General features: G+C 45.2%; 1 protein-coding gene across 2 annotated transcripts; it reads right to left on the minus strand.

Moving 5' to 3' along the window:
- Nucleotides 1-38,959: 38,959 nt before the first annotated feature.
- Nucleotides 38,960-120,923, minus strand: PLPP3 (phospholipid phosphatase 3). Of its 2 annotated transcripts, XM_072820381.1 has the most exons (6): nucleotides 120,691-120,920; nucleotides 79,376-79,533; nucleotides 64,975-65,255; nucleotides 64,469-64,526; nucleotides 53,550-53,726; nucleotides 38,960-40,890 (listed from the first exon to the last, which is right to left on the minus strand). In XM_072820381.1, exons 1-6 carry the CDS (start codon nucleotides 120,827-120,829, stop codon nucleotides 40,765-40,767), a joined length of 939 nt encoding a protein of 312 aa, XP_072676482.1. In that variant the 5' UTR covers nucleotides 120,830-120,920; the 3' UTR covers nucleotides 38,960-40,764. The 2 variants fall into 2 exon arrangements, with proteins under 2 accessions (XP_072676482.1, XP_072676483.1); XM_072820382.1 differs by lacking the exon at nucleotides 53,550-53,726 and having other exon boundaries at nucleotides 120,691-120,923.
- Nucleotides 120,924-126,555: the final 5,632 nt, after the last annotated feature.

A 126,555-nucleotide genomic window follows, 5' to 3' on the forward strand; every position in this document is an offset into this window, starting at 1 on the left:
CTTAACCTTTATCCTATCTGCCTCTCCCTCCCTCTCTGGGGGCAAGATAGGGCTTCTGCCTTCAGGGGGTTCACAGTCTGGTAGGAAAAAGAGACAAGGAGGCAGACAGTGAATGACAGTATGATTCAGCTGTGATAGGGGACATACGAGGGGAGGCGGTGGGAGCCAGAGGAGGGGTTCTGACCAAGCCTGGGGTTATCAAGGAAAGCTTCTTGGAGGAAGTCGACATGGAGATTAACAAAGTAGGAAAGCCCTGGGATGAGAAGGAGACCGATGCATGTGAACATTGGAGGGAGCCAGGGGAGAGATCGCCTGGGGCAGATCACACAGGGAATTGGAGGCCCATGTGTCAGGCAGGGTCCCAGCGGAAGAGAGGTGGCACTCTCATCTTTCTTCAATCATGAAGAAAGGAACTTTACACGAAGTGTGATCATGGGTGCTGTGGTGCTCACAGGCTAGCAACCATCACCACCTGCAGCCCAAAGGGACAAGAGGAAGGAGGGGTATAGGAAGGTGACAGGAGCTGTGGCCTTTGGTAGAGGAACCTGGCAGGAGGGATGTGGGAGGTAGTGCTCTGACCACTCTCCTCCTCACCTCCCACCTCTTGGAGCTCCATTAATTGAACCCTGCTGGAAATACTCATCCAAGTGGGCCTGTTGGTACCCTCAGTATGGGTCAGGGTCTTGAGGCACAAAGCAGGCAGATGAAGGGAGGATGGTGGACCCACAGGGGCAGAGCCAGAAACATCCTTGTCCAGGGCTGTGTTACCATCCTGAGGGTCATGGGGAGCCACTGTAGTGACACATCACTACACTAAGTGGAGTGTCATTCTAGAAGAACGGATCAGTGTGAAGGAGAAGGAGGGCAGCATGTGGGACTAGAGGCAGGAAGGCCAGGTAAGAGGCCATGGCAGATGTCCCCGCAGGAGGGGCATAGTCCTGAACCCCAGCAATGGTGTTTAAGGTAACGGGATTCCCATAGCTCATTAAGCAAAGTCTTCCCAAACCTCAGGAAATTGCCTCCCTTTCCTCTTCCTTCACCCTTACATGCACCCCTTACAAACACACCCCCGCCAGCACCAATCCACATGCCCTGGTGCTGTCACCAGCTGTATCCTCTGTTCCTCTGACTCAGATTCAGCTCACACTTGTCAGGCATCCCCAGGACAGCTGACACCATGCCGTGTGGTTTCATTCATACCCTCCACAGATCTGTGGTCTAGGCACTCTGCTTTCATTTTACAGATGAGCAACATGAAGGTCAGAAGAATCCAGAGGCTTGGTCAAGGCTCCCAAAGCAAGAAAGCATCATAGCCAGGACTGAAAGCCCCATCGGACCAGTGACCCTCTTGCCCTGACAATACAGAGAAGACCCACCTCCTCTTCCCCTCCTTCTTTCTCTTGCCCTCTCCTTTTCCCTGCCATGACACCTCTGATTTTTTTTTTCTAAGATTTTGTGACAGAGAGAGAGCACTAGTGGAGGGAGCAGCAGAGAGATGGGGAGAAGCAGGCTCTCGGCTGAGCAGGGAGCTCGACACAGGGCTCGATCCCAGGACCCCGGGATCATGACCTGAGCAGAAGGCAGACGCTTTAACCCACTGAGCCACACAGGCGCCCTGTCGCATCTGATTCTTACACTTTGACCCCCAGGGGTTTCCTTGGTGAGAAGCCTCCTCTCCCAGGGAGTCCTGAAGAGACAGTTCTGGGCATAAAGTCATCTTCCCACCGGCACAGGAAGCCTAGTGCACTGTCGGGGGCCCCGCAGACCTGCGATCCCAGCAGTGACACGTCTGCTCCACCCATCCTCTGAAACGGAGGGCACTGCCTGCTGTGGGATGGGTGAGAATCACAGTAGCTGTTTATACTTGTAGGGCATTTACTTTGCTTTGGCCAGGCACTGTTTGAAAGACTTTCCATATATCATCACAAAACCCCATGTGGTGTCCTCTGTGAATATTCCCATTTAACAGATGAGAAAACAGAGGCACAGATGGTTTAAAAAAACTACCTGAGAATACTAGGACAGTGAGCAGCAAGGCTGGGTCAGAGCTCAGGTGGCAGGTGGCACCTGAAACCACTCACTTAATCTCCTCATTTCATTTCTGCCTGAGCTGGAAAGCCCCAAACTACATCCCCTACTACCCCTCATTTTGAAAACGAAGACACCGAGGCCCAGGGAGTGGGAGTAGCTGGCCCCCTCGAACTCTGACTCCCAGCCCAGTGCCTCTCGCACCTCTGTCACTACACCCCCTCTACTCTTCCACAGAACTCCCTCCCTGGCTGGGAAGAGGCTGGGTTTCTTGCTAACAGCTCGATTATGCTAGGGTGAGCACTCCACTCCAGGAAGCCAGTTTACGGGACATTAAAGTCTCTTGCTAATGACCTATGTTCCTCACATTCAAACTGGAGCTTGGCCAGGTGCTCCAGGCAACCCCTTGTAGGAGTCGTGAAGCTTTTGGCTGGGGAATAACCAAAGTCAAATATTTCCAGAGACAGGAAAACCCCTAGGGCCCCATTCCTCAGCTCCTCCATAGCCCACAAGGAGGTTGCTCCGAAACCAATGGAAGATACTTTCTTTTCCTTCTGACATTCTCATGGATGACACCTGGTTAGCCCAGGCTCCATGACCTAGTCGCTCTCACCCTGTACTTACTCTGTAGGTGAAAACCATTACGAGCTTTTGGAGAGGAGATGTTTTTATCCGAACCCCACACTGAACCCATGGGGAAACAGGCCAGCAAGGACACTGGGCCAGCTCCCACCCAACAACAACCAGAGGCAGACTGGAAAACCAACCAGTTCGCTCTGAATCCTACTTCACATCACGCTGTGTAGGGTCCTCCCAACCCTGCGCCCAGGAGTAAACACTCGCTAAAGGCATCTTATATTATCCTTAAAATCCTAAACAGTTGTAGATATCTTTTCAAAAAAATGTATTTGTAGGGACACCTGGGTGGCTCAGTGGTTGAGCGTCTGCCTTTGGCTCAGGTCATGATCCTGGGGTCCTGGGATCAAGTCCTGCATCGGGCTCCCTGCATGGAGCCTGCTTCTCCCTCTACCTGTGTCTCTGCCTCTCTCTGGGTCTCTCATGAATAAATAAATAAAATCTTTTTTAAAGATTTGTAGAAATAAAGGAAAAAAGTCATTCAGGGAATAACTTGTCTCCCTCCTCCCTCACCTAATTTGTTTACTCAGGATGACTGGGCCAGTCACCAACCTGTCCCTTTCCCTCTCCTGAGGGCTTGCAGGAGGTCATGTAGGATCTACCAGTGAGTTCAATGAACTTTTGTTTGTGCGTCTTCAGCTTACACAATGTTTCACATTACATTTTCCAACAACCTTGTGAGGTAAACACAAGCCTCTTGCAAGGGACAGTAGGGCCTGTAGTGTCTCCACGGGACACTGGAGTGAGATAAGCCAAGAGCTGGAGCCCAGACCCAACACACACAAGCTGTGGGAGCTCAGCTCACTTATTCAGCTTCTCTAAGCCTCTATTTTCCTCATTTATTAAATGCACATTATACCCACCTTACAAATGTGTGGGGGGACTGAATGAAATAAAGCACCCAAAACACAACAGCACTCACGAGATGTTAATGATGAATACCCTCACATCCTCTGTGGCCAAGGACCACATTACCAAAAAGGTAGTTAACCCCGGGGTTTGATAACCCTAGGGTTTAAGATGAGCGTCAGATGAGTCTGATGGATTCCAGTCTTAGTGGGAGCTGGATATGCTCAGGCCTGGCACATCACTCTGATTAATCTGAGTGAAGCCAGGTCTTGTGAGGGGGCTACTGGGAAGATGTACGATTTTTTTTCTGTCGGATGTGAATGCAGAGAATGCAGATGTGGAGGTGCCAGCTGCCATGTTGGCACTATATGGAAACTGAGAATGAAGCCAGCAGGGAGAAAAGAAGGCCCGGGAAGGGAATACAGGTGGGGTCTTGATGACATCCTCTGAGTCGTCCCTATACAGCAAGTTCTCCCCCAGGGCATTGAAACTGTATGAACCCATGTATTATTTTGGGTGGGAGAGAAGGTCTACAGATTCACCAGATCCATTCAGAGAACCCTACAGATTCACCCACTGGCCCCCAGGGTTGGTGAAAGATCAAGAGAGGCTTCAGCCTGCTGAAAGAGAAGGGTTGGATGATGCCACTGGAATGAGATACACAGGGCACTTCAGGGAACTGTGGAAAAGCTGGACTTCTTAAATCGGATAGTGAGGAGGTAGGTGTTTTTGGTGCTATTCTTTGTGCCTTCCATGTATGAAAAATCTCACCAAAAAAAAAAATTTTTTTTTAACTCTATCTAAAGAAGTATATCATTCAGAACAACTTTTCTGGAGAGAATGTGGCAACACATACCAATTATGATGCACCAATTTATTTATCAGTTTCATTAATTACATTACCAACTCAAGATGCACATTTTAGCCCTAAAATCCCTCTTCTTATCCTAAGAAAATATTAAAATGTGCACAAAGATTTATGTTTATCATTTGAATAGACAAGAAATTGAAAAGAACTTCTGAGATTATCAATAAGAAACTAAGTAAATTATGGTAAATCCTTACGACAGAATATTTATGTAGTCATGAAAAAAGAGTAGAGTAGATTTTCAATGTACTGACAGAGAAAAATATCTATACTATAAAGTTAAGTGGAAGGGGTAGGAGAGAACGGTGTGTCATTGAAAAATTGCAGAAGACCTCATCATAGTAGCTTAAAATCACAGGGAATTATGCTCCTATATGAAAGAAAGCCTGAAGGACAGTCCAAAGTGGTATGGCTTTTCCTTTAAGTTGTCAATAACTCAGACACTGTTTTGTGCTCTCCAATGTGTGGCTCCCAGCAGCAGAGTCCCCTTGAGGTCTCAGATGACTGCTGGAACTCTACCTTCACATCTGTTCTGTAGGCCAGAAGGAAGCAGGAAAAGAGCAAAGAGCCATGCCTCCCACCTGAATTAGCCTCTTTTAAGCAACCTTCTTGGTGTTACACAATCTGCCTGCTTCTCTATTGGACGGAATTGGGCACATGCACACACCCTGGCTGGAACGGAGACTGGAAAATGTAGTTATTCCAGGTGACAATTTGCTCAGCTAAAACTCATAAATAAATAAATAAATAAATAAATAAATAAATAAATAAATCTTTAACAAATATTAAAATTCAAGGTTCTGTAGTAGGGGTGTGTGTGTGTGTCTACATGTGTATGTAGAATGCAACATACATGTTTATATGAATAGAGAATAAAGTCTGGAAACATATACATATAACAAAACATGACTATGTCTGGGAAGTCAAATTAGAGAGTATTCTTTCCCTTGCTACTTCATATCACCCTGAATTAATAAATTATTTTCAACCAACTTAAGTTTAGAATCAGAAAAGAAAAAAAAAAAAAAACAACAACGAAGATACCTCAATACCGGGGAAAAAAGAAGAAATGGTGTTAAAGTCCTATAATGTGAACTTGAGAGTGCACTATGTAATTAGCAACAATATTTTATGCCAGGATTTGAGTATATGCATTTATAGTCATGCACTTATTAACCATTCTTAGATAGAGCCCTTAGCTCATAGTATACCTGCTTAAGAGAAAGACCAAACAGTGTAGACATCTTAGAAAATCTCTTTTCTGAGCTGAAGAAATTAGACTCTACTGGTGATATTCTCATCATGACTGAATGACGATTTCCTTTTATCAACATTTCATCTCCCCAGGAGATTGATTCGATGAACATTAGTTGAGTGCCTACCGGGGATCAGGCAATTTAGCGGGCTCTTTCAACTTTTCTTACTTCATCCTTCACAAAAACTGCTGGGTAGAAACTCTTATTCCATTTTATAGATGAGAAAATCAAGCCTGAGAGAGAAGACTTGATCTTACGTGGCTCAACACTAGGTCTAGCTGACCTCGAAGCTGGTCTTTTTTCTGCTCACTGGGGAGTTCCTCGGAGCTAAATCAGCCCCATTTGCTCCCCCTAGAGACCCATGGATGACCAAGGACAAGTAATCCTCACTGAGCTCCTTGTGTCCTACCTTAGGAGCCTCAGAGTGGGAGGCTTCTAAAATTAGGCTGATCACTTCCTTCCCTACCGCCAGCCAGTTTTAAATATAGGCTCTCCTATCCATCTTCCTTACTCACCAATGTTTCCTCCAAACTTCATGGACCATCAGGCCAGCAGTATTTTTCCAACTGCCCTTTTAACTTCCTCTGGCACTCTGGCTTGTTACTCATTTTGGACCCAATGTCTTGTGAACGCGTCAGTGGTCTCCCTTACCTAACTGTCAGCCCTGACACAAGTCAGAAAGAGTCTCCCTATATTAGTCACCCCCTAGGGAATGGGGCTGTTCATGTCATGTAGCCCATTCCATGTCAATGTGAGTGAATTTCCTGGAGGCAGCGGGTATGGTAGACAGAGCTTGGGCTTTGGGTCCAGAGACACCTGGGTTTGAATCTACTCTGTTCGATATTTCAGTCCTGGTTTATTTATGTCTAAAAGGCAACTAGGCAATATATCATTTCCAGGCTGCGTGTGAGGCCTATTTGAGCTAAGTATTTTATCACCTGGCCCCTGGAAACTGCTTGATAACTTTTGTTGTTTCTCTTCCTTCCAGTTTTCTTGATTGAAAATGCCCCCAAATTGTCACTTTATAGCTAAAGAATATCAACACCAATTATAATTATGTCAATAATTATATAGCATAACAGTCAAAAGCACACGCTCCAGGACAGACTGCCTGAATCTGAATCTCAGCTTCATCACCAGGTAGCGAGGTGAGTGTGGACATTTACTTAAACCATTTGAACCTCAACTGCAAAATGAGTTTTATGACCAAACCTACGTTGGGAGGTTAAATCGCTTAGAATAATGCCTCACCCATGTGTAAGCACTCAGTTTCCATAAGCTATTATTATAGTTGTCCTGCACTGAGCTCTTGCTAAATGCCAGCCTCTGTGTTCAAGCCCCACGTATTTGCTCTCACTTCGACAACACCATACATCATATCATCCCCAGCTTTGGGCTGGGGAAACGAGACTCACAGGAGGAGGATGACTTCCCCTGGATCCCACGACTGGTAGGTGGCAGAGGCTGCATTCGTGTCAGGGCCCTTTTCACTGCACTATGACTTTATCTCCCTCTGACTTCCAGCTCATTCTCCAAGGAGCCCCCGTGGCTCCTTTGCAGTTTCCTCTCCTGATATCTCAGGGTTTTTCCACATTAATCTTGGTTTCCTACGCTATTTATGTTCTGTTACCTTGCCATGCTGTATCAGAAGAGTTGATTAATCAGAAATTGTGTCTCAGTGGTTATGACCCTGAAGGAAATGTTCCAGAACACCCGCCAACCCGTCACTGATCTGAGTTCATGAAGGACAGGCTGTTTATCAGAGGGCAGAAGGCAGCCTATTGTTGAGATGTAAAGGAAAGATGACCCAGTTAGAGCGTCTCATCCAAGACTTGGCCTCCGAGACCTGCTGAGTAAGCAGCTGCCCATGTGGCCCTCTGTACCCTCTGTAAACAGGATGGTGCCAGACCAAACTGCTGACATGCAGCTCCCCTGCTCTATGAAGGGGGTCTTCCAGGGGCACAATGCATCGACCTAACAACCTGTAGAAATTAAGACGACAGAAGCTACTTCTGACTGAGTGTTTCCCACATGCCAAAGAGGAGGTACGCATACCTCCTGGGTGTTAGCTCTCACCAGGCCCTGCCTCGCTCTTGAAGCTCCAAGAAGCTCAAGCAAGTCAGAGCTCCCTACCCACTGCCTCCCCCTGCCCTCCAGATCCCCAACAAGCTAATTCTTGCCTCTGTGCCTTTATCCAACCATTCCTTCGTTTGACAAATACATTTTGACTCTCTACTACGTGTCTTTTGTGGGTTGAATTGTACTCACCTAAAATTGATATCTTGAAGTCCTAATCTCCAGTATCTCAGAATATGATCTTATTTGGAAATAGGGTCATTGCAACTATAACTCGTTAAGACGAGGTCACCTTGAAATAGCATGGACTCCTAATCCTATATGAACTGTACCCTTATAAAAAGGGAAAACTTAAAAAAAAAAAAAGGGAAAACTTGGACATAGATGCACATGGGGTAATGTCGAACGAAGATGAAGGCAGGGGGCAGGGTGATATATTTACAAGACAAGAAACACCAAAGACTGTCCACAAACCACCAGAAACTACGGAAAAGACATGCAACTAATTCCTCCTCACAGGCCTCGAAAGAACCAGCGCTGCCTATATCTGAATCTAAAACCACTAGCCTTCAGAAACATGAGAAAATAAGTTTCTGCCATTTGGGCCATCAAGTCTGTAGTATCTTGTTACAGCAGCCCAAGCAGACTAGTCTAGCATCAAGCTCAAGGTAATGGGAAACCAGGCTGAACAAGACAGAGGAGGTCCCTGCCCACATCGGGCTTACATTCCAACGCAGAGGTTAGACTGTAGATCCACAAAAATACATTTCAGGTCATGACAAGTGATGTTAAGGAAACTAACGTAGGGTAAAGGGATAGAGAGTGACCAAGGTGCTCAGCATTAAATGCCTGTGAGGAGGCAACATTTTGAGCATAAGCCTGGAAGAAGTGTGGGAGCAAGCCATGAGAAGTTATGAGGAAAGAACATTCCATGCAGCCCCTCTGTAGGGTGGTCCACCTCTCCTGTGCACCCCTAACATTCACAGCCAACTGACTTATCCTACAAGACTCCATTCTGGTGCCATCTCCTCCAAAGTGACTCGGCTGACCTGCAGGCTAAACAGGATGTGCTCCCATTGGAGCTCCCAGGTACCTCAAGTACAGGGCTTTCCCTGAATTCCCACATGGTTTTATAATTAGGGGGTATAGTTTGTGTGTCCCTAGAGAGTTGGTGTCGTCCCTGTGCCTGCATTGAGCTTTCAGGGAGAACAGAGCCATCCATGCATTATTCATTGCTGCCTCTCTACACTCAGCACAGAAACGGTGAAGACATTTGCTTCGACATGGATGGAACCAAAGGGTATTATGTCAAGTGAAATAAGTCAATCGGAGAAAGACAAACATTATATGGTCTCATTCATTTGGGGAATATAAAAAATAGTGAAAGGGAATAAAGGGGAAAGGAGAAAAAATGAATGGGAAATATCAGGGAAGGAGACAGAACGTGAGAGACTCCTAACTCTGGGAAATGAACTAGGGGTTGTGGAAGGGGAGGTGGGCGGGGGATGGGAGTGACTGGGGGTGATGGGCACTGAGGGGGGCACTTGATGGGATGAGCACTGGGTGTTACTTTATATGTTGGTAAATTGAACACCAATAAAAAATAAATTTATTTTTAAAAATTAAAAAAAAATAAAAAATAAAAAGAAACGGTGAAGAACAGGTGTGCAATACAAGTTTGCTGGATGGATGAATGGATGGAAGAACAGGTGTGTGGAATCCTGTCCTTATGTCACTAGGGCCTTACAAGATAGTTACTACTATACTCCTGGAGCAGATGAGCAAATCTGGGTGTCCCTGAGGAGGGACCCTGCCTATTCATACCAACGGCATAGCAGGCTGCCATTCAACTGACCTGAATTGGTGAAACAGCAGCCTGGGCAAAGCCACCAGTAAGGCCCATGCTCCTTAAAAGTGCACAGCCTTGTATAGTTTACACTTTGATAGTTGCACTTAATCCTCACAACTGCCTGAAAAGTATGCAAACCGATGGTCTTTATCTGACAGGCAGGATGGGAGATGTACAGGGTTACCCAGGGTCTCACAGCCAGTGAGTAAGGACTCCTGACCCCCTGCTCTTTCCATTCCTGGTGCAGTTTCCACAACTGACTGACCACGGGAACCGTACCTTATGTGCTCAGACACAAGAGGACCTGCATCCAGTCCAGCTTCTTTGTGGATGGGGAAGATGGGGCTCCAGGCTCACCATCCTCACCCTCAGGGCCAACCTCATTCCCTTTATTCCCAATAAATACCAGGGGAACACTCCTCTGTTCCAAGACAGCAGGAAACACCCGCCCTTTAAAACAAAATATACAAAAAGCAAAACAAAGAAAGAAAAAGGAAAATCATTATCTAGGCATAACCCTAAAATCCATTTTTCCCTGAGAACTGCACTTTATTCGTCAAGGCCCCTTTCCCTGGAAGACCTTAGCTCTCCTGAAGGATGGCATTGGAGGAGAGCAGATTGAGGATGGACCCACCAACTACAGCAGCCCCTTCCACCACCCCCCTCATGACAAACATGTAGAGGTGGACAGAGGTAACTGCGGGAATGGCCAGAGTTCGAGAAACTCCTGGCTCTCTGACATGGATAGGGGGGTTGCCTCATGTCTCAAATGGCCCAGCGTTCCCTGCAGGAGATGGCAGAGAGTGAATCAGCGAAGGTCACTAAGGTGTCTCCTCAGTCTGAAGATCACCATGACTTCAATCCTTGCTGTCCATGTGGCTAAACAGCCCTCTGTTCTATCCTGGGCCTCTGGGCCCACATCAAGGGTATGGTTTCCACCTGGAGAGGTCCCAGAGCTTCAGTCACCTCCAGTCCCCATGTAAAAAAAAAAAAAATCTTGTAATCTTAAAAAGCATTTGGAGGTATAATATCTCAAAACTGGTCTAAAATTGACTGCTATCACCTGCAAACTTACTTCCACTCCTGTGTGCTCAGTAAATATCAATATTTACCTATCACTAACCTAGGAAAACAACTCAGCATCTTCAATTCATCTCTGCATCATTATCATGTTCAACTGATGAACAAAGGCAGCTGACTCTACTGGAGCAGGTCTCCCCAGTGTCCCTTCCTGTCCGCTCCACATCAGGTAGAGACTTCACTAGGCAGTTGCGTCTATGTACCCTTCTGGAGTTCAGGAAAGCACTTGTCTGGATAAGAAATATCATTTGGCAAATCACTGCAATGGGAAAGTTCCCCAGAGTGTGGTCTAGGGTGAGATAAGTAGTGGAGGAAACCTTGAGCAACACTGGCATTAAAAGGTGGGCAGAGAAAGACAACCCCATGCAAGTGACAGAGGCGGAGTTGCCAGAGAGGTAGGAGCTGCTTCTTCAGAGAGTGATATCAACCAAATCAAGGGAAGACTGCATTTCCAGAAGAGTGACATGGTTTCCCAATTCAGCAGTCATGATCACATTTCTTCAGGGATGGGCAAGGCCCTTTATAATCTAGCCTCTGCCTACATTTCCCACCTCATCCCCTCACACTGTAGATCCCAGTTTGCCTGCATGTTCTAGAATTCCCTGACCAGGGGTGCCTGGGTAGCCCAGTCAGTTAGGCATCGGCCTTTGGCCCAGGCCACGGGATGGAATCCTGCATCAGGCTTCCTGCTCAGCAACAAGTCTGCTTCTCCTCTGCCCCTCGCCCCACTCGTGCTCTCTCCTTCTCTCTCTCAAATAAATCAAAACTTCAAATCAATCAATAAATCCACCAATCAATCCCTGACTATGTCTTGCTATTTCACCCTCCCTCACCACCACTCCCCCGTTATCTTTGCTCAATCATCCCCTCTACCTATGAGGTCCACACCTACTCACTGGAATGGTCATCAATCAAGTGCTATCTTGTGCTTTTCCTCCTGTAAAGCCTTCCCCGTCCCTGTACCACGCCAGCAGAATGAGGTCACACTCCCTTCTGTAGGCCTCCACTCTTCTGTGAACCTGGCTTTTATATATTACCTTTAATGCTATATTTTTATTCCCATGCTTGAGTTGTCTAGGGGCATGGGCTCTCTTATTGATTTTGCTAATGCCAAGACCAGGTCATGTAGTCTGGCATAAAGTGAGAAGCCCATACATTTTAGTGAATGAGAAAGAATGAAGGACTTTGCAAGTCAACATCACTCAGGGAATAAATCAAGAGAAGTGCAAAAATCAAAGTATGCTTAATTAAAGGTTCTCCTTGGTTGGGATCTGGTTAACTGAGGTTTTTCTTAAGAAATACCTTAGTTAAATAGTGCACAGGATGCACTAAGTGAGTTTTGCCCTGGCCCTATATAAACTCCTGAACATTGTTGCAAATGAACCAATCTGGGTGGGAGGGAGCACCTTTGTGGGGTTATAGAGAAACATCCGTTTGTGTTGAGGCTGCCAAACTGCGTTTCCCTTGCCCCAGTGCACCGAGGGTGTCTCATAAATGTTAAGTAATCATAATGACCATGCTCAAGGGGTGTCAGCGGTCATAAAATCTAACTTTTATGGATGATTCCCTGAGTCTCCTGGTGGGTGGTTAGAAATCGAGCAGGCCTGATGGCCAGAGGTCTCCATACAGGCTGCATCTGAGAGACCTATAAGCTTGGGTGGCAGAAAGGGGATCCAATCACAAGCTGGGACGCCCAACCATTGATTGATTGAGGAAGGCCACCCACACTGAGCCTTCTGGAATCCATTGGTGAGTCATGGGCCAAAGGATTATGTCTTCAATATGGGCCATTGGGCCTGATATCGAGGCATTTCCTGCTTACAGCTTAGGGGAGCTATCCTTAATGAGGGTGATGACCTGTGGGTCCAAGAAATAGCTAGATGAGAGGAAAACCCTAGTCTCACTTACCCCTCATGGGGCATAGCTTCCTAAGCTTTTTCTGATTGTATACTCTCCAGTGGACCTTAGTTTACTTTCTTTCATTCATGACACCATTATTTATCTGTTGTATTCATTCTTTCCATGGACATGAACTAAGTACCTGGGCTCGATGTTAGAAGTATAGAGATAAATAAGACATGGTTCCTGCCCTTATTGGATCAACTATAGGAGATAAGTAAGATACCAATTTTCCTGTAATGTATTCACTATATATAGCCATAGAGGTATATTCAGAGGGAACAATGGTGACCAGAGAGGGGATATTTGTAAAGGATGAACAGTGTTCCACCAGGCAGGTAAAAGGGAGGAAGAAGGGGTACCAGGTATCCAGGAGGGTGGGGAGGCATTTGAAACAGATATTAGAGTGAAAATAGGTGTCAAAATAGGGGTCATGTGCAGGACCTCCACGTGCATAATTCCAGGTGCTACCATTCATATCAGCTCCTACAGTCATGTGGTATATGATCAGCTCCCCACACCCCAAGGCAGGAAACCTGAGTTCAATTCCTGGCTCTGCTTCTAACTAGCTATACGATGCTCTGAGACAGTGTTCTTCCTGCTTCTCAGTCTCTTCGAGTTCAGAATAAAGAAGCTGGACTGGATAGCTTCCAAGTATCCTCCTCCCTCTAGAGTCCTCTATGAATCTATGAGTCCAAGCAGAGCTGAAATGACTTGGGGGTTAAAGCTTGTCCTTTGGGACTGAATGAGGTATTGTCCTTGGAAATGAGACTTTAATCTTCCCCCAAGTCTTGATTTGTATATAGGTTGATTAAAAACACTATTGCGTAGACTATTCACACTAAATGGGAAAGTAAGGATCACTTAACTCAAGTGGTCCCTTTTTGAAAAGGTGAGACAAAGGACCAGAGATAGCAAATGATTCACCCAGAGGTAAACAGCACATTGGATCAGGACCAAGACTCAGGTCCAGACAGAGTATTCTCTGCACCAAGCTTGACCCTGACTCCCTCTGTAATGGAAGAGCACCCAGCTGATCAAACCTATAGATCTAGGGCCATAGCACACCACCACCTGACATTTCTTTGAAATATGAGACTTCCAAATCCTTTTCCTCAAAAGTAAATTCAAATCTATGTATATATCCGAGTTACTTTAGACATGGCCAAAATATTTCAAACACCATCCATCCCAACACTCAAGCAAGAACTCAGGTGTGATCCTAGCTCCTCCCTCTCTCTCCTATAGTCTCTTGCCAGATCCAAAACATGTCCCATCACTGACCTGTTCCAGAGCCACACCCTCTCTTCCCTGAGCTACTACATTAGCTGGCTAATTAGTCTCCCACCCTCCCATGCAACTTCCTCCATGCAGCCACCGTGACAGAGGTGACTCTTCTCTGCGCTGGGAAAGCCAGGGACACTCCCATACCTGCCAGATATAATCCAAACTCTGTAGCGTGGCATACCACACCTTTTGTGATTTCCCACCCCCTCCTGTCTTCATACTCCACAAGGTGCATGAATATTACTTAGGGGTCTGCAGCTATGCCATGCTTTGTCCGGTCTTTGTACTTTTCCTCAGACTGTTTCCTATGTCCAGAAAGCTTCCCCCTCCTCAAATCCAACTGCCTGGTATATCCCTCCTATACTAGTCTGCTCCAGGTGCAAAATAACACAGACTGAGTGGTACAAAAAAACAAACTTTTATCTCCTCACCGCTTTGAAGACTAAAATCCACGATCAAGATGTAGGCAAATTCAGTTTCTGATGAGAGCTCTCTTCTTGCTTAGGGACAGCCACCTTGTGACCTCACGTGGCCTTTCCTCTGTGTGTGCCTGGGAAGAGAGCTCCGCAGGATCTCTGCCTCTTCTTACAAGAACACCATTCCTATTGGAGTAGGGTCCTACCCTTATGAACCTCATTTAACCTAATTACCTCCCTAAAGGTCAGACCTCCAAACACAGTTGCATTTAGGGTTAGGAATTCAATATATGAGCTTAGGGGAGGAGGATAAAATTCAGTCCATAGCACCTGATTATAGCTCTTATCTCTATGAATTAGCATGATTTATTTTCACATCTCTCTCCTCCACTGGCTTCTGAGTTCTCATGGAAACTCAGAACGGTCTTTGAATCCTTATGTCAGAGAGTTCTGATCCAGGTTTTGTGAGACCTGAGGCTTATAAGATGTGATGGGCCCTCACTAAGAAAAGGAGGAAAAATTAGGTACAAAGCGAATTTAGAAAGAGCCTGTGCAAGTGAGGGACCCCAGAATTAAGCTTTATGGCTTCACAGTGTATCTGCCTCTGGGCTTATGATACAAAGCCTCACTGGGTGCTAGAAAGACCACAGGTTGGGCTGCATTCCAACTTCTCCTTTCTTTTGGGGAAGATAGGTTCATTATCTGCACCTCAGTATTTCTGCACATCTAAAATGGGTCTGTAATACCCACTGTGTGAGGTCTTTTGAAAATGTAATTAGATAATCTGAAAGGATCTTAAATATTTATGTGCTTATTGCCTGTGTTCCCAACTGCAACATGTGCTCTGTGAAGAAGGGGACTTGCCCTGGTCACTGCTGAATCCCAGCATTCCATGATGGTGCCCTGAAACGGCTAGATGCATGACAACATTGTTGACAGCAAGAATGTGGTACTTGGTAGTCCCTAAAAGACTGGTGCCTGGTACCCACCGGTAAGTTTTCCCCATTGAGACTATTGCTATTATTTGTGAATCTTAGTTAAATGAATAAGGAAGACACAGAACATACCAGTGCTCAGAAGACAAAAATCACTCTATGCTAGACTCTGGGGAGCATTATGATTCAAAATTTTTTACTGCCCTATATGTTTTTAAAGCTAGAATAATAAAATATCTGGAAGGAAGAAAGGGAAGGGAGGGGGAAACAGGAAGGGAGAGAGAAAGTGAGGGTGGGGGAGAAAGGAGAGAGATGACAGGCAAAACAACACAGAAAGCCCTCTAGGCAGTGGGCAGAATCAAAATAGGAAAGCCCCAGAAATTTGACATGGTTTCTCTGGAGACTAAGGGCATATTTATTCCTTGTGCAGCAGCTACCTCTGCACCCTCCAGGGAGTAGAAAGTGCTGATGGGTGCTCTCCGGTGGGTTGATGAAGTGGAGGCAGGAGCAGCCTCATCAGACAACCTCGAATTGTGCCAAGCTCCAGTTTCTTGCAGCTTGGAGCTGAAAAGCCAATCCTCCAGCTTAGCTCTGAACTCTTCACCCCAATCAATTAGGAGAAATCCCATCAAAAACCCCAAGGAAGTCTGCTTGGCCTGACCTTCAGGATTCAAGCTAAAGAGACATCGCTGCCCCTGAAGAATCTGTTGTTTTTAAATAGCTCGCACTTCCGGTTGAGGAATTCAGAGAGAGGTAGACTGAATCCCAGCACTCAAGAGCTGAGAGGGACTTAGCACTCACAGAGCACACAGCCTGTCAGGGTCACAGAGCCTCACTAGCGTTGTAGGGAGAAATCTAAAGCAATCTGGCTTCCTACACAGACCATTTAATTCTCACACTTGACCGTGTCAGTAACTCTGACTCACAGTTCAAGAACAAGAATGTGGCCTTGGCCTCACAGACCTTGTTTCATTTCTCACTCCACTTCCCAGGCACCGTGTGAATCTGAACAAGTGGCTTCACCTTTCTCGGGCTCCATTTCCATTTCACCCTCTGCAGGACGGACAACGGTATTTATCGCACACTCCAGTTGTTCAGATGAAGCAGGATGGCATGTACTTAAAAGTAGGTACTTTTAGTGCTGAATCAGTGGTGATTTCTCACCTCCTATCTTCCTCCCCCTTCCTTCTACTCCTTTCCCACTTTGTTCCCAGCAGGAACCATGCTGGACATAGAGTTGGGTGCTGGGTCCTTGCTCAAAGGAGTTTCCATGTCTAGAAAACGTGAAGGTGGGAACACAGGGCCTCCCCAGACCTCTGCTCCCTCACCTACTTCTCAGCCAGCACATGACTGTCTGTGTAGCCAGGCCGTGGGCCACACTGCAGGGACATCCGGATGTCCCTTCCCTGTCCTCTAGGAGCTCACAGAAGACTCTAGCTGAAGACAAGGAAGAGAAAAAACTGACAGTAAGCATGAAAACACTGTAAAGAGTTCAGAAGTCATGCAGAGGCAAGGGAAACAGCCACCTCAGGGTCCCACAATGAGATGGTCCAGTGGGGGGGAAACCCAAGAACTGCAGTTCTCCTGGTCAGACCAAAAAATACAAAAAAAAAAAAAAAAAAAAAAAAATGGTAAAAGGAAGTAGAAGTTCACCAGTCAGGGCAAACTATTTCTAGGCACCACATATTCTGAAGAGAACCTGGTACATACCAACCCCAATGTGTATTTAGTGCTCTGGATCCTGGAATTATTAAGGCTGGTGGGAAGGAGAATAAAATCAAAGGAGATCGAAAAAAAGAAAAAAGAAAGAAAGAGGAGAAGGAAAGAGAAGGAAGAAAAGAAGCAAAGTTACCTTTGGTTTCACTTCTATGTACTCAGTCCCAGACCAGGTCCCTTCACTTATTCACACCATGAATGCAAGTAGAGAGGGGGATGGAGGAGGAAGAGGGAAGGGCAGACGGAAGGAAGAAATCTGTAAGGTAGATAATGTCTTCTTTGTAAACATGAGGGTAGCAAAGCCGGGAGATAAAATGCCTTGCTTAATATCACACAGCAATAAGCAGCGGAAGCAGGACTGAAAGCCAACGAGGCCTGACTCCAACGCTCCTGTTCCTGTCAGGTGTGCTGATGCCTGGGGCAGAGTCTATCATATCCCCCCACTGAGGGCATAAATGGAAAGGGACAGTCTAAAAAGCCAGGACATCATGGGTATAGGAATATAAGGAACAGAGACAAGAGCCCTTCTATGTGCCCAAGGAATCCCACCACTCCTATGACTGACTTCTCCCCTCGCTACAGAGTTAATCCTGGGCAAACTGTCTAACCTCTCTGGCCCTGTGGTTGCCTGTAAAGTCATCCAATGAAGGAGATTGGATTAGCTAAACTCTTGAGTTCCCTTACAGCTTGGAGTCCTTAGAGTCTACTCACAGAATTTCATACCTAGAAAGGACTGTAGAAATTAGTTTTTCTCAAGCTTGAGAAATGGCTAGATCTGTGGCAGCAATCTCCATTTGGCCGCTTTATCTGTTTTTTTGTTTTGTTTCGTTTTGTTTTTGCATAGTGAAAAAAAACTTTAGGTGGCCACAAGGGATGCCCAGCTAAAGAGATTTCTTGGCCTCCCCTGAAGGTAGGATTGGACACATGACCGAATTATGGGCAGAGGATGCGAAGAGAAGTGATGTGTGCAACTTCTGCCCTTAAAAGGAAATGGTAGGTTCTTGCCTTTCCTCCTTTCCTCCTTCCTGCTGTTTGGAATAGGATGGCAGGAATTAGGATGGCAGGAATTAGGGCTTCCATCTTGGATCAAAAAATGGAAGGCATGTGTCAAGGAATACAGAGCAACATATGGAAAAAGCAGAGGTCCTGATGCTTAAAAGCCATCATTCTAGCCCTGGGGCTTCTATCTAAACTTTATAGATAAGAGAAATAAATCTCTACTTGTACATGCTACTGTCTTCTAACAAATACATCCCTTTTTAAAGAAAAAAAAATCATAGATTACCCAATTTGGGAGACACATTGCGTAGAAAGAGAAACAGGGAACATTTTAGATGTTTTTAGAGTGCCATATATGCCATATATGCCATATCATACATATAAACACCCAGGGGGCCACTGAAATCTCATGTGAATGGACAAAAAGGGGTGAGGGAGGGTTATCTAGATAATCCAGATTATGTTTATATTGAATGGAGAGAGGGTTGGCTCTTCATTTCATGTATATATGCAATTATAAAAATGACACAAGACTTTTTAATTGCCCTCATCCCTACCTTAAGCCCAGGGACCAGAGGAGCCAATTTAGAGGGAAAATGTTCAATCAAACTGTTTCAAATGGAATTCTGCTATGACTCTGGGGCAATATCTGGTAGTGCCAGAAATCCTGAGAGAATGAGAAAGGACAAGGAATGGTTGAACCAGCAGAACCTCAGGCCCCCAAACCTGCCTCAACCATAGCACCACTGCTTTTATCTGGTTTATATATATTGGGGTTCCACAGAAGAGTTCAAAGGGCTCTGTTGCTCACATTTCAATAAGTGAAACCTTCTGGTTGATAGAGAAAGGAACTAGTATCCAGAAAGAGGAAGTGACTTGCCCACAACCGCACAGTGAGGAAGAAGCCAAGTTCCCAAGCCTCACAATCAATCTCTCTCACCTGAATCAGACCCACTGAGCAGACCACACAGCTTCTAACCTGGGGACAACCTGACAAGACCTCCTCAAGTTCCTCAGCCCACTCTTACCCCAGAGATAGAGCTTCCCATTTGTTCATAATTTTCAAGTGACTGTCTCATCTCTACTGGTATTTCAGCCAGAAGAGAGGGAGTCTTTGATCGCAGCAGGTGGTCACAGTCTGAGGATGAGTTGGTGAATTCCCATACAGACCCCAGCAAGTCACAGGTCACCCAGCCTGCTCAGTTGACCCAGAGAGAGATTTCTTTCCTGGTCAGGATGGGTGGTGACAGCAGATGGAGGAAGGTGTCACAGTTCCTGCATCATTGGTATCATGACCAAAGGTCACTTCTGTCCTGAAGGTAGGATTAGGTAGGTGCCTGGCTGGTGTCAGGAACATGCCTCCAAATGCCTGGGCCTGGTAGTGACCACACAGATTAAGATTAAAAGTGTTTATTCATTGAACGATCCATGAGTTCCCAGTTCTTAAATGGCTCTTATACACACTATCTCATCATATGCGATGCTAGAGGGAAGGTCCCATATGATATTGTCATAGATAACCAGAGGCCCATCAGGATCTCACTAGAATGTAAATTCCTCCAGGGCAGGGGACTGGGTAGACCTTGTTCGCTATTACTTCCCTCATGTTTAAACATTAAATTTAGAGTGACTACTCACGGATTGTTTGCTTCATGAGTGAATAAGTGGCTCTGCCAATCCTTCCAACCTAGTCTCTTCAATTTCCCTGGGGCTCCACTCACTCTCCCTTCCAGTCACACAGAACACATGCAGGTCCGCAAAGTGAAGGAAGCCTTTTCCCAAGCCTGCAGCTTTTATACGTGCTCATTCCTCAGCCTGAAATGGACTCTTCCACCTTTACCTTCTACTGGACCTTTACACGTCAGTCTCAACATTCAGGGCTGCAGTGGTCAGATCTGCAAGCTGTTGACAAGGCAGGAGTGACCAGCCCAGGGGGCGGCTAGAAGCACAAATATCTGCTTGGGCTGTTTACCAGGCTGTGCACTCTGGCATGGGGCTGCCATTTGCCCAGAAAAAAAAGGTAAGAGGCACCTTTTTTCAAATGTTCAGGAAGGTTGTCGTGGCCCTGTTGACACGAGTTCCTCCAGGGGGCCTTTGCCCATACCCCAGAGTAGTTTAGGGCCCACTCACAATGTCTGGTCTTGTCTGTTTTCCCCTTGAGGCTGTGAGTTCTTCCACTGTAGGGCTGTCTTGTTAGTTGTCTCATCCATTAGGACCGTGCCAGGCCCACCATCGGGGTTCAAGAAATGTTTATTGAATGACTGAATGAATAATGACTGAGCTCTAGAGAAGGAAGCCTTTTGCAAGGTCACACAGCCAGGAATTGGCAGAGCTGGCTCAAGGCCCCCAGACCTCCTGGAATCTAGTCGAGAGCTGCCTTCCACGGTAGAAGCCCTCCTTCTAAATATCCCTTCTAGAAGCCAAGCCTTCAGAGACACCTTAGTTAGCAGTGAAGACAAGCCAGAGGAGCTAAATTAATTTTGAAAGGTCTCATGCATCTTATTCACTAGGTCAGTGAGGGTTACTCGTGAAGAGAAATACTTGGCGGGGGAGGGGGGCTCATTTTTCCACCCCCAATTCATAACTCTATTCGTCACTCTTCACCCAGATTTAAGAGGTGCTAACTGAGTTCCAGCAGGCCCCATGCCTCCAGTGCAGACTGTCCTGACCGGGCTTTGCCCCTTTGATTCTTAACCTGTAAACCTAAACCGAAGTTGCTTTACCAACTTGCTTCTCTAAAGGGCCCCAGAGCTAAAAGCATCTCACACTTAGGTTTTCGGGGATAATGTGATCCAGATCCCCTGAGCACTTGCAGCAAGGAGAAAGTAAGGAGGAATGCAGAAAATTACCACATTGGCAGCCAGGACACCCAGGTCCCTGTCCTGTTTGGGCAGGAAATTCCTCATGGGAAAAGCGATATTTGACCACATAACTGGGCCAGGAATAGAGCTATTTTGCCTCCAGAGGCCCATATCCCCAAGGCAGAGAGTCAGAAAGATGTGAGTCAAGGGAAAGAGGACTGTGATTGCCTCTCTAGCTCAGGTGGGGCTGTACTAGTTGGAGCAGAGAGACCTCAGGCCTGGTCTCCTGTGCAGGCTCCATCACCTTCTCACTCTGACCTTGGGCAAGTCACCGAACATCTCTGAGCCTCAGGCCCTCCTCTGAATAAGGGGGTGATACATATTTCTACCTTGAAAGGTTTTTGCTTGTTTTGTCATGCCCGTCTTTCCTTATCTACTTCACTTATCTCTACAGACAAGAGTAGTAAAGAACCTGGGCTCTGGGCTGAGATTTGCAGTGATTTTGGGTAAGTCACTTCTGTCTCAATTTTCTCCATTGCAAAGCAGTTGTAAAAATATTGCATTTTGCCCAAATACCTCGTGGAGTTGTTCCCAGAAATAAAAGAAACTCAGATATATAAAGTACTTATCTAGTGTGTGAGCTACTTTTATAGGGTAAGTCTGACCATTAAGTTATTAAGAAACCTAGAGCACAGTGTAAAGGGCAGAGAACCTGCATTCTAGGCCTCCTTTTGTCGCTTTTGTTCTGTGAACTTAAATAATTCCTTACCCTCTCTGGGCCTCCATGTATTTCCTCAGTGAAATGAAAGGGTGGAGGCTCCCTAAGGACCTTCTAGTCATTCCATTCTGTGGGGCCCGATATCGGGCCCTTGGAACCTGCTACTCCCTGGGCATGAAGCATCCTCTCTGCTGTGTAATTCTCTACTCATCCTCAATGACCAGGTTCCACTTCACTCTGTCTGAGGATACTTCGCTGAGTCAGGAAGAAACAATCAAGTACACAAAAATGACCACTGGCATCTTCCCTCGCCTTTAGCATGCACCAGATAGGGTACTTACTACTTTGCTAATCATCAGTTTCTCTTCCCTCCCCACCCAGTAGAGTTGGTACCCCCTGGAGGGCACAGCGCAGGTGCCCAGGCCATGACGGCAGACCTGCATCAACCCGAAATCTGTCCCTACCACCTAGATGATGGTGCATCACTTCAACCCTTATCTTAGAAAAAGCAGACTAATATCTAATCATAGGGTTGTGAGGATTCCCTGCAGGAACTGCTCCGAGCCGGGGCACCACAGAGTCACTTCAAAGGGCTGGAAAGTTGCCTTTCCTTCCAGAAAAGTGCCCCGGGTGCAGCCTGGAAATCCAAAGCCTCCCGCCGCCAGCCTCCCCCACGGATAATCCACCGCCGCAAAGACTTCATGTTCAACCGCCCTCCCGAGCCCGTTGCTCTCAAAACCGAGGCCTGGCTGGAAGCCCCGGGCTGCTCCCGTGGGGCCCGTGCCTGCCCCGCCCTCCTCTGCCCCCTGCAGGTTCTGCGGAGACCGGGTCCCCGCGGCTGCACGCAGCGTCCCGCACTGGGGTCCAGGAATCCGCACGCGGCGTCCCGCGCTCGGGTCCCCGAATCCGAATCCGCACGCGGCGTCCCGCACTCGGGTCCCCGAATCCGCAAGCAGCGTCCCGCGCTCGGGTCCCCGAATCCGAATCCGCAGGCGGCGTCCCGCACTCGGGTCCCCGAATCCGCAGGCGGCGTCCTGCGCTCGGGTCCCCGAATCCGCAGGCGGCGTCCCGCGCTCGGGTGCCCGAATCCGAATCCGCACGCGGCGTCCCGCACTCGGGTCCCCGAATCCGAATCCGCACGCGGCGTCCCGCACTCGGGTCCCCGAATCCGCAGGCGGCGTCCCGCGCTCGGGTCCCCGAATCCGAATCCGCACGCGGCGTCCCGCACTCGGGTCCCCGAATCTGCAAACAGCGTCCCGCGCTCGGGTGCCCGAATCCGCAGGCGGCGTCCTGCGCTCGGGTCCCCGAATCCGAATCCGCACGCGGCGTCCCGCACTCGGGTCCCCGAATCCGCACGCGGTGTTCTACACTCGGGTCCCCGAATCCGCAAACAGCGTCCCGCACTCGGGTCCCCGAACCCGCACGCGGCGCTCCGCACTCGGGTCTAAACCGTGTGCGGGGGATAAAAAGGGGAATTGGGACCCAGCAGGCCCCGCGCCTGGTCCGGACCCCAGGAGCCGCAGGGAGCGCTCCGGAGCCCAGGAACCTCCCGGAGCCCGGGAGGGGGCGCGCTAGGAGCTGCCCGCGGGTCCCCGCCCCCACCCCCGGGCTCCCAGTCACCGCCTCCTTCGACCTCCCACCCGCTGAGCACACGGTCCCCGGGGGCGCCCGGGAAAGAGGGGCAGAGGAGGTCGCCCCTATAGTGCCACTATTATATATATATAGAGAGAGAGATAATATATAGAGATAATATATAGATTGTATAATCTATATATACTATATAACCTATAGTGCCACTCACGTCCCCCCGAAGTCAGAGATCCTCCACACGGGAAAACGACGGCAGGGCCTATTACACAAAGGAAAAGGAGAATTGGATCATCACAAAGTGCTCTTGGGAGGGAAAAAAATGTACTTATATGTATATTATATAAAACCCCGTACTCCACCCTGAGATCCAGTGGTCCTCGCTCAGCCGTGAGCCGCCTTGGCTCCTTCCGCAGCTCCGAGGCCAGGCTCCATCACCTTCAGGGGCCGCCCCCCCCCGCCCCCGGGCCCCGTCCCCGCCCGCCCCAAGCCCACGGCCACTGCCACCCCCCAGGCTGGTTGAAGCCCACCTCCCTCCCGCCCTGACCCGCGCCGGCTCGGAGCACGCCGCCTTGCTGACCCCTAAGTTCCTGTCCGAGCCGCCAGGTCCTACCACCTCTCCCGAGTGGCTGCTTCCCTCTCCCTCTCACCAGCCCCGCACGGCCTCCCGCACGCTCACAGCGGCTCTTCCAGCCCGGGCTTGACCGCGGAGGTAGACGCAGGCGGTGCCGGGGGGCTGCAGGGGCCTGGCCCTTTCCTAGGCCTCGCCTGCTCTGGGGCTCCCTGGCCTCTGGTACTGTCACCCGCACCCGCAGCTGGCCCTCACTGTCCGAATCCTTCCCGTGGGCACACACGTTTTCTCGTCTTTAGAAACAAAAGCAAACTAAAGCCAAACCAGAAATCAAAAGCTTTTCTGGTTCCCTATCTTCTTCCAGCTTCCTACCCATTTCTCCACACCCTTCCCCTTTATTTAAAAAAGATTTTATTTATTCATTTGAGAGAGAGAGAGAGAGAGAGAGAGAGTGAGGTAGAAGCAGAATCCTTGCTGAGCTGGGAGCTTAATCCAAGAAACTAGAGAAAATGACCCCAGCCCAAGGCAGGTGCTTAACCATCTGAGCCCCCCAGGTGCTCCATCTGCACCCTTTACAGAGTAACTCATCAAGCACAGTCTCTGCCAGTAGTATTCAAGTTTGTTTGCTTCACCTACCCCCGAAAGAATATGAAAAAAATTATGGAATCTAAAGCACATTTAAAATTTTTTTTTTAATTTATGATAGTCACACACAGAGAGAGAGAGAGGCAGACACATAGGCAGAAGCAGGCTCCATGCACTGGGAGCCCAACGTGGGATCGATCCCGGGTCTCCAGGATCGCGCCCTGGGCCAAAGGCAGGCGCTAAACCGCTGCGCCACCCAGGGATCCCTAAAGCACATTTTTAAGTTAGAATCTAAAATTGTTCATTGTAGGACAGCCCGGGTGGCTCAGCGGTTTAGCCCCGCCTTCAGCCCAGGGCAGGATCCTGGAGACCTGGGATGAGTCCCATGTCGGGCTCCCTGCATGGAGCCTGCTTCTATCTCTGCTTGTGTGTGTGTGTGTGTGTGTGTCTCATGAATAAATAAAATCTTTAAAAAAAATTGTTCATTGTATGTTTATGATCTCATCCACCCCTGAATCCCAATCAGGTAGATGTATGCAGGTATATATATATATATATGCCATGCATAGCGTTTAGTTTACATGAATGACCACCAGGAATTTCCCAACACTCTCTCAATGTCATTCGCTTTTAATTATTTTAATTAAGAGAATTCTGTAAATGCATGATAGAATCTGATGTTTTTGCAGTCATATGAACTTTCTCATAAATAAATTCACAAATCTGGAGAAAATATTCATTTTAAGTTTAAATAGTTGCAGACATGGTAATTAATGGCGATTTGTAAATATTGAAATTATAAAAGTATTTTTTAGGTGTATCCAGCTGAATTTAAATATGGCATTCTGATGCTACATTTATTTGAAAAATAGATGAAAGAGCAGAAGAATCAGAAATTTTATATACTTCCTTTCATTCCTTGAACTCACATTTTTATTCCATTTACCTCCACTCCAGAATCTTAGCCTAGTGCAGATTATTTGATTGAAAGTCTTTTATTTATCACTATACCATGTATCTAACAAAAATGTGGATATTAATAGAAATGTAAAATGTTCTTTTTCCTGTATCCATGTAATTCTAAATATTTAAAAATTTCATCTGAATTATAATAATTATGAATAGTGCACAATTGACCAGACAACAAATACATAATGGATTTTTAAAAATCTTAAATGTATAAAGTAAAATTTTATTGGAAATGAATCTCAAAATGAGATATATGAGGATTTTCTTTACTCAGTTCATGTACCCATTGACGTATATTTATTGCTAGAATGGAACAAGGCTAAGCATCAATTCTGTCCCTATTTTTCATGTTTGCAGATGTTAGCACTGGGAAAGCTTACTCTCAAAAATAAGTACGTGGGGAAAGAGTTTGTTATAGGAATGTGACTCAATTCTTTGAATTCCTTCTAAGGCATATTCCAAAAACCACATAGTGAACTATCATCAAAAATTATTTTCAAAAGTATATCATTGGATAACAAATCACAGGCTCAGTTTAGGGCAATGTGAGGCTCCTATTAGACACTTAGCCAGAGATGTCAAGGGAATGCACTTTCTGTCTGCTGTGGTGAAAACAGGGGAACTCTCGGCAGCCTCAGGATGTGAGAGGTGGCTGCAGAGGCTCACCCTGACTCTGACCCTGACCCTGACCCTGACCCTGGCCCTGATCTTGACTGCCAGTGGAATGGGAAGAGCACTGAACTGGAGTTAAAAGACTTGGATTCTAGTCACAGAACCTTATCTCTGCAGGCAGTGTGAGCTTGCACAAGTTATACAACCTCGCTGAGCCTCAGCTTCCCTTTTCCCTTCGTGGGAGTCCACAAAATCTGGAAGCAGGCAGAACTCTCACTGGGAATAGACTTTTCTGAGATCTTTAACTTCTCGGGAGAACAAAATAACACAGATCCAGGTACGGCTGAATCACCAGCCACACACTCTGAATTTTATTATTAATATTTTTTTAACTTTTAAATGTAGTAAGATATACATAATATAAAGTATATCATCTTAACCATTAAAAAAATTTTTTTAAGATTTTATCTATTTATTTGAGAGAGAGAGCATATGCAGGAGGAGCAGGCTCCCCTCTGAGCTGGGAGCCCCATGACGGATTCAATCCTGGGACCCTGGGATCATGACCTGAGCCAAAGGTAGATGCTTAACCAACTGAGCCACCCTGATGCCCCTCCTCTTAACCATTTTTAAGTGTACAATTCAGTAGTGTTGAGTATATTCACAGTACTGTACACCCAGTTGCCCGAACTTTTTCATCTTGCAAAACTGAAATTCTATACCCATTAAACAATTTTCCATTCTTTCCTCTCTCAGACCCTGACAACCACCATTCTACTTCTTTCTGTTACTTTGACTATTTTATATAACTTATATAAGTGAAATCATACTTTATTTGTCCTTTTCTGATTGTTTTATTTCATGTAGCATGATGTCCTCAAGGTCCATTCATTTGTAGCATGTGTCAGAATTTACTTCCTTGTTAAGGCTGAATAATAGGTATGCACCAACTCTGACCAACTCTCCAACTCTGACTGAGAGAGGATTTTTTTCTTTTCATTTTTTTAAAGATTTATTAATTTATTTGAGAGAGAGAGAGAGCAGGAGGAGGGGCAGAGGGAGAGAGAGAGAAAATGTCCAGCAGACTCTCCAATGAGCACGGAGCCCACACAGGGCTCAATCTCATGACCCTGAGATCGTGACTCAAGCTGAAATCAAGAGTCAGATGCTTGGGATCCCTGGGTGGCGCAGCAGTTTAGCGCCTGCCTTTGGCCCAGGGCGCGATCCTGGAGACCCGGGATCGAATCCCACATCGGGCTCCCGGTGCATGGAGCCTGCTTCTCCCTCTGCCTGTGTCTCTACCTCTCTCTCTCACTGTGTGCCTATCATAAATAAAATTTAAAAAAAATAAAAAATAAAAGAGTCAGATGCTTAACTGACTGAGCCACCCAGGCGCCCCAGAGATAGGATTTTTTCAATTCAAAGAATACTTACTGATCACCTACTACGTTTCTGTATACACATCTGTATATGATATACTAGACAGATATAAAGTTCACAGTCTACTATAGACTTGAAAGTTGACCTATTCTCCTATCTTATCTTCCATCAGTGAAGCCTATGAGCCAGAATATCAAGTTGATACCACAATCTTAGTATTCTAATTTGGGGCCCTGAGACTACCTAGTTCCATCCTCAGCATACGATACATCTCCAGATTCTTCCTCACATTAACTCAAACCTCTGCCAACCTTTATTCACTATCTTATATTAGCTGCATAAGTGTCTGTATCTCCCATGAGATTGTAAACATGTTTGCAAATAAGGAGTAAATAAGAGGGGATCCCTGGGTGGCTCAGCGGTTTAGCACAGCCTTTGGCCCAGGGTTTGCCTGGAGTCCCGGGATTGGGTCCCACATCAAGCTCCCTGCATGGAGCCTGCTTCTCCTTCTGCCTGTGACTCTGCCTCTCTCTCTGTGTCTCTCATGAATAAATAAATAAAATCTTTAAAAGAAAAAAAAAGAAAAAGAACAAGAAGAAGTAAATACGATTTTAGTTTGCATCTCCGGCACTTTAACAAGGTACGTGGCACATAGAAATATTTAATAATTGTTTTTTGTTTACTCCCATAGTTGGAAAATCCCTTACTTATTTGTTCTAAATTATTCAACTAATTCAAGATAATTCAAAAACTACTGCTTGCCTTTTTGAGCCAGGCTCTGTTCTAGATGGACTGTCATCAAGAACAAGACAATCTTGATCCACACTTTTTTTTTTTAATGTTTTATTTATTTTTTCATGAGAGACACAGAGAGAGGCAGAGACATAGGCAGAGAGAGAAGCAGGCTCTACACAGGGAACCTGATGCAGGACTCAATCCCAGGACCATGACCTGAGCCAAAGGCAGACGCTCAACCACTGAGCCACCCAGGTGCCCCTCGATCCGTACTTTCATGGCACATTCTGGTTGGGGTATGGGAGAACCAACAATCAGTACAATACCAGGCCCTGATTAGAAAAGAGTGCTAGAATAGCAATGGCCTGGCTTTATACTGACCTATACTGTGGGGGTCAGGAAAGTTGTCTCTGCAGAAATGTTAGTTAGGCAGAGACCTGAATGACAAGAAAGAGCCAAGCAGGGGAAGAACATAAGGAAGGCCATTCCGGCAGAAGGAACAGAGAGTGCAGAGGTCCTGAAGCAGGCAAGTTATATTGATGCAGGTTAAAGTCATATCACTACTATTTTAGAGACAAGACAACCAAATCTATGAGAGAGACAGTAATTTGTCCCTCTCTCACAGAAGTGGCGGCTAGGTTGGAAGTTGAGTACAGACAGAAAAATCATATTTAAGGGGTTTGCAGACATTTGTCAAAGCAGTTCAATCCCTAAACTATGAAAAAGAAGTAGCCTGACTGACCTTGATCCCCCATAAGCCTACTTCTCATTCCACACTCCCCCACGGGGCCATGTATCCCATTCACTGCTTGTGGCTTTCTCCACCTCCACTATGCCCAGATGGTTGTCCATCATCTGCACCAGTTGTTGACTTCAAAAAGTCTATATCCAGCCCAGATGTCTGCTCTGAGATAGAGACTCTAGCCCCCAACAGGAATGCAAGCTCTATTTTGTTTTGTACATTGCTACATGCCAAAAACCAAAACATTGTCTGGCACTATTGTAGATACTCACTGAATGTTTGTTGAAGGAATGAATGAATGAACAGCCACACTGCAGAACCTATTTTTCTGTTATTCATTGCATGTGATCACTCACCCTCCCATAAACACCTGAAGTTCAACATATCCAAAGCAGACATTCTGATCTCTGCTACTCTGTCCTCCAAACTGCCCTCTCCCTGTCTTGTCTCTCTTGGAGATCAGTACACATTCCACCTGATTGCCCAAGTCAGAAACCTGATTTCTTCTCTGTGATTTCACCCATATCTAATAGGCAGTGAGATCCTCTCAGTTCTAGCTCTTGATATTTCTAGAATCTTTCCCTGCTTGTATATATCCCTTCCGGGTATGTCTTGGCAAACAAAATCTTATCCTTCTCTCTTGGATTAATATAAGAACCAACCAATTGTCTCATTTTTTTTCTTTCTCTCCTACATAAATCTCTATTCTGTACAATGTCTATAAAAGTGATAATTTTAAAAATATTTTTAAATTATAAAAAATATTTTTAAATATAAAAAAATATTTTTAAAATGTAAAAGCTACATAGTCACTCTAAAGATATGGAAGGTATGGAAAAACAAAAAACAGAACGGAAATTACCAGTAACTCCACTACACAGAGATAAATCTATTATTTATTTATTTATTTATTTAGGTATAGTTTCTTCCTTCCTCCTTTCTTTCTTTCTTTTCCTCTCTCTTTCTTTTAAACCAAAACCAGAACCATTGAATTTAAGCTCTGAATTCTTTTTGTGTTGCCATTTTATCATGAACGTTTCCTATACCTTTCACTGTTGTCAAATACATTTGAATGCTTTAAAATATTATATCAGTTGGATGTATCATGTTGTATTTTTTAAAGATTTTATTTATTTATTCATGAGAGACACAGAGAAAGGCAGAGACATAGGCAGAGATAGAAGCAGACTCCCTGCAGGGACCCTGATGTAGAACTCAATCCCAGGACCCCAAGATCATGACCTGAGCCAAAGGCAGATATTCAACCTCTGAGCCACCCAGGTGCCCTATCATAATGTATTTAATCATTTTTCAATTATTTAACATTTAGGTTGTTTCTAATTTTGTTATTATAAACAATCTTCAATATGCATCTCACATATAAATTTTTGCCTTTATCTCAGATTACTTCCTTAATGATAAATTCCTAGAAGTAAAATAACTCGATCAAATTATATGAATGTACTTAAGGTTCTTGACACTTTTATCAAGTTGCCTCAGAGTAACTTTAAAAAAAATACAAATCTAATCATATTATTCTCTTTATTTCTTAAGGTTTTATTTTATTTTTTTAAAAGATTTTATTTATTTGAGAGAGGCAGAGACACAGGCAGAGGGAGAAGCAGGCGCCATGCAGGAAGCCCGACACGGGACTCGATCCCGGGTCTCCAGGATCACACCCTGGGCCGAAGGCAGGCTCTAAACCGCTGAGCCACCCAGGGATTCCCCATTTCTTAAGGTTTTAAAAAACGATTTATTTATTTGGGGCAAGGGGAGAGGGGCAAGGGGAGAGGGAGAGAGAATCTCCAGCAGATTCCCTGCTGAGTGTAGAGCCTGACGCAGGGCTTGATCTCACAACCTTAGGATCATGACTTGAGCCAAGACCAAGAGTCTGACGCTTAACCAACTGAGCTACTCAGGTGCCCCTTAAGATTTTATTTTTAAGTAATCTCTATACTCAATGTGGGGCTCCAACCTACAACCCTGAGATCAAGATTTGTATGCTTTATCAACTGAACCAGCCAGGTGCCCCATGTTACTCTTTTTCTTAAATCTCTAAAGATGGAGTTCAAAAAATGGTTCAGACTTCTTAGGTAGGTATACAGTACTGCATCATTTGGCCTCTACTTACCTCTCTTACTTCAGCTTCCACTACTTTCATGAATGAATCCTTCATTTCAACCATATCAAATGGTGTAACAGCTCATTACATGTGTCAGACCTCTGGACAAGGTTGTCTGTGTTCTCTGCCTAGAACACCACTAAAACGCTTTTCTTCTAGCTACCTCCTACATGTTGTTTCAAATATTAGCATTAAGCACCACCTCTATAAGATATAACAAAATATCTTCCACTTGGGGTGCCACTTGGGGCTCTACTGGAAGAGTGTGTGGCTCCCGATTTCAGGGTCATGAGTTCCAGCCCCACATTGGGTGTAGAGATTGCTAAAAAAAATAAAATAGAATCTTCACTTAAATGCTTGCACCAAATCAGACCTTATGCTAAAAACTCATGTCATTTAATCAGCCCATTCCACATAGCTATATTGTCAGCAGCATCCAACTGAAGAAATGGAGGGTCCATTAGTGGGTGGCTTCTACTGTTGAGTGGAAGAATGGAGACTCAATCCCAAGTCTCCCTGCTTCTAAGTCTATGTTCTTTATCACTGTGTGTGATTTGCTTCCTCTCTGAACTTTTTGCCTTTTAGATCCCTCTCCTCTGGGTTTCCATAGTATCCTGGGCTTATGTCTCTTTCTGTTTGTCCATATATCTCTCTCTCTCACTAGACTGTGAATTCCTTGAGGGCAGGAACTATGTCTAAGTCACAGGGTAGGAGCTCAATGAATAGTCCTTGAATGAATGAGGAATGAATCAACAAACACTGGTTGTACTCTTATAACTCTGACCTTGGTTTTCCTTAATTTCCTTTGCTGTCACTGATGATGACTTTATGAGCTTGTCTCCTTGGGGGATCACCACTCATTTCCTCTGATGTCTTGATTCATGCTGGGGTCCCCCAACCGAGCAGAGGTGACATCATGGTCATGGAACTCCTGTGCCAATAACGGTGGACCCCCAGACAGCGTCCCATGAATCAAGCCAAAGGAGAAAGATGTCGAGTGGCAGCACTGGTAGAAAGTTACTGTTTGCCCACACATGCCAGAGTAATGAGAGGAAAAGAAGCACTGAAATAGAAGGCAGAGGCTTAATGGGATGGAAAGGGGCCCCTGCATGTGGCAGGAACTGGCCTCAGAGGATTACAAAGAAAATGAAAAGTGAAAATTTGGCACATCAGCTTCAACTGGCAGGAAAGAGATCAAGTCCACAGGGACCAACCATTGTCCATTGATGCTGTCCCATTGATGTCAAAATTCATTCCACTCCTCCTCCCAACACCCTAGATGCAAAAGCAATACAATGTTTCCTTAGGTAGAATGCATTCCACAACACCCCCTGCCCCCAAACAGGCACCTTCCATAGGGAGAGTTTCTGACTGAGAGCTGTTTGGACCACATTTTCCACAGTTTGGTCACCAGAGTGGCAATTATCCTTTATTTCCCCTCTCCACTGTCACCGCAAACATCACAGCATCTCCACAAACGCCACCTAACAGTTTGTATCTCCCACTCAGCAGGAACAGAGTGAACATGGACGTATGTATATTTGGATGTGCTCACACATACTTGTATGCATATCCAGAGAAACACAATCATGCATTTGCAAATACATATAAGTACTTGCACATATAATCACACACACACACAAGTTCCATATAAATAAGCTGCAAGAGGGACTCTCTAGTCATCTATTGGATTAAAAAAATATTTAGGGAGTTTCTACTCTGAAAATATTCTCTTTCTCTCTCCATTGAATAAAGTATAATAGTTCCATGCCCCCATTAATTCATGGACCAGATCAATAGAAATTTCCTAAATCTGAAATGAAAGAAAATTATAAAACCAAGGTAATACCTTGAGGCTGAGATTGATGTTGGAGAGGTAGGTAGAGTTCAAATCATGCAGTCTTGTGTATCTAAGAAGTCTCAACTCTTTCCTGAAACCCTTCCTTAGAAATTTTGAAAAGAGAATATAATTAGATTTGCATAGCCCAAGGCCTATGAAATCCCTGGGACTCCCTCCTGGCAGGAGCAAAGACAAAACTACTTTTATTTTTAAAGATTTTATTTATTTGTTCATGAGAGATACAGAGAGAGAGAGGCAGAGACACAGGCAGAGAGAGAGAAGCAGGCTCCATGCAGGGAATCTGACGTGGGACTCGATTCTGGGTCTCCAGGATCCCGCCCTGGGCCGAAGGCAGGCTCCAAACCACTAAGCCACCCAGGCGTCCCGACAAAACTACTTTTAAAAGACCAAGACACATGGGATTCCTACAGAAAATATAAGCCCTGCTATATAGATAATCTCTGGATAAAAAATTATAAACAACACACGTTCACATAGATACTGCAAAATCACAATGTTGAGTATTTAGAGATTATAAAAATACATACTATTTGATAATTTTAACATATATACATATTTAAAACTCATAAAACAGTTCTATACACTACTCAGGAATGCATCCATATAATGGGCCAACTAAGGTCTGACTTGAAAGGACTAGCATTCAGGTTAACCTTTGGGACAGACTGTGGAATAGAGAGACTGAACTTAAATTGTATCTTAATTTTTTATTTTTAAATTATAATAGTATTTAATCTGGAATAGGGAAAAATGCAAATTTGTTATATCTGAGGAGTAGGCCCATGATTTCTGTATTTTGTGCTTTGGGAAGCTCCCCCTGGCTCTGTGCGGAGGAATTTTTATGAGAATGTCAGTGGAGGAAGGGCTATTGCAGGAGACTAAGAAAGAGTTAATGGGGGCACTTGATGGGATGAGCACTGGGTGTTATGCTATACGTTGGCAAATTGAACTCCAATAATAAAAAAAAGAAAGAAAGAAAGAAAGAGTTAATGAAGCCTGGCCTACGGCCTACGTTCATGGGAGTGAAAGGAAGGGATGAATTTGAAAGCTATTTAGGGAATAAAATTGCCAATATACCGCCAGACTTTCTCTTTTTCCTTTGGTCTTTTTTTTTTTTTTTTTTTTTTTTTTTTTTACAAACTTTCCTTTTTCCCTTTTCAGAAGTATGACATAGAAAGAGAGAAATGCATAAATCATAAGTATACTGCTTAATAAATTTTCACAAAGTGACCACCACCCAGGTCAAGTCCTTTCCAAGCAATGTATTTGCAAAGGTAATCACAAATCTGACTTCTGTCATCAGATGAGTTTCATTTGTTTGTTTTGTTTTTTAAACACTGAGTTAAATTTATTAAAACAACAGAGACATTTAGTTACCACACATCATAAGAGTCTAGATCCAGGTGGTTTCAGAACTGATCCATCCAGGGCATTGGGTCAATGGCTCTGTAAGGTTCTGGCTTTTTCCTTAGGGCTGGCAAAGTGGCTGCCATAACCCCAACCATTGTACCCTCACTAGACAATGCTGGAAGGAAGCAGCAATAACCAGGCTAATGAATGTCTCCTTAAATGCCTTCCTGTTTTCTCAAATACGTAGAACATGAGCAGCTGCAAGTTGGCTCGGAAAGCCAGTGACCCTCTTTTTTAGACTCTATGATGGAAGATAGGTTAAGAATAACCTTCTTAGGTTGGGTGCCACTATGACAGTCAAATAATTTCCTTGGTTCCCAACTAGGCCAAATCAATGATATTTCACTAGCCTAAAGCCCTCAAGGTACATCCACGTTGTTACAAATAACAGAATTTCCTCCTTTTCCATGGCTGGATAATATTCCATAATATATATATTCCATATATATAATATTCCATATATATTCCACAACTTCTTCATCCACTGACAGACACTTAGGTTGTTTCCATGTCTTGGTTATTGTAAATATTGCTGCAGTGACCTGAGGGTGCAGATATCTCCTTGACATAGTGTTTTTGCTTCCTTCAGATATCTTCCCAGAAGTAGAATTGCTGGATCATATGGTATTTATTTTTATTTTTGTGAAGAACCTCCATGCTGTCTTCCACAGTGGCTGCATTATGTTGCACTCCCACCAACAGTGCAAAGGGGTTCCTTTACTCCACATCCTCGACATAAGAAACAAGTGTTTCTTATCTCTTGTTTTTTGGAAGCCATTCTAATAGGTGTGAGGTAGTATACCACTGTTTGCATTTCCCTGATGATGAGTGATGCTGAGCATCTTTTCATGGACCTGTTGGCCATTCATATATCTTCTTTGAGTAAATGTCCAGTCAGGTCCTTTGGCCATTTTTTAATTGGGTTATTTGTTTTTTTACTATTGAGTTGTGTGACTTCTTTATCTATTTTGAATATTTATCCCTTAACAAATAGAGGATTTGTAAATATGTTTTCCTATTCCATTGGTTGCTTTTTCATTTTATTGATAATTTCTTTTGCTGTTTTGAACTTCGTAAAAATGAACTCACAGCGTGTTTTCTGCTGGGCCTGGTTTCATTGACTCTTTAGTCTTTCTGTGAAATTTACTCATAATGCTGTGCATAATAGGGGTTTGTTTCCATTGTTAAATAGGATTCCTCATGTGATAATTTAATTATCCCCGAGTGTTGAAGAGAATTTGAGTTGTCTACAGTTCTAGACAGTGCATTTGTGAGCATTCTTGTACATGTCTTTTGGTGAGCCTACATACATCCTTCTGCTGGGTGTATATTTAGGAGAGGAATTTCTGGGGGACAGGATATGTGTATCACTGGCTTTCATAGATGCTGCCAACATTTTCCAAAATGGTTGTACCAATTTACCTCCCCACTTGCTGTGCGTGAGAATTCCAGTTTTCTCATGTCTTCACCACTTTGTACTATTAGGTTATTAGATTGCTTTTTTTTTTTAATATAAGTTAAAAAAGGATGTCACAAGTATGTAGTGATATCTAATTGTGATTTTAATGTGCATTTCCCCATGACTAATGGAGTTCAGTATGCTTTTATGTTTATCTCTCATTTGCATATCTTCTGTTATGAAGTTGTAAAAAATATGTTGTCCTTTTTTTTAAGATTTTATTAATTAAAAAAAAAGGATTTTATTTATTTGAGAGAAATAATGAGATAGGGAGCAGCAGGCAGAGGGAGAGGGAGAAGCAGGCTCCCCACTGAGCAGGGAACCTGGTGCAGGGCTCTATCCCAGGACTCTGGGATCATGACCTGAGCTGAAGGCAGACACTTAACTGACTGAGCTACCCAGGTAACCCTTCTTTTTCTCTTTTTAAAGATTCATTTTTTTAAAATTATTTTGAAAGAGAGAGTGTGTATGCTTTTGTACACATGTGCATGAATGCAAGCACAGGGAAGGGGGATAGGAACAGAGTGAGAGGGAGAGAATCTTAAGCAGTCTCCTCACTGAGCGTGGAGCATGACAGAGAGCTTGATCCCAGGACCCTGAGATCATGATCTGAACCGAAACCAAGCATCAGGCACCCAACTGACTGAACCACCCAGGCACCCCTCTTTTTCTTATTATTATCTACAAATCGTAATGGTGTCAAAACTACCAAGGCCCCCCTGTTACTAACATTCATCTGTCATCTTTGGGGCTATTCCTTCCACATCTTCAATTAGAAAGATGTGGGGAATCCAAATGTGATTGTGTGCACTCAAGTGCTTTTGAACACTTGCAAAGTGCTGTTAAAGGCATGATTACCATCACTGGAAAGATTCTCAGAAGTTGGCATTTTTTTTTCAGGACTGGATATTCTAGAAGGGATATTTATATGAGGTGGGGAGAAGGTACATATGGAGGGCCTCAAAATCTTTCTGATTCATTCATGTTCCCAGAACACTTTATACAAGTCCTTCCTCCCCCATCACACCACCATTATTTGCCACTCATTTGTCTCTTCTTCTAGACCTGCATTTGGCAGGGCTCTTCGTTGATTTTTTTGGAGTAGGGGAGTGATGCAAATAGGCTTCGGCCCAAGGTAGCTCCTTAGGGAGACCACTCTCTGATAGGACAGGTTCTCCTGCTGATGCCTCTCATAGCTTCCTCTAACTTTCTTCATAACACTCATCTTGGGGTGCATAGGGGCTTAGTCAGTTGAGCGTCCAACTCTTGATTTCAGCTCAGGTCATGGCCTTAGGGGCGGGAGAGCGAGCCCCATGTCAGGCTTCATGCTGGGTGTGGAGCCTGCCTAAGAGTCTCTCTCTTCTCCTCTCTCTGTTCCCCACCCCACTGTCTCTAAAAAACAAAACCAGAAACACTTATCTTAGTTTTTAATTACAAATGTGTGTGATTATTTGATTTTATACTTTCTCCCCTACCCTATAAGCCCCTTAAAACTGAGACCCTGTTCCTTGTGTCCACTACCCTACCTTATGTGTTTACTTGTGCTCAGTAAGGTAATCAACTCTGGTCGAAAAGGAATTGAAATGGTTTGGATCTGAATCCGAGTTGCCCCATACTGTGGCCTAGCTCCAACTTCCTTAAGTCTCTAGGAAATGGGGTTATTTCTTCTTGAGACCAGTTGAGTCTATCAAGTGCTACTGGAAAGTCATGATGGGAAGACTGAGGAATTAACAGTATGGGGACACTTGGGGTTTGTTCTTGGGTCCCTCCCCTAAACCTGCTATGTGTTCTCCTTCACCCCCAGCAAGTTATTTTGTCCATCTGGACCTCTGTTCCCCTCGATTTGAAAGGAAAATCTGGACTCTGACCTCGAGGATCTCCCTTGCTGCATCCTGGGACCCAAAGGCACATTTCTGGTTACAGGAATATGCTGGCAAAGTACTGAGTGGGCTTGCCTAAAAGTGAAGAGCAGACTGACCGGGGTCTGGGTGGCAGGAGCTATGACGCACACCAGCTTATTCCCAGGCCCTGAAACCAAATGAAGTTTGCCTAGTTGGACTTTGAAATCGTGTGTTATCCATGGCTCCTTTTGTCCTTTCATTTTCTCTTTTGAACAAGAATGTCTGTGTTATTCTATGCCTGTCCCACACTGAATTTTGGGAGCAGCTGACTTGTTTCACAGGCTTACGGATGGAGAGCAATTATGCCTCAGGATGGATTAAACCCAGAATCTCATTCTTACCTGGCTTAGGTGATTTAGTTTAGATGATGAGATTGGAGTCTCTGAAATTAGAATTTAGATAAGATTTGAGGTTGGAGTTGATGCTGTACTGTGTTGAAACGTTGTGGGATGTTGGGATCCGGTGAATGTATTTTGTGTGTGTGCTGGATGTGAATCTTTGGAGCCTGGAGGGGGAGCTGTGGTAGGCAGCATGATCCCCACCCGCCAAGAAGTCCGTGATCTAATCCATGGGGCCTGTGCATCTGTTACACGACTTGCCAAGGGGGAATTAAGGAGCAGATGGAATGAAGGTTGCTAACCAGCTGAACTTAACACAGGTAGAGAGAAGCCCCGATTATCCAGGTGGGCCAAACATAATCACCAGGGCCCTAAATGAGGAAGCAGTGGCAGAAGCAGAGGACCAGAGACAGTGGAGTGAGAAAGCCCTGGCCCAACACTGCTGGCTTTGAAGATGGAGAAAGAAGGCCACAAACCAAGGGAGGCAGATGACCTCTCGAGGCTGGAAAAAACCAGGAAACAGCTTCGGCCCATAGAGCCTCCAAAACTGTCAGATAATATAAATCTGTGCTGTTTTAAGCCACTACATTTGTGGTAACTTGCTACAGCAGCAATGGGAAATGAATACAAGTCCCAGCCAGCAATTTACTCCTCTAGGATCTTAGACAGGTCGTTTCATCTTTGCATTCTTTCGTCTTCCTCATTTCTCAAAATAAGAACTGCCATCAGGATCGAAAGTGACAGGCAGAAAAGGGCCTGGCACACAGGTGCATGATGAATTTGACACTTCCAGCTTCCCCTCTTCCCCCAGGCTGGGCAGACACCGGGAGAGAAAGCAAGGGCCAACTGGCCTTCCCCGGGAGCGCCCTCCACCCTCCTTCTTTTGATGTCTAAAGGGTTCCCTTGGGAGGTCCCCAAGCACACCTTATCTGGAGCAGTGCTCCTTATCTGCCTTTGGGGGACCCACAGCTCCTCCCTCATTGACAAAACCCCTTTAGAATACAAAAGCTCTTTAGAAAGGCCTGAGACAGAGCAGAGCCAGAGCCTCTCTGGGCAAACAGGCTTTCATAGATGAAAGAGCAGCTCAGACAGCTTTGGCTATCCAATGGCCACCATATTTCCCGCTGGAAGGATAGCTGGAAGTATCGGGAAGGGTGCCCTGAGGTGAGGCTGGCCCATCCAAAGAACTCAGATCACCCGTGATCCCACTTCCTCCTACCACACATCCAAGACGGCACATCCCTCGAACATTCCAGGATTCGGACTCCTTTAAATAGTTGTGTTATGAGCTTTTATTTAAAAAGCACATTTAATACAAGTATAGTTTCGCAGATACAAGTTTTCACTTTGTATTCTACAAAAGTCTTTGAATATTATTCTCTTTACAAAATGGAACCTTACAAAAATACTGACAATTTAATGTTTTTATACAGTCTTCTCTAGTTGTAGTTATTTCTCTCATTGTAAAACAATGTCTACCACAGAACTACGATATTTTAGTTGATATTAAAAAAAAATTAACTCAATGCTTTTTTAAGCAGCTAATGTAAATAACACAGGTCGAGACACAGTTTATAATCATAGTGGATATAGCTAAAATTGTTTCAGAAATAATATCTTACATAGTTAACTTTTAATGTTTTATACATTATTTATATAATATTTATATATAAAAAATCATAGCTTGCTAGGAGTTGAAATGAAAGGACGGCTTCTGTGGTAAGGATGTGCATGTGGTTGATCCTTGTGGTTACATTTAGCCCTTTGAAAGGTCTGCATCCGTGATCGGAAAGCCTTTCTTCCTTCCTCCTTTCCTCAAAGGTTCAGTAGAAAGGATCCCTGTCTACTGCCTAGAGTGGGGCCTGGCTCGGAAGGACACTTACAGATAGAGGATGAGAAAAACTCTACGGAGATTTCGCCCCCGTGTTCTGCCCAGCAGAACCTACCAAGAACTGCCCTAGAGATCAACCCCAAGACAATAGTGTTTTACACAGTTGAGCAAGAGCAGCCCCCACAGAGACCCCAGTGAGCTCCGTGAACTGGAGGGGCAGCCTCTCAGGCAGGAGACCGTCCCCTACTCTGGCTCATCCTGACTTCGAGTAGCCAAAAGCTTGGGGAGTTTTTCACTCTTGCCCCTTTGCTCCCACGTCTCTTGTGCGTAAGGCTGCTTTCCATCAGCTGGCGGCAGAGCACGCCTTTGCTCCCATTGGGGAGCCTCCCGGGAAACCCTGGTGGGCGCACAGCAAGGGCTTCGGGGGAGGAGCAGTGAGCGAAGCTATCGTTGCCGAGAACATGCAGGTGCCGGGGGATGGAGACCACAGCGGCGGCCTCCTGCAGCTGACGTTCCCACACCATGGCATGATGCGGCAGAAGAAGACACATGAGGGCCGGCACCCTCATCTCCTCCGAAATTGTGCTATTTGTGAAATTCCCTCATCCACAAAGAGTCTCCTAATCACTAAAGTTGAGGGGCTGTGGTTGCTGGCCTGCGGGCCGCGGGGAGGGAGGGCTACGGAAGGCCTTAGGACTGGAACTTGGACTCAGGATCTAATCACCTGGCTTAGAAAACTTGCTCTTTCTTCCTTATGTTGAACTTCCTGAACCAAAGTCACAGTATGGAGTAGAGTGGTGTGGACAGAGAGACACAAGAGAGGCGCCCCGCGATGGCTATTTTCTTGATTCAGTGCTATTTCTGGCATCATGTGCTACAATGGGAATTTGAGCTTTTCTCACAGGCCTGGGGTTCCTCGGGTCACAAGGGTGACTGGCAGGCTCTATGCAAATCATTTTAGTGTTTGTTCCAGAACAAGCCCGTGTTCACTAGAACATGAACACTTAAACCAATTGCACATCCAGGATTTCGGCACTTGGTGTTAGTTTGCTGTTGTTTCCACATAGGTGAACACTACCTATTTTGGAAGGCCACAAAGTAAGACTTGTTTTTTTTTTTTTTTTCCTTTTTAAAATCAGTTGGGCAAAAAGTTTTTCCCTACATTCTACTGTCTGATGAGATTGAAGACCAGCAAGAACTTGCTGTCAGCAGTCATTTCCATAAAACAGCTCAGGAGCTGGGCGGCACCTACACCATGTTGTGGTGATTGTTCCTGTCAATAATGTCCACAGGTGAAAGGATTTCCTTCCGGATAGCAGGGGGAGGCAGGGAGAGTGTCGTCTTGGTCTTGAAGAGGTCGGACACAAAGAAAACCTAGAAGCACAAAATCAGACATCCAAATCAATAACTGACATCCGGGGTCTGGGGAATAGGCAAAAGGAAGGTTAGAGGAGCATAGAATGGGGAAAGGGGACCCCAAACTATAGATCTTTGAATGGGGAAGGATCATATAAAGATCATATATATATATATATATATATTCCAACTTGTGTTATACAGATAGGGAAACTGAAGCCCAGAGAGGGACAGTGACATGCGCCAGGGTTGCACAGCCATGGCAGGAGTAGAACTCAGTTCTCTGGACTCTCAGCCCAGTGTTCCCTATCCCAAAGCCTACTTCCTGATTTTTCAAGGCAAATGTGTAGCGATGAAAAACAAGTTCCTAAACAAGGAAGCAAGTCATAATTATGTCACACTCATTAATCCACGACACTTTCCCTTTCCTCAGAAAGAAATCAAGGGTGTGACCACAAGAGATCAGCCAACATGAATTCCTATCAGCGGGATTGGAGAAGGAAGCAGTTGTGGCCACGTTTTCCTAAAAGCCCGGTGATCTCAACAATTTGATGGGGGTGAAGAAGCCGGGGGATTTTATTGCTGAGGGAGTCAGCAACTGACCCGGAGGAGAGGTCAATGAAAACTCCTATCGCTCCTTCCCAAAACCCTTCCTCCTATTGAGCACGAGACCTCACCCAGTCTTAGAGTCACCAAGGAACACTTACTGAACACCCAACTTGCAAGGCTACGGGGATGGCTCCAGTGTAGTTCCTGTCTCCATTAGCTTACGATGACAGATTCAAGAACTTGATGAGTTAGCGGAGCAAGAAAACTTTGTGCTTTGTATCAGTTGGCAAAATAAACATACAGACATCCATTTGAGCCACTCAGCAATAGGAGTCTGTATTGAGTAAACCCTAAGAGGCAGCTATCAGGCATGCCACGTAATAGGAAACACATGGCTGGGTTTCAGAATGGAGACTAGAACACGCTTTCAAATTTCCTTATGTTTAGCAGCTTTCTGGATTGAAAAGTCCTTGGCCTGCAGTGGGTCATGTGCTCACTAACAAGGATGGTACTATGATTTCATTCTGGACACAGTACAGGCTAGCAAGTGAAGTTCTTAATTTAATAAGACTTCAGCAACACCAAGGCTCATGCAGCCAAGGCCTGGCCATCATAGGGACTTGGATCACCTGTTGAACCAATTTCCAAAATGTCCTTTCTGTAGTAAGACAGCAGTCAACAAACGTGCAACAAAAATCACAGCAAGAAACTGGTGATGCAGGCAGCACAGGTGGCTCAGCGGTTTAGCGCTGCCGTGATTCCGGAGACCCAGGATCGAGTCCCACATCGGGCTCTCTGCATGGAGCCTGCTTCTCCCTCTGCCTGTGTCTCTGCCTCTGTGTGTGTGTGTGTGTGTGTGTCATGAATAAATAAATAAATAAAATCTTAAAAAAAAAAAAAAGAACTGGTGATGCTGGTTAGTCGGGAGATCGAGTGACTAGAAGACAAACGGGAAACAGACTTAACCAACTATTACAAAACACTGACACCTTCTGAATTTTGTGCCCATTCCATAGATCACCTACTCAAACATTTAAATTTTTTTTTAAGATTTTATTTATTTATTCATGAGAGACACACACAGAGAGAGGGGGGCAGAGACACAGGCAGAGGGAGAAGCAGGCTCCACGCCAGGAGCCTGATGCAGGACTCGATCCGGTGATTCCCGGATCACGCCCCGGGCCGAAAGGAGGTGCTAAACCACTGAGCCACCCGGGTATCCCCCAAACATTTAATTATTATCTTTTTGTAAAAAAGTAATAAGAAAAGATGGCTGGGATATTTCTATGCTACCATAATAAAGTCAAATATTTCAAGAAAGGTAACATTTTAATGTTTGCAACCCAAGGGCTACTGAATATGCTATTTTGCAAAGGAAAAAATTTAAGCCTTCTGTCCCTTTCTTTTCCAAGGAGGTATAAATGGTGAGAGACTTGAGAACCAAGTCAAGAAAAGATTTGTACCCAACCCTGCTGGGAGGTTCTAGGCCCCCTAGCCAGGAATCCTTTATACACGCCGTCATTGAAGGGGCTTTCAAGGGCTCCTGGTATAAGGAAATATTAAATGAACTTGATTAAAGTTAAATGTGGAGATAATTGAACTTTTCAACTCTTCTCTGACAGGTGCAGAGCCATTGTCCCCATCTCTACCCTGGAAACTATCTACCCCTTCCTCTGTTACTTAGCCTCTGAGGAAGCCTTTGAACAACTCTTCAGTGGCTGGCTCTCAACTGTACTTACTCCTGCCCAGCAGCTGGCTACACCCAATAAGGATTTTTACTGCTCTCGTTTCTTGGAAATCTTTCTCCTAGCTTCATCCCACCTGCCGAAGACAGTCCCCCAAGCCCCAGTAAACATCATCCCTTCAAGTTTCTGACACCACCTTAATCTACTGGCTTATTTCCCAGTTTACTTTTCTGAGCTCATAATTAGGGTTTCCATTTCCCAGCTGCAAGATAGGGATAATGTGGAGCTTCAAAGCAATAATGTACTGAGGAGACCTAAACCTGTGTCTGGAACACACCTAGATAAAAAAAAAAAAAAAACAAAAACATTCCTTTCTGTAATGCTCTGGACCCCAAAGTAATGACCTACGAAGCCTAGAGTAAGCCGTGCCTCTCATATGTCCCAAACCTTGTCAGCCTTTCTTCCTAGGTGGGAGGCCTCTTGGAGGTGGAATCTGAGCCCTGCTGATCCTACATCACTTGAAACACTTAGGGTTTTGTCTTGCCCACCTGAGGGGCTCAGTACATGTTTGTTGTTGAATTTCTAAACTCCTCTCTACTGGAAGCGAGCACTCTGGCCTTTGACCTTATCGGCACAGGCAAATCCCCTGGACTTCAGGGGAACCACACGCTCATACGCTGCACATACGTGGCCAGGCGGCAGGATGAGAAGTTGAGTCAGGTCCAGCAGCATCCCCCTTTACACTGCGTTTCACATTCAGCGTGGCTTGAGCTTACACACACACTTTTTTTTTTGGGGGGGGGGGGTGCAATCATGAAACGTGATGCTGTCAAGACTCAAACAGGGCTCAGTCTTTCTAACGCTTGAACAGCAGAACACAGAAAGGACCAGCCAAAGTGAACATTTCGCTCGGAGCAGTTCCATTTCCTGCAGAAGGTGATCTCCACCCAAAAAGAAAACCCAGAGGCCCAGGCAGGGAAGGGTCTATACAAATTAGGTAGCTATCTGATGTCCAGGGAAACGCTCCCAGCCCACAGCCCCACTTCCACGGATCTTCGCGTCTGAAAGAGCATAGTAGAGAATCAACAACGGTGTCAGCAAGCCAGAAATCTATACCCTCAGCAGCAAGGAAAGTTCTTGTTTACACTGCCTGAAGCATTTGTTTTCAATTCCATTTCTCTGATTCTTTGCATTTTATAAATAGCTTTTTTTCACATTGAACATCTGCTCTGTGCCAAGCCTTCAGATTACAAAGATAAGGACATATGAGAGTGCTTTGCCCTCCCAAAGCTCAATGAGGGAGAGATCCAGGTAAACAGACAACCACATTAACAGTGTCTTAAAGATCACGAGAGTGGGAAGCCAGGGTGTTGAAGGCGCACAGAGAACACGGCCTCTAACCCACACTGAAGGGGAGCGAGGGCACCTTAGAAGGCTTTCCGCAAAGGAGGTATATCTGAGCTTGGCTCAGTGAGCATAGGTAGGAGTTAGCCGGGTGGTGAATGCCAGGAATGTGGTTCTAGGCAGAGGGGCAGGGAGTAGGAAGACACAGGAGCAGGACAGGACAGCACATTTAGGAGCTGTGGGAAGGAAGCTCAGAGCGGCGATGGCCAAGCAGTCAGTAAGGCTGGAGACGGGAGAGCCAGATCTCGAGAAGCCTCCTAGGACATGGCAAGGAGTTCAGATCTTGTCCTCTTGGGCCTCAGGAGCCACTGTCAAGGCCGTAGCAGGGAAGCAGCATGCTGAGAAGGCTGTATCTGAGAGGCAGGAGTCGAAAAGGGAGCAGGGAACCTGACAGCAAGGGCACCAGGCAGGACCTACAGAATCTAGGGGAGGATGAGTCCATGGCAGGAGCCTAGGCAAAGACATGGATTTGTGAAACTCTCCGAACAGACTGCAGTTGATAGAGGTGGTGTGCATGTGTGCAGGGGAGGCAGAGCTTTCCTCTCTGGTTCTGCAGTCAGCTCTAGAAATCTCTGCACTTGTTCCCACCGAAACGCTTCAGCTTTGGGTAACCACACCAGAGGAAAAAAAATTCCAGCTCTGCTTTCCTCTGCCTTCTAATATTTGGCGTCCCTTGGGTAGTATCCTGGGGAAGTGGTTCTGACCTTCTGAGTCAGAATGGCAGGCTATTCTGTGACCTGAAGGTGCAAGATGACTTCAGGACAGTGGAGTCCTCTGAGAGCAACACTACATACAAACAAGGCAATTCCAGGATGAGGAACCCATTCATGGTTAGGAGGAGGTAAGAAGCATACGGGGAGTCTCCTTGCAAACACTGACTATCTTTACTGGACCGCTGCATCTGGCAACAAGCAGCACCGGCAACCAGCTTTGCCCATTAAAGCAAGACAGACTTGTCTTCAAATCCAGGCTTTGCCATTTTCAGTAAGATATCTAAACGAGGGACACGGTACCCACGTCTGAGGGTAACTCTAAGGATGTGATGTAACAAAAGGCACAAGGGTGACAATGCACCTGGTGTCCTTTAAGAGGTTAATAAATGGAAGCCACCGTCAATGGCTCATGGCTTCAGTGCCTACCTATACAAAGTCACATCTCCTCCCCTGTCCCTTGTGGAAGAAAGCAAGAAACAAGAGAACGAACTAGAAAAAATGAGAAGGAGAAAGGAGGGGCAAAGAAGAATGTTTCAGAATATAAGCCCAGAGGTAAACGTCAAGCCGGACAGGAAGACCATATGCAGGTGGGAGTTTTCTGCAGGACAGATACAATCTGATCTCCAAGTCCTATAATTTGTGAGGCTATTTTGGGAGATGAGTCAACACAATCAAACAGGAAGATGCCTCTGATGTCTTGTTGGAGGCACTCACCCGCTCTAGAGATGCCAGGCCCCTGGAGTGCAGACAGTCCAGCACTGCTGGGTGCTGCCTGGCTGGGGATCCCTGAGAACCACACCAGCCAGAAACGAGAAGTCTGGTCTATAGTCTAGCCAGGTTTACACTCCCATTGCTGTGAATGGCCAAGTCAGCAAATCCTGAGGGTCATTTTGTGAAGGGTATAACATGACGACAAAACTGTTCTCTAAATGTTTCTGGAGTCCTTGAGTGTGTCAACTTCTGAGAATGTGTAAGTTAACTCCTTGAAAAGGGGAATCACATCCTCATACATTGAGATTTTTATAATCCCCCCTACCCCTCCCGCCACGAGCTTAGATGACAGCACAGAGGCGGATAAATATAAAAGGAAAAGAAAGCTGGAATCTTACAAGAAGAAGAAAATGGCAAGGTGTCTACTCTGGTATTTCTCAGAGTGTAGTCCTCAGATCATCTATTTCAGAATCAGCTGAGTGCCTCTTGAAAAAGCAGATTCCTGGGCCTGCCCAAGACCTACCAGAAGTGTGGCCTGGAATCTGCATTCAACAGCCCTACAGGTATCTTCAAGTGAGAAGCATTAGAGGACACTGCGTGGAGATGAACAGGTGGGCTCAAATCCCACATCTGCCATTTAATGGCTGAATGCCTTACACATTACATAACTACTTTGAGAGCAGCTCCTTTCATGGTGCTGGAAACTGGATTTCATGGTACCTTCCCTAGTATCTTCTCTTTGCTATCCATACAACTTTTAACAGCCTTCCTCTTAGCACTAGGCATAGACTTTTAGGTACAATGCTGTACCATATTCCCACTTTAGCGTATGACCTACTCAAAGCCCAACAACTGTAGCCCTCAATAAATTCTAATCCATCACCATGTGAGGATAGAGACCATGTGCTGCTCCTTTTTTGTTTCTTAAGATTTTTTTTAAAGTAATCCCTATACTCAATGTGGGGCTTGAACCTATAAACCCGAGATCAAGAGTCACATGCTCTACCAACTAAGCCACCCAGGTGCCCCTGTGCTGCTCCTTTCACAGACATCCCCATGCCTTGGCCCCTGGATTTCCTTTTGGCATCCTGCTCTACCATAATAAACAATCTCATAGATTAAAGGAATCATTTTCTTTGCAGGAGAAAGCCTTGGGACCTGGCTCACCCTCATGCCCTAAGTGTAAGTGCTATCTAAAGAAAAGCCATCCTTGGCAGCCCTGTCTTTTGACTAAATGAGAGTTAGTCAATTGCAATCATCACTTTTTGACCTCAAAAAAAGGGCTTCCCAGTGGCTTTTGGCACTGGGAACTGGCCAGCGTCTCTGTTGAATGATTTCCTGGTATATCTGAGAAGGAACTTGATGGGGTGGAAAGCGTGTGACACTAGGAGTCAGACAGCAAGATCTAGTCTCAAAATTGCTCCTGCTCTGTCAACCCAGGCTAAATCACATTCCTGTCAGGGCTTGAATTTGCACGAAACGAAGAGGTCTGTGATTTCAGGTGACAGACCTGCCCTGTACTTGTGTGCAAACGTTATTTAAAAATTCATCTTTCCATAATGATTGTCAGGCTTTAACAGAACCATTTATATGAAAACACATCCTACCAATAAAGGACCATTCGAATGCGACCTCTGTTACCATCGTGCGTGGCCAGCACTGCTACTGAGGAATGTAGAGGACATTAGTCCCACAAAAACAAGGAGGGCTCGGAGCAGCAGAGGAGAGACAGCTGGGGGCCATTCTAGAGGAGAATATGGATCTGGGCCTGCCCAGGGGCCTTCCAGCTCTGCTAGTGGGGTGCTAGGTCCAGCAGGAGCCGGGGGTCAGGAACACAGGGCTAAAGGATGACAGAGGTGGAAGAGGCAGCACCTGCCCCCCACCTTCCAGAAGTCCTACATTCTGACGCTTTCTAGGATCAGAAGACACACTGTGTTCTCACTGTTCTCATCCATCCCCATGTCTCCTCTGTGTGAAATGTCTTTCCTTCCCTTTTGTAGCTCATAGAAAATGTCCACTCATCAAGATTCCATCTCCTGGAGGGATTCTTTCTAGCCTTCCAACACCCTCAGGAAGAACTAACTACTCCGTCTCTCATGCCCCTGCTTCCCCACTAGATCAGTGTTTTTCAAACTGCGTGTCACAAATCACTAGTAAGTTACAAAATCCACTTACTGTGTGGTCACTACCAGCCTTTGTAAGGGTTGAATAGAAAATGTTGGGATGTATCGCACACAGTAAGGGTAAATCTTATTTTATGAAATTTTTCAGTTACATATGGGTGCCTCTGTTGGGTTATGATGGGAAATGTTCTAATCACGGATCATGGCCAAGTCTGGGGAAGCAGCTGCACAAAAGCTCTTTAAGGACCAACTCTTTTTAGCTCCAAATCTTTCAAATAAAGCATAGTACTTCCCCATGACACACATTCAACCTGTACTGCGCACGTGCCAAGCATGAGCATCTTTTATTCATTGACTCCTCAATCCAAAGATTGTGGGAGGTACTACGATCCCCACATCACACGATGCGGAGAGGTAGCTGAGAGGAAGTGACGTGCACAACATGCCTAGTCAGCAGGTGGTTAGTGAGACTCCTCTTTTGGAGTCTCTGCCTCACCATTCATCCCATTCATCTCAGCAGTGGAATGACAAAGGAGATTTGAGAAGGACACTGCAGATGGTGGAGCAGAGAGTCAACATATGTTGGGGACAAAGTCTGCCTCCACCTTTGCTTCTTTCTCTCATCCATCTCCGTGGTCCTGGCACCCCTATCCACTGCAGAGTCGTGGCCCAGAGGAGGCAAGGTCAGACCCAGGGCCTACTGGGCAAAGAGCTAGACTTCTGCTGGGCTAGAAGAGACTGCAGGGTCATATCATCCATGTCCCTGTGTTTGGGCAGCAGTAGGACAAATCCAATGAGGATAGATGGCAATCTTCCATTAGAGAAGGAGGAGCTCTCAGATTCCTGGCACAGACCAAGCATGTTTGGAGTTCACTGTCTTAGTCCTGTGAGATAGAATTAAGAGAGCCAGGATCTGGTCCGAACTCTGCCACTATGTGTCCTTGGGAGTGTCACACCCTCTCTGCACCCATTTCCTCTTGAGGGGTGTCACCACCGAGCTCTTCTTCACATTCATGTTCTTGCTTGTCTCTTCTCCCAAGGTCACCTCACTGGGGCAGAGACAAAGAACACCCTCGCCCTTCCCTACATCCTGGAGGAAGACAGCAGCACACAAAAGAGCGACTGCTAGCTGAGCTACACCCCCAGGGAAGAGGAAAACCAGGAAAGAGTCTGCTGTGTGTTTATGACATTCGAGAGCAGCTGCTTCCTCTGCCGAACCCATAGCAATGGCGGCCTGGCCCTGCCCTGACCCCTCCCAGGGCCCCATAATTTGCCATCTGCGAGAGGGTCAGGGAGGAAGGTGACCAGATAGGCAAGTTGTCACCAGACAGGAAATGAACTGATGTTTGTTGCTTCGTCTGAGTCCCTGGGTTACTCCAGGGGTGGGTCTGGTAAGCCCAGCTGTAGAGCTCCTATGTTGGTAGGGATGACTCTGTGTGTGTGTGTGTGTGTGTGTGTGTGTGTGTGCGTGCGCATGCGTGTGCGTGTGGGTGTTTGTGTAGATAGGCAGGAGGGGCACTGTGAAGGTCACTATGTGCCTGTGTTTGCATTGGCTTGTCTGTGCATTTCTGTGGTTCTCTGTGCTGGTGAGAAAGAGAGAGAGGATGGATGTCTATGTGTCTGGGTACTACTGGGTCTGTCTGTGTGCCTCTGAGTCTCTCTACGTCCATCCACACGTATGAAGATGTCCATCAGTAAGCAGGCCTATCTGACCCTCCATGCCCATGTCCCCGTGTTCAGTCCATGATGCCACGTGGGCTTTCTGTTCGTGATGAGAACCATCATCTTCCTTATCTGGAAAGGGTTCAACGAGTGAGAGGTAGGAGGAGGAAACTGAATCTGCTCCTGCTTGGTATGTGGTTCTCGTCCAGACACATCTGCTGTGATAGGTCTTACTCTCAACAGACCGGGGTCAAAATGCTAAGCTGTCGTGGACTGTTGCCCAAGGCTCTGCAGTGACTCAGCCAACAGTCTAGGGTGATGCACTGCACCCACTGGGGACCTAAAGACAAGTCCCCTCCCCAAATAGAAGCCACCTTCATGGACACTGCAGAGAGACGGCTCCCTCTGAGAAGGCAGTTCCAGCTTAGTCACTACGAAGTTGGCTATGCCTTTGAACTTCTGTGGGAGAAGGTCACAGAGCCACGGGGCCTGCAACATCCATTCACCGGATGAGGAAACTAGGCGCAGAGGGGAAGTGTCTGGCCCGGGGTCATAAGCTCACTCAGCACTCGTTCTTTTTCCAACCCTAATCAAGCACCTATTGTGCCAGCCACTGCACTCAGCCTGGGAATGAAAATCCAGAAGGTAAAGCCATGGATTTTCTCATTAAGACACTGGCAGTCTAGTTGGGGAGACAGGCGTCTGAGCAACAAAACCAGGCTGAAGGCCACGGCAGGAAAAACACGCACAGGGCCCGGGCAGTAAGAAGGGAAGACAGAGGGAAAGGTGTGGTAGGTGAACAATACCACCTCCCCACCCTGCAAAGGTGTCTGTATCCTAATCCCCAGGACCTGCTAATAGGTCACCTCCCGTGGCCAAACAGACTTTGCAGATGTGATGAAGTTAAAGACCTCAAGATGAGGAGATTCTCCTGGATTAACAGGGCGGACCCAATGAATCATCAGAGCCCTCGTGAGAGGGAGGCAGAGAGTCAGAATCACAGAAGATGTGGTGACGGAAGCAGCGGCCAGAGAAAATGAGAGAAATATCTGAAGAAGGAGGAAGGGGCCATTGGCTAAAGAATGCAGGCAGCCTGCAGGAGCTGGAACAGTCAAGGAAACAATTTCTTCCTCAAGCCTCCAGAAGGAATGCAGCCCAACAACACCCTGACCTTAGCCTGGTGACACTATATTGATTAGACTCATTGACTGATATATTGATTGATTGGACTATATTGATTCCCAACTGAAGAAATGCCAAGAAAGTAAATCTGGGTTGTTTTAAGCCACTAGGTTTGAGGTAATTTGTTGCAGCAACAACTTGGGAAATGAACACAGAAGGTCCTACCAGCGATGGGGTGAAAGCAGAGCCATGCTCCATCAAAGGGGGGACAGCCATCTAGGACAGGAGCTCAGGGTGTAGGAAATGTTACAAAATCTGGTGTGCTTGGACGTGAGGGGTGTGGACAGGAGACCTGGCCCTTGGGTGTCACAGTCCTGGCTCCAAAGACCACCTGGACATCACCCTGGCTTCTCTACCTTCTCTCTGTGGTATTCAATCTTTCACGTCCCTTGGGTCATCTCTCTGGAGTCTCAGTGATCTCATCAGTAAAATGACCCCATGTGCCTAAAAAGAGCCAATGGGTAAAAGATCTAGAATGGTGCCAGCACAGAGCAGGGGCTTTACAAACATTAGCACCAAACTCCTATCCTGCACTACAGTCAGCCAGAGCCAAACAGGATAAAGTCAGACCCCTCACTTCCCTTCTTGAAAATAATCCCTGGTCCCCCAGGATACCATCTCATTGCACATGGAGAGCACTCTAGGGTGTGCATGAGGGAGGTTACCAAGGATCCCCGTGCCTTTTTAAACTGAGGGTGCAGGAGACTCAACTAAGGCAGCGGCACGGAGAAGGAAGCAGAGCAGCAGGCCAGGGTGCTCAGAAGGGCAGTCAGCACAGGGTCACCCCTCCCTGTTACCCCTCCCCGCAAATACCCGGCCCAGGTTGTCACTTCACATTAAAGAGCCAGGCATTAGAGAACGAGGTGGCCAGTTTATTAATGGTTTGTTAGGGCTGCTCATTAACGGTTTGTTCCTGCAATTTCTCTCCTCTCTGGCCTTGACTGGAAAAAAAAAAAAAAGTAGAATGAAAGTAATGAATAAAGCCATCAAAACAGGCTGTCCCTTGGCCAGCAGCTCAGATGTGACTTTCTCCATGGCACCCACTGTGATTGCCCCAGTCCCCTGTCCCCTTCCCTCCTGTACACGGTGTCCGGCCTTGCCCGCAGTGGGGGGCACCCTGTGTGATGCCCCATCACAGCACCGGGCTGTGTTCTAACTCCTATGCTGGCCCAGTGGGGGTAGAAGCAACTAGAGTGGCATTTCCTTGGGAGCAAGGGTCCTATCGCCTTCATCCCTCTGCCTTTAAGAGAATGTCCCTTGTAGTGTTTTCAAGGAAGAGAGCCACCCACTGATTCTAGCTTTTTGGTTTTTTTTTTGTTGTTGTTGTTGTTGTTTAAATATTTTATTTATTTATTCACGAGAGACAGAATGAAAGAGAGGTAGAGATACAGGCAGAGGGAGAAGCAGGTTTCCTGTGGGGAGCGTGATGTGGGACTCAATCCCATGACTCTGGGATCATGGCCTGAGCAGAAGACAGATGCTCAACCACTGAGCCACCCAGGTGCCCCTGGCTCCTTGTTGATTAAAAAACACACGTACGTTTACTAACTCTGAGCTAGATTCCATGAGAGGCGTTGTGAGCCAGGGAGCACAACACATGCCACCTATGGTCCCTGCCCCCGGGAAACTCTAAAGGCTCAAGGGAGACACATGTCAGCAACTTCAGTACAGAGCAACGATGCCATCAGAGGAGAGCAGGAGAGGCTGTGGTCAGGAGACCCGGGGCAGCAGCCAGGCTTAGAAAGGGGGAAAGGCAAGGGCTCATCTAGATCTCTGTACTGTTGGTGGGTCTTACCATGAGTGGGGCAGGGATTATACCAACAACACCATGCATGTGTGTGGTGCCTAAACATCCAGCCACAACTATGCTCTGGGATCGCTGCTGGCCTGCAGTAAGCTCCCCTGAGTGTGGCCCAGGAAGGCACAGTATCAGAGCAGGTGCTCCATCACTTTTGCCTTATGCCACACTCGCTGAGTGCCAGGGAAGAAGTGTGAGAAAAGGGTAACCGGGTCACCTGGGGCAAATGAAAACCTGGCCTATCCCAAGGCCATTCTCTAAGTCTTTCTCCCAACGGACAAGGCCCATCGGGCTGGTGAGGAGACTGCTTAGCCTTGACTAGACCCTCTCTTCTTTAGCCAACATCAAATTTATAGTCTGACCAAGTCGCCCCAAAGGTCACAATGGGAAGGGTAGATGTTTTCCAAGAAGCTGACTTCTACGGAATTGTAAGTTTCCACCAAAGCAGCATATGAGCACGAAATGAGTCAGGGACCCAGACTCCACTAGTAACTGGCATGTGACCCAGGAAAAATCTCTTCCTCTCTCAAACCCTAAATGTCCTCATCAGCAGAGTGAGCAAGGTGGACAATATCTAAGATCTCTTCCAGCTACAACGTTCTATGAGCCCAAAACTTCCATGGTTACAGAGAAGAGGGCTTATGGATTCTGCTGAATTCAAACTCACAGGCTGGAAAGAAAGAGAAAATGTTTTCCTTTTACTGCAGGGGTCCTGGGGTGGGGTGACTCTTTATACACCAAGCAGAGAAAAGGATCAAGAGCTCCCTAGCTTTGGTCACTGGGCCGGAAACATTTAACAAGCAAGCAGCCCGGGGCTTTGCTAGTGCACTGAGAACAAGATGCTACTCACTATGCAGCAGGCCACCAGGGCTCCTTGAGCAAATCCTGCCAGCACATCACTGGGATGGTGCTTGTGGTCGGACACACGCGACAGTCCTGTGTAAAAGGCCATCATGATCAAGGTGAACTGCAGGAGCGGCCGGAGCAGACGGGCCCCTCGCCAAGTGAAGCGGGCCTGCAGGTACAGCTGGAGAGAGGAGAGAAAACGAACAGACGCTCAGTGCGTTAGAACACCAGGCCGACGCACACCGCGTTCCCGCGAGATGGAACCATCTGGACCTTAGGCGGCAGGTTGCACCCAAAGAGCATTCAACTGGGATGTGACCTCAAGCCTGTTACTGACACCTGGAGCCTTAGTTTCCATACAAAAAAAAAAAAAAAAAGAAAAGAAAAAGAGGAGAAATGGAAAAGCTGAGGAATACCTTCAAGTCCACTGCCTGGCACATACTAGACACTTCCTAAACGTTTGTCCCCTTTTATCTTCTTCATGATTGAAGCTAATGAAAGAATGGTAAGCAGGGGAGGAAAGGTGTCTTTTCTGCAATCCGTGATGACTCACAAATGGCATCTGTGTGTCTCCCTGGAGACCTGGGCCGTCCAGTCCCTACACTACTTGCCGCTCAGGACTGTCTTGGAAATAAAAACGCAGGATTGATAAGAGAGGTATCATGACAGTCACAAGGGAAGGTTCCTGCCTCAACAGGAAGCACAGTACAGACCCAAGAACATTTTTTTTTTAAGATTTTATCTTATTTATTCATGAGAGACACAGACAGAAAGGCAGAGACACAGGCAGAGGGAGAAGCAGGCTCCCTGTGGGGAGCCCGATGTGGGACTCGATCCCAGGACCCCAGGATCATACCTGGGCCAAAGGCAGACGCTCAACCACTGAGCCACTGGGGTGCCCCCAAAAAACAAATTTGTAAGTCACAACTCCAAACTCTGGACTTTGAGTTGGAATATAAGGAAACATAAAACCACCCGGACAATGCCGGAGAGCTTTCACACACAGGCTGACAGACACTGGACTGGGTGGAGTTCGAGAGTAACCTGAAGAAAAATGGAAGGAAAAAAAAAAAACCACCTCTGGCCGAAGCAAAGAAGTTGAAATGACGTCAACTGAGCATTGTCCCTCAGAGTTATCTTACTGCAGTTTCCGTTCTAACCTCTGGGCACAACCTACTTCCCAGGTTCCTGTGGGAACTTGGGAAATGAGGGGGAAAAGGCAACGGGACAGGGGGAGCTTCCGACGACAAATCAAAGGCAGGCCCTGGGGAAGAAGGGGAGCAAGGGGCAGAGAGAGAGTGGAGGGAGGAGTTGAGGGCGAGGGCCCCAAATGGGACAGGGACAGAGGTGGGACTCAGCCCTTCCTGAAACAAAGCTTCCTTCAGGCTCCCAGGAAGGAGCAAGCCAGTGGCTGGTCCTGAGAAGAAAAACGAGTGGAAGTTTCCGGAGCCACCCTTGCCAGGGTGGGCAGGTAGGAAGATTGCCTAGCCCTAAGTCCTCAACTACCTGGAAGACAATTTCGAAACCCAGGCCTGGACCACAGCAGACAACTTTATAATCGTTATGAAATTCTCTGAACTTTAGAATCATTATGAATTCTCTGAATACATTCCTGGGCAATCTAAGAACAACAAATGAAGAATAATAACGAATGTGCTGATGTTGGCTGCTGAGTGATAAAGTTCAACAGTTTCTCATATGTAAAAAATAACCAGTTAAAAAATCCAAAAGAAGTAGAATCATCACAGCAACAAAGGTGATTACGTAAACCGTAATTAGCTGTCAGAGGACCACGTAGGCCTCTAGGAAGGAAGGGATAGAAAGGACAATTTGAATAGACAGCGTTTTTATTTATAAACGCTCTACTAAGGAGCTCACAAGTTGGTATGTACGTTCCATCAGATTCCTATGGACATCCTAAGATTTAGAGAAAAACACCCAAAAGCGGTGATTCCAAAAAGCACCTAAAAGTCCTCAACTGTACAACTGGCCAGAAAACAAATAAGCCAGGCACTCCAATAGGTGCTAAGGACACAGAAATGGGAAGTCGTAACTGCTGCCCTACAGAGCATTCCCTAGTTGGGGGAATCCATGAACACATGCAGGTGCACTTACAGGTTTCCTAGGAATTATGGGAAACATTGGGGACCCAAGGCAAGGGCACTTGACTTGAATCCTAAAGATGAATATGCATTTGCTAAGAGTTGAGGGGATAGTGGTGAGGGGTGTGTGTTCCAGGCAGTGATGGCTTAGAAGCCAGGGTTCTGGAGAACCTCAGAGCTTTTTGTACAGCCAAAAAGGGTGTAAAGGTGGGGATGGAGGGGCTGATGAGCAACAGGGCTACAGAGGCAAAGAGGGGCCGTTCATGTAGGGTGTAGCTGTCAAACTAAGGAACCTGGCTTCTACTTGGTAGGTCGGTCTTTCTCAAACCATACTCTGTAAGATTCTAAGGGTCTTTTAACCAAAGATGGTAAATTAGGCTCTATAGGAAATCCTTACTTTCGTTACTGACCATACTTAATTACATTTACAGAGTATCTACTGAGTCACAACTGGGAAACGTTACTGTAAGCAAACGGTAAAAAATTAAAGGATTTTGGGGATCCCTGGGTGTCTCAGTGGTTTAGTGCCTGCCTTTGGCCCTGGGTGTGATCCTGGAGACCTGGGATCGAGTCCCATGTCAGGCTCCCTGCAGGGAGCCTGCTTCTCCCTCTGCCTGTGTCTCTGCCTCTCTCTCTCTCTCTCTCTCTCATGAATAAATAAAATCTTAAAAAAAAAAGTATTTTAAGCAAGGCCCTCGGTACTAGGAAAAAATAACCTGCAGGTCAAAGGCTACCCCCTAGTTTCTGCAGGAATGAGCCAGTCATTGCAGAAGTGATTCTGCAATCATGAATCAAAAGATCCTTTCCTTCCAGGAGCAGGGATAGGATGATGCTGATATAGGTGTAGCTCCCACTTAACACAAGTCTCAGGGCAAAATCAACAGTCCATTTGCATCATGCCTGCCATGATCTGGCCTTCCTCCAGCATTCTGGCGGTGGAAGGGGGGACAGAAAGAACACCAGGTATTCATCGGAAAAATCTCACTGAGCCTTAGGTTTTCTCACACAAAATAATCCGCAGATTCTCAGAAAATGCTGGTTCAAAATCCTCCAACTTTCCTCCACCCCTCCACACAGAGGGGTCAAGGGCCTTGGAAATCAGGGTGGGGCAGAGGAAGGGTGGGTTTCCCAACCGGACATGGCACACATCTCCCCTTCCATTGACTCAGATGCTTAAGGCTGGAGCTTGAGAAAAGAAAAAAATAAATACACAAGAGGAACTTGAAGAGGGAGGAAGAGACCAGTCATCAGAAGAGCTTCAGGAAGGGAGTGCTTATGAATGGGAAAGGAGCAGGGGCCATGGGAAGAGAATCCCTTGGGGACTGGCCCCAGAGCACTGAAGCTTGCTCCTCTGATTCCATCAGCAACTGACACATTTAATCAAGCTCAAGGTCTCAGGATTGATCCTGGCATCTGCCCAACTGGGGCTTCAGGGAAAGCACAGCAGCAAGGGTAGCATGAATTTTGGGGTGAAGCAGCCCTGACTCCATTTTCTGGCTCCATTACTTCATAAGTGGGTGGTCTCTCAACTTCCCATCTATGAAACAAGTACAAGAGGATCTCCCTCTCAGGGTTGCCAGGGTCAAATGAAACACTCAGGACCCAGCCTGGTGTAAGATGGGCACTCAAGGAGCTCTTCAGAAATCTGTGTCACCACCCTCTGCCTTGGTGAATGAGGTTTACTCAATGACTATGGTTGATTTCACCACCACAAGTTGATCACTAAAGCAAAAGATTGCAAAAGATCTTCCTCCTAGTGATTTGAGAAGCTGGTCCCAACATGTTTTGAGGTTGACCAAAGGATTTGATAGGTCCATCCGTGCCCCACCAATCCTACAGCTAATTTGCTGGTTCATAGCCCAGTTCTCATGAGGTACTCCATACCAGAGGCTTGGGCCTCACCATGACCAGAGGAACTTTCTGGAGCACCCTACTCCCTTGGAAACCTGAGCTGGGGACAGGGCAAGGGGCAGGAGGCTGCATTCATTCCCATTCCACAGGAGGAAGCCACACTACTGACCACAGTGATACTGTGGCCCTTGTCCTGGACCAAGCAGTAAAGGAGACTCGCCCGGAAGCAGAGCCAGACTGACATCAGAAGGGCTGAATCACCTTGACCTCTCACAGAGGCCAACTGCCCTGAGGTCCCGTCTTTACTTCCTCATCTGTGTGAAGGTCTCCAGGCGGGCCAAACCCACTTCTAAGCATCAGCATGACATTGCAGAAAAGTGTCTGATTTGCAATCAGAGCAAAACTAAATTTGAATCTTTTCTCTGCTCCATGCCACCTGTAGGAGCCCGAACAAGTCACTCTGCTTCTCCCAATTTCTGCTGTCTCTTACATACGGAGATCTGTTCACTTAAAAAACAAACACCTGCCACGAGCATCTATTCTGCTCGAAATTGTGAAAGGCCCAAACACGAATAAAGCAAGCTCCTCCCTGAAAAAAAAAAAAAAAAAAAAAATACGCTAAAATGAAAGATTAAGTCATGTTCTCGTGCTAAGATGTTTTTTCTTCTAGTTGCTAAAAAACAAAACTGCTGATCATAGATAAAAGGGTTATAACAGAGAGCTATAGGCCTGCTTGCGAACCCCCACCCCAAAATGATGTATGTGAAAGTCCTGAGCACACAGAACTCACTCCATAAATGGAGTTCTCTTCTCCTTCCCGGTCAGTCCCAGCTTCAAAACTGGGGTCCCGTGGAATTCCAACAAAACCTCTTTAGAGACGTCTGGCTGAACTCAAGCTGGCTCCTCTGGTCTGAACCAGCAGTCAAAAGCAGGGTTGAGTCACACTGGGTTCTCCCTAAGTCATTTGTGTTTCATTACATGATTTGCATACTGGTGGAACAGGTCTGTACTGTCCTCTCACTTCATTTCCATTGCTCTTGGGACTCTCTGCTCCAAGTGAGAAGGAGGCTTTTGTCCTTCCTGAGGTCCCTGCCTGCTTTCTTCCTGGAAGTCCGTCCAGATCACTGACACCCACAGGGAGAAACTTTCTCCCTCCTCTCATCTCTGCCATGGCTCACGCTTGGCTCTGCTTCATGTGCCTGGTGACTCGTCCGTGTGGTGCAAGAACTGAAATTTCTCTCTAGGAAGTTATTCAACTGCTTTCAGGACAAAAAAAAAAAAGAATGTTTAGTTGACTATTCTCGAATCTCCCTCAGAAGGGAGGCACCTCTTGTTTTCTGAGTCTTTCAGGGTGAGAAAAAGAAACTACCAGTTTGTCGAGCACCGTTCCAGACATGGTGCCAGGCGCTTTACATGACCTTACCTGCAATTATCACAATCGTCCTGTTGGGGAGACACCACTGTGCCTATCATACAGATGAAGAGATCGAGGCTGAGAGGCCCAGTCACGCGCTCAGGGTAATAGCCGTGATTTCCACTGAGTGAGGTGTGTGTGTCTTTTTCTAAGTGCAAGCTCTAATCACAGAACCCGGCTTCCTCGTAGGGAATCAGTGCTCTGCACACAGTGCTCTCTTGTACTGGACTTCTGTCTGAGGAGAAAAGCAACGTGGCTGTCGTGGGCTAAAGGACAGCCTATGGGGGACATCTGGAAACATGTGCTCCCACCATTCACCTGTCACATACTTTTATAAGGCCCATGTCTAAAATCAAGTGTGTAGCTTTCCAAAGAGTGAGAGTATTATAATCCCTGACCCAACTGTAAGCTAAGCAGAGCCTCGGAACCATGCAGTCAGTGCACCTCGGGGTGGAGTCAATAGCCCTCCCCTCTGGGCCCTGAGCCTCAGTCTACTTGAATCAGACACCTCATCTACCTATTCTGAGACTATTTACTTTTCAGGCTTTCCACACCAAAAAGGACATCGTCCGAGTCCCCAGATGCTCACACATGGTCTTACTGCTAGATGGGGCACCTGGGTGGCTCAGTGTTTGAGCGTCTGCCTTTGGCTCAGCTTGTGATCCCAGGGTCTTGGGGCCTACTTCTCCCTCTGCCTATGTCTCTGCCTCTCTCTGTGTCTCTCATGAATAACTAAATAAAATCTTAAAAAAAAAAAAAAAAAAAGAAAGAAAAAAGAAACTGCCAGATGGATGGATGGACAAATGTACGAGTGGGTGGATGGATGGATACAGGTGGGGGAAAACATCTGATATGGTGGTTTATTCCCCATAGAAACAACAATCTTGTCCCTGCAAGGGGTTTCGCCAGACACTCCCTAGATCTGTGGGCATGTCTCATGGGTGTACCAGACCCCACTGCTCCAGGATTTTTTTTTTTTTTTTTTTGAAGCTCCAGGATTCTAAACATGTTGAACAAAACCTCAATGACTAACAACCACAGGCCAGAGAACATGACTGTCAGAGGACAAACCGCTTCCCTGTTTCCTTGGGATTCAACCCTTTGACACACAGACGCTTCTCACGGGCACCCCAGGAAAGAGTCAATATGTCAACAGTGCAGCAAAGAGGCGTCAAAGGCCATCCCTACACCAGCCAGGTCCTTTACGATCTACCAGTGTAGTGAGGAGGGGATGAATAAAATTCTGACTGGAATGGAGAGGAGCATGGCTTGGGAATGTAGAAGACCTGGGATTGAGTCATCCATTCATTTGTTCATTCATTCACTCATCAAATATTCATTGCAACCTTAACTGAGCTTCAGACACTGTTTGGGACAGTGGAATACGGTAGTGAAACAAGAGACAAAAACGTCTCCCTGGTGAAGCTTACAATTTATCTAGTTGAGATAGAAACAAAGAAGTGAATATAGATGGTGAGAAATTGGGCGGGGGCGAAGGGGGTGGTGGTTATCGCTGCAAAGGGAGTCAAGGAGTACCACAGGAAAGGCCAGGGAAGGATTCTCTGACAAAGTACCCTGAAGGAGGCACTGAGGCAAGGTGCTCGGTACTCATTCGCGGAGGGAGGCACAGCAGCAAGGCAAAGGCCTCGCCACCAACTTGCTGCTGCTTGATCTGAGCTGCAGGAGGAGGGGCTGGGGCGGCTGGTCCCGAAGGTCCTCCCAGCTCTCACTGCACCCTCCACCCCCTGCTTCATCCCAGCCATCACAATTGGACTGAACTGAACACCTGCAGCTCACAAATCACTGTCGCCTTTTCACCTGAACACAGGCAGTTCTTCCAATCAGCCCATCTGTACCCTACGGGCAGCCTTCCCCAGCTTCTGCCGCCCTCCACTCCAAGCTGGCTTGGGTGCCACAACTCTAAGCTTCTGTAAGAACCTATACCCACCCACCCACCCACCCCCGCTCCCCAGCCCCAGCACAGTGTACCAAACTGCTGTCCTTGTCTACTTGCTTCCCTACACTGAACTCCCCAAGGGCTGTGCCCGTGACTTACCAATGTCTAGATCCCTACGCCTAGCATGCTGTTCCGTCTATCACAGTCACCCATTATATATTTGCTGATCTGTCGAATGTTGAACCCACGTTGAGCTCCTCTGAGGGCAGGGCCCAGGTCTGATTCATGTTGGCAGCCCTGGGAGGTAGCAGAGTGCCTGGCACAACAGAAGAAATACCAGGTATGCACACAGATTGGTGCCTACGCTGGTGTTGGCACTTTATTCCAGAAAGCCAAGTCATCCTCGATCCCTGACTGTGGAGGTACAGGGCCTGTCCAGATGTGGTTCTCTAGGGTTTAGGGCAGGACTCAGGGTTAGAAAAGTATCACGTATGCTTATATACACTGTGGGTTTTTCTTATTAGAATCTGCATTAATCACTAACATGCCTTACCCTCATCTGTTAGCTTCTATACCCAGAGATAATGTGGTGTTTGCGGCATGGTTTTTTCCAAGCCAACCATTTTACAAATCAAAACCTAATATGGAGTGTCCTTCGAAGCCATGGGAGCCTTCAGATGGCAGCTGCTGCCCACGGGCCTGGAGTAGGGGTGGCTGGCGCTTCCCATCCTCACCCCCTCTTTGAATGCCAAGGTAATGAGGGCGTAAGTCTGTCCCTGAGGATTCCCATCTTTTCTATAGTGCTTAGGGTAGATCAAACTTCTTCCAAATAGAACCACAGAGATTGAGAAATAAGTAGACACCATCTAATTCCACTCTTTTCATTTGACAGATGGAGAAAGTAGGGTCTAGGGATGAAAAGTATCAGCAATCCTGCAAAAGAGACATTATCTACACTTTACAGAGGAGTATACCGAGGACAAAGCTTAAGTAAGCAACTCCTAGTTCCAGAGCTAATCACGACAGGGTACAATCATCCAGGCCTGCCAGACCCTGAGGGCAAACTGGCTACATCCAACTGGTTCAAAGGTGATTGTCCCCAAGGCCCCAGGGGGAGGCCAGGGTCTCCGTCTGCCCACTTCTACTTCCTGAAGCTCAACAGAAAAGCACTGGGGGATGGGCAGAGGGCTGTTCAGATTGCAGCATTTCCCTCTGACCCTAAGAGGCAGCCACAGTGCTCTACCTTGCTCTAGAAAGCTTTGCAAATTGGACATTCGGAAGGTTGGGATTTCTGTGTAGCATCACAGAGAAATGAGCCTTGGCAAAGAGCACTATCCATATACCCTTGGAATTTAGCCTCAGGGGTTGTTGTTGTTGTTGTTTTTAGGGCAAGATAACCTTAGAGATAAAAATAGAGCCCTTCATTTATATGTCGTCTACATATATGGGTATGGGTGAGTTGTGAATGTTAAAATGTGTGTAGGTTTGCAAGCCTTCTTTAGTGTGTGGTGTGTACAGTAAGATGTTATGGAATCGGAGGTCAAGGAGACTCTTCTTTTTCTCCCTCTCTCTTCCCTGCCTCTTTTTCTTCCTTCTTTCCAGAAACACAAAGGCACTGTAATTTTTTCCTCCCTCAAAGATGCAAACAAACATTAGGTCGGAATCTACCCCCTCACTCCTCACCCCTGCAGAGAAGGTCTCTCTGGCTGTAATCACAGCTGGTGGGTGGTGGAGGGGGGGCAAGGAGGGCATCTCATCCACTAAAGCAGACCTGAAGAAAGGCAAGTTGCCTTCAGGTGAAATGGAAATTAGAGTTGGGAACTTATATTCCTTAATTTATCCTGGCGAGATTGTTTCTGTGTTTTGAAGAGCAGTGCCATGAAAAGAACAGACAGTGATCCTGGTGTCATCAGGGCAAAGACCAGCCTTCAAATCCATTTTCTCCCTTTTACTGGAGATGGAACTTCTATTACTAAAATTCTTAAGATTTGGGTTGGTTGGTTGGTTTTCAACCGAAAACGAGGTAATGGAAATGCATCTCATGGAGTTACTGAGAGATCGGAATGCTGTGGTGTGAGCTTGCCCCAGTGCCTGGCGCACAGAAGGCACCAGAAACATGTCAGCACCTTTATCTTCTGGGCGGCCATAGAGCACACAAGGCGCAGAGTTGGTTTCAAAATTACCCCATATTTTTATCTTGGAAGAAAATGAAGGAATAGGAGAAAAATGAATACAGACCCACTCCTCCAAGCACCTTTGCAAAGCACTGAAATTACATTTGTAAAATTGCTTCCAGACTTGCGTGAAATATGAAAAAATGAAATAGGAAACTAAGTATTTTCGCTAAATGAGCTTTCTAAAAGCAAAGCAAAAGCATAACAACAACAACAAATGAAGAAAGGAGGGGAGCACGATGCATGATGACGTAAAATCCACCTTTGAGGTTTTCATAGGTTGGGGCCCACCTTTCAGCTCTCTATCCCAGGTAATGGGAAGCCCGGAAGCCTCCAGGCTTGGAAAGGATTGCGAGGGAAAACAAAACAAAACAAAACAGAAAAAACCTTCTGCTAGTTTTTCCAAATCCTAATTATGTTTTTTAAATAAGTCAAAATCAAAACGTTCTTTCTGCAAACAGCTTATGCTCCCCTGAGCTATGTCTGACCTCTCAGCGCCTTCTTGCTCTTCATCAAAGGGGCCGAAAGCAGGAAGTGCCTTGGCACAGGGACCTCATTCAAGAGGAGAGGAGAGGCAGGGGCAGGGGACCGTATTTAACTCACAAAGAGAAACAGACCGGCTGCTGTCTGTGCAGCAGCTGGAGAGGAGCGGGGCGTGCTGCCTACACTGCCCCAGAGCCTCTCGAAGTCAGAGCAGACATGGCCATGGGAAGGGCAACATGGGGGTTCCCATCGTGGCCCCACCACTAGCTGAGGGACCCCCCCCTCAACATGCTGCTAGGCCTCCCTGGGCCTTGGTATCTGGATCCAAGCAGCAGGGATACACATCTCGTACTTCACCATGTTATTATGAGATCACGTGTGCCCATGGAGGTAGAATTATTCTATAAAACTTGAAATTACTCTATGTAGTCAGATAATAATAATTTTTAAAGCCTTAACCTCAGTAGGGGATGGAGAAGGACTGGGACTGGCATGGTGACACCACAAGAAATCTGATGACAGGCCTTGGATTTGAGCCATCGTGCCAGTATCTGTGTAAATTCTGACAGTTCGCTTAAATCCTCTAAGCCTTACTTAGTAATCCTTTCCCACAGAAGAGATAATATTACTTATAACCTAGGGTGCCTGTAAGGGTCAACGGAGTTAAATGGATGTTCAGGTAACAGTACTTGTTACCCTAAAACGTGATACGAGTGTCTTCATCAGTTTATAATTTCAAAAATGGGTACACGACCCTTATCAAACAGCCATGACAAATATTAGTTTTATTTGAAAAATGGGGGAAAAAACCTAGAAAGTAAAATAACTTCTACTGACGCCACGGCAGTGCTCAAAACAGAACCTAATTTTTCTAGCTAACTTCTCTTTCAAGGATTTCACAATGAAGTTTATCCCTAACCATACTGAGTGCTCTCTGCACAGAAGAGATGTAAGGTGGGGCTGGACGCTGTACTCCACTGGAATCAGAAGGAAGGTACTTACCACCAAATACAGCATAGTGTACATGGAGAAGGAGGCGTGGCCAGAGAAGAAGGATTTCCTGCAAGAGCAAGAGAGGGCCATGAAAGGGCCATATTCACATCCCTGATACATGTCTGCCTGTCTGTCTTTCCTCCCTAGACTGTGACCTTGAGAGCAGCACTATCTTGTTTGGTTTTACATCTTTGGTAGTGCTTTGGACACGATGTCTAGAACATAGCAGCCACCGATGGATGCATGAGTAAGCAAAAGAATGGATGGATGGATGGATGGATGGACGGACGGACGGACTTACTGGTGTTCAACCATGATTGTTTATTTATCTATGTATCTAAATCATTTGATCCCAAGTTCCTTAAGAATAGGGGCTATGTCTTATTCACCCCTTGAAACCAAAGCCTATTACTGAGCCTGTTACCTTGTATAGTAGGTGCCTCATAAAGTAAATGCTCTCTGAACTGCCTGCGTCAAAGCTGTGCACACTACGGCCACAGCAGGTGGTGACTCACCTGGCCTCCTGGACTTTGCTGTCATCACCTCTGCATTTGTAGTTTTGGATGTAGCCCTCGGAGCAGTTGATCTGGCTGAAATCAGGGTTGCAGACGTTCAAGAAGTGAGGACGCAGGCGCCCTATGGAAACTTTGGCAATGTCTGTGAAGGACTGGCTGATGGCACAGCCAAAGAGGAAGCAGCCCACCTGCTTATAGAGGGCCGCCACGTAGGGATTCTGAATCGTTGACCGGGACTTCTCCTTCAGGTAGTATATACGATAGAACTCCCCAGTGATGATCTGAAAGGAAACCCACATAGGAATTAGGAGTATCCATCAGAATGGATGTTGTAAAGGATATTTAGCGACGACATAAGGGAATGTTCTCATATGTAAATGCACGCTGTAATCTAGAAAATCTCAATTTTCTATTTGAAAAATATACGGACAGAAATAGTCATGGGAGGAAACATCAGAGGGCTAACATCGTCATTTTTTCCTTTTTAAAAAAGTCCCACATGGCCAAATAGTACCTTTGTAACAACAAAAATATACAATCAAATATATTTGTTTGTAAATATATATAATGTTAAAAATATATATAAATATTCTATATAATAGTTCAACGTATTTTTTTAAACAAAGAAAGAGACAAATAAAGATCCAGATATAGAGGGACACCTGGGTGGCTCAGTGGTTGGGCATCTGCTTTCGGCCCAGGGTGTGATCCTGGAGTCCCAGGATCAAGTCCCACATCGGGCTCCCTGCATGGAGCCTGCTTCTCCCTCTGCCTGTGTCTCTGCCTCTCTCTCTGTCTCTCATGAAAAAATAAATAAAATCTTTAAAAAAATCCAGATACAGAAAAATATTAGATGAACGTTCAATCAAGGACATGGGTAAGTATGGCCAGGACGTCAGAGGATCTGAGCCAATCTCAGGGTTCTGGGCTTCAGAGTCAGGGATCACCAGCCTTGTGTTAATACTGAGCCATGGTGGGGGTTTCTCTAGGAGGCTGAATGCCTAAGACTATGTCTTGGGTTTTAGTCCCAGCTCTGCCACCTGCCCGGTGTCCCTCAGCCATGACAAGCTCTCCAAGCTTATTTCCTTCTCCACAAAAGGGGGCTGCACCCCCTGCGGAGTCATTGGCTTAAATCTGGTAACATGGATGGGAAATGGCCTGGGTCATAGAAAGTGATTCTTTCATTTTCTTTCTTAGAAAAATGCTGTGATGAGGACACTAGCCTACAAACCATAGAACTTTTAGCACAATGCCCTCCAGTGTGCAACTTTCCAAGTCTGCGGGCATCATCTCCCATCTCCTCTATCCTAAAGGACAGCCAGTGAGTCTCGGGCTTTCCTACCCTTCCTCCAGCCCAAGGTGTTCACTCCTAACACTTAGGGGAGGTTTCTCACTCCTGGGAAAAGAAAAGCCACCAGTTACTGATTACCCACTGCATCCCAGGTGGTGTCCCGTGGGCTTTATTTCATGAAATCCTGACAACGACCATGAGAGAAGTATGGCTAAAGCTCAGCCAGGGGAAGCAGCTCAACACAAACTGCCCTTGTTTTACATTAAGAACGGGAGCCCTACTTGTCCTCCGTAAGGCAAATGCCTGTGATACCTACACAGCAGAGGACCGATTCCGCTTTGGTCATGCCCAACTACACAGCCGGCTGCTCTGGTCTTAACTCCACAGCACAGCCCCGGCCACTTCCTGACTGTAACCACAGTCCAGGGATAGCCACGTTCAACTTATCACGCGACACAAAGCTCCTTTAACAGCTCCTCACAGGGCAGGACGATGAGCCACACTTGCTCTTTCAGGGAGCACAGAGCATGTTCACAACCACAAGGGAAGCAATAGACTGACATATCTGGCACTCCTTTTCAAAGTCTCCCATTACTTTTTTTTTCAGCTGGGGAAGGGGTCAAGGCATGGGGTCTGATCCAAGTTCTCAAGGGCTCCTAACTCTGAGGGGTGGCTGGGATGGCCAGGTGGAAGGGAGATGCCAGCTGGGCCCAGGGGCCAGCAGGTGTGGCAGTGAGAAGAGCCACCGGCCCTGCTACTGTTTGTGCAGTGATTCTGTGTTTATAAAGACTTGATTATTTCTAAGTTGCTAAACTTTGGTTCCCAGATCACGCTGATTGTGATTCTCCACTAGAGAGGGATGGTCAGAGGTCAGTGCAGTGCAAAATCCTGGCTTAGCTCTCCTCTGGAAGAGCAGGATTAATACCTTACCTGGCAGACGTGCTCAGAGACTACGGCACACTGGCTGAATGAGGGAATGAAAGGGAGCAGGACCATAGTCTTCACGTTGTTTTATTACAAAACTGGAAATATCCCCTAAATATTACCAAAAGTCCTCCGATAACATGTTGCAGAGATTAAAACTTGAGAAGCATAGCGAGTCAGAAATGAAAGGGTCCATTATACATGGAAGAAACTGAGGTCCAAATTAACTCGCAACGAAAGACTGCACCCAGGTGTTCTAGCTCCCCACCCAGCATTCTTTCCTACCATTCCTGGTCTAATTCCCCTTTGAACCTGTTTATACTCTTACCCTGTGTAACCTTACAGGCTAACAGCTTCCAGATGTTCACTACCACCATCATGCCCTTTCTTCTTTATTTATAAATCATACTCGCATGGCTTTGGATGCAAGGCAAGGAACACTCACTGAGGTGTCAGTGGCCAGGGTTCAAGTCCCTACTCATTGAGTGAATTTGAGATAAGCCAGTGTCTCCATCTACAAAATGAGGGTGCTAGGCTCCTTCATTTATCACTACATAATTACAATGACATTTATTTTCAACTCTCCTGCGCTACCTCCACCACTAGCCTTCCAACCAAGCAAAGGTAATGGCAATAGCAGAGGAAAGTACTTCCTCTGAGATGATGCCAAGGGCATGGGGCAGAACCAAGGTCCCATGCACCGTCCCTGCCCTTGGATGGTTCCTGAGATCCTCGAACCACACCACTGCCACAAATTAAGAAACTCTACACTGGCTTGGCTTAAGCCTGACTTCCTATTTGATGCTGAAAAAGAACACGTGGCTTTTCACTGCAAATCAGCATCTCATACATGAATTTACTGATTAATCTCAGGCGAGTCACCTCTGGGCTCCAGCCACCTTAGGGAGAAAGGATTTGGTTACAACTCAAGGGCTCCTTTACAGCCCTAACATCCCTTCATCCTAAAACTTCGGTTTCAGTCCCACAGGCATGCACACAGCAAACTGCCAGTTAAAATGCCTCCTCCTCTCACAAAAGGCGAAAGCGGTAAAGGAGGCATTTCATGGCACCTCAAATTCCTAATAACAAAGCTATTAAGAGCAGCAACCTTGTACATTTCTTTCATACTTTACGGTTCCATTCGACCTGTGACTCTATGAAGAACCGATACCCACTGTACAGCTGAGGATGGTAAGGCACCGAGGGATAGGTACTTGCCTAAGGAGCTGAGGCTGCTAAGCGACAGAGCTAATAGTAGAGCCCAGATATGCTGACTCTTAAGCCTCACAACAGACTACATGGACAGAATTTTTTGTTAAAGATCTTCCCTGGCTTACGATGGTGTTACCTCCTGATAAACGCATCCTAAGTGGAAAATATCGTTAAGTCAAAAATGCATCGAATACACCTGACCTACTACTGAACATCATAGCTTCGCCTAGCCTACCTTATACATGCTCAGCACACTTATGTTAGCCTACAGTTGGGCACCATCAATGGCCACAAAGCCTATTTTACAAGTAATTGTAGAAGAGCTCATGTAATTTATTGACTACGCACCGGAGGTGAGAATGGTTGCACGGGTACAGAATGGTGTAAGCATATGGGCTGTCTACCCTCGTCATCACAGGGCTTGACTGGCAGCCGTGGCTCACTGCTGCTGTCGCCCAGCATCACGAGAAAGCACTATACTGCACATCGTTAGCCCAGGGGAAAAAAAAATCAAAATTCAAAATCAAACTATGACTTCTACTGAATGTGTATTGCTTGTGCACCACCCTAAAGTCGAAAAAATCTGTCAAACCACCAGAAGTTGGGGATCAGCCGTACTTCTATCATTATTAAAAACGATTTCCACCCCAGAATAGCAAATGCATATTTTCAAGGACAGGGCCAGGCTGAAGCCATTTAGCAGACACATGACTCCAGGACCACATGGCTTCTGGGGCAGCCCTGACAGATCTTGCAGTTAATGAGCAACAAATTATGTATTTTCTCTATCCCCTCATACAGAAGGGTCGGGGAGTCGACAACACAGCCATAAATCATCATTATGAACCAGCCGGACTTGGCTTCTTGTAATCCTAACCCTTAAAAGACCATTGAATGAAATTCGGGCTGGGACAGGCAGTCCGAATACCTCACCTCTGCCGAAGAGGCGAAGGCTTAAATTGTTCTCTGACATGCTACACACCTAACTCTGGAGTTCCAGATTTACTGCTTTCGGACCTTATTCATTACTCACAATGTTTTTATTCCTAGGTAATAAAATAAGCTCTTCCCTCCCCCTACAAAGGCTCGGTCCCCACCCCCGACTCCAGCCCCTGGAGCCCTCATTTCTGCTTCAGTCAGCAAGGTTGTGATATGCCCAGAAGAATGCCTTCAATGTTGATCCCTTTCTGAAGCAGCAAGCAGCAGATTCGGAGGGGAATGGCAAGCTGCCAGGCAGCAGAGGAGACTTCTCCCCTACCTGCCTTTTAAAGCACTTGGCACAGAACCTGGAAACTAATAAAGCAGGAAAGCATTGCAATTAAGCTACAAGGGGACAGAAAGAGATCATTCCCTGCCTGAGAACGGTAACAGTTTGTCCCCAGCTCCAGGACAGCTCCTCTCTGTCTATCCTTTCTGGCGTAAAAGAGCTCCACTGCACACATGTTCACAAATACCAATGTGTTCCGCAGAGGAACTTTGGAGAACATTGACTTTTTGGAAAGGAGGGAGGACAGGGTGGTCAAAGAGGCACTGACTTTGGAGCCAGATAAACCTCAGTCTGAACCCCATCTCTTACCTTAGTCAAGGGACTTCACCTCTCTGGCCTTAGGTCTCCCCATCTATAAAAGCAAGATTAATGACATCTCCCTGGTAGGATCGCCAAGGATACCACAGGTGATATGTCCCATGCCTGGCACCTAGAAGCAGAGCCCTCCAAAAGTTAGTTTTTTCCCCCTCTTTCCCTTAGAGAAGAGGAAAGAGAAAATTAACACCTGTTTGTAGAAAATATCTTTTCTAAGATCCTCCCAAAAGCTCCTTGGAAAAGAACATTACAAATTGAAGAGTTTGGAAGTACCACCCCTCCAGAGTAGAATGAGAAAATATGTGTATGGATAGAGTAGTTTTGACCATTTCATCTACAGGATCCTTTTATCAGGGGAACAAACAGGAAAGAAGTCTAAACCCCAGGCAGCCAAGGAAAGCCTCCTGTACTGTGTGTCATTTGTCACGTTCCGCTCTTTATATAAATTATCCCAAGAAAAGTTAAGACTTTTGCACAGTGTCCCAACAATCCCTTTTAGAGACTGCTGAGTTTGAAGAGTTGGAAGGACAAACTTCCCTATTTTCTGATCTGCTTGAATAATATCTGTGTAGTGCTTTACACCTTACAACTCATTTTCACATCCATTACATTATCTGCTTCTTAAAATGCCCTATGAATTACGAAATTATTATCACACTTTCTAGGTTAAGTATGAGGAAGGCCAGAGAACCATCCTTGGTCAGAAATTCGGTGAAGGCAGGGCTGTCCTGGCAGCCTGGACTTTGTTCTGCTTCTTGTACCCTGTCCCACAGCATCAAGCCGGCTCTCTCTTAGAAGTCCTAACAGGCAGCAGGATCTGTGAGGCCAGTGAGACAGATGCTCCTAGAGCACCTGGTAAGGTGGCATATTCTTGGCAGGCATTTGCACACCTCAGATCCTGGTGCCAAGCTGTTCTTCTGCATCTCCATTTATGCGGACTAATGAACTTCTTGCTGTCCAGAATAGATTCAGCCAACACACACTGGATGATGGACAATAAAGGAGGGGGAATCATTTTTCTCAGTCCCAAGCAAAAGGAAAAATGTAATGTATCTGGGTCCTGCTTCTAAGGATGGAGACAGAGTATATTTTCTTTGAAGCTGGATGGTCCATCTAGGACAAGAGAATGCAGTATCTTTAGTGACTAGAAATAATTGATGAGAAATTTAATCTTTGCTGCTTGTCCCGCTTGGTTGTCTTCAGCCTCTTGGCAGGAGATCAGTGCCTTGCAGACTGGGAGAGGCCATGAGGACAGAGCTCTATCCAAGGCCACCAGTGGAGTTCCTGGCTCTGTGGGTAAGTCAAAACTCCAATATCGAGAATATAGGCAGCAAAGAGGCTAGAGAGAACCATGTCACTCATGGCTGAAATGAGTTGTGGTAGCTGCCTAAAGCCCATAAGCTTTATGAAGAAGGCAGTCTGAAGCATGAAACATCATTATTTCCCCAAACATCAAGGACTCGCAGCCACAGGACTCCTAGAGGACTAGCTCTGTCTGTCTGTGCAAGGGTCTCCTCAATGTATTTTCTGCAGTACTGCCTGCTGCCCATCTCTTACTCTTGACACTGAGTTCCCTAAACTGCCTGAATATCACATCACTGTGCTTTTCTTCCTATTTCTCAAACACCTTTCTCCTTCCAGTGGACCCCCTTCAGAGTTCTACCAAGATAAATGTGAGTCTTACTGGGGATGAAGTCTTGCCTTTCTGGTGTGATCTCTGCTGCTTCAACAGTCTGAATTATTACCTCTGTGAAGATGACCACCCATCTTCTCAGAATGGGGCATCTCTCTCTCTCTTTCTCGCTCTCTCTCTCTCTCTCTCATTTCAACTTACCCCTTATTCCAATCAGTCATCTTCCCATCTTCTGCCAAGTTTCCCAACTAGCTATCAACCAGTGACACTAGCATGTCAACCTAACCCAGTCTCAGACCATACTCCTTCCAACTTCTGTCTCAAACCTCACTGCTCTTCCCTTCATCTCTGTTCGAGTCTCCACCATAGAGCTGCAAGGACATGACCCTATAGATTCCTCGCCTCCTTATCCCACCGTCATCTAATTCTGGTCATCCTACTTCCACAAGCTGTCTGTCATCCATCTCTCCCCATCATATCCCCTTGAATTATCCCTACCAAGATTCAGGCCTCATCCTCACCCTGGCTGCAAAATTGATGAAGCTGGCTTCACATACTTTCACCAATCTCTAGCCAATTAATTTGGGTAAAAATTCGTCACCAGTCAAGGAATTTCAGGATCTCAGTGTGATCTTTTTCTCCCTTATCTCTATCTACTTCCTGATACTCTCTTTCTCCAGCCAAACAGGTTTGCTTTACATTTCCTGAAAACACTCCATTGTTTCAGCCTCTCATCCCTGAAGCAACCCCTTCTGCCTGGAAAGCCAGGCTATCCGATGAGATAAAAGTCCTATGCGCCCTTCAATATAGACTCCTAGTGTCAACTCGTGGACGGGGTTAAAGTTCTGGCTCTTTTAACTTATGGGTCTTGGATGACTGAGTGCTGTAACTCTCAGTTCCCTTATGTGTAAAGAGGGGATGATGCCAGTACCAAGAGCTCCAGGGCCATTGTGATAATTAACTGGACTAGTACTTGATGAATGATGACAATGGCAATAATGATGAAATCTTCACCAATGAAAATAAAACTTCAGTGGTCTTCTGAATTCCCACAGCAGCACTTTATTTATATCTCATCCCGTCTGCTGCCTTTGGCCTATTTTGTCCTTGAAGCTCTCAGCTCTGGCTCCCCTCATGTTCTCTGACCAACTTCTCAGTCTGCCTGAGAATAATCAGTCATTCTTGTATTTAGACCATCAGCTCCCAGGGTAGTACTTGTGTCTTCTATACCAGCTGTAGGCTGAGGAATCTACCACAATGTCTGCTTGTTCTAAAGGAGGCCTCACCAAGCAGCCACCTACAGCAAGCTACTGCCTTCTGCAAAACCCACTTCATGCAAAACACTACTGCACACTGCCGATCTTAGGATCCTTGCCGGTCATCTGCCCAGTGGCCTAAATGTTTTGTGCTCCTCCATACGCTGAGTTCTCCAAAGAAGCCCAGAAACTACAAGTCTTTATAGCTCATGAAATAAAGAGCACTCTGCATAGCACCTAGCACCGAACAGGCCTTCAACACATGTCAGTTCAAGCACTGGGCTTTGAAGCCCGAGAGCCCTGGGTTTTAACTCCTGCTCCCTCACATTCACCACACAGTAACCTTGCACTAACCACTTCTCCCTCATAAGCCTCTGCACCCTCTCTCATTTGTAAAACAAGGTAAATAATACCTACCTCATCCAATTATTAAAGAGGATTTAAGATAAGGCATTAGCCTCCTCCCACCCCATTAGATAGCTTGTAAATGTAATCAGATTCTCTACTCCATCCCCTAATATACACTGACTCACAGAATGGATTTCTCAGCCTCCAGAGCATTATCACTTAAAACGGATAAAGTAAGAACCATTTTCATACTGGATACATTTTCCAAGTAGTCATTAAGCCCTTAGAGCTACATAGAACTGAGAGGAACTGCTGCAGCTCTTTCTTCTCCCAGGGGCTGGATGTCTTTGTGTGTGTGTGTGTGTGTGTGTGTGTGTGTGTGTGTGTGTGTGTGTGTGACCTAGATCCTAATCCCAAAGCCTGTGTTTTAAAATGGCAAATAGATGCCCCCTCCCTCCATCCCCTCGGGGATAAGAAGGTCTCAGAAGAACTCTGTGGCCATTTGATCAGGGAACGGCACAGTTGAAGGATTCATGTGGCCCCTCTCCGTGGGTGGTCCTGGTAATTGCACAGATGTAGTGGATTGTAAACTGGGGGACGGGGTCTCCTACCAAGGCACCACTGGGCCAGCCCCACTTCACTTTTTTTCAGAGTTGAAAACTGGCCTAACCTTTAATGAGGAGGTAATCTTGGGGAACCTTGTTTTCTTGGCAGTGCTCTCTCAGATAAAGGGGGCTGGGGCCGGGGGGGTTGAGGAGGAAGTAATGAAGTCCAGATGTGGGCACACTGAAGCCCGATCCTGAATAAACAAGCCTTGGAGGTATTAAGCTCTTCTTGTCTCTCCAGCAAGAAATCTGCGTGTGCTACACAGCATGGTCCCATGTGCACCATGGACCCTATTTAAGATCTTAGGGAAGCAAATGGGATACGTTTCCCTGCCGCGTAGGTCCTCTGACATCTCCTGGCCTAACGCTTTTGATTTTCTGCCCAAACTGTATGGCTTGTGATTCTTACAAATACATATTGAGCACCCCAGTCTGTGCCTTGCACTCGCAATTCAAAATCAGACCAGACAGGTCCCCGGCCCTGCTGCAGCTCTCGGAGTAACTAAAAAACAGATAAGCAAAAAAAAAAAAAAAAAAAAAAACAGGGCAGTTCCACACAGTAACTGCAAAGTCAGAGGTGGGCCCAGGGAAGGTAGGGCCCTTCGGAAGGTAGGGGAGGAAGCAACCAAGGAATGTTTCCTGGAGAGAGAGAGGTCTGCTGGGGTTTATTTAATACCTACCACGGGCAAGAGGAAAAGCCTGGTCTCAGCCTTCTAGGAACCTGTTATCTGACTGGGGAGACAAGAGCCGGACACAGATCATGTTGCCAGGACAGAAGTATGGAAGGTACTATTTGTCTGCTTGAGATGAAACTAGGACAGAGGTGTACCATCGGGTCCCCAGCACCTGCTACCTCAGAGGTGCTTGATAAGTCATTGTGAAAGGCAGGCAGGAAGGCTTTACAAGGCAAAAGTGGTGCCATTATTGAGGGGGAAAAAAAAAAGAAAGAAAGAAAGAAAGAAAGAAAAAAGAAAAGCCTTGCCTTTGAATCAGAAGACCCCTCGTCTGGCCCTGCCACTAATTAGTTATGGGAAAGTCACTTAATATCCTTGATCCTATTGCCTTAGCTATAACAATCCACCTCCCAGAATCACCACCAGGTGCAAGTCAGGGAATGTGCACATGACGCAGACTTTGTTGACTGTAGGACACGAGGGAAATGAAAAGGATGATTCTTGCCGATGACACACATAATGTCACTTGACATGACCTCTAGAAAAAAAGCCTACAGGGTTTGTGAGCTCCTGTCACCAATTAACAGAAAAGGTACGGTTCTTTTCCAAGGGGTGGGGCAATGAATGAGCACAAAAGTTAGGGACATGAACCTGAACCAGATGATGCCGAAGCCTGAGCTTCTTCTCTAGTTAGGAATATTTATTATGAAGTTACATTCAACAGATCTTTGAGAAGTAGAACTTATATGGCCAGAGGGAGAAGGGGATGCACCCATAACTCATCCACACTTCAACTCCTAGATATTAAGAATCTATATAAACCACTTTCAGGGGCTGACCAAGGCAAGCACTGAGCCCATGTTTATTTGAAATGAATAATACACATTTTTTCCATATTAAAATCTTCGCCCATAATACTCTTCACAGTCCAGTATAAGGCAAAGTGAGTGGAGGCTAGGTAGGGGGTGATACTTTACTGGTTTTGCTCCTAATCTCACTGCTGCTAGAGTCATTAAACCTTTACAAGGCAGGATAGGAACCACTGCTTTGTGGATTTGGAAAGAATTCCTATTATGCTATAATTCCAGAATCTGAGATACAGCTGAAAAAGAAGTCAAAACGACTAGATTTTTCCATATCTCCTGCCATAGAAAGGTGTCTGCTTTCTCCATAACTTCTGATGATCTGCATATCCACATCACACTCTAAACGGCCCCAGCACCCCACTCCTTTGTTGTGGGGACGCTCAAACCAGAGCAAGGGTATCCACATCGGGCAAGGCTTCGCTTGTTGTTTTAAACAAACTTGAGGTCGGCAGGAGAAGGCCTGAGCAGCAAGTAGCAGGATGATTAGATTTCCAGCCCGGGAGCCCCCTCCACCCTCCCTGTCATTCACGCCCTCTGATCAGAAGCAGATCCTGGATGGAGCCAGCCAGGCTCTATGACCAGTCATAATGGGAAAGTGGGAAATGTATTGTTGTTGTTTAATTTAGGCCGTATATAGCTTTTCCAGAATTGAGTACACTACAGTGAATTACTCATTTTTCCTCTGAGGCCTCTGCTTCTGCTTATTTCCATGAGTACTCTAATATTTGACGGCAGGTAAGTGGGTAAGCAGAGCTCATTATGAGCCCACATCTCACACGTGCCTCCAGTCAAAATGCAGGGGTTGCTGGATCTGGACATGAAGTCCTCTTGCAAAGAGCACTGGAGTGAGAGTCAAGAGATCTGGATTTTACTTAACTAACTAGAAGAAAAGAGTGGGAGATAGGATGGGTCCCAAAGCTGGAGCTCCTTTCCTGATTCAATTTTAATTAGACATGAGGTCTTGGCAAAGTCATTTCACCGCTTTTTGACTGTTTACTTATCATTTATGATGGAAACAGTGAACATTCATTGAGTATACTGTAAGTGCCAAGTGCTGGGTTACTTTACATATATCATCTCCATTTAACACATGAGCCTGCTGAAGCTCAATGGGGCTCATTAACTTGCTACACATTCCACAGCAGGAGTTCAGATATGCTCCAGGGTTTCTACCTTCAACCTCCATGCTACACCGAGACCTTTAAGATTACCTAACTGTTGGGGTTTCTGCAAGGGTGAAATGCTTGAATGTGGTTCATAGGCTTCTATGGCACATAGGGGCACCTAACAAAGGACACCGATTATTTTGGTATTTTCTTGCCTGCTTTTCTTTCTTTCTTTTCTTTTTTCTTTTCTTTTCTTTCTTTTTTCTTTTCTTTTTTCTTTTCTTTCTTTCTTTCCTTTCTTTCTTTTTCTTTCTTTTCTTTTCTTCTTTTCCTTCCTTTCTCTTTCTTTCTTTCTTTCTCTCTCTCTCTCTTTTTTTTTTTTTTGGAACTATAGGAAAGCACTATCCAAACCTATTTTGCTGACATTGTATGGGATAAGGAAGCAATGCTGTGGCTCATCCTATAACCAAGGCCACGGCACATGACTATTTCAAGGAAACCTGAGAGGTCAAGGAGCATTTTAATTAAAACACCAACATGACATGAGGAGAAAAGCCAGCCAAACTAAACCCCTCAAAGCAGATTTTTCTCAGAAATGCTAGCATTTCAAGAGGAAGAGGGGGCTGGTCTTGGCCAACAGCAAGGAATGAGCTGCTGATCAGGAGTTTTGCTTGAGGAAGGAAGAACAGGCCAGAAGCACAGCTCTCAGAAGTTTCTTTAGCACCCTATGTCTACTTAGCCCAGTGCTACAAAGCTTGTTCCCACAAGTAATGGCATTTGATTCTCAGAGCAATCCCCATGAGTGAATTCAAACACAGACGAGGAAACTAAGGGCTGGAAAGAGCTGTGATTCACTCGGTTCACGTGGCTGAGGGTGCCACTGCCTCTGAACGGTCCCTCTCCACTGCGCTATGCCAGGCAAGCCCATATTAATTGCAAGTAGAGAGAGCAAAGGGCACGTGACATCCCTGTCCCTATGCTATTTTTATAACCACTCCTGAGTTATAGTCAGCTTCCTAGAAGCACTCCATGAACTGATCCTCCAAGTGTCAAAAACACCTGTTCAAACCTTAGTACAAGTTACTGTACAACTATTTGCCTTCCATTACAAACTTCTTTTCCATGGAAAGCCATTCTTCCTGGAGCACTCAGCCCCACACTGTCAATTTGGAGCAAATAGTAAAATTAGATTTTATATCTCTCAGTTTCTGAACACAAAGATCCTCAGTCCACCTTTAAGAAACTCCTAGAGTTGCCAAATGGACTGTTTTCATTTTAAAGGTTGGAAAGAATTCTACTAGGCCCCATCCCCCTTCCCAATTTCAAACTGTTGATTGTGTGCCTGGTTTACGATGTTATTAAAAAACAAAGAGGGGTCTCAGAGTTTACAACCCACCCCCAGAGTGGGGAAGTCAAAAGAAAAATTTCATGAAATGTGGTTCAGTACCATCAGCAGCTTGCATCTGATCCAGAATAGGCAAGAGTAGCCAACTGCCAAAACCTTGAGCAGTTAATTTGGATAGGACAGCCACTCTCAATTTGAAATCAAGTCTGCAAAATGGAAAAGAGGGCTTTGAAATAAGCTAGGAATAAGCTAGGCTCGAGCCCCTGTTTTTACTTGCTGTAGACTTTGAGCATATCATTTAACCCCCTTGAGCTTCTGGTTTTCCATTTGTATAATGAGGGTACTAGCACTTAACTTGCATGTAGTATTCTTAACTTCAGCTTCCTTCCTTCTTGGCTTCTAATATAGGCCAAAGATAAGCTTCTAGGTTCTGGCTAATACAAACATGACTCAAGGATCTAAGAGAAAGAATTTATGATCTTGGTGGACATGACGCCTATCCCTTATGCCCACATGGCTGGAGTTCAAGGGCAGAGAACAGAAAATTCTGGAGGTGTAGAATGGACAGCTGTGAAAATGCAGAACTCACAAATTACAAGACTGGATTCCCATCAGCTACTCTCTCCCCCAACCCCGCTGCCCCACGTGGACACATCTAAAACAGAGTGCTGACATTCCAAGTAAAGCCCAAGTGGGCCATACCCCATTTTCCACGAGGCGACCATTGCTCAAAATAACTCTGAACTTTGTCTCAAAGTCTGTGGCACATTTTTGCATCCTCAGTGAGGACTTTTCCTTTAAGGGAAGATCTGTATGTTTATACTTGCACCTGAGTAACCTGTTCAGCAACTGGGAGTTTGCAAAGAATTTCAATATTCATGACCTCTTTTACTCTTCATTTCAATACTGTGAAGCAAGATGGTCATCCCTGGTTTGAAGGATGTACAGCTTGTCAGTGGAGTGCCAGGTCTAGAACCTCGGTCTCGATTCCAAGTCCCATTTTATTTTCACTTTGCCACCACAGCCCCTGGATGTGAGAAGTGAACGATATGCCAGAGAATACTAGTGGCATGTGCTGTTATAGCAGCACACCATGGTGTGAAGACAGCCCAGAAAATGCCTGTGACACCTGATGGCAACTCTCTCTCCTCTGGGGCTCAGCCTCATGGCTCAGAGCTGAGACTCTGGGGAAAGGGGCAGCTGGGTTCAAATACTAACTCTGCTGCTCCGCAGACCTCAGTTTCTTAATTTGTAGAAGAAAGGTAAGAATAGTATCTAGAATTCACCAGATGGTCGTGAGGATCACATATACAAAGTATGTTAGAGAGGTGCTTCACGTACTTTCATAATACTCTTAGTATAGACGTGCATATATAGATTATACTTACAGTGTATACATGTATATTATTTGAAAACGCTTTTAGTAATAATACTAACCACATGAAATAAACAGCATTAATCAAATTCTACTTGATCTGCCAACCTGTGCTGGCTTGGATATTCTGAAATACGATCCAGGGGCGCTGAGCCAGGTTGAGCAAGGCAGCCCGGATGCTTACCGCGAGGATGGCGATGACAATCCCCACAGCACAGAGCACGGCATCGTTTATCGTCTCACCGATTTTCAGGGGATACTTGATGCTCTCATCATTGCAATAAAACCCTCGGTGGTAAGGCTTGATGGTGCTTGTCTCAATGATGAGGAAGGGCAAGCCAGCTGCTCAGGATGGAACCGCCACATGGACCACGAAGAAAAAAAAAAGGGGAGACAAAGGGAAAAGATCAATAAAAGGAGGCAGTACTGATGGACAGCAAAGACCACTCCCAAATAATAGCATTGACAGTGACAGTAATTCTGTGCATTTGTAGCGACTTTTGGGCCACAGAGAGCGCTCAGTACATGCATGCCCGATGCCTGGTCCTTCCTGGTCACCCCCAATAGGAGCACAGCATGATCCTCTAGTCTTGTCCAGGAACGCCGAGGGGGACAATGGAAGAGCCAGGCCAGGAGCCTTCCCACTGTGCCACACCCCTTGCTGAAACATAAGCCTAATTTGTAATAATTATCCACAGAGCCTCAGGTCTAATGATGTCTGGTTCTCCAAGTGTGTTAGTTATCACCACCACCCCCTTGGAGAAGCTCATCCTAAGGCTCCGTTGCTTGGAGCAGGGAAGGGCCCGGGAGTCAGATAACCTGAATTTGAATCTCAGATCCACCACTTCCTAGCAATGTTCTAATTCCAGCTTCCGGAGCCTCAGTTTCCTCACAAATGAGTCATGGGGACAAGGAGAGGAGAACCATACAACTTCTAGCATGATGCAGCCTGGCACATCATAGCTGCTCAGTGGTGCCCTTTTCAACCTTTTTCTTCCACAAAGGGTCCCTAACAAGGCTAGGCAGCTGAGTGGGGCCCTGCTGCCTGTAGCCCTGGAGCAGAGCCCAAGGGCATCTGGGAGCACCAGGCAGCTGCTGCTGGTTTATCAGGGCTAGCTCAGATGCCATTCTCTTAAAGGTCATGGCAAATGGATTCCATCACCTGCCAGGAAAAGCTCCTCCTAAGGCTGAGGCAAAAAGCGAAGGCCTACAATATCTCTTGCCTGGTCACTGCCAACAGCCTCCACATCAGTCTCCTGGCCTTCATTGCCTCACACACGTATCAACCAGTTCACTTCCTGACCGAGAGCACGTCCCTGCCTTGCTTAGGCCTCGTCAACGACTCCCCACTGTGCAAGACGAGATAAAGTCCCTAAGTATGACCTCTGGAGTTCCCCAGGGCCTGGACCTCCCCCTCTCCCGACTCACAGTCTGCTGCCCTCCTGCACACCGCTTCCAAGGAAACAGTGCACAGGGACTCTGTCTTGGATCACAGTCTCCTCTCAGACTGGAAGACCTCTTCTTCTTCCCCTTGCCACCCAAGGTCAACACTGAGCCGCAATGCCACTGCACAAAGTAAAAGGTGGGCCATCAAATGTTAGGACCAGGGAAGATCATGGAAACTATCTTATTAACAGCCAGCATTAACGTAACAGCCACCAGCAATGTGGAAGATGCTTTATAGCCATTTTTGAGTTGAGTCTTCCAACAACCTGAAGAGGTCCTGTTAAATCATCATTTAAGCAGGCCTCATTCATCTTCAAGTGAAGAGAACAGAGACTAAAGAGAATATTTAGCTCATTCAGAGTCTATTAGGTTATGCTCAAATGCTCGAATCCCCTAATTGAACTTTGCAAATTGGTTTCATCCAACTGTGAATTGCATTTGCTGAAAAATCCCAAGATAAGCGGTTGTTTAAAAGATAAAATTCCATTTTCATGTTTTTCAAAAAAGAATTAAATTCCCGTCATGTTGCTCGAAGGCCCAGCCTACCTCCAAAAAAAAAAAAAAAAAAAAAGTACCATGAACTCCACAATTTTTCAATTACTTTGGTCCAGACCAGCAGCGATAAAAATGCTCACTTTCTAAAAAAGTGTATTTATGTATCACTGTGCATACACACATGGATTTATTTGGTTTTATTCTTTGGATTTATTTGAATTCTACGGCTATTTATTTTGTGACCCCTAACTGCTTCCTGCTAGAACAACAATTTACTTTATCAAATTCATACTGGTGCTTTGAAAAGAAAGAAACAGCAACACACCACAGCATTGTGCCTGACCTTCTCAAAGTAAACACAGAGGGGCCCTGGAAGGCAGGAACCATTAGCTCTTGAGACTGTCTCTGCAAAGGAATGGAGTGGGCAAGGGGAGGCAGTGTGTAAACGTGGTGGGGTAGAAAGGACAAGAGTAGTCAGCTGATCTTTGGGCGAGGGGACTGGGAGAGAGAAAATATCCTATGAGCCCGAACCATCTTCGTTCTCCCACTCAACATTTTGAAATGTGGCCAAGTTGGCTATGGAAAGTAGCCGAGAAGCCAGGAGTATGATATTAATAGTCCGCTTTTAAAGTTCCACACGTCGTGATAAAACGTGGAGCTCCATGCCTGAGCCTGGCCACAGCCTCCGTGGTGCCTGGGAGCCAAAGCGTTGCTAATAAACTCAGGAAGGGAACAGACCCCAAGTGCCTTACATTTGTGCTACACTCTTAGGCCCCAGCTTCTATTTTTAATAGTGTTCACATGATAGGCCTGTAAAACATATGTTTCTAAGGACAATAAAACACATATAAAAGAGCTGTGGAGTTAGACAGAACTGGGTTAATGATCTCGATTCTGTTCCCTGCTACTTGAGCAAGTTATTTGCCATCTCCAAAACGCCCTTCTCACCTGTGCAATGGGAAGAAGGAGACCTAGCTTGGGGACTGCTGGGACGATGTGATACGCTGCTACATTAATCTATTCATTTATTCAACAAACATTTATGCAGTCTTCACTACATACATAAAGTACAAGGAATACAAAGATGGCATAAACCATGCCCTCAGGGAGCTTATAGTCTAGTAGGGGAAGGTGTAATGGGAGAAAATGAGTACAGGAAGTTGCTTAGTTAAAAGAAATCAAGCAATAGCACTGGGTCACATCAACACGGAGTCTGGCACATACTATGGACACTCAATAAATGTTAAAAGGATGAAGGGGGTGGGGACAATCCCACAGAGAAGGCTAGTAAAGAAAATCTCTTTATTCTGTTTCTTTGCCCTCTCTTAATCTGGGAGCAATCCAAATCCTTTCTTTTCCTCCTTTGCCTAAGGCTTGGGGAGTTTCCGGTTCTGATTATATGGATGATGACCACAAACAGACAAGAGGTTGGATCTGAATTATGTTCTGTTTATTTGCTTGAAAGGCATGGAGATAGCATTTGGAAAACCCAATGGCTTTTTCTGTCTCCCCTACAAACTTGTGGTATGATTGGGGGGGATGCCAGTCTAGGCTTGACTTTGCTCCAGAAGAGAGTAACCTCAGATTCCCTTCAGTTGGTTGGAAAAGCGTGAGCATTTTCTCAACAGGACAGCTAGTCCTCAAGAGACAGAGCACCATGCCTTGCCTCTCCAGGGCACAGGAAAGAAGCTGTTTTTTATTCCAGAGTGGGATCTCCAACCTGGCACCATCTTTATTACCAACCACCATGGTCCCTGATCACTTCATTTCAAGAAAATTTTCAGTGCGAGTGCCTGGGAATCTACAGGTGACAACATCACAGTAACTGTCCTCAACAGGCTCATGGTATTTTAAGAAAATTACAAAAACAAGTGCACTAAAATATTTCTAAACATGAGGACTGACATATGTATAGAGCATAGGGAACACTAAAGATGGCCCACAGAGGGTGGGATGGGAGGCTGGAGGGAACCCTTACATGAGTAAGAGGTTTCCGGGGTCCAGGGACCAAGTACACTCAAGAGACTCAGTGTAGTTTCAGGATTTCAATAAAGCAGTCAACAAAACCAATGGCCACTACCAGAATATGATTTTTAATTTGGCTTATAAAGCTAGAAGAGACATGTAAGTATACGATGAAAGGAAGAAAGGGGAAGCTAACACAGACAACAACAGTAGCTAACATTTTTTAGAAGATTTGTATTTATTTATTCATGAGAGACACAGAGAGAGAGAGAGAGGCAGAGACACAGGCAGAGGGAGAAGCAGGCTCCCTGCTGAGCAAGGGACCTGATGCAGGATTCAATCCCAGGACCCCAGGATCATGACCTGAACCGAAGGCAGGCGCTCAATCACTGAGCCACCCAGGCGTCCCAATAGCAGCTAACATTTACCAAACGACCATTACGTGCCCAAACTGTGCTAAGGAATCCCCCACAGAAATGTCTGCTGTCTGACAAACCCACATGTCTATTATGTTCTCAGGACTGACTGGGCCACTGTGCCGAGGGAAGTCCCAACCTCCAAGTGGTCCAAGGGCTGCTAGGAGAACAGTCATAACAACGAGCAGATTCAGGCACCCTAAGATTCTGAGGGATTAAAAGTGACTTACTGGAGCCACTCGGACTTTCGGGTGCTTTCTAAAGTTGAGCAAGTCACTTAAAACAGAGCAGGAAGCCTGTATGAGTATTGATAAATTAGTTACAGATCAGCAAATGTCATGGCCTTTGAAGAAGATGCTTTATACGGAACAGTCCAGGCAATAGCACAGGTGATTATTCACTGAATATTCACCACATTGCACACATGTGCTCAGTATCTAATTTAACCAACACTCTGAAGCCAATATCCTAGACTTTAGATTTATCTCTAATGAAAGGTGCATTACCAGCTTCTTACAAAGCAGAACCAAAAAATATGTGTGTGTGTGTGTGTGTGTGTGTGTGTGTGTGTGTGTGTACATATCATCTGGTGATTCTAGACCCCAACTCAAAGAATTTCTCCTTCTTTTAATCAAGGATCAATTAACTTCCTATACCTGCAGGGACCTCTTGGGATGTGTAAGCTGCAGAGGAGGCGAAATACGAACTCAATGACAAACACTTAATGGGCAGAAAATCAAAGCATGAAGAAAGGCCCCTGTGTTGGGTTCGGGCCTTTGAAACTCCTTGGGCTTTGAAAAACTAACACTCGAGCAGGTTGGGTGGTTTGGGGGGTGGGGTGTAAAAAAACACAGGATAAGTTTTTGTGGCCCACCCATTGATAAAGTCATGTGGGAAGTGTTACCAAAGTGACCCAGCCCCAGAGCCTTGCTCCTTTCAGCCACAGCTTCACATTTGCACAAAATTAAATACAGCCTCCTGCTCTCAAAGTGCTTTTTAGAGAGCCCGTGGTGTGCGTCAGGGAAAGAGCTGGGGTGGGAGACTGAATAAGAAATTTTCGTGCTTTGGCAGGACCCAACGCAGAGCATCAGGGAGGGGCTGCTCATGGCTCCTCTACACCAAGTCCTTCAAGCGTCTTTCCCAGAGTTGTCCAGCTTTCTACTTCATCCAATCTGTAGTTACCTTAAAATAAGCAGAGTCCAGAATCTGTGAGAGTAATAAATAAATGAATATCTGCAGAAAGCCTACACACCTACCCACAGAAGAACAGTGGGTGCAGAAAACGTGTGTGGGTCTCAAGCACAGACTCACTGCTCCAATCAGGCAGCGAGCAGAACCCCACAACAGGACTTTAGACATCTTACCTACAGTACAGACTCTACTGTTCTGCTCATTTTACAAATGACAGACTGAGGCTCAGAAAGTTTTGAAGCAGCTCACCCAAAGCACAAAGCTGGCAAATGGTGCCAATACGGACCAGATGTTAGAAATACAGATGGAAGGCATGGGGCTTCTGATTTCAAACTCAGAGTCCAATTAGGAATTAATGTATCTGAACTTCCACGTTCTTATTTTCATTTGTATCCAACGGATAGCCGAGGCCAGAAGTTTTGTAATGTGTCCAAGGTTCTCACATGAGTCAGTTGGTCACTGGGACTTGAACCTAGGTCTGTCTGTCTTTTGGTTCATGTTTTCTTACTCCATGACCTGACCCTCCCTTTCTTTATAAATGTATTCCCTGTTAAAATATGACCAACTGCTTTTTTTTTTTAAATCATTTAAGGCCAGAATGGTCAACCCAACTACTACTTAGAGGTTCAAAACACAAATATTTATGTTGCTTGTAAGTGACAGGGTTTCTATTTAAAGTAATTAATTGCTACTGGTCTTAGAAGTGTGCAAACTTTCTTTGGTTTACGATATTTGTCCAGATTTTTATACTGGATACAATCCAGAAGAGACAAAACTAAGTTTACTATGAAGGCGTTTCCCACCTTTGAAACGGGCTGCCATGAAAAACACTTGCTGTTGGCTGCTGTGAACAGGCAATATTCGGGGTCTAGGGGTTTTTCTTTGACAAATGCTCATTCTTCAAAACTAGAAAGTCGAGGTCCCTTCTTTACAAAAAGAAGGTTGTCAGCATAGAAAGCAACTCCGTGGCGGAAGAAATCAGTGGCAGATCTAGTCCTGGTGCCTGGGTCTCCTGGGCCTTGAGTGCAATTCCACAAACATGTAGGGACAGTTCGTGAGTACAGGGCACTATTGGGTGCTGGGGACACACAATATCAAGATACTGCACTGTTTCTGAGTTTCTCAACTTTGGAAAGTCTCAGGTTCCATGACAAAGGGACACCTGTCTTTAGTCTAATCGTGGGTGTAGGAAAGAACTTTGGATGGCCTTTCTTACTTGAAAGTGCTTAAAGAGAAAACATTTTACTCTCCAAAATAGCATGGGCCACCTTAAAACTCTAGGTCCTGCCCGTTTTTGGCCTTTCCAGTTGGATTTTGAAAGGGCTGTCAGATCCACCAGGGACTAAAGAACAAACCAGCCAACTGCACATGATTCAGACCTTCCACGAAGAGAGCCCCAGCCCTCTTTTGTAGCCATGATATGTCTAGTAATACACAACTACAGAGCTAATAGGACTTACAATTCCTCTACCTCAAGTCAGACTGGGTCACCTACCTTCCTCTTTTGACCTCTTTTTTTTTTTTTAATTTTTTTAAAAAGATTTTATTCATTTATTCATGAGACACGCAGAGAGGCAGAGACCCAGGCAGAGGGAGAAGCAGGCTCCACGCAGGGAGCCTGATGCAAGACTTGATCCCAGGACCCCAGGATCATGACCTGAGCCAAAGATGCCCAACCACTGAGCCACCCAGGCATCCCCTTGACCTCTCTTTTAAATAAGGATAAGCAAATTTGTATTGGGTACCTACTATGTAGGTGCCAGGAGCTCTGGATACATCAAATGATGTAACTTTCAAAACAATCCTCTAAAATAATTAGTATACGGCCCAAGAAGAGAGAGTCAGAGAGATGATCTATCACTGCTGCTGCTAAGAGCAGTGTAACCAGGATAGATAATAGAATACTGAGAACCTTGAAGTTCATTCAGAGATGATGCCAGTTAGGCTTTCTTGCTAAGTACACGCAGCAACCAGGTCTATGCAGATATTAGCTCTGGGAAAAGTGTACGCGGACCTTGAACAAGGATAAAAAGCAAGGTTCCTCCTTAGATGTTGAGATGGATTTATATAGATCCAGCTACTCTACTGCCTCAGTCTCCCTGATGTCCCAAATGTTGTTTATTTCCAATACGGCAGCCCAAAGCTAGGACGCAGCAAGAATCCCAATGTTGCATTGGGTTTTATAGCTCTTACGTAAAGAATCACATTCAATTTTCCTAACAACTCCATGGAATGTCTTAATATCTAGATTGAAGTACCACTGGCAAACTCCTATCTGTCTTTCAAGACATAAATATCTCCTACAAAGGACTCACTGAGCCATGTTAGCCACTCTGGCAGAGTTACTTTTTTTGACTTATCCATGAACTTCAGCGTCAGGGAGATAGGATTATATGTCCTACTTCTATCACCTGCCACGCTTACTGTATGACCTTAGGCAAGTCACCTTACCTCTCTGAGTTTCATCAACGTACAACAGGACTTTGTACAGTAATTCCCAAGGTACAGAGTTGATTGTGAGTGAGACACAGTTTATAAAATACCCAATTGCCTGGCTCCGTAAATATTAGCTCCTGCTCCTGTATGTGACAGGAAGCCACTGAAAGCTTTTAAGCAGGTATAAGATGTGATGAGAGTTCAGTCAAAAGCTCACTCAAGCAGCTGAGGCCTGCCAACTCCTTCCCAAATGCAATCTGATCCCATGGGGGAAGCACGCTCATAAAATCCTATAATTCGAGGGACTTCTTGGGATTGTATAAATAGAAGGGGCTTCAACAGTGGTTAGCAGGACCTGGCACCCTGCGTAGAAAAGAAATATCATGGCAGGAATCCTACCATGCATTGTCAAAAGATCATATAAGGCTGATGGGAGGTAAGTCTGTAAGGGGGAACAATTTTTTCTTTTCATTTTCCCAAAGAGTTAAACATACATCCGTCAGCGTACATGGTCCACCCAAGCTATGCCACCCAGGTGTACACAAACACCACATTCACATGGCGGTAAAATAAACAACACGTGGACGGGCAGGACATCAGATACCAGGGAAGGCCAAAGTTCAAGATAGTCAAAAGGCAAGACTGGAGCCAGACGCGGTGCCAAAAATGAAGAGCTGGAACGTTATTGGAGATGCTGTGAGAACAAAATCATGCTGGTACACAGTCCAAGGCCACCAGGGCACCCCAAGATAACCTACTGAGCTACATGGGCCGATCTAGGTCAAAGGCCAAACGCTCACACACAACCTAGCCCACAAAGATGTTCTATTTGGCCATCCACTGCTTATAGTTCTTAACATTGGTTGTTACCATTTAATGACAGGGGATCTCACATAGCATCTAGATTTCCGGTTCTTGAACCGGTTCTAACGCTATTTGGCAATGCAGGCAGTACAAACTGTGGCTACATGCGTTCTGCACCATTCCCTGTCATCACCCTGACCTCCAGGCTGCAGGTCAGTTTTCACTGTCACTGAGCATGTACTGTTGATTTTCCTATGCCTGGTGTGCTTCCATCATTTATGTTACCTACCTGGCCCCTGTAGACATTTTGCTTTTTTCACCACTGCTCTAGAAAATACGGAAATCCTTGGATGAACCCATCAAAATAGAAATAACTAACTCTTGCTTCAACAATGTCCTCTGTTGTAGGTAATGGCCTCATGGGACATGGGTATATGCATGAGTATATATATTTGTTTTAACCTTAAGCCTACCTGTGTTCAACTATAAATCCAAGGACTTATCCATCATACCCTAGCACTGTATATACCTTTTTCTGTAAGTCCTCTACACTAACTGATAGTCTCTTCAGAAAAGGGTCCATATTTTATACATATCTGGGTGTCCAGCACAAAGAGTAATTCCTAGGACTAAGTGGGTGCCCCACAAATGGATATTGGATAAATGTATACAGGAAACAAACTAAAATCCAGACAACGTGGCTCAGAGAGACACAGAGAGAGAGAGAGAGAGGCAGAGGGAGAGGTAGGCTCCATGCAGGGAGCCCTATGTGGGACTTGATGCTGGGACTCCAGGATCAGGCCTTGGGCCAAAGGCAGGCGCTAAACTGCTGAGCCACCCAGGGATCCCCTCAACTCCTGTTTTCCTAACACAATACCCCAAAGCAACGCACCACCACACGTCTCACAAAGAGCAGACAAAACCATGAGGAACTATTACAGGGCACCTAGCCAGTTTCAAGTCTCAGACGGGCACTGTTGGGCTGGATGACTGCTGAGACTCTGAATTCTCAGTTTCCCAATCTTTTTCATGTAGTGAAACCATCGGCAAGTCCTTTGTAGGGCCCCCCCAGGTAGCTGAGCAGGCTGCTGCTCAGTGCTTCAGCTGTCCCAAGGGCTAAGAGATCCATTTCGGCACAGCCCTGACCCACTTCCTGCGATCCTCTGGGGAACCGCTGCCCAGGGGAAAGCTCCCAGGCAGAGGAAGAGCACAAATCTCAAGAAGGCAACTTTGATCTGGGTTTGAAAACCAGTTTTGCCACTTAACATCTATGCAACCATCAGCTTAACTTCTCAGAGCGCCTCCCCTTGATAAAGAGGACACCAAATATCCACTTTGATGAGCTGCGGGGATGACCTATCACAGGGCCGGGATTTAACCAAGGTTAGTTCTCTGCCCTCCCACTCTGAAAATCTACTCTCCAGCTATTCACATGATGCCAATCAGCCGGCTTGACTGGTTTCCTCTAGAAAGTGGCCAACTCACCTGGACACGGCTGTGTCGGCTCAGATAAGGGCTGTCACTCGAGCTAAGTAAAGCTGGGGCAGTTCCAGCGGGCCGGGGACAAGACAACCCCCACGCCAGGAGCACACTCCCCATCCCCAGCCTGTCGAGGTTCTTTTTGTAAAACCCAGAAACCTTCTTCAAATCTGACGGCTGCCACCTGCACAAATAATTCGGGGATGCAATTTTGTAACTGAATACAAGCCCTGAAAGCTGGCAAGTTTGAAGTCCAAAATAATCCCTTTGACCTTCTGCCTAAATGCTCACTAATCACTTTTTAATTTGTAGTATATTTCCTCTCTAGGTGCTGTACTTGCAGGCTACATTTTCGTTTTAGGAGTATCCAGGGAGTGAATGGCATTACAAAATACCTGATTAAAGTACAAGTCAAACTTCTCTCCCCAACATCTGAGGCTTGGTGTATGCCCCACCGAGTTTTCCAAGTTGCATTGCGTGGCAAGAAAGTGAAGGAGTAAAAGACCGCTTTGAAGGAGAGTCCTCACTGGGAGAATTAGGGGCTACAGGAATTTATAGATGTGGTCCCTGCCCTCTAAGAACACAGACTCTGGGGACAGCTACCCATGATGCAGCGGGACAGGACCATCCAGGGAGGCATTTCAAAAATGCTCAGGGAGCACCGAGGACGCGTGTTAGCGCATGACTGGGCCACCAGCAGGGATGTAGTGGCAGTTTATGGACTAACCCAGCAAATGCATTTCAAAGATTCCTTGCAATCATTTGAATGCCAACAACGTAGTTAAGGCTATACAAAAAAATTTTTTACAAATAAAAGCAGTAAAATAAAAATCCAGACCTGGAAAGATTTCCCCTAAAAAGCAATTCACAAAAGTGCTCCTGTAGCCCACCCTCATCCCCTACCCAACTTTTAGCCCTAAGGAAAAGGAGAAAAGGAGTTTGAGGGAGCCCATCCACCTCCTAATGATGAAAAGATGCTAAAATGGGCAAACTGGCAGCTAAAACTTTTGTTCACTCCATAAGAAACGCCTTCCCTGGTGACAAAGGTTTCCAGTTTAATCATCACTAGGATTACTACCAACTGAAATAGGCTGAATCCAAATAGATGTGTTAGGATCATTCCACAGTGTGTGTGTTTATCCCAGTGAATCAGGCAACCTTTCACCTACTGAATAATGAAGTCTCAGGTAGCCCGAGCTGGGTCAGTTCAGCCAATGTCCTGGAGAGGAAAATGATTTCCACACTAGTTTCTGATTCAGTGAAGAGATGCCTGCTATCACGAAGAACACAATACAAGCAAGTGTGGGAGTGTTAGTGGAGTTTCTTTTGGCAAGGCAACCTAAAAAACAAATACCAACCAATACTAACTGACAACACTAATGACTCGTATTCATCAGTGTTAGTTCCATGGCAAACTAACCATATAGTCACACTTCTGTTCTCTCGGGCTCCGTTTCTTCATGTGCAAAATGAAAGAGGCGGTTTTATCAGGTGTCTTGTGAATGTCTCTAATTTAGGAGTTTTCACCTTTAGCCTCAGCATTTTATAAACAAACTGCAGGGGCAGCCCGGGTGGCTCAGTGGTTTAGCGCTGCCTTCAGCCCAGGGCCTGATCCTGGAGACCGAGGATCAAGTCCCACGTCAGGCTCCCTGCATGGAGCCTGCTTCTCCCTCTACCTGTGTCTCTGTCTCTCTCTCTCTCTCTGTGTCTCTCAGGAATAAATAAATAAAATCTTTAAACAAAAAAACTGCAGGCTCATTCCCAGGGCGTCCTTATAGAGCAGACGGATAGGCATCGCCACCTGCATGCTCTCCCCACTGGGGGAACTGAGCAGCACACTAGGTTCTTTTAAGCCTGGGAAGAGAGATGGCCAAGCAGAGCCCTCCAGAAGTCAAAGGTGCTCATTCATAAAGAACAGCTTTGGAAACATCCATGAATCTGCAGACCTGCAGATACAAACTAAATTAGTGATCAGCAGCTCTTGGCTCTGTCAAAGAAGTCGGTTAACAGCAAAAACGTGGTGTGGGTTGGAGGCAGGTGGGAATTAGCATCAGCTCCTGCAGCAAACCAGACACTATTCTAGGCGCTTTACAGCGGGGCCTCTTTTATTCCTCCTGCTGATCCTTTCCAGGTAAGCAGTACAGCTAGATTTTGCAAAGGCCCAGGCTGAATGAAGATCAGAGGTAAGGCCGCAGAGCAGAGCTGCCACTGGGTCGGGCTGACTCTCCACAGGTCTGGGCAGCACGGTGTTGCCTCTATCTGTAGATGTTTGCCTAGACGGAGAAGGGGTGCCTCTGGTAAACTGGCTGGCTCTCTGTAGTTAGAAATCCTGATGCTCTGGGGCCACCCTCAGTTGCTCTGGGAGCCCTCCCCTTCCCCCCACCAGGATGGGGATAACAAAATCTGGGTGTTCAGATACAGGAGAACAAGCTGCAGGGAAAAAAGAAAAAAAAAAAAAGAAAAAAAACCTAGGTGGTTTGCTATAGGAACCCTATTGTTCCAGAGGGAAACTCTTTTGCCAAAACTCTCCAGGAAGCCACTGCTCTGTGATGCATTTTTCAGCTGTTGAGAGAAAAGGGTAGTTCCTGGGATGTTTTCTTCAATGGTACTGGAAGCCAGGCCCTTAATCCTTGCAAAGCAGCAAGGAGCCAGCTTCCCTCAGAGGGACAAAATGTCTAGAGGCCTTCTTCCAAATAAAAACATAAAAAACTCCTCAACTTTCCCCTCACGACCTCTCTGAATGTGTGAATCAGGCATTGGAGGAGAAGGTAGCAGGGGCCCAAGGGGGGGTTCAGGCCTTCTCTGCACCCCGCCTCCCCTGCTGGCCCAGCCCACCTGACCTCTCCAGAGCGGTAAATTACAAAGCCCCCACTGTTCTCTTTGCCCATCCTCCCCACATCCTCTCTACCCACCCCACCCCCCACACACATACATTTTTTTTAAGGGCGAAATGCCAAATAACATTATTCCCCTTCACCATGGTATTGCCATGAGAGCTGCCTGGTATGTTTGCCTGAAAACTGGAAGGTTTTCATGGAAATCTCGGCCTCCAACTACAGCTCTCCCTTTGTGGAAATGGACTTGGAAAGAAGTAGAAGGCCCCTCACTGGAACCTAACTGGGCAGACAAGAGCAGAGAGGGAGGCCCCAGGGATGGCTCAGAGGCCTGGGGATACCGGACTGTGCCTTTGGCAGCCTGGAACAGGCCCCCGGGCACCCTTGCACAGCTACCTTCTCCAGCAGCTCACCCCCCTGCACGAGGTGGCTGTCTGTAATGGGCAGCCTCACCCCGGAGTAGAGATCCTGTTCTAGAATTTCAGGGGGCAGGGGAGCGCTCGCAATGTTTATGTTACCCACGGGTGCAAACACGTTTGTTTCCCTGGCACATGATGTCAATAGCAGAAAACCGTTTCCCAACTCATCTTAATCATCTGAGCTCCAAGGAAAATCAAAACTTTGATTTTTGAGGTTTGGTCGCGTTTTGTGACCGTTTGGAATTAGCTGACCTAGCATGAGTTCCTCCCTTCTCTGGTTGTGGCAGTGGGACCCCAAGACTCATGAATCCTAAGGACCTTGGTGTCCTCCTCGGCCAAACGAGGCCCAGTGTGGAAGAAGGGCTGTGATGATTTCCTGAGACAGGGTGTATGGGGGTGTCAAAGAGCTGGGTCCGGCCCGGCACACATGCACTCTCAGGTCTTTCCACACACCCCGCCCCCAGCCTAAAGGGAGGGTACAGACTGCCAAGTGCAGGAAAATAATCTCTCCTATCCTGCTCCCTGTACCTCTGAGAGCAAAACTGTGGATGGGCTCCTGCTTGTCCATCAAGATGACAGAATGGGTCTCAGGGAATTAATTATTCAACAAACTGGCCCTTCACAAATCCCATCCAAAGGAATGGTTTGATGCCTTTCAGTACACTGACTATACAAAATCCTGAAAGACCAGTGCACTTCAAAAGCCTCACAAAAACCCAGGCCTGGGTTTGGCAGGAGTTCCTCAGCCACTGGGTTTTTCTGTGTGTGGTTTATAATAACATGCAAGCCCGATGCCAACTCCTAATCTATTAAGGGACTGCCAATTAGCAGGGGGCTTAGAGCTGCAGGTTTGAGAACTGGGGAGCAGGTCTAATTAGGGTTCCAAATCATTTCTCTCTATCTCCCCCTCTCAATCTGACACCAGGTATACTGGCCCATTGTTCTGTATATAACCTGTCCCTATTTCTCAGCACACTTTGTTTCGAGGTTCTAGGCCTGAAGGCTAGTGCTTATTTTCATGTCTGTCTTTAAGGGTAAAATTGGGCATTGAACGAGGATTATTCTCTAGACAGTGACTTTTGGATTTGGCCAATCATGAAAATCATCAGGGGCACTCATTAAAAAAAACACATTCCAGGCACTACCCAGACCTGCTTTAATAACTCAATCAGAATTCCCAGGACAAGGGCCTGAGAATTCTCCATCCTAACAAGCCTTTTAAAATGATTCTATTCCCTGGAGATTTGGGAGTCACTGCTCTAAAAAGTAAACATAATTTCAGTTTTGAATTCAAGGGCTTTTAAAAAAATGGATGCATAATATACATAACATGAAACTTATATATACATCCACCAAATTAACCTGATTTTACACCACACTGAATATCAAATGTTTACTGCCGCACCTATTGTGTGCTAGAGACAGGAAATGCTGAGACGAGGAAAACAGGGTTCCTTCCCTCAGAAGAGCTCCCTGTCTAGGGATGCAGCAACATCCCAGCAGAAAAGCTGGTCTTTCTTACCTATGGATCCCATGAGATTGCAAAATTGCAGCTCTTCCTTCCTCATTTCTCTTCTGCCTTATGGTGGATTTCACTTTATAGTACCTTTGCCAAGATGGGCACCCAATAGGAAACAGAAGGATTTCAGACACCCAACGTCAGAGGCCTATCTTAAAAGGGGGAAAAAAGCTGGAGAAACATATGGTTTCAAGATACAGAAGAAAATATGGGCCTTAGGACGGCCAAGACTGAAGCCAGAAACAGGGTGGGTCCCTGTGCAGCAGACAAAGCCCTAGGCTGGGTTTCAGAGCCCAAGCCTGGATAATGTTCTCCACTTAAAGTCCCTGTTCTTCACTGAGCCTCCTTATCTATAAAAGAGAGGAAATTGGACTGTGTGGTCATATCCCAAAGCATGCGTAGCATGAACCCTTTCCCTGGAGACTCCATCAAAATTCACTGCTGAGTTTCAAAGGGAGATGTACAAGCTGGAAGAACCAGAGTTCTCCAGAACACTCTCTGCAGAAAAGTCAGCCTAAGTGATCTCTAACGGGCTCTAACATTATGTTTCATGTATACGGCTTTCAAACAAGACTTGCTTCTTAGCCAGCAGAAAGCAGCATTTTTTTACTTACCCTCGGCAGTGCTGGCTATACAGCAGAGACTCAAAATAAAGGACTATGTCTAGGGTAGACGGTGGCAAAGGACCCACAGAAATAAAGCTCCCTGCTAACTGAGGTGTGACCAACCACCTTCCCGAGGAAAAGCCCTTCTGCATTTTTTAGACACATCCCCATCAACCCTGAATAAGATGTATTAAGGCCTCCCACAGCCTTGACGCCACGCTAGGCCCTGGCCCGCACAACTCAAATAAACACTACCCGCACTCCAGGAGAGTCTGGGGCTACTTCCCTCCTTGCTTGAACCACTCCTCTGAAACCGATCACTGCAGCCTGCCTGTTCAGACTCCTGGCTGTCCTAATACACAGCACTCTCAGGGGGCACACCTCCAGGTGGATGAGAAGCACTTCATCCATGGGCAGATGAAGTACCAATGGCTTGGTGTAGCTCTAGCCACGTTGATTTTAGAGTCAGCCCCACCTAGGTCTCGTCTCCACCTTAACCAAGTCAGTTCACCTCTCCGGTGATGTGAGAAGAACAAGATCCCAGGAGCAAAGATTCTAATACAATACCCAGCACACAGACATGCTCGGTAACCATTACTATTACGACGATGGGATGGGGTGTCTTCTGTAGGAAGGAGAGAGACAGGTGTATCTCTTGGCCCACAAAGAAATGCATCGTTTACCTCATGTCTGGTTACTGAAATGGACCATGAAAGTTACCGAGGCTTTGGCTTTTTTATGAGACACCAGTGCGTGAGAGTATGGACTGTCAGAAAAAGCACAGGCCTGGGGGTTGATTCAGTTTGCATTTGAAGCTTGCATCTGGCTCTTTTTGGTCCTGTGACACTGGGCAAGCTGCTAACGTCTCTAAGGCCATCTGTAAAATGGAGCTAACTAAGCCAATCTTGAGGGCTTAACTGTGACGTTGAGAGAGACAGTACAATACATAAAGTGTGCTCAATTCATGCAAGCAGTTGTTGGTCATGGTCCTCCCTCCAAAATACATCAGAATGAAGAAAGATGATTAGGGTAGCTCTTTGCCCCCATGTGGGAGCTCTTCATTTCCTTTAAAGCAGCCAAGGGCAACAATATATGTAGAGTTTTCTAAAACAGCAGTGTCTTTTCAACGTTTGATTATTTCCAGCTAAAGGAAAGTTAAGCCAGGATTTTCTTAGCATTTCATGGTGGGCTAAACGGGGTGTCCCTCAGGATTTCCTTGGACCTTCACTTCATATTGACAGCTTCCATCTCCATGGAGACTATTTGTCCACTTTCTCATCATTCACTTTTTCCCAATAAATATTTATTGTGTGCCCACCATGGACAAAGTACAGACGTGACAGCAATAGGAGATACACAGTGATTGCAGATCAAACCCTTTTTAAAATTTCAAGCAAGGAAGTTAAGAAAAAGAGTAGTAGTCTGCCAGAGTGCACTCAGTAAGACAGGGACACAAGTATCTACGTACTGCACAACCCCAGAGGTCACTACGTACAGGCCTCAGTTTCAGGCAGGCCTGAAACTAAGTGCCATTTCCACTCCTGCTTCATGGAGAAGGCCGAGCGGGTACCACACAACCCCCTCTGCTCAAGAGCTCCAACAGGGCCTTGTATTTCTTGTCCACATCACACCCTAGGGACCATGGCCCAGCTGACTATGTTAACTGGGTATCGTTATACCAGCTCTGGCCTTCCCTGGGGCCTACCGGTGTGTATGTGATATTCATGCCAAACTTGTCTAACTAAATTAGTAATAAGGAAACAGAAAAACCCAAAGTATGGGACATTCTGTAAAACAATTGGCCAGAACCCTTCAATAAACTCAACGTTTTATATATTTACACATGAGAATCTGTTTCAGATAAAGGAGACTAAAGACACAATATCAAATACAATGAGTGGAACTTGATTAGATCCTGGATCAAAAAAATCTATAAAAGAGATATTGGGACTACTATGCAATTTTGAGTATGAACCACATATTAGATATCACTGAATAAATGTTATTTTTCTTGTAAAAACAATGTGTGTGGGGTGTGTAGTATGCACGCACGTGTACACATAGCTTGCCATTGTACCACAGGAGGAGAACAAAAAACTAAAGGGAATTTACATAAAAGATAAAGAAACAAGATAAAAACCGAGGACTAATATGTAATATCGATTGGTTTTACTCTGAAACATGACCCAACCAGTAGAGAATCACTGGGACACCCCAGAGCCTAGAGGGTGCTATATTCCCGGGTACTTCAAATAAGAATGCAACCGGCTTAACAAACACTGTAGAACAATACAAAGTTTTAACAAAGCAGAGTGTACTGTACTTCATTTTTAAGTGATTACACAGGTTTCAACTGGTCAGTTAAATTTAGCAATTAATAACCATCATCAAATATTGTCTCACACTAATCATATTCAAATCAAGGAAGTAATTTTTTTTTCTTTGTTCACGGTATTTTCAATTCATGGGTAGAAAACAGGATGTGATGATAAGGCACATTTCAGAGTCACAGAAGCCTAAGTTCAAATCTCAAGCTACTTGACTTGGGCCTCCCTCATTTTCTCTGCATCTAAGTGGAGGGATCCTATGGCTTGGAGTGTCCCTTTTCCTCCCCCAAATTCATAGTTGAAGTTCTGGCCCTAGCACCTCAGGGTGTGACCTTACTTGGAGATGGGATCTTTACAGAGGTAATTAAGTTACAATGATGTCATTAGGGTGGATCCTAATCCAATGTGACAAGTGACCCTCTAAAAGGGGATATTTGGACATAGAGACACACATATAGGATGTACAGAATGGACACCATGTTCACATGAGGACCACCATCTTCAGCCAAGAAGAGAAACATGGAACATCTCCCTTACAACCTTCAGAAGGAACTGTCCTGCATCATTTTGGTCTTGGACTTGTAGGCACCAGAGTTGTAAGATAATATGTTTTTGCTGTTGAAGCCACTGACTTTGCAATATTTTGTTACAGCAGCCTTAGCAAGCAGGGGCAACAGTACCTGCCCTAGAAACTTCAAATCTGGGGGAGTAAGACAAGGAAAGCAAAAGGGAATGAAGAGAAATCAGTGTGATTAAAGGGTAATCCTTAATTCTGAATGACTGTAAAGAGAAATAACTCTAAGGCAATTTTCAGCAACAAAGAAAATCATACACACACACACATATGTATCTATACCTAAATAATTGAAAGAAAATGAAATAAAGATAATTAAAAGGAAATATGCCCAAATGGTAATAACATTTGGGTAGGTAATGGATTATGGGTGATTTTCTCCCTTTTCCCCAAATTTTGGGTAGTTTCAAACATCAGTAGTAAAAACAAACCCATAGATTTAGAAAAAAAAAAAAAAAGCTAAAGGATTTATGCAAATGTTAAAATACTTGAGTTTTTCAATTTTTTCCTTTTTTACTGAACAACTTCTATAGATCAAGCCCCGAGTTGGGCATTAGGAATATGAAAATAAACAGAATGCCCCTGCCTCAGTTTCACTGTCAAGGTTCTATATAAGGCTATGCTTATCCTCTACACCTCTCCAAATGTATATAGGAGTGTAGTATTTTCTCCAAATTTTAATCTGTGCAAAATCCTCTAATTCAAAGAGGGAAAGAAAAGTTGCCTCTGGGGTCCAGAGGCCTATAAGCACATCAGAAACTTTTCTTCTAAATGTCATTGTTCAAAAAACCAATCAGCTGTTATTACTTCTCTGATTAACTCCAGTTGTCAAAAACACCACCTGCAGTGAGAATTGAAAGAGGGAGACACGCTGTCCCCACATCTCATGACCACATCTAGCTAATGTTAGGATCGCCTCACCTGTATGCGGGTTCAAGGCCCTGGCACCTCTGAATTCCATCCAGTGTGTTTGCATTTGCTCGTTGGGCATGTCTGTAAAACTACTATGTAGGAACAACGGTAGTTAACTGCCCCATAAACAATGCTACAAGGCAGAGGATGGACAAGCTTAGATCTTGACTCTCAAAATGGCACTCGGCATGGGCTACATTACTGATGCACATTTGGGGGTACAAAGGAAACATTTAAGATCACCAGTCTATGAAAAACCTGTCCCTTCTTGCTCACAGCTCTGGGTCCCATCTGTTCCAGAAAACTCAGTTTTCCACATGTGTGACCTAGAGCCACCAAACCTCTTCTAGATGATGGTCCCAGGAGACCTAGGCCCTCCCAGAATCACTTCTGTTGCCAATGGTTCTACTAAACCCACTCATTTCCTTTTGCTGTTCCCACTGTTGTATACCAAACCCCATCCCCCAACCTCCTCCCCGAATCTTACCAAGCAGTTGACAGGAAGGTCTTTACTACTCACGGAAGTTTTTGCTTAGTAGGTACAGTTGAGACACATACAAATGAAGGATGGGGGGAAAATGGAGCCTAGAATCCACCAGAACCTATTTTCTCTTCCTTGAGTTACCTCCCTGAGTCTTCTCCACGTTTCCAACTCTCCTCTAACTGATCTGTCCCAGCGGGGCTCAATCTGTTGGTCAGTTTGCTGCTGTGAATCTGTGAAGATGAGTACTAGAAGTGTCAGTGCAGGGAAGGGCAAGTGTAAAAACCTGTTTGGGTGGAGCGGGAAGGAGGGTCATGGTCGAGTCTGTGTGTGCCTTCATGGATCATTTCCCTTTTTTTGCTAAAAGACATATAATGGTATTAAGTCCACATTTTACAGGCACGTTGATTTAGCTGACAGGAAAGATAACAGCTTCTGAGACCAACTTTCGAGGGTTTTGGAATAAACTCTCACTGTATGGAGAAAGTTTATACTTCCTCCATCGATCTCATAGTCCCTCTTCTCCTCGGCAAGTCCCGGGGCGCTGTTCCAATCCCACACTGCTCTGTGCCCAAGCCAAAGCCCCGTTTCCTGCCTCAAAAGGCCCTTTGTTTGGGCCCTCTTTCCAAATCGGCGTATCCTGAGCTTGAACCCTCTTGCTTTTGAGAGCTCCGATGCCTTGGCAGCAGAAGGCCTTGCCAGCAGGTTTGTAGTCCTAACAGCTTTCAAAAACCTCAATGTGAGGGCACGTCTATAGCTAAGGAACTCTTTTCATGGGAGGGCGGGGGGAGAGGGGGAGTATTATTTTAAGAGTTGCAAAAACAACTTCAAATTGACTCTTTAGTCTTTAATTGCTACCAGAAGACTGAGAACTTCTTGTTCTCTTGTATTTAATTAAGATGATAGTTTTAATCAACTTTAAATGATATTGGTTAATATGCTCAGCTTAATCTCTCAGGCAAGTTTTGCCTCAGAACACTGGAATGCATTAAAGATGAATTCCCAGCGTGCGCTCTCCCAACTGGAAAACACCTTCCTTCAGCTTCGGGGTGAGCATGCCCATGGAAAAGGAGCTACATCTGTGCAGCTGCCAGAGGATTCTCTGGAAGGACTCCAAAGCTCCTTTTCAAAGATCAGATAAACTACATCTAATCCATACTTTGTATACTACACACGCTATAAATCCAGGTAGCACTCTTACACGCTTATTTGTTCTAAAGCTTGCCAATTATCTGGGACAGATAACAGTTTCCACACAAAAAGTTTAGGGGGCCGGACAGAGATGAATGTGGGAGAGTCTGCTGTCTGCCAGGCACCTTCCAATCCTGGGACAACCTCTAAGATACAAATAACTGTCCCCATTTTACAGATGAGGAAACTGAATTTCTGAAAGGTTATGACCCTTGCCTCAAGTTGTGAGCTAGCCAATGGCGGGACCAGGATTTGAGCCCAGAGCTGCCCCCCAAGACATACATCCTTTTTCTACTGTGCCACACTGCTTCTTAAAGGCTAATACTTCAGGCAAGAGTTAAGTGCGAGGAACTTGTTTGATGAATCTCTTCATCTCTCCCCTTATGTTAACCCTGTGACAGGATTCAGCCATTCAATATAGTCAAGATTCCCAACTAACTAAGCACTATGCTAGGTGTCAATATGAAATCTATCTTCCTCTAATTTTAACCCAGCATCAGCTATGTTTGGTAGTATCATTATTAGTACCATTATTAATATTAATGTTTTATCATTAAAAGCTCCAGAATGGTCATGAGGTGTCATTCAACAAATCTTTTTTTTTTTTTTTTTCAAGATTTTATTTATTCATGAGAGACACAGAGAGGCAGAGGGAGAAGCAGCTTCCCCGTGGGGAGCCTGATGCAGGACTCCATCCCAGGACCCCAGGATCACGACCTGAACTGAAGAAAGATGTTCAACCACTGAGCCACCAGGTGTGGTGTAGTGTAGTGTCCACAGCTGTAGTCTTTTATGTTTTATGTCCTCAGCAGATCCTGAGTTGACCATCCAATCCAACTGCCCCATTATTTAGGTGAGGAATATGAGACCAACAGAGGGTAAGTGTTCTGCCTAAGGTCACTAACTAGTGTCAGAGCTGAGATGACTTGAGATGAGGGTGGGGGGTGAAAGTACCCCAAGGTAGGTGTAGTGAGGGAGTGGGCTGAGCAGACACCAGCCATCAGAATGGATACTTTCCCACAGACAGAGAGGAAGGGGAGAGTGCTTTAAAGAGGGAAGACATAATAAAAGGCCAGAAGGCAGACATCTGTGGGGTGTATCTAGGAAACAGTGAGAGAATATATGGCTGAAGGTGGATGTCACTAAGAATACCTGCACATTCAAAATAAGGCTGGCGGGAACTAGAAACTGTTAAACAGTAGATGCCTCTGGGGATTCGAATTTAGAGGGCTGATGGATGAGAGGGTTATTCCCTTTTAGCATAATCGTATTTTTGGAAATTTTTTTTACCATAGAACATATTACTATGTTTTGGGATGTTGTGTTAAGGTTTAAAAGGCTTTGCAGATTACTGACACATGGGGCCAATATCTGGTTTGCAGAATAATCAAAAAAAGCATCCAGGGATGCTTTAAAATATGGTTACTAAATAAGTAAGCAAAATATGGTACTTACTGGATTTAAACTTGAATTTGCACATGGTAAGGGTTTTATTTCTTCTGGATTTTGCCCATTTTCCAAAACAGTTAACTTCTCTTAGCCTAGTTTTCCTATCCATAAGATAAAGGTAGGCAGGGGAAAAACCCTTGATGTTTGGGCCCTCCCACCTCCTGCATTCTAAGATTTTTCTAAAGCGTGGTTATCAGGACTAGTCAGAGCCGAGACAGAACCACTCTGCTGGCATAAGGCCTTATTTGACAACGGTGCCCAACAGCATTCTCCCAATTCACCGTCCAAACAACTGTGATATGACTGTGTTCAGCCTCCCAAATCAATCTGCTACCTCTGTGCAATGTCCACGTTGTACTTCTAGAGTTGTATCTACCAGTGTCCACTCTAGAAGACTCACAGGCAGGGACCACATGCAATTCATCATTAGATCTTGACACCAAGCACGGTACCTGGCATGTTAAAGATGCTCAAGGAATATTTGTTGAAATGACACATCATGACCATTTATTCTGGAGCTTTTAATGATAAAACTTATTAATATTATTAATAATGGTACTAATTACTAAAGAACACAGTATCAAACATAGCTGATACTGGGTTAAAATTAGAAGATGGATTTCATATTGATATAACCTTTAAGGTAACAGTTACAGATAGAGAAAGTTACCTGGCAAAGGTGACCCTAGGACATAAATGCAGATTTCGTATCCTCAGTTTGGGCAATTTTCCTCTGCAGAAGGCTTCTGCTCTCTCCATGCAAAACCCTACCTAAAGCAGGACCAGATGAGAAAAATCTCATTCTAAAAACAGCCCTAGCTTTTAAGGTAAGTTAAATTTTTCTCTTTCTTTCTTTCTTTCTTTCTTTCTTTCTTTCTTTCTTTCTTTCTTTCTTTTTCTTTCTTTTTCTTTTTTAAAGGAAGCTATCATCATTAGTACAAATTCATTCTGTTGACCAAGTTCAAAACACTGTACGAATGCAAAATTGAACTCAAAATATCTAGCTGATTTAATTTCATTACACACTCCATTCTCTCAAGTTTGTTAGTACTTGATGATGGGCTGTTACAGACTCTAGCCACAAAGGCTTTTTTTTTTTTTTCCATTTCATCACACTCCCTTGCAGGAAGTCCATACTAAGTAATCCACTGTTAGGCTTTATAATTATACTTAATAATAACGTAGCTATTTATAGAAAGAAGACTGTACTCTGCCAATGGCTACCTTACCATGTGGTAGTAGAGACAGCAAAAGTGTTGTTTTTCTTCTTGCTTCTTGTCTCTATTTTCTAAAATAACTTTTTGTTGACATCTTCTTTAATTTTTTGAAAGCATCTTTCTTTTAAAAAATCTTTTTTTAATTTACATTCAATTTAGTTAACACAGTGTAGTATTAGTTACTGGGGTAGAATTTAGTGATTCACCAGTTGCATATAACACCCAGTGCTCATCACATCACGTGCCCTCCCTAATGCCCATCACCTAGTTACCCCTTTCCCCTCCTACATCTCCCATTTTCTTTACTTTTTTTAAATAAGTTTTTTTTTAAGATTTTATTTATTTATTCATGAGAGACAGAGAGAGACAGAGAGAGAGAGAGAGAAAGAGAGAGAGAGGCAGAGACACAGGCAGAGGGAGAAGCAGGCTCCACGCAGGGAGCCTGACGTGGGACTCGATCCCGGGTCTCTAGGATCATGCCCTGGGCTAAAGGCGGCACTAAACTGCTGAGCCACCTGGGCTGTCCCCCCATTTTCTTTAATAAAAAAATTTTAAACATCTATTATACACCAGGAAGTCATATCCTATTAAGATGGAACTGCACAAAATTGAAAACAAATCAAAATTTTCTACCTAAGAAAGATCAACACAAAGTGCTATGAGGGCCCAAAGTAGGTTTAATTCTGCCCAGAGGAAATCAAGAAAGGCTTCCCAGAAGGGGCTGCATGTGAACTGAGTGTGTATCGTGAGGTAGGTAGCACCTATAGAACAGAGAGAAAGAGTGACAGTGGGAAAGTACCTGGATTGGCCACAGAATGGAGATGTGTGCACAAGGGTATGAACAGTGGAGAAGGGAATAAAGGAAGAGCAGGAAAGGTTGGCTGGGTTCTGATTTAGAAGGGTCTCAAATATACTTAAAAGTTTATTTGTAGTCAATAAAAGGTTCTAAAAGTCCTGGTCTGCAGAGAAGGACTGATCAGAATTGCAGTTTTAAGAAACGACTCCTGTGGGGCACCTGGGTGGCTCAGTGGTTGAACGTCTGCCTTCAGCTCAGGTTGTGATCCTGGAGTCCTGGGATCACGTCCCATATCAGGCTCCCTGCATGGAGTCTGCTTCTCCCTCTGCCTGTGTCTCTGCCTTTCTCTATGTCTCTCATGAATAAATAAATAAAATTCTTAAAAAAAAATGAAATGACTCCTGTATGCTTAATGCATAAAGGAAATATGGGAGAGGAGACAATATCACCCTAGAAACGAAACCTCTAAAGAAATACGTTCAGCCACAGGTATGTGACAGGATGCACCTAAAATGAGAAACAAGGCAAATGGAGGAGAGAACAAATTCAGAAAATACAAAATATATTATCTATTCCTTGCACAACACAGATATGGCTTTACAGCCAAAAGCATTTTCCTATATATTGTGACACCATAGCCTGTGGTCTCAATAGCCCTAGGAGGTAGGCAGGGAATGTACAGTTCCCCCACTGTATTATTCCTAAAGTAGCAGTGATTTGCCAGGGTCCCCCAGCCAATACAGCAAAGCGGGGAACAGAGCCCAAGATCAGCACAGAGCTGCCCCTACACTCCATGCTATAAGTTTTTCATTTAATTTTCCATTCAACTTCAAATAATAATATTATTATATTATATGATAACATAATAATATAATAATTAAACATTATTGTTATTTTTTTTTTTTTCATTCAAGACACCCGGCTGTTTTCTCCATCAACAGACTGTGTGTGTCTCTCTCATCTTCTCACCTGCCCCTCCAGGGCAGGATCTACTTCTTATAATTCTTTGTACCTCTTTCAGCCTTTGTATTTATCTCAATAAATACTGAAGGATAGATAAGACAGAGAGAGTCCCAGGAATGTCTTCATCTGTAGTTTTGGTCAATAGCCAAGAATGCACTTTCCCATTGGTCCTGTGGGTTATTTCCCATCCATCACTGGTCTACAGTAGAGCAACAGCCCTTGCTATGACTCTATGAGCCGAGGTGCCTCCCGGCTGCTTCGCTGCTCTGCATTCTAAGTGCGAAGGATCTGTACAAAATGGGTCTGCGCTAAGTCCTATTTAACTTTTCCATGGGTCTGTGTTTGTCAAAGCTTCATGCCAACTCTGTCAGAAAAAGAAATGCCACAAAACTTCTTTTAGGAAAAGGAGAAAAAGACCTACTTTATACACTTGCTCTCATGCTAATCACACCACCATTCAAATCCCAGATGAATAGGAAACCTACAATAGCCTGGGAAATACACAGAGCCCGTAACCAAAGCGTAGGCTACTTCACTCAAAATGTTTCATTTCCCTGCCTTTTTAACTCCTTTGGAGAAGACTGATGAGAAGGAGCAACAATAGAATGAGAAGTCGCTATCCCTCCCCATTTCAATATCTGTTTCTATATGAAATCGGCAAAATATCCTTCGGCCGTGGCCTGTCCTCGTCTGATGCTCTACAGAACTGGAGCTGAGCTGCTCCCACAGATTTCCAGCAAAAGTGGACGCATGGCAGGAGTGACCAGCTCAAAGTAGATTTCAGCAAAGCACTTGCCCTGGAATCTTAGTAAATGATCTCTGCTAGTGATTAACTAGTTGAATTATTAATACAGTGTGTCACCAAAAGGAGTTAAGACCAGCATTGCTGGCTAAGTTCAGAGAAAACTAAAATGAACTCCAATCTCCTCCTTCACAGGGTTGTTGTGAAATTCAAGTCAGCTAATAATGCCCGTAAAGCCCCTTGCATTACTGCCTGCCAGAGAAATACTCAGCAAAATTCATGCCCTTCCCCCTTGCAGCCTGAAGGTTTTGAGTCTAATCTCTGTCCTCCAGGAATTTTACAAAGAAACAGGCAAAACTAAAATGGGCGAAAGGCTTTAAATCCCAAATCACACTTGGAACACTTTACAAGGCCTGATAATTTCATTTTAAAACTTTCTGGCTGGCTTAGTTGCTTCATAAGCTTATTATTGAAAATAGAAGTCAGTACAAAGTCCAATGCCAGTCTTCACTGTTGGAAGAAAGAGCCTAGGTGTTGGCTGGTTCTTATCCCAGGCACTCGACCACTTTCCAGCAGCAGAATCCCCAGCAAGCCTGTCCACCCCTCTGAAGGGCAACTGCTTCTTCTGTAAAAACCAGTTACAGCAGTATCTCCTCTTCGGCATTATACAATTTGATGAGATACAAAGATATGCCCTATACCACAGGGCTCAAAAATGCTCTTTTCCTAGCCCTTTTCCAGTTGGCATTTGGACAATGATACCTTGGGTGTAGTGGTATTTGTGCTTTATTAGCTTTCAAGGTTTAGGCAGCTAGAGATCAAAATGAGAGAAACTGAGGCAAAAACGGATATCTACATTCTAGTTTTCAGATGTACACATTATCATTTGATGGAGCCATTCACTGAAATAGATTATTAACTAATAATCACTGGATTTCATAGCTGAGGCCAACACAATTGCTGCAAACATCCAATTTAAGGCAAAATCTTTTTTTTTTTTTCCAAAATCTTAATTAAAGGTTCATCAACCATCAATGGCCCTAGGAAAATTAAACCAAAAATCAAGATGGCTATTTCTCCATGGGATTGAAAGCACCCAGTATTTTTAATGTTTTGACCCAAGAAGTATATTTTAATTTTCCAGCCAGCTCCTGAGAATCATGCATTCACCCAATGCCTATGATACAGATCTTCCAGAGCAATGGTTTACTTGTTTGAGTAGAGCCCATCATCCCTCCTGCCTAGTTACAGGAGTCACTCTCCAAAGAGATTTAAGCGTGAAGCCCACTAAACAAAAGACTCTGATGTAAGTTGATAACACCCTTGGAAATATTTTTAAAATCTCAGCCTGCTGGAAATAATTCCCTCTAATCACATTATGTGCAGTTGCTTCAAAAGATAACACTATGTATTTAATCAAAACGTCCATCAAGGCCAAGAGCATAGCAAGACAAATGCAATGATGAGAACTAATGTATTAGGTCATTCTTCCCCACAAACCTATGCAGCCCAAACTGACCAAAACAGCTACTTTGGGCAAGTGTCTAATGAAATCTACTGTGTGGCTGACAAGCATTTCTGCCACTTACTGTTAGTGGTTGCCAACTCTACAACAATGTGGGTCATTTGTGGGGAAGAGGCTACTAGTAGAAGTTCTATTTGCCACATTTAATGAAGGTGCTGTGCCCACAGCCACTAACCAGAGAAGCTCACAATTTCTCAGTGTGACCCAAGGGCTATGCAAAACCACAAGGACAGCAGATCAAGTCCATGGTACAAAAAAGGTCACTAATGGAGCAACCCATTACTGCTGCCTGATGTGAGTGATACGGTCTAGTTCAAGCCCCTCTTCCCATCAGGCCATCTTCCTGTGACCCGGTGTCTTCCTCTCTAAATTCACAGAGTGGCTTATCTCTTCTAGGATGGCCAACCTTTTTATTACCGAAGATACCTACCCCTTCCTTCTTGACCATCAGTGATGTCTGAAAGATGTCTTCACTTATCAAGTAAACTATATTTTAAGTCATTTCTCTACTTTTGTTAATCAAAGCATAGAAAGTGCCAATCTCATCTCCTGTTTAGTGGAAACAACTAACAAGACCTGAGTGAGCGAACAGATGTCCTTCCACATTTAAGTCACAGCACAGAATGCCAATGCTTTGACTAGTCTAGGCAGGGCCTGATGCTCTGAGTTAGTCTAGACTAGATGCACACTGGTAAACCTATAGCACATATTAGCTATTTTTGAAGTACTGAAAATAGGGTAAGATGCCCCATAATTGTTCTAATAAACCTTAACAGGTTCAGAGAGTTCAGGGTGAGAATCCCAAGTCTAATTCATTTTGGGCAAACTGTCATGTGTCACCAATGTGAAAGCTGCATGGAGCAGTGTGGACAAAAGGGGCTTCAGAAGCACCAGAAAGCTGTAGAACCTGGTGGTGAAGGATGGCCCAACGGGTCACACTGCTTAGGTCTGACCCCCACACTGCAAGTCACTTGCCACAGAAACTCTGAGAAGTGATCTTTTAACGTCTCTGAACCTCATTTCTATAAAATGAAGGTAACAGGGGTGTCTGGGTAGCTCAGTGGTTGAGCAATTGCCTTTGGCTCAGGTAGTGATCCCGAGGTCCTGGGATAGAGTCCCGTATGGGGCTCCCCATGGGGCGGCCTGCTTCTCCCTCTGCCTATGTCTCTGCCTCCCTCTCTGTGCCTCTCATGAATAAAAAAGAAAGAAAGAAAAGAAACTACGGTTCCATTTCATGGTCTTAAAAAATATTTAAAACAGATCCTAGGAATATGAAGGTCTTAATATTAATATCTGCACTTTTAACTGTTCAAGAGACTGAGGATCTAAGGCTTGTTTTCATGTTGCTGAGGCAGGAATCTGCTAGTGACATCCCCATCTGTGGAAGTATGTTACTCAGCGGGTGAGCGGGTTTAGCTGACCACCCAGCATCTTTTTCTCAATCAGCTTTATTGTTCTCTGCTCACTCATCTTAAACCCAGTGACAGTAGTGAACTGATTAAAAAGTTTGCTTCTTTGTGGAAAATGGCTCAAAGAACAAAGCAACACCAGAGTGATTTCATGAATATGTTAATTCCAAGGACTTTGGTAAAACTTTTGTGTTTTCTCCTTACATATTTTAATTAATCTTAAGATATTTCTAAAATGGCACAGCTGCCACTATGGAAAATAGTGGCAGTTTCCTTAAGAAGTTAAACACAGAGTCACCATTCCTAGGTATAGATACCCAAGAGAACTGAAAATGTATGTCCACACACACAAAAAAATCTGTAAATGAATGTTCATAGCAGCATTATTCACAGTGGCCAGAAAGTGGAAAAAATCCAGACGTCTATAGACTGATAAATGTATAAACTAAATGTGGTATGCCCATACAAGGGAATATTAGTTGGCAATAAAGCCAAATAAAGTACTGGTACATGCTCAATGAACATGCTGTCCATAGGTGATACATTATGGATGAACCTTGCACACGTGATCTCGAGTGAAAGAAGCCATTCACAAAGACCACATATTATATGATTTCACTTACATGAATGTCAAGAACAGGCAAGTATGTAGACCCAAAGAGTTGATCAGTGGTTGCTATGGGATGGCAGGACCAGAAGGGAGAATGGAGAGTGATTGCGAGTTTCGCTTTGCAGTGATGAAAATGTTCTAAAATCAGTAGTGGTGGGCAGCCGGGGTGGCTCAGCGGTTTAGCGCCGCCTTCAGCCCAGGGTGTGATCCTGGAGACCTGGGATCAAGTCCCATGTCAGGCTCTCTGCAAGGAGCCTGCTTTTCCCTCTACCTGTGTCTCTGCCTCTTTCTCTCTCTGTCTCTCATGAATAAATAAATAAAATCATAAAATAAAATAAAATAAAATAAAATAAAATAAAATAAAATAAAATAAATAAATAAAATAATCAGTAGTGGTGGTGATTGCCCAACTCTGTAGAATATATCAAAAGCCAGTGAACTATACTTTTTAAATGGCTGAATTATATGGTACCTGAATTATATCTCAACAACACTGTTTTTAAAATACCATTACAACCCAAGAAAAACTGTTTCTCTAAACCAGGAGGATTTCCAATGGCCCATTTATTCTAAGGGGCATTTGAGAAACTAAGAAATTCCAGAGTGTGTGTGTGTGGGGCAGGGGGGGTTGGTGGTGGAAGAGAACATATAGCTTCATCTGCCTAGTAAGGCCATGACCACGAAGCATTTCAGTAATCCTACAAGATGGATTTCATTAAGCCTTCTATAAACACTGCCTTGGAAGTGTTTGTGGAGGGAATGAATGGCAGCACCACTCTTCCGAGGTTCCCACTCAGGAGATCTGGAGCTACCTGTCATCCTTCTTACCCATCCTTCTCTTCTCTGTCTCCAATGCTTACGGTCCAGCTCTGCCTCCCTGTTACTGGTCCCCTCCTCTCTCTCCCGTTTCCCTCTCCCCAAACGCAGCGATCTCGAACACAACTGAGTAGATGAACCCTCTCTTAAAACTGTTCATGAATATGTTAATTCCAAATGTTGTCCATAAAACTTTTTTTTTTCCTTACATATTTCAACTAATGTCACGCTATTTCTAAAATATGGGGCAGCCGCTATGGAAAAACAATTTGGCAGTTCCTCAAAAAAGTGAAACATGGACTTACCATATGACCTGGCAATTCCACTCCTAGGTATACACGGTGTTTGGTTTCTATATGACATTTTCCATAATAAAAAGGAAAACGAAAACAAAAATAAAATTTCATTTGCTCGGCTGGTCCTCCAAAATAAAGTTCAAGTTCCTCAGCTGCCTGCCTTTTGCAGCCCCCCACCCCTTCATAATCTGGCTCCAACCTATCTCACCAGCCTTATCTCCAACATCCTCCACACAAGGCTGCACTCCAGCGTCTCATACTCACCCCTTCCAGATCTGTTCGTGTTTGCATGCACGGCTCAGCACCTGTTGCTCCCTTTGCTGGATTACCCTCTCCCCTCTCCTGGCATGTGAGCTAAGATTTCTCTGGCAGGACCCAGCTCCATGCCTGCCCTCAGGCAAACTTCCCCACTCTTCACTTTGCTGCTACAGCCCCTCTACCATTCCACATCAGCAACACTTCGTTGATTTAACTATGCAAGTCTGTTTCCCACTGGCCAGCCTGAGAATTCTTAAAGGTCAAGAATCCCTGGGGGCCCAGCACATAGTAGGTGCTCAAGAAACATCCACGGAAGACCAGACTGATACTTGAAAGACAAGTACAAACTTAGACTTAATTAAATAGGCTCTCTAGAAATTACATTGATTGATACCACAAACTAATTTGGGGGCCAGATATAAAGAAACCATCAATGAGAACAGCTTCCTTCGTGTCAATGTAATTATGTATATTATGTGCTTTGGGGATAGGTAAACAGGAACCAAAGCATACTGCTTATTATGACAAGGCGCTTATACTGATTTGCATTTCTCTGCAAAACTCTCTAAGCATATAATTTTGTTAATTTGTGACAAACCTCAAAAACACACTTACCACCAATATTCTGATTGCAACATATACTTTCAAAGCACACAGAAATCAACAAGTTCCTTTCAAAAGCTTCCAACTGAATCCTGTGTATGTTGTTTGGTTTGGTATGAAATTGGGGAATTTTAAGGCAGATTCTAACTTATAAACCTCGGTCTAAAGGAAGGATAGTTCCACAAGGATGTTTGAGAACCTGACCTAGCTTTCTTTTGAATGTTGGCACCGCCAATTAATGAATGACCTTGAGAAAATTATTTAATCTGTTTCCTCCTCGGTCAAATGAGAGTATTTTCTACCTCAAGAGGCTTTTAAAAAGCAAAAACTTTGAAACCTTGGGTTTCTCTTTCTTCTCTCCTGCGATACATCATTGGCAAAAGCGAGTGCCCGTTCAAACTCAAATCAGCAGGGATCTTTGGTAAGAAGCACTTCTAGAACAAGTGCCGGTTTGAAGAACAGTGGTATCAAGAAACTGCCTCGTCCTTCAAATTTGCTTCATGTATCTCTGGTCTCACTGAACTCTTACCCGACAATCTGGATTAAAAGTTAACTTGTTTGTCTTGTTCCTTTTTAAGTAACAAAGCCAAGAGAAAGAAGAGATTATAGCTCTCTGGAGAACTGGACCTCATGGATGGTACCAGTTTCAAACTGCCAAGTAAACAGCACCAGAAAAGCAAAATGGTATAGAGGCAAGACACTGGTAGTAGGCCCTGCTCTTTCAGGATCATGGGACGATCACCACCCAGGTCAGGCTTCAGGCTCCTCATATCAATTCGAGGGCACAGAGTAAGATATGGTGACAAGGGTGACAGCAGCTGTCCCTATCTGTTAAGTGGCCAGCACCACGCACCATACCTGCCTGGCATAGCCTCACACCTCCACCACGCCCATACTCTCCAGTTTACAAATGAGAAAACAGAGGCCTCAGAGACATTCAGTGACTTGCCTAAGTGCACCTCGCCAATAACAGCAGGCAAGCTCCCCCATCTGTCTGAGGCTAAAGCCTGAGCCCCCCCATCCACTCCAACCTCGACCTGCCCCACCACAAGAGGCCTGTGTTCTTGAGTTAAAATATGACCCTGATATTGTTGATAACATCAACTCCAATCTACTTTATTATTCTAAAGATTCCATGAATCCAGGCAGTGAAGAACTATTCCAAAAGCACTTTCTCTATGCTGTTCGCAGAAAGGCTCATTAAACATGCCCCAAGCTGTTTTGCAACGATTTATGTATACCTACCTCCTCACTGCCCAACATGATCCTTAACACTCGTATCTGTCTTGGGGCACCTGAGTGGCTCAATTGGTTAAGTGTCTGACTCTTGATTTAAGCTCAGATCATGATCTCGGGGTTGTGAGGTCGAGCCCCATGTCAGGCTCCACACTCAGTGCAGAGTCTGCTTGAGATATCCCTTCCTTCTCCCTCTGCCCGTCCCCCCACTTCCTGTGCTCCTGCATAGGTGCACACACTCTCAAATAAATAAATAAATCTTAAAAAAAAAAAAAAGACTCCTGTTTGTGTCCTATGTTGGGCCCTGTAAAATATATTGTACACATTTGGACTCAATAAAATCGAAATGGGAGCACCTGGGTGGCTCAGTAGTTGAGCATCTGCCTTAGCTTAGGCCCGGATCCCGGGGTCCTAGGACAGAATCCTGCATCCAGCTCCCTGCAGGGAGCCTGCTTCTCCCTCTACCTATGTCTCTGCCTCTCTCTCTCTCTGTGTCTCTCATGAATAAATAAAATCTTTTTTAAAATAAGTTAATAAGTAATTGAAATTAATAAAATGAAAGAACTAGAAAAGAGAGAGTCTTAGCTGCATTCATTGCATTGAAAAGTGAGCAGCAAGACAGATTAAAGGTGACAAGAGCTCTGGAAAACTGAATGATTACTGAACACTGGGGACCTGTAGGCAAGTTCCTTAACCTCTCTAGGCTGCAGTTTGAAAGGAGTCTGGTACCAATACCAACCACATGGTTGGCCTGAATAATCAGTATGGTAATGAGCACAGCTACTCCCTCCCTAGATCAAGAAATGCAGACGGGGCCCTGGAGAATGTGTATTTTGGTCATTTTCAATCCGGACTGTTCTTTTCAGCTACATTTTTCCGTGGGCTGTCAAAAGACACAGATAAGAGTTGACCCTAAGTCAGACAATTTGTCCCAAATCCCTCCCGCCTTTTCCTAAGGTGGATGTGTCCTTCTCTTAAGATGACATGGCCACGTCCCTTTCAAAGGGGAAGAAGAAAGCAACCACCAAAGACTACCAAGGTTCCTGCTTTGTGACTTTCCCAGATGGGGTCAGAAAACCTGCCACTGCTTTTCTTCGGCTAATGGAAAACATTTGCGTTCCCTCTGCCTGGTTTTTTCTTAGGATTCTCTTCACAATTTTTTCCCCTAATATATTTCAGGCAACTTTGCTGCCAAAAAAAAAAAAAATGAGAGGATTTCATAGCACCATCAAGAGTAAGAACACTGGGATGGAAAGGAAAATACTACTATTACTCTGAGTAATAATAGCAACATGATACCTGATAATCATGATAGAATACTTTTTAACTTCCCAGAGCATTTTCAGATTCATGATCAAAGCTGAGCATCACCATACTAGGTCTCTTGCTTCTTTTCTGGATGAGGACACTGAATACTAAAAAGGTGAAATACTTTTTGCCCAAGTCACACCCAGATCCAAGGGAATCCAAAGCTGGTATTGTTTCCACAATACTTTGCCAGGCTAACTTTGATCTTTTAAAGGCTCTATTCAGAATCTCATTTATTCATTTCACTTTTCACTCAGACACAAATTTTAATATCTCAAAAGAAAATATTTACTGAGTTAACACCTCATTTTTCCAAAGTGATCACTGGGTGGTCAACTTCCACTACACAGAACTCGGTTTAAGACCGAGAAACAAATAAAAATCCCAGCCTCTAAGCAATTAGGAGACACCACCAAGTCCCTTCTCTAAAAATCACCAGAGACCTTCAGGCCTGCACCCAGAAGCAATTTCTCCTTTTGAAAGAATTCTAACAAGCTTCATTATCTTTGCTGAAAGACAGGTGTGCTGGCCGCAAACCGGGTGGTGGGGGTAGGGCGAGGGGGGGTGGAGGCAGGAACAAACCCTAACAATGTGAAAAGTGCCAGAACATTCAGTCCAGGGACAAAAAGCCTCAGGACATAGCCAATTGCCCTTAAGACGCCAGCTGTTAAACAACAGCAATTCTCTGATTGGCCTGATGAGAATCATCAGAAGCTTATGAAATCCAGAATACCAGGCCCTGACCCAAAGCCTGCTGAATTTGAATCTCCTGAGAAGGAGCCTGAGAATCTCTATTTCACTCTAGATGGGTTTCTTAAAATGTTGAAATAGTAGAAATCCCCCAAGTAAGTTATGACTCCTCAAATACTATGTACTGGTTGAACTGACACAGTAGGTAGGGTGTCTCCATAAATACAACTGCCTACACAGAGCAGAAGTCCTTGACTATGGTCTCATTAGCATCATGATGTGTGACCACCTGGGCTTGCGAGCCCAAACCACACAAGACGGGAAAAGTAAGAATCAAAAATTGACAGGAAATCAAAAAGGGCTAAACGTGGAAAAGTCTCCCACCAGAGACAGCTATACCTCCATGGTATATCTCAAGTATGAGAGGAAGCTGGGGAAGAAGGAGCTAAGGGGGGGGGGGGGGGACCCAAAACCCAAAACAAAAAGACCTTAGGCCTTTTGGACGATGAGGAAATAGAAGTTTTCAGCCATTCTGGAAAAGTCAGCATGGCTTACCTATCCTTCTGTAGGCCAAGCCATGCAAGGTGCTTGGCTGGACAGTTTACCAGTTACTGAATGAAAATCTGTTTCTGCATTCTGTGGTTCACAGGGTAGATTAAATTATCAAAACTGAGTTATTAAAAACACATATTTAGTGAATATAACAAAAGAGTAATAAAAAGGGGGAAAGTTACCTGTCGGGCTTGTTTGTTTGTGGTTACAGGTGAACTTTGAACAACACAGATTTGAACCACACGGGTCCACTCACACAGATTTTTTTCAATAAAATACAGCAGTATTATAAATGCCTATTCTCTTCCCTAGGATTTGCCTAAGAATGTTTTCTTTTCTCGAGCTCACTTTATTGTAAGAACAGTTTCTAATACATACAACATACAAAATACGTGGTAAATTGATGTTTACGTTATCAACAAGGCTTCTGGTCAACGGCAGGCTCTTAGGTTTTGGGGAAGTCAGAAGTCATATGCATTGTTCAATGATCAACTGTACTATACATTTCAAGAGGCAGGTTAAAGGACACATTTGGCCAAGGAAAAATCTAGCTAGTTTCTTGGCATATTGGGTTAACTTTAGTAAGAGCATTTACTTTCCCTCCAGAATGAATACCAATATAAGCTAATTGTCAGCATTAATTCTTTGGTCAAAACAAAAAAAAAATCTAACAATTCATGATGAATAGTCTAACAGAAGGAATGATGGAACGACTGGGTTTCTACATCACAGGATGTCTACCAGCACAGAATCATAAAGCTGTTAGTGCCAGAAGAGGTCTAAGAAGATGATTGTGTACCTTCCCTCTATTGCAATAATAATAATAATAACCCAGGCCCAGAAAAGTCAAGCAAATTTCTTCAAAGTTATGCAGCGACAAAGTGGCACTCCAAGGCCAGAACTCCCGTTTGTAAGCTCATCACTTTTGCGGTGACTCACGGAGGTAATGTACAATGAAGAGCTAAGCAAAGTGCATGCATAAGGGAGACACTCAACAAACGTGTCAATTCCTCTCTGCCAGAAATCTGTCACAGAATGCTGGGTGGCAGCTTTACACATTAGATGTGATCCTGCCCAACCAGTCATTTTACCAATGGAAAAAAAAAACAAAAAAAAAAAACAAAACGATTGAGATCCATCCATAGAAAACCAACTTGTCCACAAGCACACCACCAGATGGTGGCATTGGTCAACCTGGAACCTGAAGCTTCTGGCTGTAAGAGTCCTGATCTCTTCACTATACCACACTGCCTCCCTTCCAGAGAAAAGTGAGTAATTTAATAATAACACAAGATGATGTTATGTAGCCCATATACGGAACCAGTTCTAGGATTTTATCCATTTAACTGAAAATCAGAAAAGGCCAAGAAGGGGACCCCTGGGTGGTTCAGCAGTTTAGCGCCTGCCTTCAGGCCAGGGAGTGGTCCTGGAGTCCTGGGATCGAGCCTGCTTCTCCCTCTGCCTATGGCTCTGACCCTCTCTCTCTCTTTCTCTGTGTGTCTCTCATGAATGAATAAATAAAATCTTTAAAAAAAGAAAGAAAGAAGAAAGAAAGAAAGAAAGAAAGAAAGAAAGAAAGAAAGAAAGAAAGAAAGAAAGAAGAAAGAAAGGCCAAGAACATTCTAGAACCACTAAATTACACAGCATGGATGCTGAGCATCCAAATTCTAATTTTTTACCTGCCTGAACTTCTTTCCCTGTTTCATCATATTCCACCCATTGACTGTCTTTCCTGGTTGGGAATGGCACATGAGTCAGGCCTTTCAGACTGATGAAGCACCTGCTTCTTCAAATACCTCCCACCCCTCTTGGTATAAGTTCAGCTCACCTACCTTCTGGCATCAAAAACCAAATGAGGAACAGTTTTTTTGAACACAAGAACCTTCCCTAAAGAGGGCTCAGGGTACACTGTGAAGACCAGTTGGCTCAAGACATCTGCTTAGTTTTAGGGGCTGCCTTCTCAGCTAGAGTCAAAATGAATGGAAATCATCCATCTTCAACTTACTGGGCAAATGGGACATTCTCCTTTTTGAAGAGCAGCTCTATGGTCTTCACTGTATTATTACTGAATATTTATTTCATGGTCTCATCTACCTATGATCCTGAGACATGATATACGAAGATAACCACAAAACCTTCTTAAAGGGCTTCAGGTTATAAATCCGTTGCATTTATTTGCCCAAGTCTTGAGAGGTTAAAAAAAAAAACCTTTCACATCCAAGACTTTTTCTGATCCCTACAGCAACATAGCGAAGTGGTCATTCTGCTAACCGTTTTGCAGATGAGCTAACTGAACCCAAAGGATGAAGGACCTTGAGCAAAGTCCACACAGGAAAAGCTGGACCTGCCTAAAACTGCTTAGTCCTCCAAGTGCAAGGGTTGGAAGGAGGCACTCAGTAAATATCTGGGATGAGTGACAGGAAAGAGGGAAAGCAGGGACGTAGAAGCTCAGCCCGGGTTTACCAAATCCCTACATTTTGCTACAACCATGTACTGCCGGTGTTCTTTCTATGGAACCACTGGCCCATGGGGTAAAACAGTGCCCTCAAAAATCTGTGCATTACTTAGTCTCAGAACCAGTTCCAAATCCAAACAACACTGTGGAGCAACAAGACCGTATCACTGACCAGGAGAGTTCAACCACCTTTATCCATTTGCTTTGGCTCAAATGGGTAACTTGGAAATGCAGAGAGGCAGGACCTTCTGCAAACAGCCTCGGGATTTTCTGATAAGAATCTTGAGTTTGAAAGGGAGATGGACTCCAGTCCTGCTCACTGAGAATGAGGCATCGACCCAAATCCCAAATCGACTTCAAGGTGCATCTCAGGGCCTCCCCTCTCTGACACATGGTTTTCTCACCTATGAAATGGAGATAATCTCTTCATAAAGATTATAGCAAAGAGAACACACATTTATATTAAGAAGGGGCTAAAAGAGCTTAGAAAGACAGAAGATGCTCCTCCCTTCTTGCCTGGGAACATCCTCTGCTGCTCTCCTGTCACCTGGTACACCAGAACCAATGCATGAAAACCAGGAGGCGGTACATACTATGTAATTGAAAGGAAAACAAAATCCGTTTCAAAAGGAATGTCACACAAAGATTCTTAACTGTATTTATAAAAGCAATTAGTTGGCAAAGACAGCTGTTCATGAGGAGGTAAACTCCCTTCGGTGTTCTCGGTCACCAGATTCTTTGGGCATTCAAACAAGAGTGGACTTTTATTTTTTGCTAAGAATTTAACATTCCAAGAAGGTACATGAAACAAGTTCAACTGCCTGCATATTTCCACTCACATAACACTTAATGCAGCACATCAGCTTTTATTTTTTCCAGATACAAGGGAGATGAAGCTTGGTATATATTTCTGTGAGAGAATAAACAGAAAACTATGTTTCTCTTTTTTAATATATTAGTGCCCTGTAATCCAGACCATATGATCAATAAACTGTATAAAAATTAAATCATACTGACAGTGTTAGGCAAAAAGTGAACCAAGAAGAAACAGTTTTTTAAGACTGTTGTATAGGAGATATTAAAATCACATGTCGTGTTATTAATTTCTTTTGGAAACCAAACAGAGTTCTTCTGCATATATTTCTCAAGTATTTACCTTACAGTTTTTCCTACTAAAGGCAAGTTAGGCATTAAATTAGTGATGTTGTTTTTTTGGTCTATGCATAGAGGAGACACTGATAATAAGTTACTTGGAAAATGACTTTGTTGACTTTTTTAATGGCAAGGATATACCCCTAAAAGAGATAGCTATAATGTGCATCATAATAAAATGCAGGGTCCAGTTACCACCTTTTTGAGGTAAACAGAATCATTTATTCAAACAGACCAACAGTGAGTAAATGTAATAAATAGCTAGGGATAGAATGTCAGCTTTCAGGGGAAACACGGGGAGAGTGGGGGCAGATGACCTGAAGTGTGCAAACATAAACGTTACTTGCACCTTCAATGCACAACAGTGTCCCTGGCTAAACTATAGCTGATAGGTGTGTCCTCCTGCAAATTCCTTCACACTTCTTTTCCCATTAATAAGAATGCACCATCTCTCGGGACTGCCTTCTGAAAGCAGAAGAGTGGAAGAGGGGAGGAGAACAATGAAACTGTACAAAGGCTGTCAGGCGTGTTCTAGATTTGCTTTCCTAATCACAAAGTAGGAGGTAGGAGGGTACTCAGCACAGGCCTGGCCGGGAAGAGTTTACCTTACCACCAACAAAAAACACCAGTAAACACTGGGAAGCTCCAGACAAGTTTACAGCAAACAGCTTCAATGTGTTTAGTGTTCTCCTTGTACTCCCCCAGGACCAGGGAGGGCCTTTTAAAAATTCAATAGCTTGGCAGCAGACTTTAAATACTAATCTTCCCACTGTGCAGGATAATAAGCCAGCGGCCCACAGGAAGGCAGGCCCCCCAGTGACAATTCCTTTACATAGCATCTTAATGTCCCATTTCTATGGAGAGGTGGGAGGGGGATTTGCCACCTGAACTAGTCACCTCTTCCCTTCCACAGAGCACAACTCCACCCGCAGCTGTCTCTCTGTACCCAAAGGGGACCATTCCTACCTTTTTAATAATAATTCTAAGCGTCCCATCTTCCTTTGACTCCCAAACTTACTATGGACAGTGCAGCCGAGGGCAGAGGGACCTCAGTGAGGACCTTGCTGCAGAAAGACTCACGAGGTACAAGAGAAGGGTACCCTCGGGCCCCCTACGTCTCGGGTTCGCACAATCTGCACGGACGAATCCATTTCAAAGGGGACTTAGGTCTCTGTGCAGGAGTCTATTTTAAGGGAACTGAATTGGGAACACAGATGTTTCTTCAGTTAGCAGAGTTGGCAAAACAGCTCCTGGACCTAATCCGAGTTCCTAATGCAGGAAGGGGCCTTAGGAGAGCATCTAATTCAAGCCACTCACTCAACTGATGAGGAAACCGAGGCCCAGGAGGCAAGGAGGTGCACACCCTGCAAGCGGCAGAGTAGCAGGGCTCTAGAGGAGAAGTCCTGGGCGCTTTCCATTACACCATGAATCGCTTAAAAAATAATAATAATAATTCTACTCTGACTTCAACCTTGGAACTCCCGTAGATTCGTGTCAATAGCTTCCCCCCGCCCCCGGCAAGCTCATAAATGCTCCTCACGCCCCAGCCCCATTTTTTTTTTTTTTTTTAAGAGCCCACCGGTTCTTCGGACGGGGGCATGCAACTAGTTTGGAAAAAGTTTCTGAGACCGCAGTTAATCGTGCGCCCCAGACACGACCCTGATCTTGGGCTTCCAGTCGCAGCGCCTCAGTTTCCCAATCGGTGAAATGGGGCTCCTCATCCATCCCGCACAGAGTCGGGCCGAGGGCTGCTAGAAACTACGTCCGAGACGCCGCCTACCACCGGCACACAGTAGGCGCCCCGCGCCCGCATCAGGGCGCACCTTCCAGCCCGCCACCTGCGGGGGGAGCCGGGGAAAGCCTAGCTGCAGCCCGGCCGGGCCGAGGCGGCGGGAGCGGAAGGCTGGGGTGTTTACGCACAGCAGGCAGCGGCCGGGCGCCCCGGGAGGTCCTCGGGGGCAGCGAGCTCCGCGCCGCCCGGCTCACGGTTCCGCCCCCCGCACCTTCCGCGGGACCTTGCAGCGGGGCCGCGCGCCGGTGGCCCGGGGGAGCCTGAGCGCGCCCCCCACGCCCGCTCCCAGGCCCGGGGAAGGGCGGGCGCCGGGGCTGGGGCTGGGGCTGGGGCTGGGGCTGGGGCTGGGGCTGGGGCTGGCGCTGGCGCTGGGGCTGGAGCTAGGGCCGGAGCTGGAGCTGGAACTGGAGCTGCGGCTGGGGCTGGGGCTGGGGCCGGAGCTGGGGCTGCAGCTGAGGCCGGAGCTGGAGCTGGAGCTGGAGCTGGGGCTGCAGCTGGGGCTCGGGGTGGGGGGTGGGGGTCGGGGGAGAGCTCACCCATAAAGAGGCAGAAGAGGTCGAGGCAGATGAGCAGCATCCGCTTGCTGCCGCCCTTCCTCGGGTTGTTGTTGAGCGCCGGGCTGCCGCCGTTCTTGCTCTCCGGGGCGATCGCCTTGTCGTACTTGTAGTTCTGCATGGCGCTGGCTGCGGCGCGAGCCTCGGGCCCCGCGAGGACGCCCGGCGGCGGCAGCCACACACCCGCGCGTCCGGCCCGCCTCCCGGCCGCGGCTGCTCGGGCTGCTCGGGCTGCTCGGGGACGCTCCCCGCCGCTCCTCGGCGCTGCGCTCGCGGCCCCCGGGGCGTGCGCGGGGCCGGGGAGCGGGGACTCGCTGGGCGCGCGGGGGGCGCGGGGGGCGCGGGGGGCGCGGGGGGCGGGCGGCGGGCGAGCGCTCCGCCACCTTCCTCGGCGGCCGCGCACCTAATGAATGGGGAGCTGCTGCGAGCCCGGCCGCCGCGGAGCGCCTGCCCCAGCTCCCAATTTGTTCTCCTCCCTCTTCCTCCTGCTGCTGCTGCTGCTGCTGCTGCCGCCGCGGCTGCTGTTGTTGTGGTCGCCTGGGTTTGTTTCTGCACTTTTATTGCACGAGGTCCTCTTAAAAAGAGAGAGAGAGAGAGACAGAGGGAAAGAGAGGGACCTCCTTACTTGGCTCCGAGGAGATCCCGAAAGCACAGCCCCTTCCTTAAGCAGCCTAAGACGTAGGATAATTAAGGCCACATTTTTCCCCCACCCCCTTCCAAAAAAAAAAAAAAAAAAAATCCTAAAAGGAAAAGTTACTCTCAAACCAGAGAATCCGGGAGCCCCTAGCGTTCAGAAACACCAAGTTGTCCCAGAAGGAAAACTATGTAAATAAAAAGAAACCTTTTCTTGCTGGCCTTGGGGTCGGACCTAAGTGGAGGCTGGAGAGCGAGCATGCATTTCTCCTCCCTTACAGATCTGGGGCTTTCGAGTATTTATTTCGCTTTGGATCGTATTATCCTGAAAATACCTCGGGAAACGCCCAGCACCAGATTCTGAGGATATGAACTTGAGACACACACACTCTGGAGGCAGACCCTGTTGATTTGAATCCTGGCTGTGGCTCTGTGCCTCAGTTTCCCTATATGTAAATGGAGATATTGGGATATACTCTTTCTCCCAAATACAGTAGTTGTGAAAACTAAGTTAATTAATCCATGTGAGCATCTAGACCTTGAGACACATACTCTGGAGCCAGACCCTGTAGATTTGAATCCTGGCTGTGGCTCTGTGCCTCAGTTTCCCTATATGTAAATGGAGATACCGGGATATACTCTTTCTCCCAAATATAATAGTTGTGAAAACTGAGTTCGTTAATCCATGTGAGCATCTAGAACGGTGCCAGGCACATAGAAGTGCTATATATAAGGGTGAACCGTGAACTTTATTCCTGTTTCTGAGGTGAAGGCCTCCCAAGCCCTCAAGCCTCTCTGCTGGTTGAGCTGGCCTTAAGTCTGCATGTACCACCATGGGGGGGTGGGGGGTCGGGGGAAGTCCAGCCCAGCAGGAGGGCTCTCTGGAGGTATCATCTTTAGCTTGGCTTCTGGGGCAAACTAATGCTTTGCTTTGGAGGCTGTAGTATTATTTCACGTTATTTTATGTGAGTTCATCTTTCTTCCAGATAGAATGCCATATAAATATCCCCAGGACATGGGTCTTCCGCTACATCTTCTATAGTGCTTACCAGAGAACTGGGCAGACAGTTGACGATAAATGGGTATTTATTCCAGGTGTCTCTTTTTGTGAATCCAGAAATAGAAATAGTTGTAGCTTTTTGATACATTTACACTGACTCTTTATGGGGTTCAGTAGCCCCCATATCCAGCCACCATCAACCACTTGGCCTTTCTAGGACAGTCCTTTGGCACTTCACACCCCTGCCCTCCTACTCCCTCTGGTTATGATGCACCTCTATCCCGTCTCTAGCTGGCAAAATGCTTCTCTTGCTCTAGAGTCCCCTGAAATGTCATCTTCCCTCTGAGCCCTTCCTTGACCCTCAGACAGAATTAACTTCACCTTCAATGCTTTGTTTATAACAGGCTTGTGGCACTGATCACAGTCTGATTTGGTGTTATAGTTAGTAAAACTAGTCAGCTCTATGGATTTTCAGCTCCACGGCCTCTCCTCAGTACAGGGGTTTGGTGTCTGCTGAACTAAGTTCAAGTCCAGGCTGTGCAACAAATCCGGCTGGCAAAGAGAGGCAAAATTGCTATCTTCTGGAATCTCCAAGACAGTTTTGGAGCGGGGAGCATCCAGGTGCCTGTCAAACACAGCATTCTCAATTTAAATAGCAGCAGGTAAAAGCCAGGATAACTAAGAATAAATTCCTTAGATAACTTTTCGGTGAGAAACACCTCTCGAAATATTAAAATAGCAGAAACAATGCAATGTGATTATTGACATTTTGAAAGGAATTCAGGGATTCTAGTGTCTTTCTCTTGCCCACCCAACCTTCTTTGTAATTAGTATAATCATCCTTGAAGTTCTAAGTCACCAAACTGTATCTCTGGGACTCCAACCTAAAAGTAAATGCAAATCTTCTGGAAACTGCGGATGCCTCTCCTTTCATTGCTCCCTCCTCCTTGGCACCTGTGTCACTCAGGTGGCTGATTTTAGTCCATTCTATACTACTCTGTTGTATTATTTGAATTTTAGAGTTACTTCCCTTTACATTTCCTGTCTGCTTTTCCTTATCTGTGAAATGACTTTTATTAATTTAAGAATAAACATTTTAAAAGCCAGGCTTTTACTGTAGCTAAATGGTATTACAACTCCTCAATCTTGTTGGTCTCTAAAGTCATTGGGTAACATTGTTAACTTTCACTGGCACTAGATTGAATGGTAGGAACCAAATATTCAGGTCCTTCCGATTGAACTCAGCCACTTACTAAGAAGGCTAAAAGTCTGGTGTTCCAGGAGCAGATAAGAGGGAAAATTAATGGATGTTTAAGTAAGTTTTATATTTCCATTTACAGAGCTCTGTGGGCTATTTTTTTTTCATAACAAAAAGATTATAGTGTTAATTGATGCATATAGCTGTATGCAAACAAGTATTATATTTGGATTAATCTTCAAGGGAAGAGAATACTATAGATACTCATTAAAAATGACTTGAACAAGTCATAAGCACAGTGTCAATATCATTCTTTAGGTAATAGAAAGTCAAACCACCTAACCAGACCCATAAACCTGAAAGCCTCTTTGCTTTAACCCTAAAATGGAACAAGTAAAATGCAGTGAAGCAGAGTCCAGAGTTTAGAATCGTGTCATTTCAAAGTTTAAGTAATTACAATTCCCAGTAAACACAGGTGACCAAAATTCACACCTGAAAATGGCATCTCGTTCACTACACTAGCCTGTAGAAAAACTGGAACATCAGCAGGGATAAATGACTTTTTAAGATTAACTTATTATGTGTGGCAACAACAGCACATCATTCTTAAACAACTGATACCTCCCGAGAGATTTAAATGGCTTTCGTTTCTAAGATCTCTTGTTACCTCATAATTTTATTTCTCTTTCTCTTTAACCCCTAACATTTAATAATTAATCTTTTTTTTTTTTTTTTTTTTTTTTTTTTGAAAAGGCCTGAATCGGCTCTGGAAATATTTAGGGGAAAGGTAACTGAGTGCCTTTCCGAGTGAGTGTATAGTCCAAAGGTCAAAGCAAGCCATTGAAATTCACTTAAGAAGACAGATAAGTTTTGGCTCTGAAGTACCCCCTTTATCCAGTTTCTTTAAAACCTGTACACTCCACCTCTGGTTTATACTAAATGAAAATTGCTAGCTTGCTTTTCTAAGTGCTGGATGCAATATCAGGAGTGCTGCTGCAGGAGTGAGTAGAAGCCTCCACAATAATGCACCTAAGAAAAGGGCAGGAAGGAGCAGGGAGTTGAGGTCTGAATATCTTGGATCTCCTGTTTAACCTGAGGCAAGCTGAGCAACTTCTCTGAATCTGTTTTCTCAACTTTTACTTTCGGTTTTCATTAAATTTTGATTTAATTTCTATTTCTCTCTGATTTTGAGGACTAGAACATTAAAAATGAAAGAATACATTTTGAAAATACTTGTTACAAAATAGGCAGTGGATGAATGTTAGTTGAATGTTAAGATTTTAAGCAAAGATTTTATTTCTACGGTACACTTAATTTAAATGCAAATATTCAAGAAGTGTTGATCGACTACTAACTGCGAATATACCATTTAATTTTATTTATCCTTCCCTAAATCCAATGATACCTTGAGATTCTTTATTCCTATTTCTTTTTTTTTAATGTGCAATTTCCTGAAATTCTGAAGTAAATCAAACATGCTTAGTTTTTTAAGACTACTTAGTTACATATTTTTTACCTTCAGGATTGTTGGTGAAACCCAAGAAAAGCCTCTTGTTTAAACTAATCTTGTACAAGTAAGGGTGCATTCATTTTAAATGCACTTTCACATCTATTATTTTATCCTTACAACTCACAGAAGTAGGTGGAGTTGCTTTCATTAGCCCATTTTATAGATGAGAAAACTGGGGCAAGCCCATTTAACTGGCTAGAACTGGTTTTCCCCGTTGGTAAAATGGAAATGATTCTAACCTTAGCTCATGCAGTATAAAATAGAGCCCTTTACAGTTTCTAAAGGTATTTAGGTTCACTGATCTCATTCAAGTAGGTAAGGCAAAGATGGTTATCTTTGTTTTGGAAATAAAGGTACTAAAAAAAAAAAAGAAAGAAAGAAAGGTACTGAGTTCTGGAAGGAAAGGAACTTAGTTTAAGGTTGAAGGTAAGGAGATTTTAGAAGAACCACTGGAATCCCAAGTCTCTTCATTTCTTAACCAAGATTCTTTTCTTTATATCACAAGATCTCCCCCTCAAAGGTGCTCAGACATTTCTGCTTCTTAATGGTGGGTTTACAGAGTAATTTAGGACTGCAGAATTAGCCTCCTGTCTTTATTGAGAAAGCAGAGCAGTTTGATTTTGTTTTGTCTTTTCTTACAGACTCCGAAAGGAACAACATTGTTGTACCACGTGTAGCAGAAACAGAAGATGTGGGCTCATTATTTGTTGAGCAGTTATTTGCTACAAAACCAGAGTTTTAAGAACACAAAACAGTAGTGGTACTGACTGACTGTAAAGCAGCCTGGATTGATGTCAGTATTTTTATCTTTTTACGACCAGTAGTCTTTTCTTTAGCTAGAAATTAGGACAGTTAAGAGCTGACCTCATAATAATTTAAACAATGTTGTTATTTAGAATAATAGAATCTAGAATGGATGAGGCATTTGCAAATAGCGATGTTGCAGGGTTGGTCTCTAGAAACCTTAAAACGATTGTGGCTGATACCTCAAAAGGAGACGGATGCTGCCACCTTGTGTCATTGTCGAAAAATGCTATGATTCCCAAAGTGTGAAATTATCCTCCATGGGGGATGGGGAATGACTGGAAAGTGAATCCCAAACTTTTATATCATGCATGAAATAATAATAGTCAACAATTATTGAGATTTTCCTGACCTAGGTGTTTGTAATTCATGCAGCATAGGTGTTTACTGAGTATCTACTATGTACCAAACACTCTTTTAGGAGCTAGGGGTACAGCCATGAACAAAGCAGACAAAAATTCCTGTCCTCATTGAGCTTTTTAGGCCTCTGATTATTTTATATGTATACACCTATTTAATATTCTAAACAACTCTATGAGGAAGGTTTTCCCATTTTATGGGTGAGGTTACTGGGCCACAAGAAGATGAAGTAACTCATCTAAGATTACACAGCAACTGGGGGATAGAGCTTGGATTTGAACAGGGGCAGTCTGATACAAGAGCCATCAGGACTTTTATCTTGAATCTATGTGGTGTAAACTT

The sequence above is a fragment of the Canis lupus genome, chromosome 3 (genome assembly GCF_048164855.1).
Source record: "Canis lupus baileyi chromosome 3, mCanLup2.hap1, whole genome shotgun sequence".
NCBI lineage: Eukaryota > Metazoa > Chordata > Mammalia > Carnivora > Canidae > Canis > Canis lupus.

Bases quoted from the DNA above. Each gene is read 5' to 3' on its own strand.
- PLPP3 (XM_072820381.1), bottom strand. From the start codon at position 120,829: ATGCAGAACTACAAGTACGACAAGGCGATCGCCCCGGAGAGCAAGAAC. The intron at 79,534-120,690 runs GTGAGCTCTCCC...CATCCTGAGCAG, and splicing joins CCTCTTCTGCCTCTTTATGG to CTGGCTTGCCCTTCCTCATC. The intron at 53,727-64,468 runs GTAAGTACCTTC...TCCTCTCTCCAG, and splicing joins ACACTATGCTGTATTTGGTG to CTGTACCTGCAGGCCCGCTT.